The 144,179-nt window shown below is 42.0% G+C and overlaps 3 protein-coding genes across 4 annotated transcripts; all 3 read right to left on the bottom strand.

Annotated features, from left to right (window-relative positions):
• Window positions 1-51,661: 51,661 nt before the first annotated feature.
• On the bottom strand, window positions 51,662-80,437 carry znf800b (zinc finger protein 800b). Its single transcript, XM_073481194.1, has 12 exons — window positions 80,293-80,437; window positions 66,523-66,634; window positions 63,240-63,570; window positions 60,266-60,361; window positions 58,975-59,118; window positions 56,865-57,036; window positions 56,557-56,737; window positions 56,208-56,370; window positions 55,690-56,075; window positions 54,241-55,422; window positions 52,440-52,553; window positions 51,662-51,855 (listed from the first exon to the last, which is right to left on the bottom strand). Exons 2-11 carry the CDS (start codon window positions 66,577-66,579, stop codon window positions 52,452-52,454), a joined length of 2,814 nt encoding a protein of 937 aa, XP_073337295.1. The 5' UTR covers window positions 66,580-66,634; window positions 80,293-80,437; the 3' UTR covers window positions 51,662-51,855; window positions 52,440-52,451.
• Window positions 80,438-97,172: 16,735 nt separating this feature from the next.
• Window positions 97,173-130,855, bottom strand: atxn7l1 (ataxin 7-like 1). 2 transcript variants are annotated; one of them, XM_073480616.1, is made up of 12 exons: window positions 130,726-130,855; window positions 130,150-130,224; window positions 123,263-123,367; window positions 114,876-115,074; window positions 114,345-114,772; window positions 110,843-110,925; window positions 107,961-108,214; window positions 107,090-107,300; window positions 106,114-106,235; window positions 105,025-105,567; window positions 104,306-104,558; window positions 97,173-102,503 (listed from the first exon to the last, which is right to left on the bottom strand). In XM_073480616.1, exons 1-12 carry the CDS (start codon window positions 130,820-130,822, stop codon window positions 102,486-102,488), a joined length of 2,388 nt encoding a protein of 795 aa, XP_073336717.1. In that variant the 5' UTR covers window positions 130,823-130,855; the 3' UTR covers window positions 97,173-102,485. The 2 variants fall into 2 exon arrangements, with proteins under 2 accessions (XP_073336717.1, XP_073336716.1); XM_073480615.1 differs by lacking the exons at window positions 123,263-123,367; window positions 130,150-130,224; window positions 130,726-130,855 and adding an exon at window positions 115,535-115,639.
• A 2,581-nt stretch (window positions 130,856-133,436) lies between these two features.
• On the bottom strand, window positions 133,437-143,042 carry sypl1 (synaptophysin-like 1). Its single transcript, XM_073480897.1, has 5 exons — window positions 142,244-143,042; window positions 136,819-136,937; window positions 136,489-136,693; window positions 136,214-136,405; window positions 133,437-135,605 (listed from the first exon to the last, which is right to left on the bottom strand). The coding sequence occupies exons 1-5, from the start codon at window positions 142,313-142,315 to the stop codon at window positions 135,474-135,476; spliced, it is 720 nt and encodes a 239-aa protein (XP_073336998.1). The 5' UTR covers window positions 142,316-143,042; the 3' UTR covers window positions 133,437-135,473.
• Between the last annotated feature and the right edge of the window lie 1,137 nt (window positions 143,043-144,179).

The raw sequence follows: 144,179 nt of genomic DNA, 5'->3' as shown, positions 1-144,179 counted from the left end.
GTTTATTTGTTAGAGGAATGTTGCATCACTTAAGGGCTTGTCACACAGTATATGCTTAGCCCGGGGCTAAGAGTTGGCCCTTGAATAACCTAGCCTGTTTCCACACACAAATTATTAACCCAGGGCTCACCTAACCCCGGGGTGATATGATTCACACTGAATTTCTACTAAATTTGGGTTAAAACACAGCTAATGTTGACATTTGTGACAAGTTTTAAATTGGCACCTTTCAGCCTTCTGTTTAGTAGATTTTCAGGGGATAACCCTGCAAACTCAGGGCTAACCTTGCACCAAGGCAGGGCCAGCAAGCCCCTGGCTAAAGTCAGGGTGAGTCCATTTTGAAATATGCCAGGATTGTGCCAGTGTGAATGCTGGGCATGTCTCTGTTCCCTGGTGTGTACGACGCTGTGTTGTTTTTAGACCCAGAGTCTACACAGGGTGTTTTATTTTGAAAATTGGCCACGCATTTTCCCATAGAGCAGAGTGGAGAGCTGCTCTGGGACGTTGCTGAAACACATCATGGCGCAGCCGGTGGAACCGCAAGCATCGTCTGAAATGGCTGCAACCAGCTCCGGCGGCCGTGTCGCAGCTGTAACATGATGCAGACGTCCCCAGTGGAATCGGCAGGTTACACCCTGTCTAATTGAACACGTCACACAACCCGTTCACTTAGCTGATTTGCAGCGGAATATATATTTTTTTTACTGGCTACACCCGCAGTGCATGAATGGCATTAGCTTCTATGAGTCACAGGCCATGCTGTTAGCCCGCGGCTAAGAAGGCTCTAAGAATACTTTTAACCCAGGACTAAGTCCTTTTCATACAGTTCCATGCATTATAACCAGAGGGCTGACCTAAACACACTCAATCATCTGATTGTTGACCACCGCAGGTATTAAACAGAGCAGGGGTTGTGCCTTGAATCATTTAAGATAGCAATGACTGATTTATTTACTCACCCAAATGTTCCACCAGATGGTCCTCAGATACGAGCTGTTGCCACCTCATTACCATTAAGTAGTTTTAATTTGAAAAGTTCATTCACAAATTGGTTTGAAAAACACTCCAAATTCCGTTTGGGGGGTTGAATGAGTCATTGAGAATGTGAACGTCCGTGAACAGAAACTGAGGTCAGTATGATACAACGTGAAAGAATTGTTAATGATTTTTTTCATGCATCCTTGCACACATTCTGAGAAAATCTCTAAAGTTGGCACAGGGATCTGTTAGCAGGAGAGCTGTTACGAGGTACAGACTAACACCAAGATTCCTCTGTCTTACTGAATTAAAAATGAACACAAGTTGAAATCAATCTGGGGTAACAGACACACACACACTCAGCTTACTTCTGTCTCACTGTCAATGTCCAAAGTCCCACAAATCTGTCTCCTCACTACACACACACACACACACACACACACACACATCACCATCTCCCTGTGGCCAGTGGCTATAGATTTTCAAGCACTTCCCATCTCAGATGACCAGCCAATCAATGAGCTATGTTCAATTAGCCAAGTCCGAGCACCTGGTGGCTCTGCAGCAAGATAGCTGTGTGTGTGTGCGTGTGTGTGTGTGAGTGGTGGGATGTGTGTTTTTGTGTCTATGTGTTACCTGATAGCTGCTCTCAGGACAGCGATGCAGTCCCATATCTGATGTGTGCCCAAGCTAATTGAGCAGTAGCCTCTGTGCACGCACATACCCACACACACACACACACAAACCTTGACGAAAGCTTTTCAGATCTCCTGCTCACTGCTCTTACACACATACACACTCCAGCAGGAACCTCTTATATTAATTCAAGGACAGACATATATACATACACATACACTGGATAACACACAAAGAGACATATCGAGACAAAATTCCCAAGGCGCTGTGCAACGGATCTGTAAAAACCCTTTTATAAAGTAAAGTATTTTATATGTAATTGCAGGAAAACTTATGCAGAAGCACAGCACAGTACACTTCCTCCAATTATTAACACATTTGTAACACCTCCTAAAGCAAAGAACATTTATTTGTTAGATTACATATAGATCTACATCCATAAAACCAAAATATAACGTGAGAAAAGAGAGAGGTGAGAAAATGTGGGTTTGTCGACCTTTTGACCCTAAGAGATTGAAGCAGTCAATGTTATTCAGTTTGATTAGGAGTTAACAGGCACTGATCACACGGATGTCAAGTGAGGGATGAGACGGGGTGGCAATGAAAAGCTAAAAGTCGATAGCATGACCGGTCATTGGCGAGGATTGTTACTGCAGTCCTGCTCCTCAACATACTCTCTGTTCAAGCTGCGGATGTTGAGTATGGATGATGAGGAGAACATGGGCCTAAATGGTCATGACCATCTTTTTGGCCATCCATCCATGATAAACATCAATCAAGTGGTTTCATCTAGTGTAAACTGTACACTATGTCTTGGCACATTTTGTATTCAGTGTATCAGAGCTGCAACCAACATTGTCTGTCAATCTGTTGATTATTTTCTCGATAAATCAATCAGTTGTTTGGTCTATAAAATGTCAGGAAAGTGAAAAATGTTCAGAAGTGTCTCCCAAGAGGACATCCTCAAATGTCTTGTTTTGTCCACAACCCAAAGATATTCGGTTTACTGTCAGAGGAGTAAAGAAACCACAAAATATTCACATTTAGAGGCTTGGATTGGAGAATTTACACTTTTTTTCCTTAAGGAATATATTCAAACATTAGTCAATTATGAAAATAGTTGGCAAATCGAATGGGAAAATCAATTTATGGAATAATCGCTCCAGCTCTATGGTGCATGGGCCATGATTATCAGACTGTGTTTGTCTTACAAAAAAGAAGTATACTTCAAGTTCATTTTATCAAGCAACTTACTGTAAGTAAAGTTCAAGCATATTACCCAAGTAAACTTTATGTAGTAAGTATACTAATAATATCAGTAAAGTGTACTACTTCAACACTTCTTGGGGCAAAATTGGCCCACTTTTTAGTTTGTAAACTTTACGTCTAAATATTAAAAAAATATACTTCTAAGTGTAAAAAAGTATACTTAAATTAAAAAGTGTAAGAATAGTAAACTTTGAGTACATAACAAGGTTTATTTTGTACTGCAATGATGCTGTGAACTATGAAGGAACTTGTAAGTCCTGGTGATATACTTCTAGCCCACTTTTTCTAATCTGGGCATCATGAAAGATGCTACTGTAAGTACAATAGTTATTTCATGCTATTGTTGGCTGTATACATACAGCTATGATAAATGAGGACAACCATATGCATTGCAGTAATGTTGTTGGATCCGGACTACTGTCAGTGATTGAATCCCAATGCAGGGCTTTTTGTAAAATCACAAACCCATCGTGTTTTCTTTGAGGACACGCCAATTTCAGATCCAGCTCAGCAGATTCGTAAACTGTCGGCTTTTTGACAAGCAGAGCGAGCGTGAGAGAAAAACAAACACAGTTGGGACGTGAGAGCTTAAATGCAATCCAGGTGGATATGAATCAAAATTAGTACAAGGACCTTGAACACAAGGAAGTACAGTCAGCAACTTGCGGAAAAGTTTAAGAAAAATGAAAATGAGGAACGTATGTTTGACAGACAGGAAGGCACAATTAGATTCCCGCTTCAACAGATCTAAAAACCGCTAGTGGGAAAACACTGAAACATAGTGGTAAAAATAGTCGGAAAAACCCAAAATAGAGATTAATTTGTTGAAAAATTGGCAACTGGAGACACACAGCAGATTGTATGTCTGTGTCTTACAGACATAAACAAACAAAAGGAGCAGGGGAATATAATGGAGGCATATTTAAAGAAGGTGGGCAGACAGGAGGGATTTTCTATGAAGACAGACTACATTAATCAAAAAAGTCACTTAACTTCCAGACAGAAATCACAAGCTGACAGCTGACAGATCCCTCCTTTCAAAACACACATGGATTTACTGTCAGAAGCTGTCTATCCTTCACACACACAAACACAATCACTCACACACACACACACACACACACACACACACACACACACACACACACACACACACAGACACACATACACACACATTCATAAAGAGGATGCTCTTATGCACCCACACCCAGATCTCCTCAGAGGGCCAAATGCACTCAGACAGGCCTGCTTAAACCTCTCACTTTTATTCTTAGGCTGTGAAAAATGGCGCAAAAATAACTTTTTTTCTCAATTCACATGTGTATATGCACGCACACACACTCTACGGGGTGTAGCCAAGCCAATTAAAGGGAAGTGGTTGTGAAGAGAATCAAAGACAGGAGACATTATTTATAACTTCAAAGTCTTTGGTGACAATATGACTGCTGCTGGAGAGGAGTGCAGCTGCCTCCCCTTTCCCCGAGATATAGAGGCTCTCTTTCAGCTTGTAGTACAACAGTCTGTGGGACGTTTCAACAGAAGTGGCACTCACTCACACTCACACACACACACACTTATAATCAAAGAGGTAGAGAAGAGACGGTGGGGTGGGAGCAGAGATGAAAGAGATCATAAAGAAATAGAGAGGACAGATTAGTGAAAAGAATGTAGAAAAGTGAGCAAAAAAGGGAGAGGAAGATGAGAAAATATGACGAAGGATGAAGCTGCAAGTATACCTCCTGAAGATATTAATTTCGGCTAGACTGTGCAAACCGAAGGCCACCACTGTGGGAAAAATAACAAACTCCAGCCTCCACACATCGGACCTCAGCGAGTGAACGTATGGTCTGAAATGTCACAATTTCTTTTGTTGCCTTGTGGGGCGCCGTCTCCATTTCCTCTTCTGGCTCATCGCCTCTCTTTACCCCATCTGCGTTCGCACCAAGTTAGATAAATCTTTATCTGCCCCAAGTGGTGTGAAGTGCCAGGAAACAAACAATGCAAAGCCGCAGAAGGTACACACACATTTGTATGTGGTGACATGTGCGAGTGTGTGTTGTGTTTTGGGCTAGTCTTCCTTCTCCATGGGTGCACCGTCAAAGGAAGGAATGAAGAAAGAAAGAAAGAAAGAAAGAAAGAAAGAAAGAAAGAAAGAAAGAAAGAAAGAAAGAAAGAGATACTTGAACCTAATATTCCTACACTCTAAAGGTTTCTTACACATTAGAGACACTTAAATCCATAACTTCCAAGAGTAAGCTGGATATCAAATTCATTTCTTTTTAATACTGATGTGACAACGTGTCTGAAACATAAACTAAGCTGACTTCTTAAATTATAAATCTTGTATAAACACAAACAGCTATACAAGAATTAAAGCCTGACTGATCCTCGATTTTTGGGGCTAATGCAAATACTAATATTAGGTAAAACAAAATAAATAGATATATTAAAATTAAGTCATAAACTCTGGTATCAGGGCGCCCTAGTAGCAGCTGGTACAGTAGAGCATGTGTCCCATGCACAGATTCTGTGTCCTCGCTGCAGCGGCTCCAAGTTCGAATCCGACCTCTGGCCCCTGCTGCATGTCGTTTCCTCGTCTTATCCCAAAAACTCATCAAAGAATGAGTCATCAAGCTTCTGGGGCGGCTGTAGCTCAGGAGGTAGAGTGGGTTGCCTAGTAATCGGAAGGTTTGAATCCCGGTTCCCCTCAGCCACATGTCATAAGTGTCCTTGAGCAAGATACTGAACCCCAAATTGCTCCTGATGAGCAGTTGGCGCCTTGCATGGCAGCCTCCGCCATCAGTGTATGAATGTGTGTGTGAATGGGTGAATGTGGCAAGTATTGTAAAGCGCTTTGAGCTGTCAGTAGACTGGAAAAGCGCTATAGAAATGCAAGACCATTTTGAATCCGACTCTGTAGTTTCTGTTGGAACCAGAGAAGCATTCCGATTTTACAACCAGTCAAGTTTACTGACAGAAAGGAGTGTTCGGTCTCTAGTCTTCAAGAAACAAGGCCCGCTCTGTCAGTCATTGAATTAATACGTACAACACACACACTCAAACACTGGCACAAGAACACACGTGAGCACACAAATCAGCTGTATCTATCCAGTAAGCCTACAGATCCCTTTTAATGTGCTGGTAGATAAACCTTTCCAATTCCCATGACTCGTGAAACGTGTGTGTGTGTGAGTGAGTGAGTGTGTGTGTGTGTGTGTGTGTGTGTGTGTGTGTGTGATTAATCCAGTGTTACCAGTAGGAGGTGGTGATGCCCTCAGGCTGTACTTTCCTCTGATGAGATCTTGACAGTTAAGGTTTATTCCTCTGCCTCTCCCTCCTTCAATTCCCCCCCTTCCCCTCCTCACTGCTTTCTATTCCTACTCCCTCACCGCTTCTCCTTTTCTCTTCCTCCTCTATAATTGCTCTCCCTCTCTGTAGCTCTCTCCATTTTTGCTCTATCAGTTCAGTGCGCTTCCTCCGCTCTTCCCTCCGTCGTTCCCTCACCCTCCTCATTCAAATTAATCTCTCACTGTCCCCGTTTCACCCACACTTTCTCTCTGTCTGCTCTTATTGCTGGTTTGTCCACCTTTGGGTGCACCTTCAAGTCCTGTCCTGATATCTCTCTTTAAATCTTCCTCCTCCCACTCTCTCCATCTCATTTTCTAGCTCTCTCTCCTCAGGTGATTAGCGGTGTAGAGGTCGAAACACGTGAACCCTGTGAAAGGAACAGCTTTACTTCTAACCCGGCAGTGGGTGGGCAAAGAGTCGCACACACTCCAACAGACACACACTTCACATCCGGGCAATAAGGAAAAAATAATTGTCCATTTTCTTCAACCTGTCCCTTCGCTTGCCAGTTTGACAGCAGCCTTCTTATACAAAGCAGACTGTATAATCTTTGCGGTACAGTCTAGTCCTCTAGTGCATGTGGGTGTGCATACATATAAAGCATATGAATGCAAACGCACACATGTTTATCCTCAAAGTCATTGCCGTCCCTTTGTCAAACCTTTGTTTAAGAGCAGAATAGTTGCTTTAAACTCTCAGGTCTCCAAATCTTATAATAATAATAATAATAATAATGATAATAATAACAATAATAATACATCCTGGTGTACTACAGTGATATTAGAGCTTGCACGCTCACAAGATGTATAAATCCATTATGTCTTTCGTTGTGACATTTTAAAAAGGTCACATTTAAGGTGTTGAATTCATACAGCCCTGGAGCAGAGCGCAGCATGGATAGAGCTGAAAACCTCAAAGCATGAGCACACTCAAGTGTGACCGACTAATTTTTGGTAATTCGGTGAGCAGAGGCCGAGGCACAGTGTGGGATTGAAGGAGGAGGATCAAATTATGGGTGTCTGGAACAGTATAAGTATTGTTTTACTCCCTGTACTCTATACTCTAACAAACAAGGAAGAAATGTAAGTTGTTTACCAATGTACCATTATCTAAGCATTAAGCAAGCTCTCCAAAAATCCCGCCGAGCTCCTTTAATGACAGCATCGACAGCTGAGTTTATGAGTGGTGCAGTATATTGCATTAGAACAGTTTCATCTTATTTGCTTAATTCAACTCCGTGGGTGGGTTTAAGCCTTTAAAAATGGACATTGTATAACAGATTTGTTAAAACACTCACTCGCTCAGTTAGTACTGTAAGTGAGAGGCGAGAGAGTGCGAGACACTAAACCCAAATTCATCATGCATAATTGATGCGGTCTTCACTCTATCCATTTCTGTGTCGCTCACTCTCCCTCCCACATCCATGTCTCTTTCTTACTCTCCACAACATACCCTTGCAGGGAGATAACTGTACAGCACATGTAGACGTGCGTGTGAGTGCGTGATTACAGATTGCAGAGGAAGAGGGTGTGTGTGTACTGTAAGTGTGTGTACTCCACGTGTACATGCATATTTCCCACATCTCTCTGACAGGATGACACAGAAACAAGCACAGTAGTGTACTCCAGCTCTCACCTCTACCTCTCTTGTAGTTGCATAAATAGAAAGCATAAATAGGATGCAAGCAGCGCTCAAGTCTCAAGTCACCACTGCAGAATGTAAAACACACTCAGATACACACTCACTCCCTCACACACAGAATCTATACACAAGCCTTCAAGTGGTCGGTACCTGGAGGAGAGTGGTGCTGAGTGCCACTGTGCCCTGGTTATGTGAAACCTTTATTGATGTCTGAGTCCTAACTTCTATGCTTTATTTTGACCTGTAGTCAGGGTCTTTGTCTCCTCCCGCGTCGTCTGACCTAGTGCCACTAAAATGACCCTCTGTCAAACTAAGTGCCCCTCTGGTACTCCCATGAGCCCCTCTGTTATGCCCAAGTGCATCTCTACTACACCCAAGTCCCCTTCGGTACACTCAAGTGCCCCTCTACTATACCCAAGTGCTTCTCTACTACTCTCAAGTGACCCTCTACTATGCTCAAGTGCTCATATACTCTCCCAAAGTGCCCCTCTACTATACTCAGGTGCCCCTCTACTATAGTCAAGTGTCCCTCTAGTGCACTCAAGTGCCCCTCTACTATACTCAGGTGCCCCTCTACTATAGTCAAGTGTCCCTCTACTACACCCAAGTGCCCTTCTGCTACACTCATGTGCCCCTCTACTAGACGCAAGTGCTTCTCTACTACTCTCAAGTGACCCTCTGGTAAACTTCAGAGCCCCTCTACCATGGCCAAGTGCCCCTCTACTACCCTTAAGTCTAGTACCCTCTGGTACACTCAAGTGCCCCTTTACTATACTCAGGTGCCTCTCTGGTACACTCAAGAGCCCCTCTACTATACTCAGGTGCCCCTCTGGTATACCCAAGTATCCCTCAACTGTGCTCAAGTGCCCATCTGCTATACCAAGTGCTCCCCTAGAAGTGCCGCTCTGGTACACTCAAGTACCTCTCTACTACACCCAAGTGTCCCTCTAGTACACTCAAGTGCCTCTCTACTATGTCCAAGTGTCCCTCTAGCACACTCTACTCCCCCTCTGCTACGCCCAAGAGCTTCTCTACAGCCCTTAAGTGACCCTCTGGTACACTTCAGAGCCCCTCCACTATGGCCAAGTGAACCTCTACTCCACCAAAGTGTCTCTCTGGTACACTCAAGTATCCCTCTACTTTGCTCGGGTTGCCCCTACGGTACACTCAAGTGCCCATTTAATGTGGCTAAGTGTTCCCCTAGAAGTGCCACTCTGGTATACCCATAAGCAACTTTAGTATAACCCCATTCCCCTCTCTTTTCCCCTGTAGTACACCCAAATGTCCCTCTAGTACGCCCCCACTGCCCTGAGCAATCTTAACCATATATCCAACCCCAACCGTAAACCTGCTCACGGTAGAGGTGCCCTTCAACTCCTCTCATTACTCCGTCATGAATTCTTTTCTTCTCTCCCTTCCCTCCTGTCCCCTCTCTCCATATTTCTCTCTTTTTCCATTTCAAATTTATTAGCTATGACAAAAGGAGGGAACACAAAAAAGCTGTCACTGTCATTCACACAGGCACAAAACGCACTGAATGGAAAAAAACTTATATCTGCGGGAGCCGGCACTCTCATTTGCCAAAACAAGAAATGGAAGACGAGTGAGGGCGGAGATGCAGACCAACTATGAGGTATAGATTACGACAGGAGAGGGGAAAATGAAGGGGAAGGAAAAAAAAACTTTTTATTTCTTGTTCTTCCAAAATGAATTTCAAGGCTCATCTGCTCTGGGTGATGTTGGCGTTCACGGCCTAACAGCCTCAGATAAATACAGACTCAGCTCTGAGAGGACAACCAGCCAACATCATCTGTTATATGGACATAGACAGAGAGGGAGAGGGGAGGGGGAGACTGAAGATTAAAATAGAGAGAAGCGGGGAGAGAAAATAGGTTAAAGAAGGGAAGTGAGTGAGTGTTGACAGGGCAGTTAGGGAAACAAAGCCAGCCACACAAACATGAAGAAAGTGAAAAGTGGGCTAAAGACAGAAAAGGTGCTGATGCTGAATGACTGTAGAAGAAAAGTACCAATGACTTCTGTTGGACTGTTTCTTGATGTTATAACTGTCTTTACAGATACAGTGCATCATGGGGGTAATAGTGGAAATGCACACAAATCCTGTGTAAAGCACCTAAAACATGTTTTTACACCACTTTCAGATTGTCCAAATAGTATCTCACAAATTAGCTTTCCGTCACTTTTATTCCTCCAGCACAAATAATGACACTGTGCTCACAAAGTTGATTACTGAGATCTGGGAACGTTGTGCCACTGCTAAAAAGCAGTCTGGCAGGGTAAGAAAACAAGAGCAATCAAACAGAATACAAACAAACCCTGGTCAACAGTTATTAAATCAATACAATGCTGAGAAAAATACATAAAAATGCCTGACACAATATTGTAAAGCCCAAGGTGCCGTCTTCAAATTGTTTGTTTTGTCCGAATAATAATTAAAAACTGGAAGATATTCAGTTTTCTATCGACAAAGAAAAGCAGCGAAGACAGACATTTTCGAGATTTACACAGAGCGAGATGGCTGTGCCTCTATCTTACTTCCACTCTTTTAACCTTTTCGATTTCAATCTTTTCTGCTCCCTTTCTCCCTCCTCCTTCCCCATTATCTCATAAAGGCTCATATCAGACTCAGATGGTTTCTAACGGAGACAGAAGTTAAAGTTTATCACTCAATCTACGTACCCCTCTAAAGCTTAACTACGATGTCTGGGGCAACAATAAAGATAGAATGAAGACACTAAGAGCTGATGGGACTCAATTGCCTGAAGGTTGAAGGCTCAATGCCACACTGACGGAGGAAACATGGTGAAGCAGGGCGTGTGTGTGTGTGTGTCTGTTCAAATTTGTATTAGAGAGAAACGGTGATATTGTGGGCCAATGTCAAATTCTTTGCATGTGCGTGTGTGTAGATGCCTGCCAGTCGTGCTAGCACATCTGTCATAAAGCCTGTTTCCTGATTGGACTATATAATCATCAGCCAATTTATTATCAACTGATATAAGTAAGTGTGTGTGTGTGTGTGTGTGTGTGCACGTGCGTGCATGTGTGTGCAGAAGGCCTGGATATTAGTGTTTCTGGGTCTGCGTGTGTGTGTCTGTTTGTGTGTTGGCCTTGCTGGTGCCAGTCAGGCATGACAGGAAGAGAGAATTAAAACCCGTAGGCACCCAGAGACCTTCTCACATACCAATGTGGTGTGTATGTGTGTGTGTGTGTGTCTGTAGAGAGTGACCTTCTCTCCAGACTAGTGTCACAGACGGCTGGTTTTGGTACCAGCCCTTTGGCTTTATAAAGGCCTATGGGCAACGTATACTACCGTCTGGGAGGGACTTTAAATGTGAGAGCGTGTGCATGTGATTGCGTTTGCGTGTGTGCACGGCAGCTCTATGAGAACAAGCTCTTCCCTCAACAAATCACCCTTATGTGGTTTGCTTTCTTGCATTCAAACCTGAAATGTCAGAAACGTGGTTTAAGTTGTCCTCGTTTCACTTCCTTCTCTTAATAATAAAACTTTTTTTGTTTTTCAATTCTGTTACATGGAAAAAAATAACACGGCAACCAGTCCAAGATTGTTCTTGAAGGACATCATTATCTCCCACTACCTTGCAAAAACATCTAACAAATCTACTTCTAATCATAGAAAAGTGAGTGAAAATCAAAAGCATCATTTGGAAAAAAAAGCTCCTTATAACTCCAGAACTTGCCTGAGAATCATGTATTACATTTTCTTCAATAACAAAGTAATTTATTTAAAAAAAAATAGTATTCACAATATTTTTCAACATTACTTCCTGATCTAGAACAAGGGGCAGCAACAAAATGGAGCCTGAGATGGCATCAGCAGTAACAACGGCGTTGTACCAGACAATTGTGGTGAAGCGGGACCTAACCCGGAAGGCAAAGCTCTGATTTACCAGTCAATCCATGTTCCAACTAGGGTTGGTCGATCGTCGATGGCTAACAGTCATCGTATACTGAACCCTGTGCCATCATAGCATCATGACTTAAAGCCGTCCACCAGAGAGTGCAAAAAAGTCCCCTCAGAGTTGCGTTAAGGCAGGAGTGTTGGCGTTTGTGACGTGGGAGGGAAAATGAAAAGATGTTTTATTTTCGTATTAAAGCTGCCTAGTTAGGGAAACCGGTGTTTCTTTTCTGCAGGCCGCTGTTCGTGGGTTTCTTTCAGGGGTAGACCTAGAACTCGCTTGAGGGATTACATATTTCATCTGGCCTGGGAACACCTTTTGATCCCCTGGGGAGGAGCGATGTCTGGAATACTTTGCTTGGCCCGCTGCCACCACAAACCGATCCCAGATAAGCGAAGGAAAATGGATGGATGGATGGATGGATGGATGGACAATGTAAGATGTATTTCCTCAGTACAACAGACTTCAGACAGTGGTGTTGTCCAAATGAGAGCTTAATGTGAGAATGCACACCAGGGAGTGAAAGAACAAGTAAGGGAGAGTGGTTGTAGCATGTGAAAGCTCAGAGAAATATGGCATGTGTCTTTGCCTTTGGCCGATGAATTTTTCAAAAGGATGTCTAGTCCGGCCTTCCTGCCTTCTCAGATGTGCCGTTTTGCTTCATCTAATGGCCCATCCATCCATTCATCCACCCAGCCATCTATAAATAGTTGTCAGGTTGTGAGTATTTGAGTAAAGCTCGAGGCTTGGAATCGCTCTTGTAAAGGAAACATGTTCGACTCTGTGCCAATTAATGACCTCCCTGAAGTCAGGGACGAATTTGTTAAAACACAAAAGGCCCTTTAAAGGCCTACATTTCATCACCTATCATCAAAATATAACAGTGAACTACAGAAGCCTTTGGATTCATCAAGTTTACCAGACAATTAGCAAGAGCTCACAATACAGTCAGCTTCGTATTGTTCATTGTCTGCTCATTGGATCATGTCCTCAATATGCATATGCTGATAGAAGACACCTCTTGATTTTAAATGAACCCTCGCTGTGGTCTTGAGGCTGCTTTGCTTTGTATTCAGCTCAAGTCATGCACAGCCTCTCCTACATACATAAGCACAGACACACTCTGTTGGTCTCTCTCTCTCTAACTCACACACACACATTTTCTCTCAGAGCCTCCATAGGCCCAATTAAACAGCCATAATTACTGCCAGACAGGAATGAGAGGTCGGAATAGCAAACAGCATCCCTTTTTTTAACCTGCACTAGATGTTTCGTTGCGTTCAAGTCCCTGAATATGACAGCGAGTGGAGAGGAAAAGGAGAGGAGGCAGGAGCGGAGGAGATGATAGCAGAGGAGTAAGAAGACAGAGTGTAGGAAAATTAAAAAATCTACGTGTGTGTAAGAGAGATGTAGAGAGGAAAACAGGGCGATGGAGGAGGCGGCAGATATTAAATGGGTGTTTATGTTGCCGAAGAAGTTAATTTAGCAAAAGCAACGTAACGATTAAAAATTAATGCCCCGATTGCACACTCTTAATCACACACACAGAAAAAATATAAAAATATTTTGACTACTCCTTCAAACCTTGAATTATTGCTCATTCTGTATGTGTACAGTCATACACCGATCAGCCACAACATTGAAACCATTGACAGGTGAAGTGAATAACATTGATCAACTCTGGAGAAACCTTGGGTCCTGGCGTTCATTGATGCCACTTGACATGCACCATCAAAGACCATTACATTCCAAGCACCAGCCCTCCCTGATGGCAGTGGTCCTGCCAGCAGGGCAACGCTCCCACAAAAACTACTCAGGAATGCCTTCAAGAATGAGCCCAAGGTGACGACCTGGCCTCCAAACTTCCAGATCCCAATCTGATCGAGCATTCATGAGACGTCCCTGAACCAAGTCCGATCTATGGAGGTCCCATCGTGGATCAGACTGCTGGATCAGGTTCTGTCCTCTGGAGTCATCCTGTGGTGTCTGGCACCAGGGCTTTGACAGCAGAACCTTGAACCTTGGAGTTCTGTAGGCAGTGAGGTAGGGTCCCATAGATGCTTGACTGGATTGGGAGCTGGGCAGGGCAGGCCAGGTCAAGGCCTTGAGCTCTTTATCATGTTCCTCTGGCCATTCCTGAGATGATCATTGTTATTCACTTGACTTGTCAGGGGTTTTCATGTTCTGGCTGATCAGCGTATCTGCCACAAGGAACTTACATATCTTAATAACCATCTCTACCCTCTAGAAAACACTGCAGATGGATGACGAGAGTCAGCAGCATTAATGTCACCACCTCAATCTGAATAAATGAGTAGCATAATTTAACCTAATTTGCTCCCAAATCAAACCAAGTGTAGCATGAATGTGTACGACTGCTGTTTCTATGATGATAAGTACCCGAAGAAAAATGTTTAGTGCAGACCTCACAGCCAAAACAGGGACAGATGTGAAGCCAACTATAAAAATATCCAGTTGCGAAGTGAGAAAAAAACCATGTAAATACTGTGAAACATTTATTTTTCATGTATTTTAGACAACTTGGCAGGCTAGTTAACCGGTCGGAGTGATAGGCCTAACACTGAGGGGCCATAGTTTAACTACGACTATGGTCAACGTGTCTATCAATAGCACGGCAAGTCCTGTGAAAGGGTCCTTGAGCAAGACACATTTCATGCAATTAGCCAATTAGCACTTTCAAGCTCCCCTGAACAAAAGAAAATCCGAGTCATCCTGTCACCTTAAATGTATCATGTTATGACAGTATTTCTCCTGCTACTCACCCTCCCCAGACCCGTCCGACATGTCTAGAAGACTTTCAATTAATGCTTGTTTCATTAGGGAACTGAAGACACACTTGGCCTACATGCAGGGCTAATTATTTTTTGTTTTTTATTAAAATCAAGGACTGAATCACACATTTTAACATCAAGGAACAGGTGAACGCAGGACAGGAAAAAGAGAACATTGAGACTAAAGCCTGTGTGAATATCTTATTCTACGTAATTACTCGTTGGGTGTAAGTCCTTGGCTGCCACAAGCTGATTTCACTGACTGTAAGCTTCTGCAATTAGTGTCCTGTAGGAAAGGGAGCAACTTCTGGTGCATGGGAATATAAAATTTAGGGTTAAAGCAGGTGAAATTAGAATTATCGCCTCTGGGTTGTATGCCTTCGCACACCAGTCAAGCTGCTGTTCCTGAGCTATGTTGTTGAATAATGGCCAGAACATTATTCATCATCACTTCATCAGGTGTTTCGAAAGAGATTTCACTTATGTGAGAATGGGACGGACGGACTGTAACTGTCGATTAATCTGTATATAAATGTCAGAAAATGGTGAAAAATGTCCATCAGTGTTTCCCAAAGCCCAAGATGACGTCTTTAAATTGATTTTTTAGTCCACAATCCAAAGTTATTCAGTATTCTGTCAGAGAAGTAAAGAAACCAGAAAATATATTCACATGTAAGAACATTTTAGACACGTTTGCCTGCAGTACTGTACATACTCTCTTAGTTTACCAGAGGACAGAGAAGATATTATGTTGGAGAAGTTAATGTGTAGTGCAGTGTCCAAAATAATCAATTTTTCTCTTTGTACATGCCTTTCTTGATCATCTTAAAATGTGGTAAATCACCCATTTCACTTTTAACTTCCTCATAAATTCTGATAAGCGTTTGATCATCTGAAGAGGCAAAACAAACGACTTAAGATGCTCCCATTATGAGAGACAAAACCAAGTTTTAAAATGCAAGTGCGGTGATGGGTTTAATCAAACTGGACTGGCCCTGAATCAACACACTGAATCAACACTGGATGACATTCATACTTTAAATTCTCTTTCTATTCAAAATGTGCAAACTTCCCAGGCTGAGGTGGCAGCTGATGTGAAATTGTCCGTGCAACGAAATGTGTTGGTTACGGCAACCTGCTGCACCTGCCGCTGCACCACACATTCACACGCACACGCCTTCAAAACAGACACACATGCACACTCAACCCTCGCTGTCTCTGGATGCCAAAAAACCTGCTATGGCAGCAGAAACCTGACAAGGGCTCAACTTGACACATCCTCCTCTCCTTTTTTTTAAAAATCTTTTTCCTCCCTGTGCACCATGTCTCTCTCAAAGGACTACACACACATGAATGCCTCCCGAAGTGTGTGTGTCCATTTCTTTTAATGTTGCACACCCCCTCATTGTTTGTGTCTGTACGAGCACGCATGTTGCTTTCTCTTGCTGCAATAAATATCTGCTTATGCATGAGCTCATTTAGGCGTGTGTGTTTGTGTTACACCCAGAGACTCATACCTCAAGGCTGAGTCTGTTATCACCAATAGCCTGCTAAATTAATCAGTACCCCTCAGGCCTCTTGACCAGACCCGAGGCACACACACTGACAGACATACACACACACACACACACACACACACACACACACACACACACACACACACACAAACACACACATCGGTCATATGCTTTCGCAATATTGCAGAGGCATCACTCACCGAGTCAAACAGGCCCAACAGCACCCCGTGGAGAAATACTGAGACCAGGCGAGAGATATAGAAGGCACGCGCTCATACACAAACAAGTGCACACAGAAACACACACATACATGAGTACAGGGGGAGAACAGGCTTTGTAGTGTTTTTTATAGTGTTTTTTTTATGATTTTGCAGTGAAGTGTTGAGCAAGAAAGGGAGAAAGAAACGCAAGAATTGACTATAATGACCTGTATTTTTGCAGGCTTGTGTGTGTGTGATGTGTGTGTGTGTGTCTGTGTGCAGAACAGAAATACATGTCACTAGGTTAGTTATGAATACATTACCACGCAGAGGGGAGGAAATTACCGTGGAATCCCTGTGAATGCATGTATGGTGTGTGTGTGTGTGTGTGTGTCAGTGTGTGTCTGTGAGAGAGAGAGAGAGAGAGGGAGGGAGGGTGTGTGTGTGCACGCGCAAACTGCAGCAGTGTAAATCTAATTCCCATTTCCATAATGGCACCTCCAACTGAGGAATACCCGCTCCTGTTCCCTCTCACTTTCTCGCTCTCTCTCTCTCTTACACACACACAGATACATGAAAGCACACACATATATTTCCCCTCAAAACCCATTCAAACATAGCATCTCCACTCTCTTACAGTGCATTGTTCAGTCGCACATACACACCTACAATTCCAATATTCATACATACACCCTCTTGTACGTTTACCCAGATATGCCAATAATCTGACTTTAAATCTGCATGAATCCATTTTTGGGCAAGACACGGGAAGAAAACCCGACAAAAGCTGAAAGATACAGCATCGCCGCCACAAGTTGTTACGGCTGCTGCGCAGTTATGACTACTGGCTTTTGTTTGTTTACATTATATCACATTGGCTAGGTAAAATATTTAGTTTCTTTCAGTTGGGATGGGCTGAGCTTTTTAAGTAATGGTACGGGAAACACAGCTGTTAACATTAGTTTGCTGTTGTTGATATCGTTAGTTCAGGCTCGGACTATAAATTACTTAGTACTTCTATGGTGGGTGGATACATCCATCTGATCTTCAATGAGCCTATAATGTGTCCATTATGGTACATATTTTATAGGTGCACTTTTCATTATAAAACATGCTCTCATACCTTTGTTTTGCTTGCCCACCTATGCACAGAAAATCTCCCTTCACACTCTTTATCTCTGTTTCCTTCTGTGCTAATAACGGACATTATGCGCAGTACACCACAGTAACCTTTACGACGACCATGTGGTTTGGAACTATTAAAACCAGCTCTTCACTTAGGTATAATGGGCTTAGTCCATTAGTAGTCGACAAACATACAGATCCATATGTCCAGACTGGGCTTTAATACAGCCGCACTTAACCAGCCTGGAACAACCATCCCTGTGTTGGATGGTAGGAGTGAAGAAGTTGGTCTATTAGAAGGAGACAATGAGATGTAAAGCTCAGCGAGATGCTCATGCTTTCAGCTACCTCGCTGTATGTATTGTGACATAGGGAGGAGTTCTAGTTCAACAAAGGATTTACTTTGAAAGACAGGACGCACAAGGTCTTTACATTCAAGACATTTCGCATTAATATGTTTTGTCAGCTCACTAAATTGCTTAACGAATACTGAGGCTTCCTTTAAACTGATCCATGTTTTCTTCACATAAGTACACCTGACAGAAACTGGTTGGAGAATATACAGCACAAGTGCGGCTATTTAGCCTCTACATGATGCATGTTGCATGTTGGCGACAACAGGCCCTTCTAATGGATATGGAATGAATGGATAAAGCTTCTAAAGGTACTCAACAAGCTTAAACCAGGAATTTTCTTCTTCAGCAGCAGACGTGTTCAGTAGCACATAGACCACACATTCAAGACCTCAGCAAAATGAGGTTAGTGGTAACGGACTGGTAAATTGTTCTGTGTCTATCCTCCAGCTCACTATTCATTATCTGTAGCTGGAAAGTTGAATATAAAAGGAATTTCTTATTAAAATTGTTAGTTTTTCATTTTGAAGATTGTTATCTCCCCAACCACTTATTAGCAGTTGTGAATAATAAAAACAACTGTAAAACAGAAAGAGAATTAGAAACAAATGACAAATGAAGAAAAAGACATGAACAGGTTCAAAATGGAGCAAGACGGCGCCACAGCAGCCATAAAACAAACCTTTTTGAAACATAAATTCCCTTTTGGCGAGTCAGCTGAGCCCCAGCGGGACACACAAGAGTTCAGAGTGTGTGTCTGTGTCCTTTGAAGACAAGCTTTTATTTCTTCTAGACCCTCTTAGCTCTTTTAAATTGGACACTTAAGCTGACGTTGAGCGCTACCTTGAAATTCACGAACCAGAATTTATTTTTATTTTCAGGTCATTCCAGTTCATGAATGGGGTTTTATTTATGTTTCAATTTGCATGTTTGTTTCAGCCTGTTTTTAACACATTAGGCACGTCACCAACACAAATAAATCTTTTTTCACCCTCAAAATATACCACGTCTTGTTGACAGTGCACTTGACAGCAGCACAGTCATGCCAAGGCAAGAAAATGGTAATGCACTAAAATATACCAGACGTTATATTGTTTAATTAAAAAAAAAAAAAAAAATCAAATGTTTCTCCAAAGTTTATAATGAGTTTTAACTTCTTCATCTTTGTCTTGGAAAGCTTTTCATTTAACTGTGTTTGTTTTATGTGTTTTATTCTGGAGCATATGGCAGCTACTGTGAAAGAGTCCTTAGTGAGATAACATTGAACATTTAGCCTTGGATGAATTAATGAGTTTATGGCTCCTAAACAGAGAGTTTTCATCTTTCCTTCAGTCCTGAGCTGCAGTTTTCAAGGTCTCATATTCTGTTTATTCTCAGGTTTATTTTGGGTGTCTGCTAGAATTTATTTACATGCTTTAATGTTCAAAAAATGTTTGTTTTTTCCAATCCTGTCCATCGCTGCAGCACCTCTATTCACCCTCTGTCAGAACTCTCAGTTTTAGTGCCTGTCTCTTTAAGGCCCTTCTCCCAAAAAGCTCAGTCTGCTCTGATTGGTCAGCTTTCACAGGCCTGAGCAGGCAACGCCCACATCAGCTCTGCCATCGTTTTTGCAACCACAGCCGTGCTGCAAAGTTTCTGAACGCGAGCTGTGAGTGTTTCTCTGTGGATTGATTGGGGTCTGAAACTTTCACAGTATTTATACAGCACCTAGACCTGCTTTATGATCAAATCAGACATGGAAATCTCCCATTCTACAATATCAGACCTTTAAAAAAGCAAAAGTGAAGTTCAAAATTACAGCAGTAAGATGTGATTTTATCATAGCATTGCACTTTACCTCCATCTTCAGTACTCCTGATACAAAACAGAAGTAATTTATGGGAACAGTTTTTCACTTTATATTACAAGGTGAACCATTCAAAATTAAGCCTGGCTACCAGCATCTGCTTACCACAACAAAAACAGCAACAGTGCAAATGTGTCTGTGCAGTGTGTGTGCCTCCCTGTGCATCCCAGTCTGTACACGTGCGCCCGTGCGTGTGCGAAACTCATTTTTCCGTGCATAAACCTTGGCAGGTGTCCAGCTCCACTTGGACGGAGCTCAGTGAGAGAAGGGAAAGACTTGTCTTGTCTTAGTGGTTAAATCCCCTCTGAGACGGCGAGGAACACGCTCAGAGAGTTTTATGTATTGTTGCGAAGCTGCTTTTTTATGGAGTGAAGCAGTGGTTAAGCACACCCAAAGGCTTTCTCAATCGCCTCGCCAACAGGTATTATGATACACAGGCTTAGGGTTCACTGACAGACCATCAGAAGAAAAGCTATGTTGCAGGAAAATTAGGCAATTACCATTATAACTATACAACATTAAATCTGATTGAGCAAAACACAAATTAGACAAAAGATCTATTATCTACAAGTTATATGCAAATTCAACTATTAGCAGAAGATTATGGAAATTCCAATTATGTTGATGTTATTTTCAATTGCATTCGTAACATTTTCACTTTTTTTCACATAAACTACACATTACGTCTGCTATGCTGCAATTAACAGAAGTATAAAATAATATTAAAGGAAAAGTTTGGGACTTTTTCTGAGGCATAATGTGTTTCTATGTACTGACATCTTTACCAGAACATTGAATGTCTAAAATATGGAGCTTCTGGGTCTGAAAAGTGAAGCCAACACAGAAGTGTCTTAAACTTGCATTCTTTCTAAAGGCCAAAAGGGGGCGACTCCACTGGTTTCAAAAAGACGTCAGATTGTACGTAAGCTGACTCTACTTCTCAACTCTTCTTCAATACAGCATGATTCTCATTTAGTAAATTATGGTCCCATTTGGATTAAGATAGATCATAAAGCAAGTCTTTTGGCTGTGGCTGACTTATGATCTTCAAGTTGCTTCAACAGGGTGTCTTCGGGTTCACATTCCCCCTTTCCACCAAGGTGAGCCAAGTGCAATGCCAAACTCAAGGCTTCAAAACATCAGTCCACAATCAAATGGGAGAAGTTACGTTGGGTTAACGCTTGCATAGAGTAAGTCCTTGTCATTATTTTTGTCGGAATTAACGACACAGAGAAGCAAAAGATGACTTCTGTCTTTGTTAAACTTCAGCTCTCTGCATGGCCTTGTTGGCATCACTCACTGTAGGCTCAAACTTTCCCCTAGATAACATTTGACATGACTAGTTGAACCAAAATATGAAAGTGTTCTTATATACAGTAGCTCCACATCAGCCACATTTCTAAAATAATAAGTGTCAGAAGAGCTTGTTCAAAATAATCCAATTATTTCACATCACATTTCATTTAATTCCTTAAAAAGTCCAAATAATTAAAGCCCAGCTACTGCTTAATATAGAACATATCAATACTGTAAGAGATAACGTGTTCTTCATTCTGCCAACGCAGCACAAAGTTACTCAGTGCCACTTCTTTTCCAAAAAAAAGTTAGCAAAAAGCTACCAAAATAGCTTACAGGGTCTGTTTTGTTATTTATGACTATGTAGTTGATGACATGACGGTCTGTATTTTAGACTTCAAAGCATTTAAGTAAAAGCTCCCGGGGACACTGCACACAACAAAACTCTATCAGCAGGGATTCCCAGAGGGGGACTGTGACTGTGGAAGATCTATAACTAAGTATTGAACATATAGTTTTGCTTCAGAAGACTTCAGCCATGCTACAGTACATTACATGTTTGGAGAAACGTAATGGTCACATTTTGCCCTTTTTGGACCTTCAAACAACACATTACCAGCATTATGCAGTTTTGATCTATAAGGGTAAGTGCAATCTCTACAGGTAGGTTGAGTAGACTCAAGCAAACACTAGTAATCTGAAGGAAATCAGAAGAGTATTTACTGAGAAATAAATGGTCCAGAAGACACCTGAGCAGGTGTGAAAGGTTGTACTTTCAAGCAGAGCGTGTGTGTGGAAGAGAGAGAACGCAGGTGTTTGGCAGGGAGTCCACACTGTGAATGATGCCCTTTGAAGGTCGAGGCTGACTAAAAGAGAGGCTGGAGCACAAGACGGGTTTGAAATGAGCAACAGGGGGGTTGTCAGCACCACAGTGTTTCCAAGAGTGTGCTTGTGATCAAAATGTCACCGGTTCTGAAGTTTTAAAGCAGCTCGTAGCATGCGACTTGAAACAACATGGCGTCACGTAATATCAGAGAGCTAAACAGTCAGAGAAGGAAAAGGAGACAAAGAGCAAAGTCCAGTGTACAATACGCAGAAGTCAACCCAACCGGAAAAACATTACCCTAAATAGATACGATAACTGAATCCCAAACAGCAGCAGCTGCACAACCCTGGTGTGATGAAGTCGAGCAGAGTTGATTCACTTGAACACTCTCAAAATGTATTTGTATAAAAATCATTTGGATGGAGGAGAGCGGTGGTGGCGTTTAATGCGACTGAATGCTTCCATTCACTTTATGGGCATCGAATTTAGCACTTTATTGGGTTCAATTAATTTAAAATGCGCTACTTTGGCTCTAATTTAGCTGCTTCTCTATGTCTGTCGTCCGCGGTCTGTAGTAACCGCATTATAATCTATAATCTAAAATATAATGATTGGTTATACGTCACTAGTAATAGCCTATCAACAATGATGGCTACCAGAGTCCTCGCCAACACTGTATGCTACTGTTTTGAGCAAGCGGACCGAGCGGAACTGTGTGTCAAAGAGAAAGAATCAGATATTGCCAAAGTCGCAACAAACATCACAATTTCATTATCTATTCCAGTGACGACAAGCATGTCCGCTTTCCCTGTTGCACCCGAAGTCAAGTCCTACGGGGTTTCACACGATGGAGGCACTGAATCAAACTGAACAAATTGATATTCACTACGACGATGAAGCTGCAGGAGCAGAATTCATCCTAATAAAATCATTAGGATTTATCCTCTGGGAACTTTAGAGAATTTCTAAAGCAATCTTTCCAATAGTTTTTGAGATACTTCACTTTAAACCATAGATGTAACCTCACAGCGGCGCCAGAGGAAAGGTCAACGGATCAGAGGTTGAAAGTTGCATCGATTTGTGATATTGAACTCTTTCATGTTCGTCATTTTAGTTTCTAATTTAGTGTCACAGCGGTTGTTTGAGTGAATACTCTCCTCAATTAACGCCAGTTTCATTTTGCAGGTCAGTTGTGGGTTTTAGATGCAAATGCTGTTGATTGGGTGAAAGCACTTATTAACGGGTGTGATAACTGTGTGTTAATAGGGTGTGACGGCTGGTGAGCTCATAAACAGTAGTCCAGCCTCAAGTAAACATGAATATGTGGGTGGAGGCACACGCATCACCTAATCAAGAGGCGTCTGTTTTACATTTTCCTACATTGATGTTTTTTTTAATAATATAAACACTCTCTCTCTCTGCAGGGCCTGAAATCAAACCTAGTAGAAACTTTTTGTGTCCTGCAATTGAATTAAAACCTGTCAACTTCCTTCTTTGTTTCATTCACGTTTCCATTGATCGGCGTCTCCATTCCCTTTCCTTTCCTCCTTTCTCTTCACACTGTACTTCCCTCTCTCCACCTCTCCTGTCATGTGATTTCCTCTCCTCTCTGCACACAGCCCAGTGTGAACTAATAGTGCAAATTGCAATTAATTACCTAAGGTCAAATGAAGCAGCTAAACGCTCTCCTGGCACTATAATTTTTCTTTAATTTGATTTGCAATCACTGTTGTGAGATTCTCCACATCAATAGTTGACACTGGGGATGTTTGCCAGTACGTAATGCATCTTTGGTTTGGATATTAAGGTCTTAAGCTCATCCAGTTCAAATGAGAAAAACAAATCAGAAAAGCAGCAGCAGGTGTTTTGCTAATGTCTCCCAGCAGATTGCATTAGATTAACTGACTTGGCTGACAGACGGAACATTTATGGGCCCTTTAATATTTTCTATTGTCAAAACACTGCACAATCAATCATGTAGATCACTGATTAATCACCGGCTCACCATTCAGCAGCCAGGCCTGTAAAAGTCACTGAAATGACTGGAAGACATTTCGGAGTAGCCGAAGCAAAGCGAAAAAAACCTCTTTTTGTCTCTGCATGTTCCTCCCTCGGTGCTCCCTGACCGACGGAAAGGAAACCCATCAAAGCGTTCCTAAATGTCATCCTAATTATCACAGACGTCGTGCTGAAATATCACAAATATACCAAAATACCAAAGCCTCGAGGTTTCTTTCATCATGTAACCCTTCGAATTTATCTCGGGCACTCAAAGCCATATCGGAACTGGAGGGGGAGTCAACGGCGAGTCAGGCTGCGTGTGTGTGTGATTCAGAGTGAGTCACAGCGGCCAGACAGACAGACAGACAGACAGACAGACAGACAGACAGCGGTGATGACAGAAGTAAACATTGTTGGCTGCAAAGCATGAGAACTTCTGGGACTACTTGTGCTAACTAGTAATATACGGTATAATACTGCAATTATTACAAGCGGACTTGCTTTTTACAGCACTGCAAAAACTATTACGGCTACTAAACTATTGTCAGTGCAGGTGCCACCATTATAGACATAATACAAGTACTATACTCCTCCAGCGTGAGACTTTCTTTTACTCTATGGTAAGCAAAAGTGCAGCTTTAACACCAAATTAAAAACAAGGGATTTCAAACCTGCCGTCACCTCCTAATTAACCGACAACCTGAAAGCCACTGTGGCTCATCCCGACAGGTGTTTTCACTTAATCTGCCCGATTAGACGGATTCTCAGGACTGTGATTGACTGATAACTCTCTGAGGCTTTTGTTTTTGCTTGCATAACATGACACAGCCTCCACAGATGGCGCGCGAGCTAAGACTTGGGCTTGTGAGGAGGAAATAAAGTGGCGGTAACAAGTCTACGATTGTGTTAACTCACTACAGTATTATTTAATCAGTTATTTCAGTTACTATTTTACAGTAATCAACTGTTTATGGAGATTACAGTAGGTCAACTGTGGAATAACAGTTTCATGCTGGCAACTGTAGATGACAGTATTTTACTGTAATTTAACAGGGACTTTTTTTTACAGTGTAGTACGTATGCCAATTTATAGTGTTGTATGTATTGACCAGGAATTATTCCACCCCATAAACTGGACTCAAATATTCCCACAATGCACCGTTAAAGCACTGCACATTGGGCCGTATATCGACTTTTTAAGATGTATCGATATATTTTCAACTGAGATATAATTTGAGGCGATACAGTTCGTCTCATCTCTCTCACTCCCTGCGTGCCCCTGCCTCACTTTTATTACAAATTCTCCTGCAACACTGGGGGACACAGCACCGCTCCTCTGCTTTTATCGGTCTGTTAATCAGTCTACACAGGCCCGTATGTTGAATGTGCTAAGCGAAATACTGTGACATGAATGAAGCTCCTGCAGCAGCAGACTTGCGATACAGCACAGCAGACGGAGCTGCTTGTTTGTGTCAGGTGAGGGTTTCTGTGCTTGTTTTTGGTGTGAGGTGAATCCTAGCACATCGCCCTCTTTTACTTGGTAGTTGTAGTCTGTAGTGCGAGAGTGAGACGGCACCTGGATGCTGTCGACAGCTGGAAAAAAATACAGCGCAAGAACAGCGTCTCGTGTATGAAATAAAGACATTACATACACGAGATGCTCACAGTCTGCTGTCATTAAAGTACTTGTGACATCTCAGTGTGCAGCTTTGACTTACTCCTGAACATTTATCCCACTTGAAACAGCCTGAAAACATGAAGATGCTACTATCGTGTACTGCGCAGAGACCTTTTCTCATAGCCCACAATCTGAGCTTTAATAGCAGAAAAATCCGAAAAATGGGTCATTAATAACATCGTTATCACCAATTGTGAATGCTGGCACTACGACAAGTCGTCTCTTGAGTAAATATGGTCAATTCCCAAACGGGTAGGGAAGGATAAAGCGAGGGGTGTTCAGTTGATTTGTTCAACATCCAACCTTCCCGCTAGATTCCACTAAATCCTACACACCGGGCCTTTAAGACTCAACTGATTTTGCATTTAAAACCATAAAAGACTGTCCATTACTCGACAAGTTCACCCCGAATACATTTTAAAAACATCTGCTGTAGCTGTATCCTTGAGCTGTGGATGTGTTCTACAAAGAACGAAGTGTCAGAGAGGGAATAATGAGCTAAATGTGTGAACTTTTTGACTCGGAGTGCAATAATTCGGCTACAAAACTGTTGGATTGTGCTGCTCGGGAGAAACAGACTTGAGGCTTTTTCGGGATTTGTAAAAAGACAGCCTCATTAAGTGCGACGGGAAGCGAGAGGAGTGCAGCGGAAGTGCGGGGGTTAACTCGCTGTGCGTTTGCTTTTCCTGCAAACTCGGAGCGAGTCGAATAATGACTGCAGTTTTTATTCCGGGGTGATGTACTGTATTCCTTCATACACATCCGCTGCTATTGATAAAGCACCGGAGCGTGTGAGAGTATATTGTCTTAATAAAACTAATATGAATGTACATAAAATAACGGCACTGTGTAAATGGCTGCTGAGGCAGGGAGGCACTTTAATGGCTTCTGTTGCATTCAATTCAGGGTGCATGGAAACATACACATGCTCATCCTTTCTGCACACACACACATGTTTAAGCTACTTTACATAACAAAGGGAGAGAGAGTAATAAAAAAGAGAAAGTGCCAAGTCACAGATCAGCTCTATTATCTCATAGTGAGCGTGTCTAGTGAGCTATCGTCCAGTGTTCATTACCAAGAAGGATATGTAGGGAAGAATCCATGATGCTAATCGGTTAGCTTAGCCACTCCAGTACTTCACTTGTCCCCCCTTTTTTCTCTCCATCCTTCATTCTCTCCGGCACTTTGGCTACACACACAGAAAAAAGCAATAATTTTGGAGGTGAGAAGAGAGAGAGAAAGAGGCGAAGAGATGAAAAGCATGAAATAAAATGGGGAGAGAGGGTTGAGTGCTGAGAGGAGTGTAAAGTTTGGGAAGAAAGGAGGGAGCGAGGGATGTAAAAGAGAGAGATAGTGACAGAGGGGAGGGGAAGAGGTGATGAAATAGCGAGACAGAGAGGAAAGGGAGCCTCGGAGAGGAAGAGAGGGAGATGGAGGGGATGCGGGGTGTGGAGGTGAAGTTGGATCCAGGGGTGGAGAGAGATACAAATGAGGGCTTGTTGGAGGGAGGTGAGAGGTGACACTCTCCTCTCCTCTGTTGGAGCCGTGATCATTCCAAAACACACATCTCACTCAGTGATCTCCCATCCCCTGTCGTCTTTTATCCTTTTGTTCTGTTTCATACCCTCCATCTCTGTCCTTGCTCGCTCAGATTCCCTCTCTCTTTTCTCTCACTCATCCTCTATGCATAATTCACGCCGAGATTCCAGCATGACGGGCGTGGCCATTAAAAATGCATGGGGACACTGCGCCGAGGCCGTTTAGTGCTGCCTTACCTCAGAGGATGAGCGCCACCGGCTAGGGCAGAGAGTGGGAGCAAAAGCTAAGGAAGCGTGTGAAAAGAGGAAGAAGAGAAAAAGGAGGGAAAGACCACTAGAGAGTAGAGGTACAGTTGCATCACACTTTTATCATCTTCCAGCATGTGGTTCTTGTTTCAGTGCGATCCCCAACCGGCTCCAGTGAACTCAAGTTAGAGTTCACTTTTGTTCAACTTTGTACACATCTGTGCAGATGTGGGTGGTTTGCCAACAGAAACACTGCTGAGCTCTGTTTGGAAATGGAGGAGCCGTGATTCAAGAATGTGCTGCAGCATTGCCCAATCAGTCTGTAATCACTCGTCCATCACCCACATTAGAAACATAACCTCTCTTTGACATATGAAAAACTCTTATCCAGCCACTTACAGAGGAAAAATAGATGCCTAACAGCAATCGCAAAAATTGGTTAACACAGTGCATAACACACATCCACATTACCCAAACTCAACCGATTTCTGGCTCTGGACACTAGTTCATGAACAAGCCATCCAAGATCCTCTGTCTCAGCATCCCTCTTTGCCCATCGCTTGCTCTTCTGGGTGATCTCTGAGCTCTTTAACATCACACAGCAACTCAAACCCTTCATTTATCCATAAAAAAGGTAAAATATTAAACATGTAAGATATAATGTCTGACAAGGTGTCCATTACCAGGAATAACTGGACCACATGGAGGCCAGATCTGTTTGCCTCCGAGGAGTCCATTCATCCCGAACTATGGACATCTTTCGCTATGAAAATATAAAGTTTTTCATAAGCAGTCACAATAGCTGGAAAAATCATTACAATCACAAAAGGTTCCTTTGCAATGGAAACACTGCTCACTACTCCAGTACAAAGGAAGGACCTTAGATACGACTGAACCCTTAAGCTCAGCTGTTAGCCGGAAAGCTAATGATATGCTAGCAAGCTTCAAAGCCAACAACGTTGCGTTCGCTTGATCAACAGTAGGCCACATATAATTTCGCAGCATGTTCAACAACAAGACTTGCTAGCTACCCGGTATCAAGATTTTCACGAACAACAGACTGACTGGGAGCGGCCTGAAGTAGCGAGTCTAATAGTGAATGGGATGTGGGATGATCGCTTGATACAAGTATGCTCAGAAGGAGCGTGGAGCACGGCTGAAGTGATGGGCAAACACACATAAAGTCAGTTTACCCAGCTTTTTTAAATCAAACATAGGATTAACTTACCTTTTTATCAGTTATCCATTAGTTATTATCAACAATTTAGCCAGCGGACACTGAGGTTAGCCTCTTTTTATTTTACCGCTGAAGCCCTGAGTAGCCTGTGCGCTACTTCTTGCAACTTGTGTGTTACAGGCGCCATCCTGTGGTGTTCAGATGATGATGCATTTTATTTAATTTATTTCAAATGTCAAGGTGTCTAGATTTTAATGCCACTCATTTTACACTTCACAGGTGCCCATATATCAAGTCAACTGACACCCTGAAGCCAAACAGAACCGAGTATTCACCCAGACTATGTTATAATTCTGCATGCTGTTATATGGTTTGTTGAGTTTTATTCTCAGATTATACCAAATGTTTCCAACGATGTTCAAACCCAGAGAAATCATTTTATTCAAGGTGACGTTGCTTTTCATTTGGTTGACTGTCGCTGCACATAAACACAATGTGAATAAAACACAGTCACACGGATTTTCATCAACAATGGTGGTTGTTTAACAATGAAAGCAGCCCCCATGATCCCACACCACTTATGTCCTTTGTTTTCTCTTGATTGAGAAAACCCTAGCAGCAGAAAATACTCTTACTCAGCCATGAACACAATTCACAGTCACAAAAAGACAACACATTGTTCTAAAGCACAATGTGAAATCTTGTTCACATGTATAATACTTGAGCATGTTTTGTATATGTTACATGCTAATAATAGGCTTATTTAGTGGTTAAAAAAAAAGCAATGGTGAGAAGATACAATACAGTTTGGGAAGTCCAAATGGGTAATAAATCCAACCGATTACATGTTTTTGTACAGAAAATGGCAATAATACCATGAGTCAGGAATTTACAACTCTTTCAAGCTATCACAACAGAAATTACTCTATGATCTGCGAGGAGAGGAGAGGAGAGGAGAGGAGAGGAGAGGAGAAGAGAAGAGAAGAGAAGAGAAGAGAAGAGAAGAGAAGAGAAGAGAAGAGAAGAGAAGAGAAGAGAAGAGAAGAGAGGAAGCACTGAAGGAGGGAGAGAGACGACTCCTAGCAGGCTATGAATGCGGATTAAGGGGAAAAAAGAAAGAAACATTTTCCCTCTCTCTCCTCCTTGACCTCCAGCTTAGGGGGGTAATTGCCAAAACCCTGCAAATAATGCACTCTCTCTCTCTCTCTCTCTCTTCCCTCCCTCCCTCTCTTACACACACACACACATTACAGGCCGATACACGCCAACATGAAGACAAACACAAACCATTAGGCCATAAATAAAGCTCCTATTTCCCATTTTATTCTCTGTCAATCAATAAATCAATCACTCACAATCGATCGCGTCAATTTGAATAAACAAACAGACAGAGGGGATAGAAATACTTATGGTAGTGTGAGATAAAGAAGACAGAAAGAGTGCCATTTCCAGCATATGTCATGTTCTACATAAATCTCCAAAGGAGGACATCTATTTTAAACACACACAACAAGCGTGCACACATCCCGTCAATGTCCCCCTCAAACATATTGCTTTTCTGCAGCAGGACACCCGCTTTTTCTGCTAATGTTCTTTCCATGTCTTCTCGCCTCTTCCCTTTCATAAATAATATCCCGCTGCTATTAACGCGGCTGCAGGAGATGGCGCGCACACAAGAAAAAGCGGGAGGAAGAAGAAGAGAAATAGATTGAGGCACGCCAAGAGCAGGAAAGCAGGGATGTGAAAACGCCAAACACTTAACCTCCTTTTCTTTTTTCCCTTATCCTTCTTCCTCCCACCTGTTCTCTCTGATCTAATGCAACATCGCTGCAAGATGTAAAAACACCTCCCGCAACCCGTCTTTCTCCCTCGAGTCCTCCGCTGCTCTTTTTTTACTGAACTCTTTTCCTCTGGCGATTACCGTTTTACTACCATCCTTCTCCTTATCTATCACCTTTACTGCCCTGCTTCCTTTTCTATCCCGTCACTTTTTACTGGCCTCAGCCTCATCTTTAAGGAGATGGGAAGGAAGGAAAGGCAAAAAAAAAAAAGAAAGAATGAAGAAAACGGATGAAAGAAAACAAGATAATGGAGTGAAAACAGATCAAAAGGTGAATCTGTATCGTAAAGAAGGAGAAAAAGCGTACAGCACACCATTTTCTCTCTACTCTCTTTCCCAAACATCATGAACCTTCTTCATGCTGATGTTCACTGATCCACATCAAACACACACATGATATTACCCACTGAGTTTCAGCTCTAGTCTACGCCAACAGCCACTTTGCACCTCCCCAAAAAAGTGTTCCAAATCTCATTTTGTTTCCCCCCCAAGTCTCATTTCATCCCCTGTCCTGTCCTACTTTCAGTTGGCATTTATTAAAGTTACTATATATTTGAAATATGTTTTAAATCTTTGAACTACTCGGGGTGTTCTTGTTTTAACTAGATCCCTCGTCTTCTACAGACTCGACGCTCAAAAAGATAAGGCAGACTTAATGAAGCGCTTGTGTCTCCAAAATATTAAAAATGTATTCAAATGCAAATGCGTGTATTTTTTCATGTCCAATTCCTGTCTACGCCCCAGTAACAGACTTGAGAAATTTATGACTAGTGTGTCATTCAGTTTTAAAAAGAATTTCACTGTGAATCGCAATTAAATCTCACTGCATTTTCCTTTTGAAGTAGAAAAGCATAATTAAAGGGGCACTATGTAGTTTTGGAGAAGAAGAATCTCAGAATTTTAATGTTTACAATATTAATGAGGTAATACTACAAACTCAGAAATATTTGTTTTTTCCATAAGTGAATAAACAAGCTGTTCACAGAGGAAAACAAGGTCCCCAGAACACTGTTTGAAGCTGGAAGGGTGGCAGGGTCCACCAAAAATAAACAAAGTAAAACAGTATGAAGTTGTGTTGTCCTCCCGAATACCCAGTCTCCTCTAATTGGTCAGTTCAGACATGTCTGAGCCAGCCCGTGTCTGAGGTCGGCTCTGTCGTGTTTTCAGCTTCCAGTAAGCTTCACTTCTAAAGGTATTATAGGCAGAAGTTATGCAAATGTGTGACATGATGATGTAGTGTGATGTCAAGAAGTGACAGAATTAAAGGCGGGACTACTGACAAGCCGTGGACTTTGGCTTTTTAGCTTTCAAAATGTTTTACATGCTCAAGAACCTAAATATATATATATCACTTAAGCACAATGAGTCTCCTTTACTGAATATGGTCTCCACCCATAAGGCTCCACGGCACTGTGCTGAATTCACCACCCAAGTGTTCATTCTGCCACTTATGGTCGCATCCATAAGCACACAAAGATCATTTAGCAGCCATTCAGATCGATTACAGTGGCACCAGCGAGCGAGCACTCGGATAATTTGCGACAACAAAAGCAGATCGAGGAGCAGCTGCCAGCACAGACTGGTTTCTTGTTGTTCCAATCATAACAAACGTTGTAACATCCAACAGGAACATTTGGTCTCTTTTAACAAACAGACGCATCAAGCAGACACAGCAGCGAGTCAATACTTTGGGACTGGAGGTAACATATTCAACAGAATCTCTGTTTTTTTCTATTTTGAACACTTTCCGTTGTCATTTTCAGGCTGCCACCAAATTTCACACCTGCATAGCTGCATAATGTGTGTGTGTGTGTGTGTGTGTGTGTTGAGGCCATTTCGAACAGGACTGAAAGGTGACCCAAATAGTTTTGTAAGACACGCAGCGCTCTCGCCGGGAAAATAAGACACACGCTGGTTTACTCATTACGTGATCGCGGGTTCGTGTTTTGACATGCTGACTCGTCCTCGCTCTCATTCTCTAATGTCAATCAAATGAAATAAAAAGAAAAGATAACACGCACGTGCTGTAAACAGGTCTATGCACAGTTCACCCGTAAACCACAGCAGCCGGACTGGGGTCAGCTGTTGTTTTTGGTGTGGTGCAGAAGCTACATCAGGCAGGTCATTATACAAATGACTTATAAAGTAGGATTAAGAATCATTTGACTGAGAGAGTTCGGATTTTATAGCGTTGCTCCATTGTGATAGAATACAAAAATGGAAAAATACCAAAAAAGGGAACGCTCCATCTGTATAATCTGTCAACCAGTGAAAGCTGAAAGCCGACGCCTGACCACAAACAAGCCATGGTTGCTATCCTAGTTGACAAATCAGTTGCCAGCATGGACAGTAATGCTCACAGTATGAATTTATGTAATCCTGGATGACATTTATCAGTTCCCCATCTTACCGAACTCCCAGAGACCTGTTGGTGTTTTTTTGTATGAGTCATGTGGTCGAGGTAGACGTGCACGCTGCGTTCGCTGCTTGAATTCTGCGGGGCATCAGGCGTAGGCTGAGTCGCCTTTAAAATTGTACTGCAAGAGGGGCGGACATAAGGCCGTCACTCTGTGTTGAAAAGTGGCGGAACATAACCATTTTTTAAATGGTTTTCAACATATGCAGTTTTTAGGCATTGTAATTAGGGCATCGTATGATGTCAGAGTAGACAACTACAGCACATCAAAAGTTAATTTAATCTCATTTGTTAGTGAAAATTGATGCTTTTAAAAAGTCATGAGACAAAAATGTGTCAAAGTCGTGTCCCCACTGTAAATGGCACCTGTGGGCTAATCTAGTCACACCTAGTCAACGGTGACATCTTCAAATGTGTCTTTGTCCAGCAAACAATCTAAGACCACACTGTGTGAAAAGCTCTTAACTGAGCTAACGAGCTAATGACAGCTACAGTGGTTACTTTAGCAACAAGTAAAGCTGTCTGTCCATCAGGAGACTCACAGAAAGCCATTTTCTCCCAAAAAATACGATCCATTTTCACCGACATAGTTGTTGGTGTGTGATGTAGACCCGTAAAGCGTCTTGTGGGAGATCGTCTCCACCCGACCAAGCTACATAGTGGAAGATGGATGGGATTGACAGCGGCACCGTTCTCCCTATGACAAGTCAATGTAGTGATTAATGATTTTAAGGTAAAATAGTTGGAAAAGGTTGCTTTGAATAATAATTTTCAAGTTTTACTTAAATGACAGCAACTAAGTTCAGGCGGCAGCTTTGGTTCGTAAAATGGCGAATATTTCATTTTGTGCTCCGGAGCCCAGTTTCCACTCTGCCAGTCCTCCCTCAATCTCATTTTCCCTCCTCGTCGACTTCATTCATTTCGAATGAGAGAATCCATTACTGCTGCATCATCCCGATGCACGTACACTGTCTTCCAAAAGCAAGTGGTGAAATCAAGCGTGCTGAAAACATCTCATCAGGGAAACCGAAGTTACAACATAAAGTCATGTTGGAACGACGAGTTGAGTTTCATCCGAGTGTCTGAACCGTGGTAGCCTTTCGTAGAAGTAGACACACCGTTTGCATGACAATTAAGGGCTGCGATACACAGGAAACACAGAGTAAATGGCAAAAACCCAACTAAATGTATTACTTTTCTTAATTATCTAAGTTTTAGTGCTGCTCCTGCTGTAGCCAGGAGCACTTCCTCACAGCGGATACGTTGCTTTTGTGAAACAGAGGTGTAAACAACACCACTTATATTGTCAGCGTCTTGTTATTGTACACGCTGGCGCTGGCACACTAGCACAGCATCACATCTCAATTAAAATTAAATGTAGGTGTTGGCTGAGCGGTTAGCATTAGCATCTCATAGAACCCCAAATACTAACAGGGTTTTATGGAGTTGGCGAGCTAAGATGTTGGAGTTGGAGCTGCATACGACAGGTCAAAATGTGGAGAATAACCTGACACAGATATGGCAGAGCCACCAATGATAGTATGAGTTACAACCGGGCTTTTCCTGCTCCGACGAGTCAAAGCGGCCGGCGTTATCCAGCTGTGATGTGTGAAACCGTCGCCTGTGTGTAATGGCTTCACTTGTCCCTTATCTGAGCTTCTATTCAGCCACAAACCTGATGAAAGGCAGAGGACAGATACGATCTCATTCCACTTTAATGCTCTATACACTGGCCCGCTCACCATACGCGCACATATGCAGATAGTACTCACAAGACACTTTCTATCTCTGTTACTCTTTCCATCTCTCTCGCAAACATTCAATTAACGTCTTTCAGGAAACCCCTCTACACACATTCACGGTCAAGCGGACACAAATAAATCCACACATCAACACGTACACGGTCGGCAGGTTCATTGAACGTGTAGCCAGTGACCTCTTGTTCCTCATCGGAGAGCTTGATTAAAGTTAAAATTACTTTCCTACGGTATTTGATCAAAGGCCGTAAGTGCACGTACACATGTGTTTATACGTTGTGATTGTGATCGTGTGTGTACGAGGCGGATTGGTAATACACTGCCTCAAAGAGCAGCAGCTTCACATGAAGTTTTTTTTTTTTTTTTTTTTCATTTTTTAACCCCCATGCATGTGTTTTCCTGGACATTGATCACAGTTTACATCAGGGGTGCTCAAACATTTCCCCTTGTAGGGCCAAAACTAAAACTAAATGGCGGCTTCTTGTACACTTATATTATTTATGTGTTTAATCTGTGCTCTAATATTCTGTCATATTCCTCTTGTACTATATTAATGCACTTTACTTACCCATTATTGTCATTTAATTTCTACATATACATATACATGTGCTATTTGTTATATACTTTATAATTGCTGTTATTGCTATTCTTCTGCATATATAGAATCTATTGCATGTCTTCTCTGCCACTGAAGTGGGATTTTTTCCCCATTTCCAGGCTTTTCCCTTATCCGAATCAAGCACCTGAGACCTGAGCCCTTTGATGCTCATTTTGGGCTATACAGGTATAAATGAAGTTGACTTGACCTGACTTATCCAGCGAGAAGTCTGACAAATCACTCACTATTTTTAAAATAATGCTCAGCTTCACTTTGACACATTTTTCAAGCACCTGGAAAATCTGCTCATCCAACTTTCCCGCTTGTCACTTGCCGCAGCCAGTTTCGAAGGATTTGCTCTATTCAGCGGCAAACAAATCCAATTAGGTCCTCGTTCGGACGTTACATACGGCTCTTGTAAAGGAATCATCTCCAGGCAACACTCAACAAATGAAAGTAATAAATAATTTCAGAAGGACAATTAAGTCTCCCCTCATTAACCATTTGCTCATTAAGTCTGCCTTCGTTAGTCGAGGTTGGGTGAGCGCAACCCTGCCCGTCTGTAGTGACCGTGATATTTCCCCCCTGCAGTCTATTCGGAGCGAAACAATGCGCGCGCGAGGAACGTTCAGAAAACCCGAGACCCGCTCTCGTCCTAATGAGTTCTCCCGCTCGCTGTTCAGCGAGCTCTGTGGCTTCATTATCGTCACCCTCTTAATGCATAATGCTGCCATGAAAGAAATCAACACAACATCATCACACTCCAGAGGATGCCGCCGTCTCTCCTGCTCGCTTCGTTCTTTTTGACTTTTTGCCTTCTTGTGTCTTTGTCCTTGAGTCTGTCTTCCATTAAATCTGGTCTGCTGTGTCTTATTCCTCAATGTCTCCTTCACACTCCCCCCCTCTCTGCTGTCATTATTCAATCAAATGGTCTGCAGGATTAGGACTAAGACTATAGACCAAACTGCCTGACCTTGGGAATAAAAGCAAATCTATCAGGAATTGCGTCTGAATTGGCGTCTGAATTACACAACTGTTTCCTCGTAATTGCATTTTAATGCAGCTGTTGTCATCCTCGTGAATGCCGGGCACCAAATTGATTTGTAATTCAGCGGGTGTTGCAGTGCCTCAAAAGGAGATTGTTCTCAAAAGCCCCAGCCTGCTGTACGTTCCGAGGGCCTTAGCAAACATTTGCTCTGGCTAATTTGCCTAACAGCAGACTGTGTGTGATTTTTATTTCCGTGTCTGTTTGAAGACATGCTGTGCACACAAAGAGAAGGAAGTTTCATACATGTATCCACTGTAGACCCGTTCTCTCGGTGTCACGAGGGGGCCACCTGGGAGCCGGGACACAATGTGTTGCGCAAAAATCCACCTCAAACAACAGAGAGAGAGGGGGGAAGGCTGTACTTAGGAAAGCAATCATGGCGATGGTGATACACAGCCAGATGAATATATCAGAGATATCACACGGCGCAGCAGTTAATTCCCCAGACGGATACAGAAGCAAGGAGGCTGTGGCTGAATTATGGAAGCAATTGGAAGGCTCGTCTGCAGCCGTTCTTCCTCATACATACGCGTACGGATACACATATGTAAGACGTGCAAACCTTGAGTTATAGTACACACACACGAAAGGCTCACGCATGATGTGAGGCAGTATGGGAGAGCGTGGGAAAGGCTGCTTCTGACCTTGGCCTCGAAAACACACAAGCAGAGACGCAGATATAAGGTGTCTACTCAAAGGAGACAAGAGCGTGCGCGAGTGTGTTTGCATTTGTTTGAAAGCCGAATTAAGTGGAACTGACGCTGATTGAATGAAGGGTTGAGATTCTAGTGAGTGTGTGTGTGTGTGTTGTGTGTGTGTGCGTAATAGCTGTGTTTCCTAAATTCCCCGAGGCAAAGTCATCACATTCGCTCTCACCAGGGAACAGCCACCACCTATCAATTTATGAATTGAATTTCATTTTCGCCGTCCAGCACACAGCGTGCGAGTGTCACTGAGTAAAATGGGCCTCTCACTTCATTGTATGGCAAGTGAGGCCTCCCTGATAACAAAGCAGACACACACACACAAACACAGATAGTCCATTAGCGATAGCGTGGATGTGATGTCTTGCTCTTTTCAAATGAAGTTGGATCTGAGTAAGTAAGTGATTGTGTTTATTAGGTTTTCCAGTACAAATATTAGCAGGTGGCTGTGGCTTTAGTTTCCTTCAAGGTGGTTCAAGAGGTGACCAAAACTCTCTGAGGCCCACCGATCCATAATGCCGCTGTAATTACACCAACTGTGCACGAACACAATCAATATCCGAGCGTGAAGCGGTTACTTTCGGAGGATGAGTGCTCACAGAGAGAAATGGAGATAAAATACGAGATAAAACTACATTACTCTGCATGAGTGTTTTCCACGAGAGGAGCAGCAAACTGGAAACGAGCGCCTGTTGGTGATGGAGGGGTTGTGTCGGGCTCCAGGTGTGTGCCCTCCGTGTTTAAGCTGCAATTTGTGAATCCCCAGAGTAGCGCCTCTCTGGTCGTCAATAGTTTCCTCATTAATTCGATTCCCCACAGTGGCGAGAAACAATGCACATTGTTGACATTGCAAACAAAGCTGTGTATTGGCTCACTAGACACCAGTCCAGCTGCTGTTCCACACAGCCTCCTCCTGCTGCAATATTGAACATAGGTAAGAATTTTAGCTGAAACAATTAAAAAATGAAATACAAATTTTCAACAGAATGTGAATAACAGTTGTATTGCGCTGTAACTAACTGAAGTTAGCATGCTAACCAGCTAGCCCTGCCCCATCCTGGTCTAAAGTTCCCAAAAACAAACACTCCCCTGGTCATCCGAACTCCCAGTTTGGACTGCTAGCTGCAAGGCTAACTGAGCTAACTAGCTAACGGAAGCTAGAGTGGCCAATTCCTACATATTGCACCTTTAAGAGTTACTTACAGTTAATTCCAGCTTGGACTTTTTTCTTTTCTTACTTTTGGACTTCTGGCCAACATTTCCAATCAGGATTATTGGGATTGTACTCATCAAGTTAGTTGCTCAGATCTGGGAATGCGGCAAGACCACTAAAAAGAAACATTAGAGGGCAATAAAACACGAACAGCCAGACAATCAGACACATTTTCTGAAAGCACAGAGTTATCCTACTCATCTTTCTTGGTTTTATCAACATTTTAGCCCGTAACCCATTTGTTTTGACCCCTCACTTTCCTTTTAGAGAAGCCTGGAGAGGTAAAAATCATTTAGTACTTGCCAAGAATTAATAACATCCCTTCCCTTTGGATAACTGGTTGGATCACTGGTGGACTCAAAAGTGCCCTCTTGTGCCTCTATAGTAGACAAAACATGATCACGTGCGTTCTAGGATGCCCTTACAGTGGACAAAGCTTCACTATAGTTCACTATAAATGTATCACGACGCTGGTGCCCCATCACATACAGCTGAGGCCCTTTTGTTTTGTTTTTTTGCCCCTGCCCCTCAAACATCCTGAGTCCGCCACAGGGTAAGATGTCTGATCATATACATTTATTTATATATACAGTTATATATATATATATATAAAGTTATTCATTCATTTCTTGCCCCAGCAGACTAATATTCCCAGACGTCAGCCGTTACTTTGGTGTGTATAATGTTCTCATAACCAAGAAAATATGCTTTAATAATCCAGAACTATTCTTTAACTCTGTGATCTATGTGTTTCCTTTCAACGCAGTGTTGAAATCCTAGTGTGTTTGGATGACCCCCATTTGCTCTGTTCTTTTTATATGCTAAACTCCTTTGGAATTTCCTCAGAAATCTGCCGCAGCGACGGCCTGGTTTCCCCACGAGGATTAACAAAAGTTTCATCTTATTACGTCTTATGTCATCCCCTCTCTCCACTCCGTATCATCCCACAAAGCAGAAGCAGTTACAGATAATCTTCAAAAGAGGAACCAGCAACAAAAGAAACACCAACAACTTTTTGTTTGACTTGATTTTTCTGTGATTGTCAGCGCGCTACTCCCTTGGCGGCTGAGCACGGTGGAGGGGGAAAAAAAAAAAAGAGCAAAAAGAAACGGCTGTTTTCTTGAGGATTTGGATGTGGAGTTTTTCACACAATCTGTTGTTTGAATCGCTTTTGTCTGCCGCGAGATTAAAAGACACACACACACACACACACACACACCCTCCCAGTGCTTTCCGAGCCCCTTGTGTTGAGTGGGCGACTCGCTGTGACTGGCACTGTCAGATTAGCCCATTTAAACGAGACGTATATTTATTGCAGCATGTTTGTATGTGTGTGTGCATGTGTGTTAGTGTGTCCTCCATACTATTTTGAGACCCTAATGCAAGCTGCATTATTCATGTTAAACCATGCAGGGGAAGATACAGTCATGTGTCATATAATACCACTGCCACGGGCCCCTTGTTGATATCATCTCTCTCTCAAACACACACACTCACACACACAAATATGCACAGGTACGCTCACTAAATACTTAAGACTCCCACACACGCACAAACAAACGTTGGCACGCTTATCCAAACATACTGTTATATATACATTGGTGGACACGCACAAGATTCACACCCACGCTGACATACAACACACACACACATGTAAACAGACACACACAATGCACTAAATCGCATTAGGCAAATGAGAGCGAGGCAGTGCGGAGCCAGAGAGGCGCTCCTGTTCGAGTGCTGTTGCTGTGACAGATCCTGGCATAAATCATGTTTAGTTGTTGTTGTTGTTTAATGTGCAAATCTTCCATTCAAACCACGAGCTGGTTGTTAACAAGTTCCTTCAAACACACACGCGCGTATTGTATTGTATGGATTTTTGCAAGAAGAGAGGCACAAAATGTGTGGCCACAAACTCACACACACACACACACACACTCGCTGAAAAAGAGCGTGGGATGGATGTGGGTGTGAAATGCCATGGGCGTCATTACTGGACTCATATTTCATAATCATTCGGCTATCCATCAGTCCTGCTCAGCTAATGATGACAACGCCAACACACACTCTCATAGAGAAAACACACCTAGAGAGGCACACGAGTATCCTCCAATCGCACATATGAGAGCTTCAGCAAGGACACACACATGAGAAGGAAACGCTGTTGCATGCATACACATGAGCACTCATAAGGACGCTCAATTAGGCCCACACATGTACTAGAAAACACACTGACACAGAGAGGGATCCTTTTGGGCAACACACACACACACACACACACACACACGCTCATGCACACACAGAGACGTACGCTGCAGTGAATGAAGTGGCTGTTGACAGATTTCAGCAGTAATTGATACCCGTGTTTGGCAGCCATTTTTATTTGGCTCAACCACAAGCCAGGAATGATCTAAGCTGTGCAAGCACAAACACACACAGATACACACAAAGCTCTTCCTTGCGAGCATCACTTGACACATCTTGACACTCTTCTCACACACATGCACACACATCTCTTATACACAAGAGATAAAATGACACTTAGGGTTTCTAAAGGCACACGCTAGAAAAAATGCCACTTTCCCAATCGGTAAAAGGAAGACGTGGCACTGCTGCCGCTGTCGAAAACTCTAGCAAGACTGACTAGATTTTAATTGGCTGTCATCGTTGAACTTTATCTGAGCAGCGATGATCAGTGAGGGAAAGGTTGGAAATGGCATGCACAGAAATGTTCACACAGTAGACAGTAGAGAGGAGAAAAGAGATCCAGGAGTCAAATCTTACCTTAAACAGGCGCAAGATGTTGGCCACCATAATGGACACTGAGCTGGCCGCCGCTCCGATCACACCTACGATTTTATCCGGCTTGGTGAAGATCGGAGGGTCTCCATTAGCACAGCGGACATCGGAGCCGTCCCTCTCTATCAAGGCCTGCACAAAAGTCAGGGACTGCTCCAGTGCGTACGTGTCCCTGGAGCAGGTATCCAAGATCCGGGCCCCCAGCGTGATATTGGGCAACAGCTCGGGGTCCTTGTTGATCAGGTCAATGGCGAACATCATGGCCTCCAAACGATGGATGCCCTTTTCTTTTTTCAGCTCCCCGCATGGTGTGCCACGGTCCCCGCGCGAGTGCACTGGAAATAATCCGCCAAGGATGATGTCCCCGTCCAGTCGGATGGAGTGGGCGTACTCAGGCGCTGCCGCGGGATCTGTTGGGATCCGTTGAGGGGAGGTGACGGGAAGGATCCAAGTGTAGGAAGTAGCCATGAGCAGGAAGACGAGAGAGGGGGACTGCGGGTAGGAAGTCGGGTTCCACTGTGGTTCCATGATCAACGATTGATTACCAAACAAGAGCCAAGGCGATATTCGAAAGGGGTTTCAGAAGGGTATTCCAAAGCTGTTGAAAAGTAGTGCCTTCCTATTGGTCAAAAAGGGAGGGGTAGAGGACCCCAGGGGTGGAGCTAGCCGAGCCCCATGAGCGAATCATATTCCAGAAGAGGCAGCGTGATAAAGAGATGGTGGCGTCACAATGTGGCGGCGATGCAGTAGAGATCTAGTTGGGAAGTTCGGAGCCAGTAATCCACGAGTCACATCTTCAGTGGAGCCTGTTGAGGAGAGACAGAGACAGGATGTCTGAGCACCAGTGTGATGTGAACACCAAACTGCTGCAGGGATGTACGGTCCACCTGACAAACATGTGTAAACCACTCGCGGGCAAGGCAAAAATGCAGCCAAGCATACCGAAAACAAGTCACAAAAAGACACACATGCTCATTTGCCTGCACACACTCGCATGGGTACAGTCTTTTCCAGGAGCCCTGTCAAAATTTGCACTGCCATCCCATAATTGAAAACCCAAAGTCTGTCAGTTTGTAATCACCTCTACACACACACTCATCTCTTGGCATATCGATGAGTGGAACAGCTGCTAAAATGACAGCAGAGAACCTTGGCGAGCCTCTCGGGCTATTCGCGGACTACCTGCTGCAGTGGAGATGAGGGAAAGGGAGAGGGAAAGACGAACAGAGCGAGGGGAAGGGAGGTCGGCAGGGAGATGGGGGAGACACTGACGGAAGAGAGGGAGACGGGGGAGGAGAGACGGAAAGAGGAACCATGTGAGACAATGTGAGAGAAACGGAGACAGCAGTGAAAAGACAGGGAGCAGTGCCCCGGGGCAAGTGTGTTGCATCATTCAAACACCTGCTGTTTCTTCTGCAGCTAAATGAACACATTACATCCAGTACAACCTGCTATGTACACACACACACACACACACACACACACAAAGAAAACACAACAGGTAGATCTAATGTTGACTGTTATGTCTTTGTATTAACAGTAATAAATGTTGATATGCCGGGTCTGCTTCCATCCACTGCAGGGAGTTTGCACCTCTCTCCCCGCCAGTAATAATGTCATGCTCTTCCCACGGAGCTGCACATTAAGCAGGCATATCCTCGAAAAGTGCTAAAAAGTTGGTCCGGGTCATAACTGGAAATTGGTTGTGACAAACTGGTTGCTTCTTACATGATATAAGTGCTAATGCGCCTCCATTAGTCGAGGCCCGGGGGATTTATTTTCTCATTTGCTTCACTTGATTCACAATCCCTGATTTTATTTTCTGCATGGAGACTGTTGAGATCTAAAGGTGGGTTCAGTTTTGTTTAGCCCATACATCTCTCCAGGAAAAGCCAACAGAGCATTCATTATATTACTTGCAAGGGATAAATAGCTCTTAATAAAGATGTAGTACTAGAAATTACTCTGAATGAAGAATTACACCAGACATTGCATTAAATTTAGCACCATTCAGCGCTATTCAAGGCTCTGTGATCGACATTTATATCATTATATAATTTCTACATATTCAGGCCATCACTCTGAAACAAGACGCTTTATTATAGATGTCCTGCTTACCTCAATACACGCAAGCTACGCTATTGAGGTGGCCTTTTTTCACACAATTTAAACGATTAATTAGCTTTGTCGTTCATTCCATTGCTTATCTTCCCTTAGGGAATAATTTGTCTAGGGGAAGACAGACTACCGTGTATAATCTTTAAAATGTTAAAAGAATAGTCGGACATTTTCAGACATATTATTCTTGTTCGTCTGAAGAGTTAGATGAGAAGGTTAACCTCTCATACACAAGGCAACAGCTAGCAGCCAGTTAGCTTAGGGGGGAAATACTGTAGAGGGAACAGCTAGCCTGCTCTGTCTGTTATTCACTTTGTTGTCAAGAGTTAGATGAGAAGATTGACACCAATCTCATGTTTGTAGGCCTACAGTCAACATGAGGCTACGACTAGCCTCCGATTAGCTTAGCCTGGCATAAAGAGTAAAGCTGTAAAGAATTTGGTAGGTGAGTTTTGTTACATTTGGACCGCTGTTTTCCCTTGTTTCGACTCTTGATGCTAAGCTAAGCTAATTGGTTGCCGTTGGCTGCTAGCCATATGTTATATACATCAGTCCCAAAGACATAGACCTACTCACATTCTACTTCCAATTTCAAACATTAAAGTGTGGATCATTTTCAAATATGAAGCCAGGCTACATTCGAGGCTAGAACCAGGTGAAGTGGGCGACTGCCCTCTGGCCCTAAACCCTACGGGGTCCCAAAGACTCCAGGTTTACCATGTGGCAATTAGTTTGTGTCGATATTATAAGTTGCAAATGTATGTTTTTCACACGGTATGCATCACTAAATCACATTCTAAACTAAAATGATGGCCACCTTAAAGCAGCACCTACATTATTGCCCGGCACTTTTGCCCCAGGGCCCCCTAGTGGGTCACTCCGGCCGCGCCTATATCACGCTACATGACGTCCAACTGATGAATTGGAACTGCATCATTTCTGCTGGCTTGGGATCAGACTGTCCAAGCAAATCAAAGCATCATTTAACTTTAACCTTTGGAAAACATTCAGCAGACCTGCTTGATTTCGCCCACAAGGACCCCTAACAGGTTTCCGGGGGCTTAGATCTCATCACAGCGTGAGCCGCCCTCTTCGCTGAATCCATTTATAATTCGATTCTGTCCCAATTAATTCATCAGTTTCTCTCCACTCTACATGGAATTAGGTCAAAGCCACTCATACACAGACAAGCCGTGGCTATGATTAAAAACCCTGCTTTTATATAGGGTAGCCAGTATTCTGCTCGCCACAATATTGTTTATTCAACACTTTTTTTCCCTGGATTCATGCTCCACTTGGCTCAGGCACAGGAAGGGTCCAAATGAGGTCTGGGTAGCCTGTTACTAAGACAATTAAACAATTCATACCCACGCCTGATTACAGTCTAATAGGATCCACATTTGGCAGAAATTGGATCTTCCCAAACAAGGAGATAACAGATGGACTTAATGGGAATATTTAACCTGATGGGTTCATGTTCATGATTTAAAAACAGTTACATTAATCCGAGATGTAAGTACATGAACACATCCCGAGAGGGGCGCCAAAAAAAATCAGATCAGGGCAATGTGTGAACGTTTCGTGACTGAACTGAGGCCCTGAGGTTATTAAAAGTTTCATGTCTCATTTGCACTAACTGAGAATTATCACATTTCCTGCTGAGTGAGAATCAGCGACACCCTTGTCGCTGTGGCTATACTGTATGTCATGCACCTGATCTTGTTCTATCCTGTTACTCTTTTTACTCTTTGCTCCCGTGAGAGTCCTTGTGCTTTATGACGCTTTGCGAAGGCTCAAAAAAAACACATAATTCCTCCCGTGTGGCAGCCTAAAAGAAGGCGACAGAAGGAGGTTTCCGGCACCGTGAGGGTCGGTGGCATGAAGATGAAGAGGGTGAAAGCCCCGAGAGGCTCATCGCTCTTTTTAATTTGCACCCACGGTTGGCTGTCGAGTTGAGAGTTGCCCACTGGTGTCTCCTTTTCAGTTTCCTCCCCACCTGGCCTCCTTGGCCTTCCTCCTCTCCTCCCTATTCCACCTCAACTCCTCAAGATTCTTCCTTCTCTCTGTCCTCCTCCTCTTCTGCAGGGCTCCTCATCTCTCCAGGGAGCTTGCTGCTCTTTTCAGAAAGTGATAGCTTTTCTGCCACCCTATGCTCTCTCTCTCTCTCTCTCTCTCTCTCAAAAGTATGTGTTTTTTGGGGTCTCCCATCCAACAATTGCGGTCTGTCTCTCCTTTTTGGTCTCCTCCCATTCATACCTCACTTTTTCTTTTTTTATTTCACTCTCTCTACCTGTTCCCTAGCCTTGCTCTGATCATCTCTCACACTTTCCAGCTGCGTTCTTTCGATGATTTTGGCAGGATCATGTCACCAAAGAGGGGGTGACTTGATGAATTCAGTGCCACTGCAATAAATAAATAAATATTGAGCAGAATGCATGGGTATATGTGATTTTTTTTTTTTTCATTTTAGCATCATCTATGAGAGAATATAGTCACCTCACATTTCCTCTGCCACATTCTGACTCCTTCCATATGTGGATAAAGACATGTTAATCCCAGCTTACATTGCTAAGAGACAAGAGACAAAGCTCAGGCATCGTTTTCATACAAGACACATCTTCTGACGTGATTAAGTCATGTGTGCAGATAAAAACACAGCCCACAGGTTCAAGAATAAGAACCATGCCAGATCAAAGTGTATGGGTGTATGCTCAATATGCTATAGGCTGCTTGTCTCTGTGCAGCAGCAGAGCTGCTGCTGGTGGTGGTGGTATTCTGATTGCACCCTAATTAAGACAGTGCCATCCACAGTAAAAGAAGAGAAACACCATTATGAAGCTATTTCATGTATCTGTTTGCCATTCCCACGCAATATTGAGCCCCTAAGAGACACATACCTCTTCCCATGTGCCGCTGAGACATTGACTCACCTAACCACTATCGCTCAGAATCCGTGCGTAATGAAAATGATGAGTAGGAATCAATATAATCCCAAAAGAGGGGCGAATTGAGATAATAAATTAAAAAAATTAAAAAATCCACCCACAGGCAAAAAAAGGAGGCAACAGCATTTAGTCAGAATGGAGGAAAAGGAAAAGGCGAAATTATTTTATATGAGATACCTCAGACAATCAAATCCATCCGACAGTGTGTGAAGGGTGAAGAAGCGCCGTCTCCAGCCTCCTCCGCGGACTCCTTGGGGTCCCTGTCCGCCTCGGGCAACTTCCTTGCGGAGCTCAGCAGTTTTTTCTCCCTCTCCTTCCAAATACCAGTCCTCAATACAGGAGTGATATTTTTTTTTTGTAATTTTTTTTTTTCCACAACAGCAAAACGGATTTAAAGACAATAAGACCATCCGCGAGGCGAAGACGCGGAGAAGGAAAAGATGTGAAGACGCATAGAAAGAAGGAAAAGAAAGGAGCGCTCCGTCGTGACCGGCAGAAATGCAATTAATAACCCCGCACTTGTTTAAGGTGACAACAGAGGGAGGCTGCCTGTAGCGAAGTCAATGCCCAAGAATGAGCCTCGGATACAGAGAGAGGGGGGGAGAGAGGGAGGTAGGGCGAGAGAGAGAAAGAGAGAGAGGTGCAGAGGAATTCATCATACCCGGAGTCTGTCACTCATGATCAATAATGATGGTAAAACCCACCTGATTTCTATCCTCTCCGAGCTTTACGCACTTTGCGCATTAAAAAAAAAACCCTTTAAAGTCCATCCACTCGGACGCGCGACGCACACTCCTCTCCAGCTCCTCGGTGCTGAAAGGGACAGCGCACGACTCACACAGCCCCACCACACACACACACACACACACACACACACACACACACACACACACACACTACATGAAACATATGTATCTCAAGGCATCGTGTCTGCAAATCATCGTCTAATTGCGCCACTGTCGTCCGGCAGAGTCCACCCATTCAATCAAGTTTATTACCAATCAATCGGATCGATGGTTTCCACAATAGAGGGCTTCGGTTATTTGAGCACATTAATAAGTCATCAAAATATGCTCACACAGGCGTTGCGCCACACTCTTTAATTGCCTCAACTTCAATCCATTTTTTACTGCGCCCATTGATTCTCCCCCTTGTAAAACCAGAGCGCCGCGGCTCTTTGTGCGGGATGGAATTAAATAAATGAACCGCATCCCATCTGCTGTGTAATAACAATTTGATAAGCCGCGTGGAGTGAGGAACCAGGCAATCGAAACCAGACCCGGGCTGTTCTCTGGTGTGACTGTGCTGAAGATGCGCGCAACGCGAAACCAACTGTAGGGAGGCTTCACCTGAGAGGAGGGACGCGGTGCGATGGCGCCATCTTGTGGCGAGAGTCGCGTAATTGCAGCAGAGAGAGAGCAGGTGGGGGTCTTCGGACTGCTGTCACCTGGGGGGAAAGAAAAGCAGAGTAGGAACAGGAGGGTTTGGAGGTTTTATTTTTTGTCAGAATGTAACTAAATACATTTACTCAAGTATTGTAGTTCTGCTTTTTACCTCTGCTTCACTACATTTCAGAGGGGACTGTTAATTTTTTTCCTGCACAACATTAATTTGACAGAGCACATCATCTATTTTTAAAAATAACTAAATAAATAAACTACAGAATATCTTAAAATTAATTAAAATAAGAACAAGCTACAACAGTTAAAGGGTAACTCCGTCGATTTTACATATTAAAGTGTGTTGACAGGTGTTGGGGAGTACGACAGCATATGTGAAAAAAAAAGTGGTAAAAAGGTGTTTCTGGCTCCACAGGAAGCTGCGTGTAATCTGATAAATTGCCTCCAGATAACACTCAGTGGCTACATTGCATTGTGGGTAATGTAGGCATCAGGTCATTTATTTTTAAACTGTCTTTAATGAGCCAAACAGTGCCATAGTAGGGCTAGGCTGCTTTTTACAACATTGTGCCTACATTAGCCACTAAGTGACATCGCTGGAGGTAATTTATCAGACTTTTTCACAAGTGGAGTAGTGCTCCTCAAGACCTCTAAACACACTTTAATGTGTGAATTTGGTGGAGTTACCCTTTAAATAGTACATGGACATGGTTGTATACTTAGTTATATAATTTGTTGAGCTGTGTACTTACATTATCCCAACTTTACTCAAGCTAAAGGTGTTTTATTAGGTTGCCGCTGCTACTTCCAGGTAAGGGAAGTCAAACAACAAGGCCAAATTTAAGGTGAATAAAACTGCTGTCAGTTCCAGTTTCTCCCCCAAAATCTTTTGTTTCGATTGTGGAAAACAGATTAGAGGAGCAATGAAGCAGCAGCTGTATCCTGAATTCATTTCCCATGATGCAACCATCTTTTGTCAGACCCAACCTGCCTAAATGGCGCATGTGCTTGTCTTTCAAACATCACAGGTCCATTTGAGAATTGACGTAAGAAAGATAAAGTTGACCTTTAAATTGATTACTTGTTCATGTAACTCAGGCTCTCTGTTTTACATCTGTCGTCTCAAAGCCAAAGAGGATACTAAAGATACCCTTCACTGATTTCTTTCACCATGTGTTTCAATATGCACTGGAACTGTCTCTTGACGTCACCAGCATTGTCAGAGACGTCAAAAGGAATGACGTACTGCAGCGCAAGAAATAATGTGAGAAAGTAGAAATATGGGGGAAATGCAAATGTCCAAGGAAGCAATTCCCAAGGAGGCAAATGAAATCTACTCTCTGCAAACACAGTAAACAAACATGATGGATGGAAGTATGTGACTCATACCTGAGGACAGAAAAATAAAAACGAAGGCACACAAAACTCCCCCGTGAGGTTTGAAGCGGTACATTTTTATTTATTAAGTGGTTGGTTTTAACATTCTTGTCACATCTGAAATGCTGCTCTAACTCTTCTCAGGTTCTAGGAGGTGAGTTTAATAACATATTACAACTGATGATGAAAGAAATGACAAGGGAAAAAAAACACACACAAAGTCCTAAGAGTCTCTTGAGGTTTGATTACTGTTCTCTTGTCACAATCCAACAAAAAGTTCCTTCAAAAAGGAATGAGATGCAAAGAAAGACAACTAATGGTGGAACAAGTTTGCCTCATTAATTAATAAACAGTGACAGTAACTAGTCGGACATGTTCGAAGCATATGGTCAACCAACAGTTAAGTACAAGTCAATAACTATTGTGACTATTATAACTATTATTTATACCAGAATACATATATACACGTTTTCAAGACCTTGTTGCAGTTTTCAGTTATAAAAATAAAGTTTGGTCTTTCCTTTTTTCTGGTTTTTGTTCCATTTCATGGCTTTCTGTTTGAACATTAAGACATATCTACATTTGGTCTTTCTCGATTCTTCCCTCCCGACTCATGCGCCAGTGTTTCAAAGACTACCTCTGGGTAACATTGATGTAGCCCCCTTGAAGTCTGAGTACATGAAAGCATATTTTGAATGGAACAGATACAGCACTTAGTCCCCGGAAAAAAAAAAAAAACAGAAATGAAAAAAAAAAAAAAGCTCACAAAGTTTATTTGAAAGAGCCTTGGAACGATTAATGGAACGAAACGTTGAATGTAAACTTTTAAAACTTTAACTGTTTTCATGTTTACAGCCCCCACATTTTGGCCTGTTATGAATCAGGATTAGCACCGCAAACAGCAGGTGTCTATTCAAACCTGTTGCACCTGCTGTTTAGACACTAAAGTTGACACACGTCTGCTTTGAAATAAATCACAAGCACCTACTTTGGTGTCTGGGTTTGAGGACCAATTTCTGAAGTGGCCAAATAAAGTAAAGCAATGAGTGGGGTGTACACTTCAGTAACACTGTGTGGTGACAGCTTTCTGAATGTAGATATGTATCACCTAGAGTCAATGATATTTCTCTTAACACAGAAAATGACGTCTTCCAGTTAATGATTTCTAATATCTTAAGCAGTATGGCTGTTACTGTAACACCCGTCTCCAAAACTGAGTTCACATCTTTTAAACACCTGTAAATATTATCACTGTATGATCTTGTGTTGTTTCATACCATCATATTACAACCACTTAAAGGAGACCTATTATGCTTTTTGTTTTTTTCCCCCATTTCCTTCAGTGTGTTGTGTAGGTTCTTGTGTTCGTAGAAGATCTTGAAAGTTAAAAAAGTTAAAGTCTGAACCAACAGAAGCTCCTCTCTCCCACAGGAAAAAACACTGTTCCTCAAATGCCTCATCAGTAGCCCCGCCTTTAATTCCATGACTTTGTGACATCACACTGCGTCACCATGTCACACATTTGCATAAGTTATGCCTAGCAAATAGTTGGCACTCAAGAACTGATTTAGCACAGCTGCTCTGTTGTTGTTAGCTGTGCTGACTCAGGTGCGCATTATGAACCTGAAAATGAGCACAATATGTCTCCTTTAAGGGATGTTTTATTTTGTGAGTTGCCCTTTAACTTAAATGGATGACCTTGTTTCAGAACATCACTCCCTCAGGTCACTAACTGATATCCTTGTTTCACACAGCCTGGTTATAAGAGCAACATTAGACTATTACAGGAACTAATAAATGGAGGTAAACAGGGTACGGTCAAAGTAAAAGAAACACCCTTCACATATGTTCCTCAGATGCAGTTCAATAACAAAAATAACGAAAGAATGGGATGAAAGAAAACACAACTGATCACTCAAAATCTATTGGAGGTTTTTTAAAAACAAACACAAACACAATTTTCAAGGAAAACTGCAAAACAGGCTTTGGGTTTTCCCTTACTTTGACCATACATTATGTAATTAATGAACATTTCATCCTCTAATACGTGACTTCTGCTTCTCAGTGGCAACATTTACATGAGAAGATAAATTAAGTTTTTAACTCTGAGGCAACCAGAAGGCTTCTGGGAAACAGTCTGGTTGCAGCCTATCCTGTAACAAAACAGTGCTCTGTTTGTCAGGGGAAATGTGAGAGAAATGACAGGAGAAAAGTCATCGATCATAATCTTGCGCAAATGTTCTTGAATATATCAAGTTGTTAGGATTTTTGACACGCTGTATTTGTTGTGAATCTACAGGAAAAACTTCCAAGGACCAAATAGGTTTTGTGTATCTATGTGGGACTTCAGAGGTTAAAGGTGCACTACGTAGTTTTGGGGAAGAAATTTCTAATCAGAAGATAAAGATCTTCACTGACTGTTAAGCCTAAACAAACTAAATAAACAAACTCTCTTTGCTTTCATGACTGAACAAACAGACTGACCTTAAAGGACAACACAATTTCATACTGTTTTACTTTGTTTATATTTGGCGGACCCTGCCACCTTTTAACAGTGTTCTGGGGACCTTATTTTCCTCTGAGAACAGCTTGTTTATTCACTTATGGAAAAAATAAATATTTCTGAGTTTGTATTATCACCTCATTAATATCGTAAAAAGCAATATTCTGAGTTTGAACTTCTCCAAAACTACACAGTGCACCTTAAAATTAGGTACTGCTTTTTACAAAATAAATGAACAGTTTGTTTCCAGTCTATTTTGTGTGGAGGCCACAATCCAGTTCTGATTTCACACAATCTCACACACAAACACTCACATTTCCATCGTCGACCTTCATCCTTTTCTTAGATGTGGTTAATGAAGAACAAAGCAGTACAAATCAGTCATCTGCATATGGATCTATATTTACATACTGTTGTAAGTAAATAGAGATATATACAGCACTAGTGAATCTTCTTTTCACTAAAGTCTCTCCGTTGATAGCAGCTCCACCGTCCAGCAAGCTGGCTGGCTTAATAATGAAACTATACAAAAAAAATGTCAGATTCCAACAATATATTTGGTTCCAAAGCAAAAGGTGGAAATCCTTTGTACTTCACTCCTTGTTTGTTTGTTTCCTTCATCTCTGCTCTGTGCTCCTCTCCTTTCGTCCATTATTTTTCTCTATTGAAAGTTTTTAATTCACTTCTTCATCGTTAGCGGCTCACTCGTCCAGTATCCCCGCCAGACTGCGACTAGAGAGAGAAGAAGAAAGAGAAATGAGGAAAGAGAACAAAAGAAAGGAGAATACAGAGAGTAAGGGGAAGAAATAAGCAAGAGGCAGGAAAAAAAGAGCAATAGTTAGACAAAGAGGAAGCTTTATAATGAGCAGCAGAGAGATACACAGAGAAAATAAACGTGAGGGAGAACGTAGGAAACAGCTGGTTTACATGCAGAGCGGTCAATTAAAGCCTGCAGAATGATTGTGGTTTCTCATCTTTGCCCCGGGGAACAGGTTTTCTACATAAGCATTAAACACACACCTCTCTTGCCACAAAGGAAGCTAAAATATCACAAGCAAACTCTCTCTCTCACACACACACACACACACACACACACACACATCCACAAAATTTGCTCAAAAACACACTACACAGCAGCATCTCTTTGTGGTTTCTGAAAACACAGCTGCAGCAGAAAGACAGGGAGAGGGAGGGAGAAAGCAAGATGGTGCAAAAAAGGAAAAAAAAGCAGAAAAACAAAAACAGCAACAAAAGGACAAGCAGGCAGATATGAAGTGGAAGAGTCGTACAGTCTGTAAACCATCTTGGATTCTTACACAATGGGTTTTTCACCAGGCCAGGGATTTGGAGCGAGTGCTGACTCCTTTCCTCCTGTTGGCCGCCGACGTCACTGCGTTGCGATGACTTCGCTTATGAGACTCCAGGTACAGCTGACACAAACACAATTTAAAGAGAATTAAATACAGATACATGCTATTAAGTTGAGTTTCATTACATGGAGTTAAACTACAGGGATTGTACAGCTTTTTTTAGGATGAAATTCAAGCACTTTCAAGGTACTTAAACCAACAAATTCCTGACTCTCGCGGCCTATATGGTCACATTTAAATTGCAACTATGAATTAATTTGCAAAATATCGTTTACAGAATTCCTTTAGTGTATCGTCACTTGGTTTATTTTACCAGCTGTTCATTTAAACTCTGACTGTATGTTGAAATCATGATTATTTAATCCTCAGTTCATTTATATGCCAGGAAACAACAAAACAACATTATTGTTTTATGTCAAATATTAAACTATTTTTGATTAACATGAGTGATTGTGTAGATGCAACACCAGATTATCTTGAAAATTAAGCATTATTTATGATTTTTTTTAAACTAAAGCATATTCCTATCCTTTAAAACATTTAAAACAGTTGAAATTAGGCATTTTCCAAACTTTCAAGGCTTTATACAAACCCTGATACTAATAGTTAAGACTTCTTTAACATAATGATGACACCTGATTATTATTAGGTGTACCGGGTGTCATTAACTAAGATTATCATCTTGATACCTGAGCTGCAATAAACAATTTTATTGATGAGTGATTAAATTCTTTGGCCTGTACAACGTTATGAAAAAGTAAAAGAGTGACAAGCACTACATTCTCACATCTGTGGAGCTTGAAATAGAGAACATTCAAGTTTTTGCTTGACAAATTATGTTGAAACCTTTGTTTTAATTATTAAAATTGTTGCAGATTGATTTTCTGTCGATTGACGAATAATTAAACGAGTTATCGGCCTGACACAGATTGTATTTTGGTATTGCAACAGCAACCCACACATAATCATTTATTACTATATATCTCTCATTTATAATTTATTACAGACTGTGATTGTGTCACTTTGGATGTGTGCATTCCTCATAGTTTTAAATCTGTAGTTAACAAAAAAACATTTCTCTGAATGGTGGATTTGCTGTGGCTCATTAACCACAATATGTATCAACATTAGGCTGCAAGATTTTGCAATCAAAGTCTTTTCAGACAATTGTGGCACAGACAATCAAGTATTAGAACAGCATCTGTAATACTGAATTTATGAGGGTGGAATTTCTCAGGCATTAGGAAATGATTGCTTAGCTTGATCAATGACAGTTCACTTAAGTAGTCTTCATGAGGGCAGACTGTGATGATAATTATCTTATGCACCACAAGTGATTGTGGATCATTTCTGTCAACTTTTTGTTCCTGATTCAGAGAGTAGGAAAAATGTGAAAAGCTTTTTCTTTTAAGAGTAGTAGTTAAGAAGCAGCAGTAAAAATCTAAAAGCGCAACAATTAGTTGATCAAAGGAAGATTAATTGCCAATGATTTTTGATAACAGATTAATTATTTAAGCCATTTTTCAAGGAAATATGTCAAACATTTGCTTGCTCCAGCTGCTTTTATGCAAGGACTTGCTGCTTTTAATCGTCATTTATGATAGTAAATGAAGAGTCTTTGGGTTTTAGACTGTTAGTATTTTTCACAATTTTCATATTTTATAGACTTAATAATTAAACACTGAAATTCTCAGCAGATTCATCGATAATAAAAATATTCATTAGTTGCAGCCCTAGAATGTAATACCTTCTTGGCAAAGGCCCGTCCACACTGGTCGCAGGCATGGAGGGAGAAATTCTTGGTCACTCTGACTTCAGTGGACGCCGACCCTGTGCTGCTGCCCTCTGGCTGGGCGTCGTGCCGTCGGGTGTGTGGCGAGCTGGCGGAGGAGGAGTTGCGTTGGTGTGTGTGTTTCTCACTGCGGCGGGTCAGTGGGGGGCTGATGGGCCGATGCTGGTGGATCTGCTGTCTCTCCTGCTTACGGGTGACAGGAGGGGATGGCGTGAACGCTGGCGATGCGACGTCCTGCTGTTTCCGAGTGATTGGGGCAGGTGGCGGGGCGGAGGAAGAGGAGGAAGAGGAGTTGGAAGAGGCTGAGGTGGTGCTTGGGGGAGCTGTGGAGCACTCTTGCTTGCGAGTGACAGGGGGTGAAGGGGAAGAAGATGGGGGTGAAGAAGCGGGACGTCCGTTCACTTCCTCTTTGACGTTGCTGCTGGTCCTCTTGTTCTGAGTGGAGCTGCTGAGGACGACCTCGGCGAGCCTCTTCACCGCCCTGCTCTCCAGTTTGGGCATGATTTTGGCGAGGTATGCAGATGACTTCTTGTGGACCACAGTAACGTGACGCAGGACGTCACGTTTGCGACGTGACTCGTAGCGACAGAGAGGGCAGCGGTAGAACTTAATGAAGATGTCGTTGCCATCTGTGTGTAGCTCAATGTGCTTTGTTAAGTTCTGCCGTGAGCTGAACTGTCGCTTGCACAGTTTGCAGAAGAGCTGCTTGAAGTCAAAACCCACCGACAGTTTAGTCATTCTTGAAGACCCGCCAGTGCTACATGTGTTGCCTCCACGCGAGGATGATGAAGACAGCACTGGTGCCATCTTTGGGCTCGATGGGGCCTCCTCCTCCTTCACCTTCAGGGCGTTTTGTCCCACAGGAACAACTTTAGCTGTCCCAGTGCTGTCACTAGGCGATGGAGCCGGACTGCTATCGATGTCGTCGTCATTGTCATTGTCGTCGTCATCGTTATCTGAAGGTTCTACTGCTTCTTCTTTCACTCGGATATTGTTGCTTGGGTTAGCTTGGACTAAATTGGCGCTGCTACTGTTCGGAGTGGGTGCTGTAGTAGAGGAGTTGGACGTCGTACCAGGTCGGTTACTTTTGATGCTGTATATTTTGTGGACAATACGCATGTGTCTCTTCAACATGAGCTGAAACACACAGAGAAAAATACAGATTAAAAACATGATTAGATTTTCTTTTATGCTTGGTTAAAAATGTTCACAAAGGCTCTCAATAAAAGAAGAATATTAATTAAATATGAGTGACTACCTTGAATTTCTATATCATGCCATAAATTGGACATGAAATGACCTATACCGTGACATGAAATTTTGGTCATATCACACAGCCCTTCACCACCCACAAGAACAAAATAAATCAAAAGCTAAAAAAAAGTTTCAGGCTGCCAAACACACCTGAGAGCTGTAGTTCCTCTTGCAGAGCGTGCAGCGACATGAGGCCGGGTTCGCCTGCGGAGAGGCAGGGGCTGGGGCTGGGGCTGGGAGCGGACTCTGAGGTTTGGGCTGGTTTTGGTTTGAAGGCGTTGTTTTAGTGTTCACGGGGGTGGACTTGGAGGAGTTCTGGCCACGTGTTGGAGAGGTGTTGTTGCTCTTCCTGGGGGGTGTGACCTCCAAAGAGAAGGGCTGACCGGGCCGCGAGGCAATGCTGGGTGTGATGGTGTCACGACGAAGGCCGCGATGGACCTCGTCAAAATGACGGCGTACGTTGGCTTTAGTGGCGAAGGTTTTGAGGCACACTGGGCAGGATTTTCCGGTTGGTGTGCTGAGAGTCCTTGGTCGGCCTTCAGTGACAACAGAAACAAATATTATTTCATGTTTTCTTAACAAAAAAGCTACAGTTGAAACGACTTCTGAGAACCAGTCAACAAATAAATTTTTTTTCCTTGTCTCGAATTGTCATGTGTTTGATATACCTTTCACCATAGAGAGCAGGCTTGTGGGAACTGTACGAGTCTCTGTGAACTTTCTGAGCTCTTCCAGTTTGGTCTGGTGCATTTTGCGACAGTGACGCCTGATGCTGCGGCGTGAGTTAAAGTCCTGACCGCACAGACAACAGGAAATTGTCACGTCCTCAACCTGAACAGGAGGGAGAAAACAAAGAAGATGGAGATCGACTGAGTATGATAAACAATGTGGAAAACTTATCATCAAGCACGTAAAAAAGCAACAGGTCTGAGTAATGACAGGTATCTATAAAATAATTTTAAAGATGTACTGAACATGACATTCACTCTGAGCAAACCACACTTTGTGGCCACCTACCCCACTAGTGGACCCCTCGTCTTCATGCGGTGGTGGCTCATCTTTAGACTCCTCCTCAGCCTCCCATCTCCTCTGTCCCTGATTAGGTCCCGGGCTGCTGTGGCTCTCCGGCTGGCTCTGCTGGTTGTTGTCCACACCCTCCACTGGTTCTCCCTCCCAGGCTACAGGACTCTCTCTGGCACTGTGAAGAACGTTGACACAAACAGTCAGAGACAAGGGAAGACGAGAAGACGGAGTAGCCTAAAAGACCATCACATCATGAGGGTCTTAGACAACCTACAAGAATATAGTATTCCTCTACCACCTACCTGGGTGTGTGTGATGGATATCTAGCCAGTTCCTCCTCAGTGGTGAGGTACTGGAACACGGCCTTATTAGTGGTCTGAATGGGCTCCAAGCGGACAACGCAGTCAGGCCGGTCAGGTCTGGGATATATGGCGTCCAGTAAATCCTTCATGGCTAGACTTTGTCTGTCATCACCTGATGAACCCAGAAAATAACAATTCAAAAAAGTTCAAATATATACATTTATTTTATATAAGTATTATAGTAACTAATGGAAATTAACTTTAGTCCTATATTATGTATCGTTTTATAAAACAAAAGAGTTTCTGACCAATGCCAGTCGCTACTGCTACTTCTGTGGCTGCTGAGAAATTCAATAATTCTAAAACAGGCAAACACAGCCTTGCTCACTTAACATTTGGATACTTGAATTTCCCAAGCCCTCTGAACTACCCACACTTGGTTTATTTTTTGTGAACAATAGTGCAAAACAAGTACATCAGCGTTGTGTCCTCTTAAAATGTGTTGTGCAAGACACTGAACTCCAGGCTGCCTACTTCTTGTGGCAAATTGTGCATGGGCATCAGATAAAAGCCCAAACATCTCAATCAAGACATCATCTCGCAGAGGCCAGTCGCCCCTTCCCTTCAATTTTCTTTTGTGTTACTGGACAAATTTAAAAGCCCACAAAGAAGGCAAAATGGAAAAACACTTAAATTGGTCAGAAAGTGGATGGGTTTGTGTCACTATGTGCTGGAAGGATGAGGGTCTAGGGCTATTAAACATTTTCTGTTGGTGCACTTTTGGTTTGCCACTTATTTTTATTTCACTGAACTTCCTTTTTACTGAATACAAAAAGTTTGCCTCTCAAAAGCAAAAAAAGATTCCTTTTTCAGAAAACGAGCAAGTCTTTTTCATAAAAATCCTTTACAACAGGAGTTAAAAGGATGATTTAAAGAGAAGTACTGAATTTCTAGACATTTTAAAAATGGACTACAAATCAGGACTGGAGACTGTATCAGCCCGCTGTCAGAGCTGGATGATGAAAAGTTGAGTGTTTCTAAGAAAACCATTTTGTTTATCCAGTAAGCACAAATTAATATCCAGCAGCTCGATGGTGAAAAACAGACACCAATTAAGTCATTTATCAAAATGTAAAAACAACACATTTTCAGCACAGCAATGCACTCTTGATTGAGAAAAATTAAGCCACTGGTGCAGGGAACAACTTCATTAAGACTAGAAACAGATGAAAAGAAGGGTGTGATTAAACAAACTTCTTTTTTACAATGGCGATCATTACAGTGGATAAAACTGAGGAAAATATAATTGACCGTTTCTGTTGAGATTGATTTCTCTTTTAGGAGGAGATGAGAAGAGAGTTGGGTAACAGAGAAATTACTTGAAGAGTCTCCTAGGCTTCATCCTTTCCCTCAGTCTCATACCACTTCTAAGCAGCAAAGAATAGAGACACGCATACACACTGTGAATAATGAGAAGTAGATAAAACACAAATGCTGCGAGATCAAAGTCAATTTCCTTAGTGATATGAAAGGAGAGCCAAGGAGAAACTGCACTTCGAGTATGAGTAGTGATTGATGGATTGGGCATGTTACAATGTGCATGTGAGTGTGTGTAAATGTGTGCGGAACGGACTGAAACGGCACTGTGTGCAGTCAGAGGCGATAAGAGGAGAATAATGAGTAGGAGACAGATGGTGTGGAAGCGAGAGAAGAAACCTTGGAGTGTCAGAATGTGAAAGCAAACCGCCGAGAAGCCTTAGGAGGCGTTGAGGTAATCAATGATTCTGAGCATAGGTTTGTGTGTTAACAAAACTCAGTGTGCACGGGTGCCTAGCTGGAGTCAGTCTGATCCAAGGGAGTCTCGGTCTGATCTGTACAAGTTTGCATTTGCATGTCAGCATATACAAAACCTCGGGCCCTGGCTCTCAGAGTCTGAGTTTACCTGTTCTGCCTATTTATTTTATTACTGAGTTTATGTGGAATTTTTTTTTTAATCTTTATGTTTTTGTTCAACTTTGATTTTCGGATTTTGAGAGCTCAGTTGAGTTTATAAATGTGTTATTCAGTATTTCAGATTTGTTTACATGTGTGCATGTGTCATGTCGCTCACCGTCGGGCTCAGGCAGTCGTGATAGGCAGTAGTACTCTTTGTGTGTGATGAGGTTGGGCAGGCCTCTGAACAGACTGCGGCACAGTTTACACTCGAAGATGGTGTCCACCTCCCTCAGCAGCATGTGCTTCAGCTGGCTGGTACCTGCATGTCAAGGAAAAGAAGTGAAGATTACTAACAGTGATTTAGGGAGAATTATAAAGACATTTACCATGTACATGCAGCAAAAGACTCCTAATCATGGTAGTGTTAGAAAGAGAAAGGAAGCACTTTTCCAAAGCTGATAAATTCCATTCTGTATAAACGGCCTGTGCATATCCCAATGAAGAGCTCATTGGCCTTTCAAAGGACTCAGATAATGGTGGCCTTCATACTGAGTACTACTTTTGCGTCACTGCTGTCATCTTCTTCTAATTTTTTTTCAGTCAACAGCAGCTGACTCGTGTTCAACTTCACTGCAATTGGTCCATACGGAAGTATTCAGCGCTTCGTTGGATATGTGACTCATACTTTACACAAAAAGTCCATCTCCTTGGCCTCTGTTTAAGTAGCAGCATGCATGTTACGCTCTGATGGACATTTTACTCACACGTGTTGGCATGCACATGTGCACACAGCCAACACACATTCATGCTAAATCACTGACGAAACACTGTTCTGGTGACTCATACAGATGTGAGTACCTGTGCTACTTGCTGTCACACACACGCAAACACACATTGTGTCCTCTCACATGTCACTTTATCCGCTTTATCCATCTATTGCTCTTTCGCCTCTGGCTCAATGAAGACACAATCGTAGTGTGTTGTAGCATGATCATGTACCACAACAGCAGGGGATAACCATGCTGACCCACAACATGACGGCCCTGCCTGAGAGCAGTGCCTACCACAGGCATTCTCAACGCTTAAAGAAGCTTTGGTCGTCAGGCTTAACTCCACATGTGGTGTGTATAGGCAACAAGAGAGGAAGCAGCTATTTAAAAAACTTCCACTTTGCATACTTTGAAAGCTGTAGTTTAAGGAAATGGAGCTATTTAAGCTAGTCTGATGCTGTGTTAATGCAAAGCAAGTATTTCCTACTTCTGTTTTACATTTCATTCATTGTGAATCCACTAGACGAAGTGCTAAAGTGATGGACTGCTGGAGACAGACTGCTAACATTATTTTCAATATAAATTGGTCTGCATCAAATACATTCTTCTTCTTTTTCTTGGCGGTTCAGTTTTAAATATTGGGATAAAGACACACAGACGCAAAAAAAACACGAGACACTACATGGAGACACAAACCTGAACGGAAGCATTCAATGATCTGCTGAATCCCAGACTTGGAGGTCTGCAGAGGCTGCTGGAGCAGAGGAGGATCTCCTGGCTCCACACATACACCTAGAGAGAGAGAGAGGGAGAGAGAGAGAGAGAGAGAGAGAGAGAGAGAGAGAGAGAGAGATTGCATTTTATCAAAGCGAGCAAATAATTACAAGAGAGCATGAAAGTCTTAGAGAAGTCACCCATCACCTGGGAATTCTGGGGCTCTGGTAAGACAAAAAGTATCTAACAGTTTGCTTAAAGGGTACACACAGTGAGACAATGAGGTCTGTATGGGGCAGTGATTCTCTCTGACCTCATTACCTCCTTGCACACACGCAGTAAAGGCTGACTATGAGAAAGCAGGTCATCTTTCTCCTCCTTCCAATTTCAGTATATCATTAAATATACCCCTCAGTCCTTAGTATTATCAAAAGATGTAACAAGGAAATATGCAGCACAGTTGTTACAGTTACTCATTCAGTCTTACAGTGATGCTCTTCAGACAACTACAGCTCAAGTGGGACTGTTGGCAAACATGCAATGGAGGGGCAGAGGCATGCTGATGACAAATTTTTGTTCTCAGTCCGACGCTGTTCAGAGCCAGAGCAGCATCTGATACTTCAGCTTGGATGTCGCACGGTGCCACTTTATCAGCAGAAGCAGGAATGTGACCCGAGGAAATGTATTGATGTGTATTGAAAATGTTTTTGCCTTTGCTCAATCTCAATCACGCAGGAGTGCAGGGTCAGCTGGGGAACAGCAATTCTGATGCTGGTAGGGATTTTTATGGTTTGTTTGATTTACTGACCTACTTTCGTTACTTTCGTTACTTTATTACTTTTAATCAATCGATTGCAACAATGATACTGTAAGAAAAGTAAAGCAATCATTCTTCTCATTGCTAGTTGCATGCAAGCTTTGTTGATCACATTATTGAACACAATGTTACCATGCTATTCAATAACAGCATGATGCAAATGTCTAAAAACAAAAAAAGAGCAATGTAACACAATTTAGAAAAGAGATTTTTTCTTTTTCCTTAAACTGTGTGGAGTATTTTCTAATAAAGCAGGTTGGCTTGTGTCCTGCCAAATCTTTTTAACATTCCTGACTAAAATACTGCAGAGCACACACACCACAAAAGATTCTGCAGATATTGCACAACTCAAAAGGTACAAAACAGATATTTCTGCCCGCAAGAGAAAAACAGAAAAGATATTTAACAAATATGCCTTTAGGGTGTCACTTTTACTTATTGATCTAAAACAAACAATTTTGTTTTTCCTTTGTGTAAAACATGGCACGAGTGGAGCTTTGGTTCCTACATTATTGATGAAAGCTGACAGTGTCTCCATGACCCACAATAGGCTACTCAGACTGCGGCTCGGTGAAGTGCCCTCATTCTAACTGCTTTCATGCATTGTTTAATTTCAACCTCCATCAATACCATCTTAACTTTTCATACAAGCAGAGAGGGCCACAAAAACAGACCAATTACTCTACAGACATTGTAATCACCTCAAATGCTTAAGTCTAATTTCTCACATCATATTGATGTGAAAGAAGGTGACAGCAAAATATCATTTGTGCTGCAATAAAAAGAGCCTTTTGTAAGATTGATGACTGAGACAAAGATCCAAATAAAACACTGTCAGTGTTTCCAGCTGTGACAGATGTCCACTGTTTTGCAGCACACACTTAAATTACAGCCCACAAACTACCATTTATGTTGAGCTAAGATGCACTCCTGTCAGTCAGAGAACAATGCTGTGTCTTGTTCATTCATAGCAACATATAAAGAAATGATTTTTGTCTGTTTGTTTTTACTTTTGTTCAGATAACAAGACTAGTAGCAGAGACATTGCATGTTAAAAGACATGTTGTCTCCACACTTCCTCCAAAGCACACACACAAGCACTCAAAACCATCACACAAAAAAGGAAAGAAAAAAGACCAGCAGACAGACTGACACCTCCAGAACGACGTGAAGGAAAGAGTGCTAGAAACAGAGAGAGAAAGCGATGGAGATTATGTATTAATGTGTGACAGAATGTGTTTCACTCGTACCCATCCCCCCACACCTCTCCGAGGCAGGCTACTATAATCCCAGCGGGGCAGGTCAGTGACCCGCCGACCTCCACCCCCTCGCTCCCTGCAAAAGGGTCAAAGATCAACCAATCAGGTTCGTCAGTCGAGGTAAACAGCTTCCTTTTACTATGAGTGGTGGAACTCCCTCCTTAGCAGCAGCAGTTAGAAATTAGCTCACAGTAGCAGGATTTTCACCTGAATCAAGACATGTACATTGCTCTTTGAAGGAAGGAGGAAAACTACGGTGGAAGAAAAAGCAGAGGATCACAGGCAGCAGAGCCAAAAGTAAAGAAAACAAACATGTCAGCAATCAGCAGAAAACATTACATCATCATAGCGCTAGACTTCAGGGCCCAGTAGTATATTTTATAACCCAATATCAAAAGTGTTTCTGTGGATGAAGTGGTTGCGCCTCAGATAGCAATATAATCATACATTTCAGTCATATCTCTCTGATCATCCTAGGCTTTTATTTTTCATTAGCCACATACCCAACACTCCGAAGAGGTAAGCTTTCCAAAATCCTGCCAGAGATAGGATTACTTGTGCAGCCATAAACAGAAAAGTTTCACTTTTATTCTAAGCCTAAGTCCATGTGCATCTTCTTTTAGCTAGTAACCAATTTCCTACTCAGTTAGTGGCCCGAGTCTGTTCACTCATCCCAAAGCTTACATAGTCGGAGTAAACATGACTTTCAAGCTCCATTTCTTCTGATGGAACACATCATTTGATTTTGTTTGGAGTACACAGACAGCCATACCCCGATGCTCTGGCAGTGAAGCTACACAGGAGGCTGACAGACAGTTTTAGCCTGTGGGTGGATGAGTCAAAGCAACAGGATGTGCAGAAGGAAGAAAACTTTACCGACCTGTGTTATGAGCATGGCTGCCGGCGCTGGTCTGCTGGAACCGCTCTTCAGTCTGGCAGCTCTGGTCCCTGGTCTCAATGTGAGTTTCAGGCAGCAGAGGGGGAATGGGCTTCCATAGGGGCTTGGCCACAGACTGGGAACCAGAGTTGCCTTTTTCCTGAGCTATGGAAGTTTCCTCCTGGTCCAAGTTCTCTGAGAGCGCCTCGGCTGAAGCAGAGGTCTGATCCGAGGATTGGACTTCTTCTTGGGGCTCCTCCTCTGGTGGTGGAGGCTGGGGGTCCGCCTGGAGCTGGCCTTCCTCCACCTCTGCCTGACCACCAGTCTGTGGAACCTAAACCAGAAAACCATGAAAACATGAGCTACAGAAAAAGGAGGATAAAACATATCCAAGTGGAAAAAGGACTCAAATTAAAACAACTATGTGTATGATTTTTATGGCATTGTGGTACAACTGAAAAGTTATGCAAATAAAATCATGGTGCAATTATTTTAAAATAATTTATTAATTTTGGGATGAGTCATGACAAAGACGGTAATTTTTGCATTTCATTTTCACACAAAAAGAATTATAACAATGATGATGATGTGCTTTTTTCTGGGGTCTAGACCAACAGACATGTTCCCTTACATCTGGAGAGTGTGATTTCTAAATTGTAGAATCTCTATAGCACCATAATGCTTAATTTATAATGGTAAGTTGTGACACATTTATTCATACAATAGTTAAACAAAACATGGATAATGTTTCTCTCTATGTGCTGCTTTCAATCCAATAATCTCAGTGTCCCTGGGTCAAACATCTGGGTGGTGGGGGAACCAGCATGTAACGCTGTCTGACCATGAATGCTCTCTTGATGCTACCACTGGATGGCACTAAAGTCAACATTCTGAAATGAATTCATGGTGAAAGAAAGACACTAACATTCTAGTTTAAAAGACTTTAACCGGAGATCATTACCATGCAATAGACTGAAAATTTCCTTTATACATCCTTCTATCCTGCTGCTGAACCAACATTAGTATGCTGCTAAATAAGATGGATCTGAGGATGTTATGATATGTTTCATGGTCATGATTGTTCAATGTGTCATATGCCTACTTTTTGTGTAAACTTCTTGAGCGGAGCTGCCTGAGGATGCAGAATGAATTTCAGTATAAATCAACAATAAAATCGTATCATATCGTATTTCAATTAGTCAGGCAACGAAAGTATGACTTACTGACTACTACAAAATACTGGAAACAAATACATAAAACACACACACTAACACACAGACACATGCACAATGTTGATATTTCTATCGTTGTAAGGACCCTCGGTGACATTATGCTTTCCTTAGCCCCTAACCGTAACCTTAACCATCACAAATAAATGCCCTACCCAAACCCATACCTGAACCTAAAACTATTTCTGACCTAAACCTTAAAATCAGGTCTGGACCGTCTAAAATGTCCTCACAATGCAGGTTTAAGTACATAGAAAGATAGCAATACAAGCACACAGACACAATCTTATACATAAAACGTGACACTAAACAAATAAATGCTGGCTTAAATTCCACAGAGGAAAGAAAACCCATCACAAATAAAATTAGTTGCCATCCCCTGCTAAAAAAATGTTTGTCAGAATGAGGGGTCACAGCAGGTGAGCGAGAGAAGGAGAGTGTGAGTGTGTGTGTGTGTCTGTGATTGTGTGGCTTTCCTGTCTCCTGAGCGTCCAGAGATTTTGTATGGGGGGACATTAACCTTGTCGCACACTGCTACCCTTCAGCAGATAAGTGACTCCACACCGACCCATCACTGTGCGCACATTTATCTGTGTGTGTAGCTGTGCCTCTTGACCAGACCTTCTTTCTCTCTAAATCCCCAATCTTTTCTCTTCTCCCACCCACCAATTTATCCTCATTTTCTCTCTGTCTGTGTCTGTCTCTCTCGCTCCTTGTGTCCCTGCCGCCCTTGAAGAGGGATAAATGACTCCCACCGTTCAGGCACATTACAGCACATCACCACAGGACAAGTGGGCCACTTGGACACTATGTCACACACACACACACACACACACACGGACACACAAACACACTCTGCATACCACGGCATAATCAAATGACCACAAAATAACTCAACAGTATGTTACACATGCTCAATGAAGCCATCTGTCCAATGCAAAACATATAACTCAACACAGCCAATGAACACAAACGGTTTGTTTGTGAGGAGATGGGAAAAATAAATAAACAAAGTGGAGGTCATTTCATCTGAAATCTAACACATCTACAGGTGCATCTGAAAAAAATTTAATATCATGGAAGAGTTCTTTTTTTTCCTGTAATGTAATTCAAAAAGTGAAACTTTCATATATTCTAGATTGATTACACATAAAGTGAAATATTTTTTTGGTTTTCATTTTGATGATTACGCTTTACAGCTCATGAAAATCAAAACTCCGGTATCTCAAAAAATTTGAATATTACATATTCGGTGCACCTGTATATATCTATGGCAAGCAAAGAAAGCATCAACATCCAGTCCAGTGCTAAGGTAACATAAATATCAGAGAGCATCACCTTTCAGTTAGTATGAATATCAGTCAATTATCAGCTATTCATGGTTGATTTTTTCTTTTCATTGGGAAGCAGTGAGCAGGGAGCTGGATAAAGGGTCCTGATTAGAGTGGGTGGACTAGAATTCCCACTCACTTCTCAATAAAACTACTATGTGGAATAAAAAATTAAATAGACAGGTGAAACCTGGATGAAAGAGGGTGGATCATAATTAATATGACTGATTCATTTTCTATAGTGATAAAAATAGGAATAATCCTGACATCAATGTCTTGTCTCATCTGTTACTTTCATTATGATCACATGACAGACTGTAATGATTTCTGAGCAAAGCATTAAATAAGCACCCACTGTCTCTGTAGCACTTCCTCGAATATGGATATGTGAATTATTAACAATGCAATGACTTTTATTGCATTGCCTGGTGTTTGGGCACAAACTGTTTGCCCCCTCATGCAGGTAAAGGCTGTGGCATTTAAGAGTGCATACTGTCATTTCCTTAAGCACAGCAGAAAAAGTTAGCCATGAATAAACAAACAAACAAACAAACAAACAAACAAACAAACAGGTACACGTTTCCATTTACATCTGGACTAAAACAAAATTTAAAAAGGGAGGACTAAATGTAATCCCCATCCAGGAAACGTACTTGTTTTTCTGACAGTGAAGGGAAGAGACTGGACAATAACATCCAGACATAGTTGTCTTTTTTTTTTCCGTACCTGTCTGCGGTGACATTGGGAGCTCTTCCTCCCAGCTGACTTCTGGGCCTTCACCATGCTGCCAAGACTGGCCTGCGGCACCACACGTTCACTTCCAGCACACACCTGTAACCTGCAACAACACCCCACATTAGCCAGGGAAAGGCTTAGCATAACACATTACAGAGGCTTCTCTTGTTACATTGTATTCATGTTTGCTTAAGTATGAATGTACACCTCATAGCCAGCTGTTACCAGCAAAAACAAAACTCTCATTGACTGTTCATTACATGTTCAAGCTGATTCATCATTGATACATAACATTACATAAAGTATGGCATCAATGATGTCCCACATAGATTCTTTTTAAGATTCAAAAGCAATGGAAATGTTACTCAATTCTTTTAACACTGTATTTTCATGTATCACAATGCAAAAAATATATACATATATACTTAAAATATATATATATAAAATATATATACACTCTTACTGTGGGGTTGTTTTAGTTTATTATATTCTTACATCCACAAATACACATACCGTATCATTTTAAACTAAATCAAAATTGAAAATTGAAAATAAATTAAACTAAAGTTAAAAGAAATGGCAAACTAAGTTTTATCATTGGATTTGACAACAAAACTCCACCTCTGTTGCCAAACTGTACACCCACAACACATTTCTGTGCAGAAAGCATGTATAATGCATTGGAAAACACACAGCAAACATAAGGACTTCATGTGTTTACTGGCTGTGGAGTGCTTAGAAACCACCAGGCGACGATCTAATTATAAAACAGCATTGAATATTTTAAGGTCACAGTAATGGTTTCCCACAATGCTAATTTGGCTGCTCATCATATTGCTGGCAGGACTATTAGACCCATGTTACCTGCAACATTACCCTGCATGAGGCACGCTATTCCTGTGCGCATATAAAATGAGTACACTGGCCTCTCTAACATAGGTTATGCTAATGGATACTGTATATATACACACACCTTCCCCGGAGCACCTTACACTGCTCAGAACACTGTTACTGTATGCATATGTGGATCTGGATTAAAAACATTTAATGACAAGTGTGTTTATGCAATAAGTGCTGCTGTAGTCAATATACATATATATACATACATAAAAGTGTATTCAGTAAACAAAGCACTTCTACTGGGAACAGTCAGGAACCCATCTCTGAAGTGCATACTGTGAGTTGGGAAATCCAGCTTAATTCTGATATAATACTCTGGTATACATATTTCTGGTGCATTAGAGAATGTGTCAGGATGAATCTTTAGACTTGTTTTCATTATGCTGTAACCCAACTGGGCAATAAATAAGAGGTCCCTGGGAAAAACTCACAAATTTAATCTATGAACTGACATTTATTAAGGTAAATTGGAGCCTAAACTTTAAAAAAAATGTGAGCTTCATGAGATTATGTTTTATTTATATGACAACATCAATGCTGAGAGAAAGACATTTGTTGCTGCCCTCTAGTGGCGGTATAAGTTCAAACAGTTTGGTTCAACTCAGCCACATGCACTTGACACCACGCTAGTGCTCATTTCCACTGCTTCAAATACACGCTTCAGCTGCACTGTGGCATGCTGAACAGCATCACTGTTTCCTCATTTGTTATCTTTTGTCATACCTACTAGCTACAGAAGACCAGCATTAGCTGTGACCAACATTAGCAAACAAATAAATAAATATAGTCTTGAAATTGACATTTATTGGTAATTTCTTCTTCAGTGGATACGTTTTAAATGTCCAAAGAGTCAAATGGTGGACCAAAATGAGCTGCAACTGAATAAATATAAGATAGGTAAAGCAATGTTCTTTAAATTAAAGATCAAGTCGCCACTAAGCCTGTGGCAAACATATATTTGTTACTTCTATGATTTTATGCTAAACTATCAGTAACAATGAAATGCTATACTAAAAGCGAGAAATCATCACTGTGTCTTACAACTATGGGGAAACTTAAATTCAAAATAAATAGAAAATCTGACAGAAAAGAAGAAACTCTCTCTTCCAAACTTTTGGTTTAAGAAAATTAGCTGCAAAGCTTGAACAGTGAAGTTACACGACTGTGAAAAGTGTGTTGGTGACCTCAGATGCCTCCATCCTACATCCAGTGTCATATGCACAGGCACATCCCTAATTTGTAATTCCACTTAACCTCCAGCAGATGGAGACGAAGCTCGAACCTGGAATGTTTTCCTAAGTTGAAAAGTTTTGTAGTCTGGAGAGGTCTCCAAACGACATAATGACCCAGAGCAACACTCAAGGGGCCACAGAGGGGTTGCCCTAACACAACGTACATCTTAATACAAAGGATGTGATTTGCTGCACTGTTTCACTGAGGCATGCACACTGATGGAGCTCTGCCTCCTCATTCAAGTAGCTGAAGCAGAGGAGCAGGTGAGCTCATTACAATTCAAAACAACAACTACACAACTTCACTCACTTAATTATCTGCCAGAACAATGTCAATACGAAGCTGTGTGTACATGAAAAGACAAAGGTCAGACTGCTGTTATGGCCCTGTAATGGGAAATTAAAAATACCTTGCGAGGTAACAGCTGTGTAAATCATGTTATCACACAGGTAGGATCCTGAACACAGAGGTATCACTCTGATTAGGAAGAGTTTCTGAATGGAATTAAAATCAGAAAAACACTTGTGCACCTGTTTTGTGCGCACTTAATCAGGACCGAACGAAAAAAGCGGCACATCCGTTTCAGTCGAGTCACTTGAAGGACTTGACATAGCTTAAAATTGAGTGTGAAAAAGACGTGGCTCAAAAATTTGAATCCATGACTAGATCTGATGTTTTAGTCAGAGTTCAACATGATTTTTAGTCATGGTGGCGAGGCAATTTGATCATGGCTGACAGTTATTACTGACGACTGCAAACATCACACAGCGAAAGCATCATAAAATAACACACAAAATGTCTATCAGGCTGGAACACAATAATTATGCATGATAATATTTGCAGTAAAAGCCAGGTGTAGACGATTTAAAATTTCAGATGGATATGAAAACACAGGCCTTTGTAGACCACAGTCACAGTCAAATACACTTAAAAACATGTCCACAGTTATCCAGGTCCAACCACAGATTGAGAATAGATTTTCCCAGGTTGCAGTCAAAAATCAAACTTGTTTAACATAATACAAATGTGAGCTGACAGTTAATGGTGATGTGTCTGTTTTGCACACACCCGTGCACACAGTTTGGACAAATCAGGATTATAATCCGACTTTAAACTGAATTGTGTGTTCCTGAATTAAAATGCTTTTCCAGACTTCCAGACCTCTGTCACAACTCTCCATTTTCTTTCAAATTCACATGAAACAATCTGCTTTTAATATGGAGGATGAACCAATTAAGAACTGTGTGATAACATGACAGCAGAGGCTACTGGCATGATGGAGCTGTCACTTGACAAACAAACACAACTGGTGTTGAGCCTCCATTGAAGGGAGTAGACAAGTGTAGTGGAATACAGTACCTAATCAAATGTGGGTAATGGAAGCTGTTATTAACTTGTATCATGCTACATTAATTTAGCAGATATCCTAGGCTACAAACCACAGTTGCCTCCAATTCAGTGTATAAGGTGAAGACAGAGAGAGATGCTACAGGTGGACTATGATTTTTGGACTTTATTCTTGAACCATTTTTTGAGCAGTTTTGCCTTTGAAATTTAACTGTAATGAAGACACAATTAATTTCAAACAGAGCTATTAGATAAAAAATAATTTATATTCTAGCAAAATTAAAAGCAGGCATATTAATGCATTATGCGCCTTCCCAGGCTCTATTTATACCAGGAAGGGAGATTAACACTAGCCATTAACTATAATGGGAAATTAGGACTTTGACCGGAAAGTCTGTCTACCTTACTGACGACTGCAGCAACCTCATTTAAAGGTTGTATTGCTTCATTTAAAAATAAATAGAGTTAATTTTAGTTGATGCAATACTTAAAGGTGATGATACATTTCAAACTCAGGTTAAATTACCTCTCAACATTGGCCTTAGCTGCGAGTGTGAGCTTGAGTGAAATTGGCGCTCAATTATGTGTTAGCTTGTTAGCTCTGTGGCCCCTAATGACCTGTTGAAGCTGTTTCTCAGCATTTCACCTCATGCATGCTGGGGAACACTCTAGCACCCTGTCATCCTGAATAGGAGCAAGTGGTTACAGGGAATATATATGGATCAGAAATTTCTGACAAAAGGACCCTTGAAGATGAAAAACTACACATAAAAACCTCTATGCATTAGGGACCGTCTAATGGAAACAGAGCTTTTACAGAAGTCAATGGGCCTCATGCAAGACCGTTTTTGTATTCTTATCATAAACCTCTCTTACTTTTTTCTGTGAGGTTTGCTCCTTTAACTGCACAAACTTGAATGTCACCTGTTCAGGAGGTGGTGAACATTTGTGAAGTTTGATCATTAGCATAATCAAAAATGTCACCCATGACTGAAAAGCTGAACTTTCACCCTACAAGCTGCATGTCAGCTGCTGTCTGAAAAAGACATATATAACAAATTTAGCAGTTCCAGTCGTCTTATTAGAGGAAAGTATTAACAGTACAGCTGTCGAAAACATAGGAGTTGGTGATCTGATAATTCTAGGTAATGATCAATCCTGAAGGCGTCCAGAATCTACTTTTCTGTTAAATCATAAAGATCATAGTATATAATGTCCTCTTCCTTCTGTTCCCGGATGAGATCTGCCTCACATGAACAAACAATTCAAGTGATGTAGCCAACTAGATGGCTATACTGATTGAACGAATTACTTCACATGGCTCTTCCTTGAATAATGCATCGTAAATAATTCAAAGTGAGATACAGCTAAAAGCATGAAGCGTGCAGCAGAACTGTATTCCCCCTCTGTTTTAGCTCCTGTCGCTTTAAGGCCCCCCTCCCTAATGTCCAGTCTCCTGTGACTGGCCAACTTACACATGCCTGAACCGGCACCACTAACAACAACAAAGCAGTTAGATTAAATCAATTCTCAAGTGCCAAACTACCTGCTAGGCAAAAATTAGGAAAAAGAGTTAAAGACAGGACTCCTGACGAGGCATTTCAGGCACTTCAGGAGTATTTTCTGTGGCAGAGAGGAGCTTCCATGGGTGCGGACTTTGACCTTTTTAACTTTCAAGACCTTTTACACGCAGAAGAACCTGTAAAACACACTGAAGGAAAGGGAAAATGAAAAAGCATAATAGGCCTCCTTTAAAAAGGTGCAAATGCAGAAATTCACTGACTTTTTCAAATCTGGCTATATTCTACAGTACATTTAAACATTTAGAAAAGAGATCGCAATTTAGACTGTAAATCGATATTGTGGCTACATAGATCATGACATTATTTTCTGGCTAAATCCCCCATCCCTACTGCCAACAAGGCAGCACTTTAAAGGGAAGGTCATAAAGAGGGAATGGCTGAGACTACATGAAGCTATGCTAAAAACGGCTTTATAAAGAAAAATGCTCCATGACTAGTATTTGACAATCACGGATATATTCAGCAGGAGAGTATCATATCCTACAGGAGTTGATTTACACTGTCAGGTGCAACAGAGGATGATAATGCAAAGTGATAAAGAATGCATAAGGAAATATGAGGCTGCTGTCGGAGAGAATTTTCCTGCTCTACTGAAATATCCTAATAAAAAATAACAAATCCTAAAACCTCTCAGAAAATCACATAATATAGTGAACAAAATTAATTTCAGTTACATATTTAAACTTGTGACTAAAGTCATCTGTGTTCAGGCATTATAATTCTTACTCAAAGCATGTACCATATGTACTCGACTTATATGACAGGTATATGACAGGTCTGGGCTAAGTACGAAGAAAACCGAATGCCACAAATTCACTTCAATCACCATTTAAGAACAAATCTGTTCGTACGAGTGGTTCTGAGGCCTGAGATATGTCTGTAACAATCACAGTAAGAAATGTTACTTTACTGCCTTCATTTACATCTACAGCTCCATTTTATATGGTAATCAACAGCTAGGTTCGTCTTGGGATTCAGATTCTCATTTGAGTGTGCCATGGCACTCAGAAGGTTGCAAATCCCAACCGAAGACCAACAGCAACATAATTACTTTGTTGAGAAGTGTTTCATAAAAACCTGACAAGCAGCAGTCTGCCGGTGCTGACCGAGGCTTAAAAACCCCAGCGTGGACAACCATCTGAGAACACATACAACAACACTCGCTTCTGAAGAGGCTTTATGTACTCCATTTACACTCACACTCCACAAGAGCTTCATACTCATGCTCATAATGTCGACAGATAACAGATTCAGGTTTTATTCCATTTCTTTGCAAATGTCAAGTTATTCTAAATATCAAACTCTGCCAAAGTCTTATCTGCTCCGAACTTCAACATACTAATGTTAAGGCATTAAATATTTGTAAAGCAGTGCTGATTGGTGCCCTGTCCAGACAACAACTAAAGAAGAAAGGATATTGTTCTGGATGTCCCATGATGTTCTGTGGAAGTGTGAGAAAATTATTCCTTTTTTCTACACAAGCTGAAAGACCAATTTCAAAAGATCAATGGGGAAAAAACTGATTTGAAAATAGCATTTTCTTCTTTCCTCCTCAGCATATTACTTGATAAACAACTGCTGCTGATGATGGTAACACTTGAAAAATGGCTAATACTGCATAAAAAAGATGAAGAAAATGAGCCTTTGTTGGAAATGAATGGGTGAGATGTGACAGAAATGCCTGAGGCACTTTGAAAAAAAATATCTGTGACTGACAATCCAAAGAATGTATCATTTAAACTCAGAAAATAATGCATTAACTTCTCCTGCTATACACAGTCATAACCATGAACAAATCTCCTGCTACCTGGTTACTCACCCAGCTTCAAGACTCACTCCATCAGCAGCCATTCAACTAAATCTATAATTTCCAAATGTAAAAAACTTTTTTAAGTTTATGTTTACACATTAACTGTTCTGACCAAAAATGCAACATCCTTTGCTTTATATTTCACAATTACACCTGACAATATATCCTCCAGTGCTACAAGCAATTATGTTTAGTTTTATATTCAGTGATAATCCATAATGAAATCAATTTGCCTGTGTTAAATTTGTCATTTGCCTTTCCAGAGGCAACAAATCAGGTAAATCCATGTCAGAAGAGCAAAACTTCCTCTCATGTTTCATCTTGTACAAGTGTGCATGTATATACTGTATGATGTATGTATACATTTAAATGTTTATGTGGCTCTCGAGCCAATAGATGTGGGCCTGCAATCCAATCACCACTGCTTTCTCTGTTATTTCCGATGGCTGTGTAGAGGCGATCTGACAGGACTTCCTCCTAATGGAGGGACTCTACACTCACTGACATGATGCTGACTGCTTGCAGACAAACCAGCCATACCACCTGACCACAAGATAGGAAGGGAACAGTGATGTGGCCTATCGACGGAGTTCCCCTGTAGGGTTAGGCGATGTCTACCAAACTGGAGTATGATGATGTTCACAATGAAACATCAAGACAGATGATGATGTTGTTATTGTTTCTTTGGAGCCTCGATGGGGCTAACCAGTAGCGCAACCCATTGAAGGCTTATGCGCAGAAATGGGGAGTAACAAAGTACGAATACTTTGTTTTTCCAGGTATCTGCACTTTACTTGAGTATTTTATTTTCTGACAACTTTACTTTTACTCCCTGCATTTTAACACAAATATCTAAACATTGATCCGCATATTTTTTGAAACAGGCTTGTTAGTTTAGTTCTAATGCATTTGAGGGGAATGTTGAATTATTTCAATTTTCCATCACTGCACGCCACCTTCTCAACATCACAAAACTGATTTCAACCTATCAGTGCATATCACACACGGCAGGCACAGCAAGATGGAAACAGGCAGAGAGGAAGACTTGAATGGAGAAAAGGCGCAAAAGTAACTAAAGCAGCGACACAGATGACATGAAGTTCAATTAGCTATGCACAGAAATGGCCTGTAACTTTTATACTTTGAGTACATTTCAGAGCCTGTGCTTTCTTACTTTTACTTGAGTGAAGAAGTTGAATCAGAACTTCTACTTTTACCACTCATTTTTTCAAGTATCTGTACTTCTACTTGGAAAGGATGTGTGTAGTGTTGCCACCTCTGATTATGCATGAGTAACTACTATTTTCACTAACGAGATTTTACCAGCCAAACAGAAAATGTATTTTGTGTATGGCCGGTGTTAATTTCCGACCCTGTTTGTCTGTTTGGCAGGGTGCACCCCCGTTATTGACACCATCATCCATCAGCCCAGCACTACTCCTTTATGCTTAAAGATATTCCTTTTCTCTGAGCATTTTCTACACACAGTATGACTGAATGGTACAGTTTATGATCGGTGGCTTTTATTAACTGTGGTTCTAGAAATGTTGGCAATCCAGGATATGAAGCTGAGTGTCCTGTTGTCAACTTGGAATATTAAGTCATATTTGACAAAAATAACAATATGCATATACAACCCTGATTCCAAAATATTGAAATTGGACGTTGTGTAAAATGTAAATAAAAACAGAATGCAATCATTTGTAAACAAACTGTTACCAACAATGGACTTTCAGAGTATTTCCAAGCCCATGTAGAAGCAATCATGAGTTTCACAAAGTGGTGAACCTTGTCCCATCCTTGCTTGTGAACAACTGAGTCTTTCCAGGATTCCCCTTTCATACCCAATCATGATACTATCACCTGTTACCAATTATCCTGTTCTGAACAGGTGTTTTTGGGAATTCCACAACTTTTACAGTCTTTTGTTGCTCCTGTCCCGACTTGTTTGTTTGAAACGTGTTACAGGAATCTATTCAGAATAAGCATATACTTGCACCAATCAATAAAACTGATAAGGTAACACTTTGTACTTTTTCAACTGAGTATATGTCAACAAGCATTAGCAAGTTATCACATTTAGTTTTATTTGTTTTCCACAGCGTCCCAACTTTTCTGGAATCAGGTTTGTACATAAAACAGATAGTAAACATATGTTCTAAAAACGCATTACGCTACGAAGTATGCCACCAACATTCAACACAACTTTTAAAGTCTCACAAAAAAAGTGAAGAGATTATGCTGTGTGGTGATGTTACATATCCAGACCTAATGTACCCTACATTACGTACATACATAAAGTATATTCAATAAAATGACACCACAGCTTCTCTGTGCCCAGCAAAAAAACAACCAAAAAAGGGGAATTTCCAAACATTCATCTGATCCACTGACTGCATCATGTTTTCCAGAAGGTATAACTATCACAGTTCTCTGACATTCAAACAGCACTTGAAAATGTTAAAAGCCCTTAATTTATTTGGCTGATATTTTCATATATAGTGTCCAATTGGTCTTATGTGACAACATCAGTGAGCATGTGCTCATGACCAGTCATGTGATCTTGCATACAAACAATTTGGTACTAAAAGTGAAAATATCACGCTACTTTATTATAGTAATGCCTAAACATTAATCACTGTGGCAACAAATCATTCTCATGAATTTCTTTGCAAATAGGGGAATACCCGGGGGCCCTCACACACACACACAAATTACACGTATATGCAGAGTTGTGTGCCTACATGCACTCCCACATTTCCAAGTTCTAGAAATACTGCTCAGTCTCCCAAACAGCAAATTTCACTTTCTCCACAGATTTCACAGCCCAACAAAGTTATAGATTGAAAAATATGCTGTTTTAAGGGTCTGCAAAAAGCTCCACTTGTTTTCCTGTGACAGCTTTCTTCAACCAATCAAACCGAAACATACTCGATGGCAGGAAAACAGGTATCAAACAGTTTGATTTGGCGAAATTTGTAATTGGATCTTCAGAAGTGGATATGAAAGGGAATTCTGCACTGTGCATTGTGTAAGAGCTGCAGCAGCAGAGTGTGGAAAGGGAGCACGGACACACATTTAAATAAATATAGCCATGGGAGATGCATAATGGGCATTTTCAGGGCAGGTGTGGATGTGCAGCCTATGATCTTTGAAATCAAGCCTCTGAAATCACACGTAAATGTATAATTAAACACTGTACATGGTGATGTCAACATGAGGCAAAAAAGCACCAATTAATGTGATATCCACAGAGCAGTGCTGGACTGATCTTTTCCAAGTAACCAGAGCATGTTTGGTCACAATGGCCAGAAAGTAGGCCCTTGTTGACAGGTGGAGCTGTGCTGGAGACTCTGTGTTCACCGCTGACACAGTAGGACAACTATGTAGGTAAGGCTTGTGCACGAACACTAACTGTTCAATGGGACCTAGAATTGTCTGACCGCTGCTTCCTGGCTTTCAGGTCATACACCTAACTGGATAAGTAGTGTCGCTGACTTACTTATCGTCTCGCTGACTCTGATTTTCTGGAGATATCTTCATGTCAGTCTCTCTGTTTGCCTCTCTGACAGGTTACAAGTTTATGGGTTCGCTGAATGACTTAACTTGCACACTGGTTTGATGAGGTGACTCAGTGACTTAACACAGCAGTGCTACATCATTAAACCAACTGAATCACTCTGACATCACTGAACTGATAGTTGCAGTCAACAGCCACTCTGGTAAAAAGAAAAAACAATGATACCTGGGGAAACTTTATCAGGGAAGAGAGCCAGCTAGTCTTGGCTGCTCTTCTAATAAGGAAAGACTAATCTCAGGTTGCTATAACCCAAAGCCTCATATAACGGAGGGCCAGTTGAGGCAGCCAAAAGACCTGCAAATGGGATGAATGCAAACAATAGTCTTTAATGTAAAGTACCTGAAATATGCAGGCCAATTCTGTCAACTTCAGGCTAATCTGTCTTTCCATTTTATTTTAGTTCCTTATAACCCACTTTGTTATCTACACTCATGTCCTAGTTACCCGTTCATATTCCTCCTCAAGGTTAGACTGGCCATCTCTACTGTGTCGGAGTTACTCAGGTAATGTGTTTTACATTTTAAGGGGGGTGGTGGGAATGTGCCAAATCTGAACTGATTAATTAACTTGACAATTAATGTACAGTAGAACCATTTCTACACCTGACCTCAGACAGAGCCACGTTCTTCTATACATAAGTTTCCAGTCAAACAATCATATACTAAACTAACAGCCACATGCAGGTCAGAAGTTGCACCAATGATCCAAACTCTCCACAGACTCGGGCCTTCTAGGGTGAATCTCTAGCAATCTGTATTCCTTCTTTTGCAACTATAACAATACTCAATACACTACCTGACTGCAGCTTAGCCCCATAAAACATCTTTACACCAGTTATTTAGATTAATTTCGAAAAATAAAAAATCTATGTATTTGCACTGTTTTTACAGTACAACTTATTGCACTATTTCCCATATTCATTTATTTTGCTCATATTACCTTTAAGTCTACTTTTATATCGTAATGCATACCACAGACTACATTACATCATATCACTATTATCATATCATTATCATATCATCATAACAATAGGTGTTATGGTACCAGCATGTCACCGATCAGACTGCATAACTGATTAAATATAAATTGTATATTTCCCCCACAACATAAGCCTATAAGATATTTCCATGCTGACTGAATCTGCACTTCCCAGTTTGAGATTTTCAGGACTTTCTGCCTCTTGAATAAGTTCTCTGGTCTCGGGCTCCGGTGGATGAAACCATGCGCAGTGCCCAAAAGCGCAACAGCAACAAATAAAACGTTCCTGGATAAAACGCCCTGCTCATCTCCATACCAGAAACGCGTGGCGCGCTGTGGATGTTCACAAACACGACGCGGATGTGTATCCAGTGTCCGAATCATAATCCAACCTTATCCTCTGCGCTGTTAATAAAGGTTTTACGGTCATATCATCAGGATCCAGTGGAAAGACATTTATCAACACATGAGCGACTCCACAATAGCCACATGCACCGAGCACCATGAGGGGAGGACCGGACGGATATACTCCTCTCCTGCTGGCCTGTCGAGCCCTAAAGCAGGTTTAGCCAGTGTGTGCACGCATCCACTTACGCATCCCAGGCAGGGCGAAGGAAACCTAACCATCCCGAATAAACTGCGCGATCTTCCGCGTTGATACGGAATCCCAAGTCGGTGCACTACTGGAGAGTGGAAGCGCACGGCGATTGTTGCCGCCCGGGTCCGTGTCTATTGGTTCCCTTTCAGCTGGGGCAGCGTCAGCACACACACACACACACACACACACACACACACACACACAGTCTCCATTTGCAACTCCATCGCCCCCCATGGGCGTGCGAGGCCGCGGGCTGTGACGCAAATGGCACTGGGTGATTTGCAAATGACATATCTTCCTCAATCAGTGTCGTCGCCGCGGGGACTGGTCCAATTCACCAGATATTACACACAGAAATATCCAACCGATGGTGGGTGACGAGTAAATAAAGGCGGATGAGCCGTTCGCTCTACGGGGATGCGGTTGCATAACTCAGGAAACTTAATAAAAATGTGCACGGAGCGAGCGATGTGCAGGCTCAGTGGCTGATGTTTTGTCGTTGTTTCGAGTTGATCGTGATGGCCTGTACCATAACACTCGGCACACGAATCAGTCCTCGACTTTTGGTCACAGGAGGAACCAAGCGGAGCGTATACACAGGGAACCGAGTGGCCTCGCTATGGTGGATGTGTGGTGGCCAGTGCTAGGACGCATGCACGTAGCTGACGGGGAAAGACAGGACAGCCGGAGTGGGACTTAGGACCGCATTCACAGGCCATAAAGGGCCCGCATGAATACTATTGTGCTCTTTTATCCAAGAGTCCCCAACTATTTACAAAAGGTTGGCCAACACACACAAAAAATATCGCGGCGAAATGGTGGCGGCGGTTACAGCAGCTGCCACTACGCTCTGCGCAAAGCAGCAGCACAATCATTGCGCAGCGCCGGACTTCCCCAGTTTTGTGCAAACTATGTGATTCGTCCGAAAGACTTTTATTTTTATCTCATTCAGGCTGTCCTCGTCTGGCGAGCGGCGAACCAGAGCGCAGGGCAGTCGCCGTTCTCATGGCACGATTTGCATCGCCCCCATTATCCCCGAAAATCTCTTTTTACACGCTTATATTGTCAGCCTAAAAAAACGCCACTATTTTTGGGCAACAAAGGGCCAGCTTGACTTGATCAAAGGAAAAGCCAAATACAAAATGCACCTTTCAAGCCGTTAAAGAGAGGCCCCCTCATAACGATTGCAGCATGGCAGGGGAGTGCGGCGTAAAAACGAGCTAACCCGAATAAAATACACACAAAGACAAGGTGCAGTACTGCCATAAATACATCCATCATCACCCTGGTAATAACACTAAACCATCCTCGGTCATTTGGATTAGCCTAGAGCCGGCGAGGATGGCGTTATTATGAATGTAAAACGCTGCGTTTTGCGGCTCCGTGCCACCTTTTCCAAGAAGCAGCTTGGCGCACAGGACCGGTGACCCTTCCATCTTTGCGCGTCCTTCTACCGAGCGAAATCACGAACTATCTCACATTTTGACGATTCGCTGTTGAATAAAACACATTGCGGTAGGTGATTTCCTCTTTGTGGAGCGAAACGCTGCACGTAGAGGCTGCTACAACTCTCTGAAACTATTCCTCTCCCCGCCGCGGCCAGGCAGAAACAAGAGGGCGATGACGCCATTTTCTGCAAAAACAACCATGCTCGGGAAGCCAGAGCGAAGGAGGTTTAACCCGCTCCGCAGCCATCCAGCGCCGCTGAATCGCACTAAAAACAAGTCCTTACCTTGTATTCGTTGGATGGGTGGTGGAATAGTGTGTTTGACGAGGTAAAACTGCGCGGCCGTGGCTACTTCTCGTCCGGAGCTTGTTTATTTCGCCTCCCAGCGTCCCCGGCTCACTCTGAACAAGTTCGTCTGCGAGCCGCTGTCTTTGTGCACCCAGAGGAGCCTCTCAGCATTAAACCAGTCTCTGCGCAAAGGTGCACCCTCTACGTCCAATTTCAGCTGGAAATGCGGGCACTTCGGGGCGACGGGGCGAACAAAATGAATGATCTGACCTCTTTGAATGAAGACGAAGTTTATGATTTTCGAGATTTTGAGCAAAGGCCACGGTTGTAGAGCGGATTTATCTCCCCAAAACGCGCAACCTTCTCGAGGACACAGAGCTCTCCACAAGAGCCCACGACGCAAACGCAAACTAAAACAGGAGGGGATACACCCTCCCAAAACTTGGAAAACTTTAAAAAAAAAAAAAAAAAAATCCTTACATCACCAATTAAATGAAATCCTTACACATGTGACTGAGTAACCATTTCAAGACTCGACTTTAAGTGATAATCGGAAATGTGTGGGCCAAATTAAACGCCCTTATATATAAATATGATGAAGTATGGGGATCGCAGTTTCCTCCATAAAGATGATGCACATGCAGACACACATCATGACCTGCATGTTGGTCAAAAGCCACCTGAATAGGCACATGTGGGAAAGTTTAAAACAGAGATATATCAAACTTGTTCGGCATCACTTCCTGCACTGTGTGACTGAGTATATGGGAATGAATGTTAATGAACTGTCCTTTATTTGGATGGAGACCCACTGAAGTCCCTCCATGGACAACTTAACCAAACTTGGGCAGCTGCTGATTATAAACTCATCTCTTCATGATGCTCATTTTGGTGGGGTTTACTCTAATTTCCAAATCGCATAGGGGCTAATGCAGTTTGAAAGTGGTTTACAACTCAGTTAATCAATTATCGACACAAATACCATTAGGCTAATTATTATTATTGACTATTTGTTTGGGGGTTTATGTTAATAAGGTTTTACACTTGGATGTCTCTTTAATTGTTTGGCATGGAAGTTAGTTTAACAACTTTAAAAAATGTTTAACATAATGGCTGGTCATAAGGTTAGCTAGTTCAATTTAGCAGCAGCAGAAGAACCGTTAGTGTAAGCTAGCCTTAAGCTAGTAATTTATGATATTGTAGCGTCCGACAGGACGTCAGAAGAATGACGAGGAGTTGGTCTCACTTTTCTTATTTATTAGAAACGCAACAGTTACTGTCGGCCGTAACTACGCCAAAATAACAACAGCGCTGAGTTTGTCTTACAGCTCTCCTCTTACATGAACTCTCTCACTCCCCATCCAAAACACACACTCCTTCCTACACTCACCCCGCCCCCTTCCTTACTCATCCAACCACATACCTGTCTATACCAAACACGTTCACTCACAGTCAGAAATCACAGAACTTTAAAACACAGAACACATTATGACAGTAACATTACTGCAGGGTCGCTACACTGCCCCCCCCTTACAAAGACCCTCGCCCCGAGGGATCACATAAAAAGTCCCTGAGGTGGCCTGGGGGCCGTCTCTGTCTCTGAGGCCGCTTTGGAGTGAACAAAAGCGGCTGCACCTGCAGTCCTGGAACAACCTGCTGATGAGCAGGGGGTGAGTTTAGGGGCATGGGGGAATGTGGGGAGTTGACAGGGGAAACAGTCAGTAAACGTGGGGGTGTGGCTGTCTTGTTTCTCTGAGAAGGTGTTGAGGGTCCTGGGCGCTGAGGTGGACGTGCATCACCCCTGTATGGGGCCAATCTGTCCCTGTGGAGGACCACTAGTCTCCCCCTAGGGGGCAGCGGCAGCCTGTATACCACCTCACCCAGCTTCTCCAATACCTCACAAGGCCCCACCCAGTGACTGTCCAGTTTTGGGCACCGGCCCTTCTTTCTCCTTGGACTGTACACCCATACAAGGTCTCCAGCCTTAAAGTCTCTCCCTTTAGCCCTCATGTCATAGTTTCTTTTCTGTCTCATGCCCGCTTTCTGCAACTGGTCACGAGCGAAGACATGAGCTGACTCCATTCGGTCCTGGAGCCTTCTGGCGTATTCTGGTCCTGGTGGCACTGCCGGTGAGTCTGGGGGTCTGCCAAAAGCCATTTCTGCCGGCGTCCGCAGCTCTCGTCCCAACATGAGCAGGGCAGGTGTGCATGAGGTGGACTCCTGCACCGCTGACCTGTAGGCCAATAAGACGAGAGGCAGGTGCATGTCCCAGTCACGTTGATGTTCTGCAGTGAGGATGGCGAGTTGTTTTGCCAGGGTTCTGTTAAATCGTTCGACGAGTCCGTCACTCTGCGGATGTAAAGGAGTAGTTCGCGTCTTCTGCATGCCTAGGCGCTCACACATAGCAGAAAACACGCCTGACTCAAAGTTTCTTCCTTGGTCGCTGTGAATGACCTCAGCAGCCCCAAACCTGGCAAACATGCCCTCAACCAGAGCATCTGCAACAGTCCCTGCCTCCTGATCTGGTATGGCATACGCCTCTGGCCATTTTGTAAAATAGTCCATGGCGGCTAGAACATAACGGTTGCCCCTGTCTGTGCGGGGAAACGGGCCCATTATGTCCACTGCTACCCTCTCCATCGGGGCCCCCACTGCCAGCTGCTGAAGCTGAGCGCGGGACTGATCCAGGGGACCTTTGTGTGCTGTGCAGAGGTCACAGCGGCGACAAAAGTCCTCAACATCTCTCCTAAGCTGACCCCAGTAAAAACCTTGCCGGATGCGACGCAGGGTTTTTGAGACTCCAAAGTGTCCTGCCCCCGTGGTTCCATGAGAGGCTTTTAGCACCGTCTCTCTCAGTGCTCTGGGTACCACTACCTGCCACCTCTCTTCTCCTGTAGCTGGCTCTTTCCAGGCTCTCTCGAGCACTCCATCTTTTACCCGGAGAGCCCCGAACTTTGCGAACAGTCCTTTAGTGGCAGGCGAGCACCCAGCGACCTCATTCCACTGTGGCTTTTGTCCTGACTCCACCCACTGCAGCACTGGGTGCAGATCAGCATCTTGCTCCTGCTGCAGTCTCCATTCAGGTGAGTCGACAACCTGCATCTCTCTGCAGACAGGCCCTTCTCCCTCATGCATGTGGCCTTGCTCCTCTACACGCAGCTCTTTCTCACGGACCTCCCTCTTTTCACAGTATCGGCAGCCGTAGAGAGTACAGGGGCGCCGGGACATGGCGTCAGCATTGGCATGGCGAGTTCCAGCCCTGTACTCCACTTTGAAGACGTACGGCGCCAGTTCTTCCAGCCAGCGTGCAATCTGCCCTTCGGGCTCTTTGAAGGACATTAACCACTGGAGGGCAGAGTGGTCAGTTCGGACAGTGAAGGGCAGACCGCACAAATAGTACTTGAAGTGGCTTATAGCTCTCACAATAGCCAGAAGTTCTCTGCGTGTCACACAATAGCGCCGTTCAGCTTTGTTGAAAGTTTTACTGAAGTACGCCACCACTTTCTCCCCCTCCGCCCCCACCTGGCTCAACACCGCTCCCATCCCAACATCGCTGGCGTCCGTGTCCAGGACGAACGGCAGGTTGGGGTCCGGAGGGATGAGGATGGGAGACTCTGTCAAGGCTTTCTTCACCAAGCTGAAGGCCTGCTCGCACTCAGGTGTCCACGAAAAATCACTGTCTTTCTGCTGCAGGCGGAAGAGGGGCGCAGCTATGCATGAGAAGCCACGCACAAACCGCCTGTAGTAGGATGCCAGTCCAATGAAGCTCTTCAGCTCTCGCAGGTTGGTGGGGACCGGCCAGTCCCTCACTGCCTGCACTTTCTCCTCCAACGTGCTAATGCCTTCTCCCCCAACCCTGTGTCCCAGAAACTCCAGCTCTTTTCTCATGAAGCAGCACTTATCTGGGTGGAGTTTCAGACCAGCCGCCGATATCCTCTGTAGAACGTGCCGCAGGGCCCCCAAAGCTGCATGGAAGGAGCCCCCATGGACCAGTATGTCGTCTAAGTAGACCAGACATTCCTGTCGGGGGATGTCACCCAGCACCTTCTCCATCAGCCGTTCAAACGTGGCTGGGGCGTTGCATAGGCCGAAACTGAGGACTCGAAACTGCCACAATCCTCTGCCGGTGCAGAAAGCAGTCTTTGGTCTGGCTGAGGGGCTGAGGGGCACCTGCCAATACCCACTGCGCAGGTCTAATGAGGAGAACCAGGATGAGCCGGACACCAAGTCCAGAGACTCGTCGATGCGGGGCAGTGGGTACGAGTCTTTCTTGGTCACACTGTTTAGTGGCCTGTAGTCGACACAGAACCTCATCTTTGAACTCTTTTTCTTATTGACCATCACAACCCCCGAGGCCCATGGGCTGTCAGATGGCTCAATGATGCCAGCCTTCTGCATCTCATCAATAGCGCTGTCAGCAGCTGCCTGGTGCGCCAGGGGAAGGCGGCGGGGGCGTGTCTTGATGGGCCGTGCATCTCCGGTGTCAATTTCGTGCTGCACAAGGTGTGTCAGGCCCACTTCCTCTTCTGTTAGGGCAAAAATGTCCTTAAAGTCCAGCAACAACCGCCACAGCTCCTCCTGCTGTCCCGGTTCCAAATGATCACAGCTGCGTTTCCATATCTCTCGTACTGCTGTCAGTCTGTCGACCCCACCAGCCGTGGGTTGCTGGTCAAGGGCAGGGGGCTGCACATCAACTGGGGTATGGTGTGTGGGGGGAAAGGGTGTAGGGGGGGAAGCTTGGAGTGGGGGGTCTGGCCCATGACGTGCTTCTGCTGCTCGCGAGGTAGGTGGGTTTGGTCTTTGGGCCTGTGTGGGGTGCACCATTTCAACTGTGGGTCCCCGTGGAAAGGCCAGTGTGTTCTTCCCCAGATCTAATACACAGCAGGCGGCCCGCAGGAAGTCCAGTCCTAATATGCAGGGGTCCTGCACTGCTGCAACCCACACCCTAAAGTTCACTGACAGCCCCCCAACTTGTACAGCCACCACCCCTCTTCCAAGCATAGGGGCTAACTCACCAGTCACTGTGCGCAGCTTTACCACAGTAGGTTCCAACTGTATCCCTGCTGGGACCACGTCAGGTCTCATCAGTGTTGCTGTGGAGCCAGTGTCGACAAGGGCTGTGCATGGAGCGCCTGCCAGGGTGATGGGGACATGGCAAAAACCTCCCACGTGGGTCCAGCCCACCACCCTCGCTGACTCAGCGGTGTCATCTGCTTCTGGGGGGAGTGGAGCCCCGCTCCCCCGTCTGTACAGCTGGGCTCCATCCAGAGAAGGCGAGGCATGGTGGGACACAGGGGCAAGGGTCTGCGTCGTCCCCTTTACACAGACCCCGGGGCGTTTCCCTGAACACCAGCCTGCTTGGGACACCGCACGCTGATATGGCCAGGCTGGCCACAGGTCCAACACACAGGAGGGCCTCGGCGAGGACGGTTGGTGCTGCGCTGTGATTGCAGTGACACAGCACGGATGAGTTCAGTTAACTCGTCTGCCCATGCCGGCTTCTCTTGGCCCGGACCCTCCTGCACCGCAGTTCTCACAACAGGGCTGCCCCCGACGTGGTCGCTCTGTGAAGCTTCACCTACGACCTCCCTCTCCAAGGCCAGCTCCAGTGCCTCCTGCAGAGTACGGGGGTGCGCTAGTTGTGTCTGTATGCGCAGTTCCCTAGGAGTTATGGCTCGGATGAACTGGTCCCTGGCCAGCTCGCTTTGAACGTCGGTGGGCATGTGGGCATATGCTCTCCTCACCATAGTCTCAATGTCATTAGCCAACCCACGGAGCGGCTCCCCGGCTTGTCTCTGCTTGTTTGATAGCTCTGAGCGTAGGACGCCGGGTTGGTTGCATTGTCCAAAACGCCGCCGCAGCGCACCAACTAAAGCCCCATAGTCGTCCCTTTCAGCTGGGCTAAGCAGCAGCAAGCATGTCAAAGCTTCATCTGTAAGGCACAGGGCCAGCTGGAGTGCTTTACTGTCCTCTGACCAGCCTGCAGCCCTTGCTAAGAGTTCAAATTGGGCATGAAAGGCCTCCCAGTCCGCCTTACCGGAGTATTTCGGCGTCTTCACTTGGATGTGGTTACAGCGGGCGCCGCCATCTTTGTTTACATCCGGCCCTGTGTTGTCCTCGGCGCGCTTTCTCCCGCCGGCGCTCTTCCCGGTGCTCGAGCCGAAGCCAGCATCGGCAGCTAGCCTCCTGGCCGTCTGTTTCAGGCGAGCAACGTGCTCCGAAGAAACACGGTCAAACTCCGCCTCACGTCCCGACCACACACCATAAGCACCATCCATCACCTCTTCCTTGACTCTCGGACGAGCGTCGGTCTCTTCCCGCCGCGCAGCCATACTGCAAGCTGACCGCAGAGTTGGCCGAGTCAGGGCTAGCCGCGGTGGACGGTAGCAAGACAAACTCCGGCGGTTTTTACTTCTGACACCAATGTAGCGTCCGACAGGACGTCAGAAGAATGACGAGGAGTTGGTCTCACTTTTCTTATTTATTAGAAACGCAACAGTTACTGTCGGCCGTAACTACGCCAAAATAACAACAGCGCTGAGTTTGTCTTACAGCTCTCCTCTTACATGAACTCTCTCACTCCCCATCCAAAACACACACTCCTTCCTACACTCACCCCGCCCCCTTCCTTACTCATCCAACCACATACCTGTCTATACCAAACACGTTCACTCACAGTCAGAAATCACAGAACTTTAAAACACAGAACACATTATGACAGTAACATTACTGCAGGGTCGCTACACTATATTATTTCGTGTTTAGCCGCACATACTTTCCCCCCTCAGGACAACTTTCCTCACGTTTAACTTGTTTTAAAACAACCGAGAAAACCAAACTTTGAACATGCCCCACTGTGTTAACCTGTCCCGGCTTAATAAAACGACAGGTGTGCCATGAATTCAACTTGTTTTCTGCCCTTTTCTCGCAAAAAGCTAGCTAGCTTAACTCAAACCTAGCGAAAGCTACGAGTAAAAAGCGGCTAGTTTAGCTTCACGTTTACACTGAAGCTGAGCACATTTTTGTTTTAAGTTATAATAACAATAATTATATTTATATTATATTGCTAATGTGAGCTACGACAAGTCCTTACCTTGTTTCCAGAGTGTTGAACAGCATCCAGTTTGTTCCTATCAGCTGAAATATAAACGCCATTTAAATAATGACCAACACCTGTGACTTCACAATAACATGGCTGAATATTATTCACTATTTAAAGTAAACAGGCTCCAGATGTTAAGCTTAAGTTAGCTAGCTAATGTATTAACTAACCTGCTTTTTCTGTGTCAAATGTCAAAAAGCCAATTAGAAGTGGATTAACCTATGCTTTCTGTGTTTAATGTAAAGCTCATTAGAGGTAGCAGGCACATACATACTACATGTATGATGGTGTAGGTGAGTGTATGTGTAAGTGATGATGAGGAGGATGAAGGAGTAGTTTTATGATGACCATTTAGGGTTTGTGCTATATGTATTTGTCAGAGAGGTTATGAAAAAGGGTTAAATTCAATGTGGATTCATTAGTCATGGAGAATGAGGGCTTTGCAGCAACTTGATCCAAAAGTTTTGCAAGTCTGACAGGGATAAATGTGGATTAACTGATTGGCAATAGGCTGTGGTCAAATAATTAAGCTTATAAAACCTTCATAGTGCATTAGTAGGCCTACATCAGTGCAGTGATGTGTTTTATGGAAGCGATAACATGGTGGTGTGATGGTAGTAAAGAGTGTAGGTGTAGCTCCGTAATACGGGTCGACCGGTGTGGCTTGATCAGGGCCGATACCGATTATTAGAAATCAAGGGGATTGAAAAACAAATTTTGGGGCCGATATTCATTTGCAGTAAAAACGAAAATCTTTGTGTCAAAATTTTTAACAACCAGCGATCAGGAAAAAGACTCCCGCACGCTGTCCACTTCACTTGCAATCAGGTTTAATGACAACAACGTTTCGGTACTTAGACCTTCATCAGGTGATCTTACAAGACAATGGGGGAGGCTGTCTTATCCAATCAGGCCACACTGCAGACAGACATCCCTCAAAATCCCATCAGACACACCTGGACCAACAAATCTACGCCACTGAACGAAAACCAAAAAAAAACCCCATCATAACAGAAACAGTCCACATATCAATCAATACATGTAACAAGAGCCAATCCTTGAACAAAAAGGACATAAAGTTAGGCAAACACATATATATACATACATATACACACACACACAAACACACACACAAAAAAAATATATATATATACATACATACATACACAGATCTAGGCACATTTTTAAATTAGTTTATTTTATCTGCAATCTGACATAAAAAATAACCGAAAGTGATAATCAGGAAATGCTGAATATCGGCCTGATAATTGTCCTGGGCTGATAACATATTGTATAGTAGAGTAGAATAGTCCCAGTTCAAGCATTAATCATTGTGTAATGTACTGCTTGGGAATAATAAAGTTATGAGCAGAAATTTAACAGTCTTAGTGTCCTTAAACCAAAGGACCAAAAGGAAACCACAGAGATATCTTATGAATGGCTTCTCTGTATCTTATGGTACTTTTTAAAGTGTATATTAAAAGTTACTACTTTTTCATACTTTTATAGCCAGGCTGCCCAAAGTTGGGCTCATGGGCAAAAGTTGGCCCGCCACAGGGTTTGATTCGGCCTGCCAGATGTTTTTGGCTGAAAGAAAAATAATAATGTTTTTTAATGTTGATGCTGTTTTACTTTTGTGAGGTAAAATGCTCTTTAAATATGTGGGATCCCTCTTTATTAATATGTTTTCCATAATCGGAACATGGCTGGCAGAGGGACAATTTGTGCATGAAGACAGGTAATCAAGGAAACTTCGTATCAAGGATCCTCGTAAGATGGAAGTGGAACAAAAAGAAATGAGGGAACATACAAAGATTTTCCTGGTAATATATTTTGTCACCTGTTCTTCAGTCATAAACACAGGAGAGAAAACATTTTAGATCAGACTCAGAAAATGGATCACCAGATCTCTTTCACTTGCCTCTCAGGGCTCTTGTACAGTACCATTTTGCATCTTAACAATAAAACACAATACAAAACAATCAGTGTTCGCTTTTGGCCCGTGATCCACCATTAAGTGTCAGTTTTGGCCTTCCAAAGGAAAAACTGTAGCAGCCAAGTGACTTAAAGATGCAAAATGTAAACACTTTAAGTATCCATGTTAAACAGCAACTGAAAGCCGACCGTTAGAGATCAATTTGGGTATATATATAGTTAAGCTTAATCCAAGCTGCTGTCATATTTTATCCAAAACAGGTCGACATTATGAGTTACTCCTTTTGCAAAACATCTTGAGCTTTCCATAAAAAAACATAATGTAGCCAACACGATAGGCAGCATTTAATAGATATCACATACGTTTAAAGGGGCACTGTGTAGTTTTGGGGAAGAGATCCAAACTATTTACAATATTAAAGAGGTAAAAATACAAACTCAGAAATATTTATTTTTTCCATAAGTGAATAAACAAGCTGTTCTCAGTGGAAGATAAGGTCCCCAGAACACTGTTTGAAGCTAGAAACGTGGCTGGGTCCGCCACATATAAACAAAGTTAAACAGAATGAAATTGTGTTGTCCTTGAAGGTCACTTTGTCTATTCAGTTTATTCAGACATGAAAACAAAGAGTTTTTTAGGGCAAAAAAAGAGAGAAAGAAATCAGTCAATGAAGATCTTTCTCTTCTGATTCAAACTTCTTGGCCAAACCTACATAGTGCACCTTTAAAATAACAGAAAAATGCTGCTGAAATTCTCAAATCAACAGAAAGAAAAACACTCAACTCATTGAATGCAAAGTGGGTAGAAGTTGTGGTCATTGGGGGGGATTTTAAAAACTTCTATAAGAGTTATAATCCCTGCCAGCTCTTTCCTTTGGGCCCACGAGAGCGCTCAACAAAAGGTGCCCACCACTATCGCCTGTACACAATTAACTAAAGCACCAGCATTATTCCATTATCATAAGAATGCTGTTTGCAATGGGGGGAGAACCTCCTCGGCATTCATGGACGTCGCCGAATAGAGCCGGGAGCTTTTATCTTCTCAACGACAGGCAGGCTGCATTCATCACACCACCTAGTGAGATGTTTGGACACTTTTTTTTGTGCATGAAAAATAATCAATTTATGCTGTTAATTTCAATAGCCTGTTTATAATTATAGTATGGGCGACAAGTGGGCTTTGTTTGGGGAGGGGGGGGACTGGTGAAGATCCTGGAGATTAGGGTATAACACCCAGCGTTATCAGATTTGTGCACAAATTTCCCACTATTTCTCTATTTTCATTTATTATTTCCTTGGAAGTTACACGTTAGCTGCTGTGATTATGAATTCAGCAGACGACCTGTGCTGTAATTGTTCCTCCCAGCAGGAGTATCGGGGAATAAATGAAGACTAAATAAGAGCAGTTCCTCACTTTGAGGTTGGCATCATTTTCTTCCCCCTACGCCTGCGTTTCTCCCCGAGTGCTTCTGATCTGATTTGTGGCTGATGAGATTTGAGGTCGTGTTAAGAGGTAACTGACCACAAGGTGTCAATGTTGTAGGGAATGTGTTTCTCTGCCTGTCATTTCAGTCCATTAATGTGCAAAAAGGAAAACGCACAGAGGAAAGCGGCGGGTAGAAAAATATGCCTGCTGGATGTCATGCTCAAATAAATCTAATTGGATGTAGCGATTTGTCTGGAGAGCAGTAATAGATGGATGTCGAGCAAGCTGCACATGTAACTACAGCCAGTGCTTCAGTGCTGTTTAATGTGTTTGCCTTAAATGGATTTTTACACACACACACAGCTTCTTTAAAGATGCGAAGAGGAGAAAGATCTTCATTGACTGATTTTTTTATGCCTAAATAAACAAACTATCTTCGTTTTAATGACTAAATAAACTGAATAAACAAACCGAGTCAATACTGTTTGACTTTGTTTATATGTGGCGGACCCTGCCACCTTTCTAGCTTCAAACAGTGTTCTGCGGACCTCTGAGAACAGCTTGTTTATTCAGTTAAGGAGAAAATAAATATTTCTGAGTTCGTATTATTAACTCATTGATATTGTAAATATAAAAAATTCTGAGTTTGAATTTCTGCTCCAAAACTGTTGAATTCCCCTTGAAAAATGTCCCAAACCTTCCAACATGATGGTAAAAAAGTACAATACACACAGTTTGTTTTAGGCCGAATCTTCCCTCTTAAAAGAAAAATGATGTTTGGAAACAGTTTTAGGCATGTGAGAGACATAGCGGTGCAGAACAGTGATCATGAAAAAATAATGCAGCGGCTCCTTTTGTGGAAAAACTTTCATAAACTCCAGCCTCAGACGCAAACGCTGGAGCAATCTGTGGGGATCATAGCACTAGTGAGCGCGCAGTGATTTGTTAGTTTGGGCCACAGTGTATTTTGCGTTCGTAATTGAACTTTTCTTCCCTGCAAAATGCAAAAAGAGATCCGGTTTCTTTCTGACCTTTGTCACATACCTTCTCCTTTCCTCATATTGGAGAGTTACCATGAAAGGGGTGTGTAAGCTCACTCGAACTGCGTGACATTATGGGCAGTTTGTTCAATATCAGTCAAATGACTTAAAGCTTGCAGCCTGCTATTGACATTTTTCACACAATCTCTTGCCTTAACTCTCACAAACCAGAGAAAAACATCAACACTTGGGTTGAGGAGAGACTGTGATCGTTACATCAGTTTTTTTGGGCCAAGGGTTACTGAGTAAAACCTGGAACATGGAACGAGTGGTTCTCAGCAAAGATCCAGATTACTCAGTATCATTATGTTATGTTACGGCCCCAAGATGCTGCTGTCAAAAGCCGACAAAGGATTAAAATAAAAGTCCATTACAACAGTTCAATTCAAATCTGATCAAAGGTTTTAAAGTGTATCATTTTGAAAGAAGAAACTCCACAATCTAACACTCAGAAATGAAAAGTTGAATTCATAAGCAATAAAACACGACCACATACACACATAACATATGCTGTTACAGCCTTGAAGGAGCACTATGTAGTTTTGGAGAATAACTTAAATTAGACAACATAAATCTTCATGGATTTGTTTTCATTACTGAATAAACTAACTGAACAAACTGAGCTTTAAAGAACAACACAGTTACATACTGATTTACTCTGTTTGTGATTGCCGGACCCTTCTAAGTAGCCACTTTGCCAGCTTCCCTCTGAGGACAGCTTATTCATCCACAAAGAAATTCATAAAACATAAATATTTCTGAGTTTTCCAAAATTGCATAGTGCACATTTAAAGTTTTACTGTGCAAAAATGTCCTAGAAGAAATAAAAAAACAATGTAAAGATGTATGTAATCCCTCTCAACAATCACTTAAGACCTACTGGAAGTGTGCAGCGGTGTCTATATCTGCAAAGACCCTGCCTTCTGTCTTTCTTCTTCTTGATATCTTCCTCTGGGGCGATTCAGGACGTCAGCCTTTGGACAGCAGTTGTGTAGCCCCCAGCCAATAACAGCACGAGGTCGAGATTCTATATAAACGTAATGACCAGGTTACGTTGCCCGTCTCTGCCTCTCCCCTCTGCTTTCCTCTGCTCTCGGTCTGTTGTAGATATACGAAGAGGTTCAACTCTGCGTATCTGTTTGACCGAGGGCGGAGCTACACACATACGCACACACACAGGCTGGGCATAGTGGCAAACAGTGGACAGGGTGAAGCCTGCACTTTGGCTGCATTCACACAAAACTTGCACGGTTGTGGGGACTTGTAGGTGTATTTATTTGTGCTTAAGAACGTAATCGCCGTGAAACAGTCTGATTTATTGCTTTGTTCTCTGCAACACTGCTCCATCGCTTCATTCACTCTCAAGCTCACTCAACCACCACCACTCTCTTTCTATTTGTCTCAAGCGTTGAGCCAGGGAGGAGGGGCCAACTTTTTAAAATGTGTGTTCACCAACAGCAACCGACAAATCCTGCATCGTATGCCTTTAACTTGGTCTGGTATGACCACTAGCTTACAGTTGCTAATGTTAGCGAGTGACCGTATAAGGTATATGTTGTTTAATCAATATTAATCATTGACTTTTTGACTGCTCAATATTTCTGGTACTGTTACACTGTTTAAACATCATCCAATTTTTTGTAAGGGACAGGGGGCGCTGTTCAGCAAAGCTAAAAAAGGCTTGCTTTAAAGTTTATTAGGAATGTAAATATAGCACTAAAATGGGGGAAAGTGAGAACAGTATTTTCCCATCTTTTTGTAGACAGCTGCAATCTCATCCTGTTTTTTTTCACTCTCTAGTCACCGCTCTCTGGGGGCCTACAGTCACATCTGACTCAGACTTGAGGACAAATTAGCTGTTCTCCTCGACAGTGGCAAGACGTGTTTGCAGGGGCTGAATAGAAGAAAATTCACAGTCATCATGGTTGGCAAAATGTTATTTATCAAAAGATAATTTTGGTGTGATGTGATGTTTGGTGTTTAGAATTATGGGTTTTGAAACTCTTGATATAAAATGACATTACTAGAATACATTAGTCTTATTTTGCATTATTATGGTTTAATGTGCAATAACTCACCTCCATCCGTCCAGGAATGATGACACAGACTGAAGGAAATGGTCCATTTCTGAGTCAATCTAATTAGCATTAAAGGGAAAATTGAGGCAGTTAAAGGATAAGTTCACCCGAAAGTTAAAATTCATACACTCAGTCATTAACTTCTCACCTTCAAGTCGATGGAAAGTTTCATGAAATCTCGCGGTACACAAAATGTGTCTGGAGCTTGACGATGTTGCAACATTCTCCTAAACAACTGAAGTAGATGGGGACTTGTTTTAAGATGTAACAAAACAACTTGGGAAAAAATAACATGAAATGGCTCCATGCAGCTCATCCAGCGTAATCCCAGAGATCCAAGATCTGAAAAGATATATTTACGCCCTCAACGTGCGATCAAGCTCTTGAACCAACTTCAGCCTTCAAGATTTCAGCCTCAAAAATAACATCTGTTCAATTCAATTTGGGACCTCTTTGGGCCATTTTGTAGTTTTTGTTGGTTGTTTTTTTAATATTTTAAAATAAGTCCCCATCTACTTCAGTTCATTAGTAGAATGCTGAAACGCTGCTATGCTGTGAAGCTTTACCATCATTACCCATGGGTTGGGTTATGGCTTCAACTTGTACTTTAATAACGCTTCTTATCATATCAACATTCTCTTAACCAGAAAAATGATCCAAACCGTCCTGGGTTTTAACTGTGATGTTCGGCGTAATTAATATTTCCTTTTAGTCAGTTAGTTATGAATGATCTACCACAAGACACAAATTACCATTTTTAGTTTTTTGATCTCGAAAACATGCAGCAAAACTGCATTCACAGAGGAAGAGCCTTTTTTTGCGTTTACCACATTGCTTTGGTCTGAAAATGAAAGCGAAGAGAGAAGGAATGTGTTGCTAACTTTATCATTATGAGAGGAAAATTTGTTATTTACATTTTCTTGACTTCTTTTTCATAAAGCTTCACAGGTAAGGATAAGTGAAAAACACACATCAGAGCAAAAATGTCTGATAACTGCAGACAGTGTCCTTTCTCAGGCTCAAGTGGGTCTTTTGTTGAATGACCAGCCGGAGCAGAGATGTCTCAACAGCCCACTTTCCTCTGTAAACAATAACAACATAAAACCAGTGCTCTAAAGACAGAAGAGCATTAAAATGGCACCACAGAACAATCTGAGTTAAAGTTTTATCACGGGGTCCCATTTGATCCATCTCACGGCACATCAGATCAGTTGCATCGTGAGTTGTCGATTCTCTCACCATCTTCCATGGAGGTCAAAGGTCAGGGTTGGCTACATCCCCAATGAGGTCTGGTCTGGGATACAACATCGTATAGTCTTAAGCCTATGATGCTGAATGTGAGCCAAGGCAGGAGTCTGAGCCCATGTTATGTGATTAAAAGGCCGTATTTCTAACTAACAAGTGGTGCTGATAAAGGAATACAGAATTAGCTCAGATCCAACTACAAGCACCAATACAGACTCCCCAAAGATCACTTGTTAAGCACTTAATTATGAGCCCCACAAAATTAGTTTTTTCCATTTAATTTCCTCGCCAACATCGGTGATTTGCTGCCTGCCGAGCTATAATGTCAAGCGAACAAATGGTGCCTTTGTGTTATCAGCCGTTAAGAGCTGGACCTTAACCTGCAGCAAGTCATCCTGCTGTGGAGAAGAAGCTTCAGAGTCACAATCTGAGAGCCTCTTTCTGTCTAACACCATGTGATGTTTTAATTCAATACTGTATGTATGTCCAACACAAACTGACATTTATTGGCAGACATGGAAAGCTTCAGCTGCAACTTTGAGAGTGTATGTGAGTCACAAAGGCGCTCTGAGGTAAATGCTTATGTCAGAATGTTTTGCAGGTATGTTTAACATGTTCATCATCTTGGTTTTAGCGTGTTCGCAAGTTTACATTTGTCATTTAGAGCTTAACGTTAAGTACAATTGAGGCTTAAAGGAATGGCATTCATTTTTAAAGGGCAACTTCACGCAAAAATTATAATTCAGTCGTTATCTACTGACCCTCCATGCCGATGGAAAGTCGGGTGAAGTTTTGTAGTCCACGAAACATTTCTGGAACTTCACAGCAAAACAGCATTGCAGCCTTGTCCTAAAACAACTGAAGTAGATGGAGACTTGTTCTAAAAATGTTAAAAACAACTAAAATACAGCAGGTCTGGCATAATCCAAGTCTCCAGTAGCCCCAAGACCCCAAATTGATTTCTCAAAGATGTAATTTACACACTGGACACACTGTTGAACTTGTGCTCCCACAATTTACACTTTTAGCTTAGCAGCTACAGTGAAGATTTTGGCTTTAAAAAGGACGTAAATAACATTTTTAAGAATCAATTTGGAATCTTGGGGTTTCCAGAGACTTGGATTTCATCAGATGATGTGTATGGAGCCATCGTGTGGTTTTATTTATTTTTTAGTTGTTTGTTTTTTTTACATTTTATAACAAGTCCCCATCTACTTCAGTTGTTGTTTCAGGAGAATGCTGCCACGCTGTTTTGCTGTGAAGCTCCAGAAATGTTTTGAGGACTACAACACTTTACATCGGCACGGGGCTCAGTAGATAAAGACAGAATTTTCATTTAAGCCTCAGTTAAGTACTTCACATTTAGCTCTCAATGGCAAATTTAAACTTCCCAACACACTACAACCAAGATGGTGAACACCTGACTTTCCACTGACATGGAGTGAGTAGATAATGACTGATTTTTTGTATTTTTGGGTGAACGTTTCCTTTAATGTATATGGACGTAAACCAAAGTGTTGAAATTTTGACCTGATGATGACCAGAGTTATTAGGATTACTAAGGCGTAATTATGCGTAACTAAGGGCCTTTGAGTGACAGTTGGCTGCTAGCTGTCAGCAACCACCACACACTTCACCTCTTTGTCCATTTTTGGATTAGCCACAATTAAGGCGGAGTCAGGCACTACCAATGCTGGAAGCCTTCACCATCGCTGTGCCCAGGATGCTAGGGGGGGAAAACAACCTGAAAACAAAAGTCTGAAAAAACAATCATTCTCAAAATTTGACTTGGAAGCAGACAGTTTTTTCAAAACAAAAAAGGCAATTACAGATGCATCTGGTAAACCGTAAGCACAAAATATATAATTTAAGCCCCTTTGTGAAACACTGACAGTGACAGAATACGTTTTTTGCTCTTCTCCAGCACCACAATATCATGTGAAGACATCTGACAGAATATTTGAAAATTTACAATTTACAAAACAAACATTCATCATCAGTTTCCTTCCAACTTAAAAGCTGCATCTTTGATTTACAAATAACACAACATCCACTTTCAATCATTTAATAAAAGCTTGGATATAAGACCATTTCTTTTTACAGCAAGTGTTCAGTTGATTTGATGGGAAATCCATTTTCTGATCCAACAGCAGTGAGATGGAATAAACCCCAACTCTTACAAGGCTTTTTTCAGACATTCACCACAGTTTGGATCAGATACAACAAACAACAACAGTGCGCTGGTCGACGTGCCAACTCACCACAAATAAACTCTTCATCTTCTTTAACTGTAGTTGCCAGAAACACATTTACAAATATATAGATATAGATTTTTTTATATCTCAAATATTTATATAAATAGAAGTAGATTAAAGATCTGGGCATTATGACAAAGTGCAAAAAAAGGAAAGGGGAGGGTTTAAAAAAAAAAAAAAAAAACTGTTAATACCTCCATTAAATTCAACAGCAAATAATACAATATACAACTGCTCTGAACATCAACATCCATGAGCTTTTGTCTTAGTTTTAGCTGCAACAGACTTAAAATTCCCCATTTCTATTACTACAAACAGTAAGTCAGGGTGGCATTTCCCAAAAACATCTTCGCGCTAAGACCGCCATCTTTGATCTCAAAAACATGTGAAAAGAGCGAAAAAGTCTTTTTTAAACCATGTTTTTCAGCCACTAAACCAACATAAAACATCTACACACTAGAACATCTCTTGGGATGTTGTGTTGAACTGAGAAAATTGAAATAAAAACAAAAAAAACAACAGATTTGTTTACAATGCTTTTGTAGGCATGTTACCCAGTTTACTGATAAACGATGTGTATCTACGGTAAAATAAAGACCACCGAGCGAGCATCACTGAACTGATCTAAGTGCTGTTAGACGATGTCACACGCTGATGAATAAAGTGTCATCATAGGAAGCACTTGGGAGAAGCATAACACAAATACGACTGATTATGTACAATTTCATTCATCATTAGTGCTTAGATGCTTTTGAGATAAAAGAATAAAAAAAACAAAAAACAAATCCTTGACGTTATTTCCACAAAAGCAGTTGACAAGTACCAGGAGGGAGCGTTGCTCACAGCTCCATGCTGCCATCAAGCAAATCAAAATGCTTTCAGGTACTTTACCTTTATCAGCAACACCAAATAAAATAGACAGGGTTCTCTTCAGACAATTTTAAGGCTTTTACCTTTTTTGACACATTATGGCATCCACGATACCAGCTTTAAGCAAGGAAATCCCCTCACATTTCATTTTTCTTGTAACTTCACAATGTGACATCCTCAGTTAAATTTAACCGTGTTAAATGTATCATTTTAGAAGTTGTTGTAGTGAGCTGCGATAGAAAATAGGCACAAAATTGCAGCTTTAGTCATGAATCTTCCCTTTAAAAAGGTGCAATATGTAGGAATTTTAATTTAATACGTTCAAAAATTAACTGAAATTATCAACAGAATGTGAAGAAATAACAGTTTTGACATTATTTCAAAAGGTGTCAATGTATTGAGCTGTCCAATAGTATAGATCAGGCCTCTCGAGTATGGCCCTGACTGACAGGACAGCTAGCTGCACAGCTAACCGAGCTAACAAGCTAACAGCAGCTACAGTTAACGGGTACTCTGGTGATATGCTACCTGCTATTTGTTTGAAGTAAAAAAAGAACAAACCAAAAACTCAAAACTAAAATGATCAACAGAATCTAAAAAAATAGAACATTTCGACATGATGATGTCTGCTTTGTGTTGGAGAAATATTTACTGAAGTTAGCATGCTAACCGAGCCCGTCCTGGTCCAAAACTCCTGTGCTAACAGTGTAAACACCAACACCATGGCCCTGAGTTCCCACTCTGAACTGCTAGCTGCACAGCTAACTGAGCTAACTAGCTAAGGAAAGCTAAAATTAGCAGCAGTTAGCCCATTATTTGTTTTGAATTTGACCAGTGGCCTAGTCTTACATATTGCACCTTTAAATTAAACCTACGTCTCTTCAATTAGCGATTATTTTGTACACCTGATGCTACATCTTGTAGATGTTTAAAAGACATCTAAGGCTCTCAGGACGACTATGCTGCATTTTCAGCGCAGTGAACTACTGAACCACCGGAGATGAAATGGTACCAAGTCTGATGGGTGCAGCTGGGAAGTTAAGTGAAAGCATTTTGACCTGGCTGTAATTTTCCACACACAGCAGCCAAGCATTATCGCACAGAGACTAAACCAATCGGTCCTGGAAGATAAAAACAGTTAAAAAATATAGCTATAGTTTCGAACATTGGAAGAAGTATGAAAAAGGGTGGAACCACAGGTAAACAGGAATGTGGGGGCCCTTATGTGAAAAATACTAACCAGGGCCTGGTTTCACAAAAATCAACCTAGTTTGTTCATTTGTGGAAGCCAAATCACACGGCTATTAGAAGTACTGGTATAAAAACATCACTGTTAACTGAGATTTTGGACCATCACCTCTTAAATCTGACAACATCAAAAGAGGACAAAGTCTTGAATAAATAAGGCTAACTCAAGTACTTGGGGTCATGTGATGTAAACTATCTGTTGATGAAGGCAGTATACAACTGCTAAACATGTCAATTTCTTGTAAAAATACATCAGAAAACAGTATATGCTAACGGATAGTAAATGGTACATACTTTACTATAATCAGGCCCTGTTTGCATCTGACATTAACAGGCATGGACAGCTCTGAGTACAGGTGTGAATGCACCCCAAAACAGATTGAGATTCGATCACTAAGACCACATTCAGAGGTTGTCTGGGCCGCATGTAACCACATTCTTTTAGCAGTGTGTATGCGCGTGTCCTGGGACGCAGTGAAAGAACGCCTACTCAACTGACACAATGATTTCCATTTTGTTCACTGCAATGCAAATTGCGTGTTTGGGTCCCTCTTACCTGCCAAGATAAGCAGCAAATGTTTGTGAACACACAGTGTGTTTCACCATAATTCACTGCAATATCTCCAGACTCCCTTAAATCACAATTTTTAGTTGTTGTTTAGTTGTTGAGTGAGGAGAAACCTACAAAACTTTGCAAAATGGCTACAGTACATTCTAAATAATTATTGCCTTCTTGTATATTCAACATTAAATGCAATACATTAAGTTGTTTGTTTCCTGGTAAAAAAAACATTGTCAGCTTTCGTTGTAGCAGTTTATGTGACTATAAGTGAAGTTTACCTAAAGAAATTTTAATCAGAAGATAAAGATCTTCATTGACTGACTTTTTTTAATGTCTAATCAAACTTTCATTTCATTCTGTTTTACTTTGTTAATATTTGGCGGACCCTGCCATAATTCTAGCTTCAAACAGTGTTCTGGGGGCCTTATTTTCCTCTGAGCACAGCTTGTTTATTCAGTGATGGACATAAAAAAAATATTTGTAAGTTTGTATTATTACCTCATTAATATTGTAAATATTAAAATTCTGAGTTTGAATTTCTCCTCTAAAACTACTAATAATATAATAATACTGCAACATTTTTATGCTACATCGTGATACACGATATATATCTTGATATTTTGATATCTCCTTAAAAGCACGTCATAAATGCTAAGACTGGGCAACAAAATCAAACCTCGACATCGCAACAATGTTTTAAGGATGATTGTTGTGAGATCAAGTCACGTGGTCACTCGAGACTCAAACGGAAACACTACAACATACTCATAGCTGTCCACTTCTGATTGGATCATCCAAAATGCACAATTATTCCAGGTGTAAACAGGTTATTATTAACTTTTATCCAATTGGGACACAGCATGTGAGATGCAGTTAGAAGCTATGTGAGTGTATCTTGAGTGAAGGCAAGATAACAAGCTATAATTAACTAGAATTGGTTATTAGAACTCAGTAAAAAAAAAGTTTCAGAATTGACCACAGGCTGTTGTTGAAATGGAAATGACATACACAGCAGCCTCACTCACAGTTCGTGTTTGGTTGTGTTTGAGTATTAATTAGAATTCATTTAAAACTTGCTAATGAACAAACTCTTGAAGATTTTGAGAAACCAGGCCAATCTCATCAATATTATTACACACAAACTGCGCTGGGAGGGCAGAAACACTCCCTCTCTTTAGCTCATAATAAGTAAAAGGGGGGGAACTATTAATAAATACAAAAATAATAACATATGTACACATTTTAAACAATACAAACTCAGCATAATACTTTCAACATTTCTTCTAAATGCCGTAGAAATGAATTTTTGCTCAAAAAGTCTCTGTAGCTCAAACCTTGATGGTCAGTTAGAAGATCATTTCAGAATGATAAATTATTGTACAAAAAAAAAAGATCCAACACCGTAGTAATAATTCCTTTTTGGATCCTGACACACAGGCAGGAGTTTGTGTTTCTCGCAACATGAAAAAAAAACAATCTTCAACATCTCTTCCTATAGCAAAAATACAATGCATTGACGCGGCGTCGTTGTTAACACAGATGTTTTTCTTTGCTTCCCTTGTGCGAACAGGTCCTCGCGTGGCACTGCAGGAGACCGCTCTGGAGTCGGTGAAGAGGGAAGCGAGGTGAAGCAAGGGCAGTAAGTGCACTTTGAACACGGGCATGCTGGGATTGGATAGGGAGATGGGGGAGAGGAAGGAAAAAAGAGAATTGTAGAGATGTTGACAAAGATGTGTGATGTTTAAAGAAATGTGGAGAGACAGAAAGAAATATACTGAAAGGGGAGAAGAAGCTGGATAAAACCCAGCTACTACAGCTGCTGCTCTCTCTCCCGTCGCTGAGGAAGAGGAAAATGTAAAACCAGAGAAAGAGAGGAAAGCTGTAACGAGGGGGTCATTAGAGCTGGTATAGCTGAAGGCTTAATCCTACAGTAGTCGCGTCAGTAGGTCCTTCAACCGTTTAACTCCCATAAACAATCACAGACCTCTTTTCCTCATCAGCTGAGCGGACACAGCAACCAGAACACAAACTCTGATTGTTTACAAAAAATGTACAGTGGTGGTATTATCAACAATGCCTTGGAAACATTGTGAGGCAAATTCCCTTTTCAGAGGATAAGTTTTTTGGATTCCACTGTCTTGTTCTGTAAAGACCGCGACCACAGTGATAGCACAGCAGCTTTCCATCAAAACGCTCCATAATTAGGGTGGTGGAAGAGTGGAAGTGAGTGCCAGCTAACTGTGTGGGCTCCAGAGAGAGCCCCGATGTCACAGCGGGTGAACCGAACTGTCACTGGGTAAATAGGGGTGACATCGCCCAGATGAAGCAGTCTGATTGGTGCCGTCAGTGGAAGAGTGGTGGGGTCGAAGGTCACAAACGGTGGTGGCCTGAACAGCTGCCCAACATTCAGTCCATGGAGCTGGTTTCTGTCAGTGATGCAACTTGGCCTACAGGGAGAAGAAGAAAGGGAGGCTGATTTTCTGCTGGGTTTTGACTGTGTGTAAAGCAACTTCTCACATTTTTTGAAAAGTTACATAAAACTTTGCAGTGAGCAACAAATTTAAAGCGCCTTTAAACTGCCTTTTCCCACTAAAATCGTGAATACAAGGCAACTCTGTACAGTGCAGCAGCTTTACAGCAACAACAAATGTGAAATGTGAGCTTGTCACCTAAGTGAGTTTAAGATTAGGCTACATATGTTACATTCGAAATAATCTGAAAAAATATCACATTAGTCCTCATTCATTCAGGCTTGATTCTTTTACGAAAGGAAAGAGACTGAAAATGAAATGGCCAATTTGTCAAAATGCTGACTTCCAACCAGCATCACTACAATATTGGTAGTACATGCAAATGAATAATGGTAAACTTCTTTCCATTTTGCCAGCAAAAATCCACCAGATGAAACAAAGCGCATCATCTGGGGAGATGGATTTCAGGACTGTCTTATCAGATACAGTTTGTACTTCTGTAGTTTTGTATACTGCATCCATGGACACAAAGAGTATGGTCAAATTGAGAGAAAAGGGAGGATCAAGTAAGCGGTCTGTCACCAAACTCTCATGTAAAACAAGGTATGCTAATCAAATATGAACCACGATCTTGTTCATTGTTTTTCTCTCTCGTCTAAATATTTTCAGAAACATATTTTAGTGTGCTGTTTAGATGTAATGCCATATTGTTTGTTACCAGCTGGCTGCCTTACTGTTTCCTGGTTCATGACGGACAACTTGCAAAAAACAAGACCACCCAGTGCATTCTGATTGTTGGAGGTTTTCTACCTTTTGAGCAAAACGACCATGAAGCACCAATTTCCAAAATATTTGTCTTTCTACAGCACAGACAGCCCAAATTTAAGCAGGCTCCATCTTTCCAGCAGTGAAATATTTCTTTAATGATGGTTTGGTTTTATAAGAGAATTGACACAGAATGCCAGAATTTTAGCATTACATCTGTTATAACCCAGACTGCTGACAGTTTAACAAGGATAAGAGTCTACAGCCGTGCTAGCAGCTAGGCAGAGCTGTGATTTGAGCAGCGTGTGACTGTCAGCATATAACATGCTCACAATGAAAGTATGAACATGCTGATGCCAGTGGTGGCAGGTAACTATGTGCATTTACTCAACTACTTTACTGAAGTTCAAAATTGAGGTACTTGTACTTGAGACAAATTTAGTACTTTTCATTCCGATACATTCATTAATTTTCTACTTTGCGGATTGAGATTATCAATACAAGATATTATCAGCAAATAACTGATGATACATTATTATAGCTCAGTAAGTATAAGTATATTTGGTAATATAAAGTAATTTAAATTAGCCCTTTATTAGACCGCATCTATATCTATCAATGTTACTCTGAAATGCGTCATTTCTGCATAAAGACTACTTTTATTTTTGATACCTTCAGTAGAATTTTAAATACTTTTACTTGTAAAAGAGTATTTCTACACTGTGGTACTGCAACTAATACTCAAGTGCATGATGAGGACTTCTTTCTTCACTGGCTGATGCTAGGCAAGTACAATGTTTACCCTGTTCAGCATCTTTATTTAGTGTGTCAGCATAACATTTGCAGAATTAGCACTGAACATAAAGTACAACTCAGGCTGATGGGAATGTGTTTATTTTTGCAGGTATTTGCTCATAAACCAAAGTACTGGACAATTTTGACCCGATGGTGTCGCTAGAGGAAAGGTCAGGAGATTAACAAAGTCAGTAGGATTCATTGAGGTGGATTCCTACCTGTCTTGGGGACTCGGGCCCCGAAGCCAGTATCCCGCCACCATCGCTCCCATTCCCAAAGAGGCTCTCCAGTCCACCCGGCCTGCTCAGCTTGCTGGCCTTTCCTCTGTAGGAGCTTGGACTCCTCCTCTTCCTCCCCTCCGCTCCTCCCCCATAGGCCAAAGGTCCAGAGGGGGGAGCCAGGGGCTGATGGGCCGCGGACGCAGGCTCCTTGTTGGGCGAGTAGGGTATACTGGTGCTGCCAAGTTCGCGACTGAGGAGGAAAGTTGCCATTAATAATATACAAAACGCTCTGGTTGACTTTTCACTGTACAGTAGGATCTATTTGGGATGGTATAAAATCATCCGAGCAGATTTCATAGTGCTGTATATTCTAGAGGAAAGCCAAACACCTGTCATCACAGCCTCTGCACTGCTGGCACTGTCCTCTATGTTTACACACTGCTCTACTTTTAATAAATCACCCTGTTTCTCTACATACTGTGCTATGTCGTGCTGAGCTGAGCCTGTATTGTGTTCTTTGTTTGCGGCCCTGGCGAGGATCCCTTCCTTTGTTAGACCAATAAAGACAATAGGATTTTATTTGGGGGACAATATGTTGAACACATTTAGCTGATGCTCTTGTATGGAGGATCTTCTCCAGTATCTTCTCAACAACACAAACTTAAGATCACATTAGTTTCTGTGACCGTCTAAACTTTTAACTGTTCTGTACCCACCTGTTTTGTGAGTTGTGGCTATGAGACCCTTCATTTCTGGACAGCCAATCCTCTCCGCCGCTCCAAAGCCCGCTCCCCCCACGCCCAAGTCCCTTTTTCCTGGCTTGGCTTGCTGCTACCCCTCCTGAACCTTGTAACGTTGGATGATAGCTGCTGCCATTCCTCTTGTGATTATCCACAGTCGGAAACAAGGAGGAAGAAGAAAAGGCTGAGGAGGAGGAGTAGGAAGAGTTCTTTCTCTTCTTAGACCCTGCTGCCGAGTCCTCAGCGTCTTTGGATGTGCGGCTGGCTTTATGCGTGCCGTTACGGGCTTTACCCAGCACGGAAACTGGGGCGACGGGCTGCGCGGCGTCTCGAATGCTGAACACCCCAGCCGCAGATGCCGACTGAGGGAACGTGGCGGTGTAGGAGAGGGAGTTGGAGGGGGAGGAGAGGAGAGGAGATGTGACAGAGGCGGGAGAGAGAGTCTGTTGAGAAGTGACAGGGGAGGTGCCAGAGGAGGATGAGAGGGAGAGGAGGCTGTCAGGAGCCAGGGGCACCTTCCTGAGAAGAGGAAGAAGATGTTCTAAATGAGAACTGTAAATATTGATTGAGAATGCTAAAACTTAAGTGCTAATCAATATGTTGTATTTTACTGAACAATGGTTTTCTGTTTCTTCATGAAGAGGAGAAAATTTGTAGAATTTTGTTAATCAATCCTGCATATTTAGCTCATTAGCTGCTGTTGCTCCTCCAATAATTTTATCAATATGGTCAAAATGAAAGTGCTATTCCTTTCATCATCTTTTTCTCTTCATGTATTTGTGTTTTGATAACTATTATCTAAGATTAAACACACTTCCTGCCTACGCACATGATTGTATTACTTTCCCTCATACAACACATCATCTCCTCTTTCTTTTACACCTATTCATAGTGACACTAAATCTATTTTTGTATGTATGTTCTTCCTGGTGATATCAAAATATACAGCTTCATGTGCATTTTATGCATTTAAACATTGATTTGTATGTGAAAAGGCTTCCCGAAGCTGGAGGAAAAACAAAAAAAAACAGCTCATCGAGGGAATACATGTTTAAGGACGCTCACCTCCACATCTGTGCGTTAAGGTGTTTCTCCACCATGTTCTGCAGTGCCAGCCTCATCCTGTCCCATCGTCTGTCGAACACGTAGTGGCCCCGACCCATGAGCCTGCTGCTGAAGACGCAACACTGGAGGGAGAACGAAGAGGAAGGGTATAAGGTGGGAGGAGGAAGGTTGAGGCATGGAGGAAGACGTTGATGGGAGAAAAGAGAGAGGGAGTGGTACAAGAGAAAAAGACAGGAAGATGAATTACGAGAACGCAAATAGAAACAAAGAAAAAACAAGAGCAAGAGAGGGAGGAAGTAAGAGGTGTGTCGACGGAGCAGGATGTGTGATGAGTGAAAAGATGCATCGAATGACAGAAAGATGAGATAGGTGGAAAGGAACCAGACGGAAAAACACCTGATTAACACTGACTTGTGACGAGTTCAGAAATTTAAAAAAAGCTGAAGGACAATGTTACCAAATCAATGCCTCTTTCTAGTTTCTAACAGAAGACTTCACTATAAACCTTGTGAGAGCAGGCAGCTTTAAACCTTTAATGTCACTGGTTTAATGACAGTATAATGTACAACCTAATTAAGACAGGAAATTAGTCGTGGATCCTTCCTGTGATCACCTTTCTGGTCTTGACCCAGATTCTGAACAACAGTCTCCACATTAATCTTATGTTTCCAGATAGACAGTCTTTTCTTTACACTTGTTCAACTGCAGAAAGCGTTCAAAAGTAAACAACATCAGCTTTTTATATGCAAAATAATAGAGTTACATTGCAGCCATTTTTTGAACAGCTCTTTCAACATACTGACAATAAAACTGCATCTCTTTTTGCCACTGAAAAAAATCAATAAGAGCTACACGTCTGAACACAAATAATTCCTCTAAATGGCATATTAAAGTAGGCCCTCCAGGGTAAAAATAATAAAATATTATGGACTATGAAAATGTCAGTTAGTGCAGCTTTAGCAGTAATAGTATTTACCCCTAAAGGCTGTGGGTGGCGATTGGAGCAGTGAAAGGCAGGTCTGTCAGTGTCCTCCGGAGTCTCTGCATCTCCCTCGTCGCTGGAAAGTCGGCCGCCGTCTCCTGCTGCCGTCGCCCAACTGTGCAGGGACGGCTCTGGGTTAGGGGCAGGGGCAAGGGCTGGCACCGGGGGCAGAGGACTGGAGGTGGAGGTGGTGGAGCCTGGAACCCTGGAGTGGACAGGATTGAAGGACGCAGTAGGTGAGGTAGAAGAAGAGAGAAACCAAAAGACAGAATGAGCAGATGACAAAGACACAAACATGTCTGATATAGTGACAAATCCCCAAGTAACTTCCTTTTTCAGAGGATCATCTTCTAAGCAGCAAGAGGAAATGAGTCCTCGTAACACTTCCACATAGGCAGACCTGTCATCTCCTAACCCTTTCTAGCACTCTTGTTTACAGCATCCCCTGGTGGAGAAAACATGAACAGACAAGGGTTTCCTAGGCATCTGTCTGGGCCCAGTACAGTAAAACTCCAGTGATGTGAAAAAGCGTCATATTTAGTAAGTATAAGTACAAGACAGTAAAAGTAATTCTAAGTAAGTAAATGGAAACAGTGTTTAAACTGATTGAAAATACAACTTTTGTTCATAATATGTTTCTTTTATACTATCCTCCGATTGGACCTCTATTTGGATGCATTGAAAGATTTTACTTTCTGGATCTAACTTCCCTCTTTATAATAATAATAATTTATGCAATCAAAACATCTGGGCACCGAGGATACTTAAGAAGATTAGACACTTGTAAAATGTAACTGACATAACCCTAACCCTAACCCAAATATAACCTTGTTGGACAGTTTTATGGCCTTTCTTTGCTACCTACCTGGGTATGTGTGCATTTGCCAGACGTAGCTTCAGCGTGGACAAGGGTCGTCCGTTTGGGCAGTGAGGCTTGCTGGGACTTGCGGTCTCTTGTGACGCGTTACTCAGACTTCCTCCTTCCTTCGCTCCTCCTTGTGTCACGTCCTTGTCTTTATCCTTCGCTCCTTCCTTCGGCCGCCCCTTGTGTTCGGCCAGGAGGATGTCGAAGTGTTTCCTTCGGCCGGGGACGGCTCGGCGGTGGGTTAAGGAGTGAGTCTGTAACGACCAAGAAAGACATAAAAAAAAAAAATGGTTAACAGCAATTTTATACTTGTCCTACTGTGAGCTAATAAGCACAGTCACCTAGAGGTATTGGGTGATTTCCAGGGAGCCTTGTTAATGAAAGTATTGATCAATGAGGAGTTCAGAGAGTAGCTCAAACATACTGCAGCAGGGCTGATGGTTGCACTCACAGGGGCTCGAGTCACGGCTCTCTGGTTTCAGGAAAGTTTCCGCAATCACTGCACCATGCTGCTGCTCACGTCACACCACACTAACACGGGTAAATATTGCCAGTGCATGGTGAGCTTGTCTACCCTTCCAGCTACTCTGGAAGGTAACCAGCCATCAAACATTTGGTTTTCGAATAGTCCAAATAGAAGGAGAAATGTTTCCTGTACTTGGTCAGACTGAGAGTAGGTGCTTCTTTTATAGTTACAAAATATCTTGCTGCTCAATAACACTGTGATAAGTCACTTATTTAAATGGGATCATCACTTATTTTCAAAGTTTCCTCGTTATGAGAACTACTCATTGCATTTAGCTGATGATGTCACAGTGATGTCATGAGGATTCAGAGCTTGGAGTCAACACATTTATAACAGAAAGAGTTACAAACTGGAGGTGTGGTATCTGAAAGAGACAGGCGATTACCAAGTAGGGAGAAAAGGCTCATGAAAGATGCTATCCAGTTGGATTATGGGAAATGTAGGAATCCAGTGTTTTGAAGCTAAATCCATAACAAAGACAACAATTGAGGATGTCTCGAGCTCTGCTACACACATTTGGATCATTCTTATTTTCTACCTGCCTCTTGAGTTCCCCAAATATATGGAGGCACAATGCGAGATTGCTGGAGCAACAAGACGCAATGCCCCTTGAACAGCGCTGCGTTTCCTAGCAATGATCAACCTTAGAAGTAGAGAACAGTTTTCAAAGAGGGCTTCTACACACACTCTTGAATTTTTTCATGCCTTTCCCAAACCAGCACTTAAAAGCAAGTGCTCTCCAGAGGAGGCCGAATTCCCTTTTTGAAAGTATTTTTCAGCCATTTAAGCCTCTATAATTGATAGTGGAGAGATGACAGGAAATGAGGAAGAGAGAAATGCAACAAAAGTCAGCCAGACTCAAACCGGAGACGCTGCCGTTCACGATCAGGGCCTCAACCCCTAAGCCAAGGGGGCCTACGAATGCTTTAAAGTAGCCTGGTATATTTCACTGTCTGTAAGCTGTAATATATATTGACAATACATGAATAACAGAGCGCAAATGTTGTCAATAAAGTTTTAAAGCCCAAATCTTTCCGAATGACAACACAGTTAATGTATAGTCAGTCTACAGCTTTCAGCTCTTGCTTTTGTGATTTCAGTTACTTTATGGAAGAAAGCTAAAAAAGTTTACTCTGATCTGTGTTAAAATGTATAAGACTATACAGTCAACACTTTTATTTAAAAAAAAAACATGAAAATAAAAGATGCAAGATAAAAAAGGAGCGATGGAAACTGCAAACAAACATCAGGAAAGTGGCATTTCAGCCAAAAGAGATTAATGGTAGCAGAGAATGAAGAGAGAAGATGATGACAACAGAAAGTGGAAGAACTGATAAATTACTGTCCCGATATTGGGAAATTTATATTATCGGTTATCTGTATCGGTGGGAATATTAAATCCTCCATCTTTGCTGACTACATCTTAGCCTTTTTCACGCTCAGGTGTAAATAAACTACAGGTTAGAAACTTCTTTTTAAAAACACAAAAATGTGAGGTTAACGGTTATCTCATCAGTATCAGCCATGAGAAGCAGATAATTGGTTATCGATGTTGACTGAAAAAAATCCATATCGTGCATCCCTACAAATCTTCTCATTCAAAATCATCACTTACTTAACTTGAAATATCACTTGGCAGAGAGCATTGGTGGTCATTAAACCTCAGAGAAACATGTAGTTTCTGGTTCCTCCGGCAAGTTCAGGAACTTAGTCTCCTAAGAGGCAGAAGGAGGTACTGAGAGCATCTTTAGTGACAATGCTTCTGGAAAACACCTTTTAAGTCTAGTAAGGTTCATTCGGTGGATTTCACGATCAACCTCAAGAAGCTTTCGGGAAACGGGGCCCAGGTCCCGCTCTTGAAATCATGGTTGTTATTGGGACTGCCAGACATTAATAATCTTCCCAACCACTCTAAAAAAAAACACCAACACACCAGCCTGATACATGTTTAATTACTTAACAACCAGTTTGAAGTGATTAGTAAAGCCTGCTAGAATTAATTAAAGGGCAGTAAAATAGAGTTTTTACCGCTACAAGATGTTGTAGCCTCATCCAACATCTATAATTACCTCATCAAGGGAAGTGTGGGCCCTATAATGCTTTAGCGCTGCTACCCCAAATTAACTGAGAATTGGGAAGTGCAGACACATCACAGAGACGGGCAGGGCGGCAGACGGGATCATAGCTGTGGTTGGAGTCCCACAGTAGCAATGTTAGTGCACCCACCCTTCAATATTATGACTCTCATAAACAAACAAAGCTGCGTTCCTGGTCAGAGGCCTCAGACTGGAGGCTGGAAGAAGGTTCGGACTCTATCACTGTGTGTGGAGAGTGTGAGTGTCTGTGTTTGTGTTACCTTGCAGGTGAGCGACCGCGTGCAGGGTCGTTTAGTCTCGGGGTCCTGGACTCCACAGTGCTTGTTGGGATCAAACACTCTCCCTATAAAAAAAAAAACATACACATATTAGACTGGTAGCAAAGATAATAATTTTATAATTTCTGCCTTCCCGTCTCAAATCACATTTGCCAGGAGTGGGAGCCTTCCAGTACCACCAAGTGCTTTATTAATTTGTCTCTATTGAGACAGCAGTTCACTCACTGACATTCATCTATTGACATCTTCTTTTGTTCATTCAATCATTCGGTCACGGTCTAAGGCCACTATAGTCTAACAGTACTACACTGTGTGACAGCATTGTAGCAACGCTTCCAGTTTGAAACAGATAAACTGTACAAGCTGTGACAAATCACTCGTGACAGGACACACTGGCAGCCTGACAGGAGTCAACTGTGACTGGCAGCTCAGGAAACTCTCTCCTGCTTTAATGAACTGAATCTGAGGGGACGATGTAGTTTGATGTGTGTTAAAACTGTGTCTGTTTACTGTAAGGAGCTCTTCTTGTGCCAAAATGTGTTTTGCGTTACAAAGCAGCAGACTTAAGACTAATATAGAACATCCTCATGATGTATTTTCTCAATCAGCTCTTTACTAGGATTGCAGTGATTATCATACTGTGTGCATTTGCTTATCTGTTCTTGCTCTTCAGGTTTACATCATGTTTAATGTGTGATAGAACACGATCTAATGTGAAATTATAACAAAGCATTTGTTCAGCCAAAACAACATTCTATTTTCATTCTATTAAGAGGTCATTGTAACTGATAATGTTAATAATAATTGCGTAATACCTTATAGCGTGAAACCATGATATTAATTTCAAACCATGAACATTTCATACCGTTAAGACCCAACTCTTTCTTGTGAGTACTGGGACCCTAAATTGACCAAATATTCTGAGCCAGCGTTAAAGGACAGAGTGTTAAACTAAAACATAACTACCTATTCATTAAGATATATCTAGTCATGAATATTAAATGTTATAAAGAAATACTACAACTTGTTTTTAGGGGGTTTAAGGGTTAATTGACCACTGGTCACTAAATATGCATGTAATGACAACATCTACAAAGTAGTACACAGCAATGAATACAAGCTGAAAATATTGCTTGACAGTGTGCAAGAAGGTGCTGAGGTGCTTACATTTTCAACATGATTTGTTTTATATTTTCACTGTTTTATGATGCCTACTTTATGCATGCTTTTCAATATTATGCTTGCTCATTTGTTTTTTGTGATTACATGACTTTTGTACTGTATTTGCTTATGATGTGTAATGAGGTGAGATTACTTCTGTAAAGCTCACCTGCACAAATTGCTTCTTTTCTTGTTATCCTTATGTTTCTGCTGAGTTGTTTTACTAGGCAACAATATATTTTCAAATAATCATTGATAAAAGGAGTGCGAGTTCAAGGAAAAGCTACTTATTTTTAAAATCTTGGTTTTATTTTCATACTTCAAGCCATCAATTCCATGATAGATATGACAACATTTACTCACAAATTTGATTGACTAGATGTTGGGAGGCAGCCAACACTGTCACTTGGCTGTGCACCTCTGTGAATCTATGTCCACTTACCCTCACATTTTCAGTTTTATCTGACCTTTTTTCTCATTAAGACTCTTGTTAAAACGCAGGTCATTTTCATATTACCAAGGCCAGTCTGATTTTTCACTAGTTCATTATTACTGTTCTTCTTTATTATAATTAATATATTGTAGTTGCAAGCCATCGACATGTCACCTGTCATGTTTTGTCCACCAGTCGTGTCAAAGTTTTGGCCAGTATACAGTATGTTCCCTATCTTTGTCATTTAGCTTGGTCTGAGTCGGTTGTTGTTCAACTCATTTAGGGACCATTTTAATTAACATTCAACTTCTGTTTTTCTTTCATTTATTTCAGTTAATAAAAAGCCACATTTTTGAATAACCGGAGCCTTGCATCTACCTACACGGTACCTGACATCCAATAAGGCAGCTACAAGAGCCATCATAACACAGGTGTTAAACATATCCTCAGTTTAACGTCATCATCTCAAAACAATTCATCCACTCCTGAATAGCTCTGTCAAACCTAATTAAGTTTACTGTTTGAGCAAGCATTTTAAATCTGAGTCCATTATGGAAAGCAACAGTAAAAATCAGCAAAGGAGATTATCTAAAGCACCATCGTGTATATGAGTTAAGTTGGTAAACAAGTCAAATCACAAATGGTGATCAGGAAATACAAAAATAGGAATTAAGTTGTTAAACAATTGAAATTCATTTCTATTTTTTTATTAACCACTTGCAACTACTAATTATGGACCGTGCTTACATCTTGGATCTAATGGCACATATTGAAACTCAGTTTAATGTTAAATGAATTTTCTATGCTGTTACCAAAAGCAAAAGCATTGCTCAGAACGACAGAGAAAACTTTGTTACACCACACAACAACAATCTTGGGTCAGCAGGTTATCTTAAGGAGTGTTACTGTCAGAGGGCTGTAATCTAGTGCTGGCCTCTCCTATAATCCCTGTAATCTTTTTGTGTTTGCAGTATGAGACAGCCCTGGTGGATATGGGTGGACAAACATGCACAAATGTACATGTGACAAACACGCTTAGATGCAAACAAAACTCACAAGCTCACTCACAGCTTCACACATATAAAAAGGAAGTCGAGAGAAAGAACGATGGGTAGTGTTAACACCGACCCTGATGAAAAAGGGAAACCAAAAAACGCAGAAAGCAGAAGAACGAGATGAGTGAGAAACGAAAATGAGTAAAAATCCCAGAAGTGAGGAGGAGACCGGAGTGTGTGAGAGGAAAAAAAAACTAATGAGGCCAGGGTAGGAGTGTGTGAGAGAGAGAGACGTGGAGGTCGAGGCAGGAGGTGGAGAGTGAGAGGATGAAAAAATACAGACGCGCAGGAGGTGGGGGAAATCTCTCAAGAAGACAGGCAGCTTTTTGGCAGCGGGAGCTTGTGAATTAGAGGGTGTAAATCAGAGGCTGGGAGCACAGTGAGACTACGGCGCAAACCAAGAGAAAAAGCTGGACCGAGAGACATGACACCGACAACCAGACCCTGAGGCATCCATCACAAATCTTTTTAACTTCATTGCTATGCGTTCATGTTCATTTAAAATAAAAAGAGTTGAGACAGGAAAAGAGTAAGACATGTGTCTCTCCTTTTCCAATACACATAGTCTCACCCTACCAATGTCCTGTTTGCTCAGCCTGGAAGCTTTTCAAAGGATATGGAGAGCTTGTGGGAGCATATGTATATATGTTTTTGTAGCAATTCTTGTGTAAAAACTAATAAAAAGACAGAAATATGTAACTCCTCCAGCACAGGAAACCTGAAAAGCTTTAAAATCAGTTTTGTGATCTATAGGCTGCATCGAGATCACTCGCACCAATGAAAATAAAAGCAGGGAAATTACTTAATTATTAAAGTTTATCATCTTGGAACTGACCTGAGAGTCTTTTCTGTGACCTGGAGGGAGTCTTTGTCCCGTTTTGGTGCTTCATCTCCAGTGGCGATGCAGACGATGAAGGCAGAGCGCCAGATCTGTGAGCAGGCGAAGGTGACGGAGAGGGTTTCCGGTCCAGCGGCGAAGGCGAGGGAGTGGACGACGGCCGCTTGTCCAGCGGAGAGCGCGCCGGACTGGGCCGCCCATCCAGAGAGGACGGAGACACGGTGGAGCGCGGCGTAGATGGCCCGCTGGTGCCTCGGCCGTTCACAAGCTTCTCGCCAGACCGCTGGGAGGCCGGGGGAGTGAGGGACAGAGGTTTGAGGGAGGAGGGAGAGGGGGAGGTGGAGGAGGTGAGGCGCACGTGTGACGCAGAGTCTGCTCGGTTGAGGCAGGGCATCTTCTCTAGGCTCACAACTGGAAGAGATACACTGGAAAGGAGAAGTGTAAGTGAGGTTAAATCGGCTCTCAAAAATGTTGTGAGAATATGAGCAAGAAAGTCATCATTTTAGAAAAGAATAAGTATGTGCCTACCACGTCTTGCTCCGTGCCCCCTTTGGTGGGTAGACAGCAAGCGGCGCCTTGCTGAAGCGGGAGTGAGGGTAATCTTTAGGGACCCTGAAGGCTAGCATGTCCCCAGGACTGGGAGCCACAGCGGGGGCCACTGCCGGTGCTTTGGGCTTCATGGGGACCACGGGGCTCCGGGAGGGGACGGGGGAGACGTGGCGCTTCTCTGAAAACAGGTTAAGACAGAAGCAGAGACAAAGATCTTAAACAAAACAAACAAGACACAGTCCTACTGTGTGTTGCAAATAGCTACTTTTTGGATCTGGGTAGTTTTTTGGATCTCATTTGCATGTCATTAGCACCTCAGTTGAGAAATAGTGTAGCACGGTGTGATATTTTCACCAACTTGTGTCTCTTAGTGTCAGAACCTTTCCTCCAAAGTATTTACAAATCAATTAAATGTACGTTTGACTAATTAGCAACTTGCCTGACACCATCTGGAGGGTCCTTTCCTTGTGTGACAAACGCAACCAATCTGTTATTGTTTGAGGTTCAAACAAGAGCAGCAATTATGAATACCTTTTGACCCAGATCTGATCTGAATAAACAAGTGGAAGGATGCTGAGACACAGATAGAGGGGGATAAATCACAAGGAGAGTAGGAGAGGAGAGGATCTCACACTTACGGTTTTTGCTATGCATGTCTTTGTGGGAGAAGGATGGGGAGGGAATGAGGGGGGTGGTGTCCAGGACTGTCTGTCTCTCTCTGACTGTCTCACAGGGAAACTACGCCCCAGCTACCTGGATGAAAACAGAGGGGTGAACATGTCATAAAAACAGAGCGAGGTGGTGGGGGAGAACACACTGCATACACAGTAAAACAGTGGTTTGAATTGCTAACACTGGTGTAACAGGTAACATTTAGCTCTAAAAGGTGTAATGTCATATCATTTTTATGGCTCAAAACAAAGTTTGTCTTATCTACCAGCTGCTTCAGGAGGTAAACATCTGCACGATCGAGCAAGATTTAGCCGATATATAACGTGGTGAAAAGCAGCTGTTATTTTTGGGACGAGATCGGCCCTTGTGGTTAGCTGAACATCCTGTCTGTCGATGAGATGCAAATCTAAAACTGAAGTGAGCTGTGAAATTATGAAATGTACCTAAAGACAGGAGCTCAGGTAGAATATATAGACGGCTAAATTTAAATCTTAATAACAGTGTGTGTATTTAGAAAAAATACTTTACTTTAATAACAGACTGTGTGTGGCTATTTATCAGTCAGCATATGCACTCAGAGTATCTGAATAGCCACATATGGTAGCAATTATGCAGATTAACAGCAAATATACAAGACAAATGGACAAGTGACCACAAACATTTTTTCTCAGGCCCTTCCTTAAATTACTTGACAGAGAGTATGATAAGCACAAGCCAAGGTCAAGCTAAAACAACACCCTGATCCAGAACACACACAGACACACACACAGTGACAGACTAAAAGAGTCAGGCGGACAAAATGATAGATTCCTGGATGCAACTCCAGAATCTGTGAGAACATAGTCCTATAACAGGTTTTGCTGTTGGTTTATAACATCAAGGCTCCACCTTGACACCCTCAGATAGATCTTTGCACCCAATCAGGTGTCAGCACACATGCACAATAACACGGAAGTGCCACTTGGATCTGCTTTGCATAAAGCACAGGAGGACTGTTTTGTCACATCATGTCGCCTGTGTTCCAGCCAAAAAGATGCACTTGAAGACACCTCAAAGACTACAGCTGACAGCCAACTGGCTCATACTTTCTGAGCCTGTGTGAGGGAAAAGCTCTCCATACCAGTAGGTGGCGATAGTCTGTAATCATAATTAAAAAAGGGAAATGGGAAGACTTTTTTTTGCGACAACGCTGTCATTGCCTGTCAGTGTGTCAGGACGCTAAAGGACTTCCCGATGGATAAACACTAGTTATGAAGGCTGTTAGGGAAGTGATGCACTTTCTGCCGAGCCCCCAGGAAGAGCTCCAGGCTTTGAAGCCAGTTTTCATAGTGGCCGAACCGTATTATTACATCGTCACGTGATGCACTGTGGTCCAAAAATACTTTTTCCCATGAGCTTACATTGTGAAAGAAGCATCTATAAAATGGTACATGATACATGCTGCACGATTCACGATTGAATAATTTGGCTTTCGAGGCAATGCTCCTGGTCCAAACTGGGAAGGACAACTCACTCTCTTGTAACCGGTGCAAATCACACTGCACAGCCGAGAGCTAGCCCTGGACCTGAAGGCAACTCTCCAGTCCAGAACACTTGTATCACCCCCCCCTTTCAACTGACATCTAGTAGTAAAACAAACTAGTGTCCTGCTTTAATCAGTAAACAGCATAAGGGTTTCTGTGCGTGTGTGTGTGTGTGTGACAACGTTGTACAACCCGAGTGTAGTGTAGTAGTGTAGTAGTAGTCTACCAACAGTAGCACATTGGAACCAAAGGGCAGAGCAGACAGACTGACTGACCATGTGTGTTTGCTCAGACTACTTGAGTGCACATGAAAGTGTGCTGCAGGTGACTGAGGGAGAGTGTGTGTACAAATGTGTGTGCAAAGTGTGTCTGTGTATATATCAGAGATTAGCCATTGCATGCATAAGTATAACAGGTGTTTGTGTGGGTATGATACTGCACTGAGTACTTATATACTTCAAATGTGTGTGTGTGTGTGTGTGTGTGCGTGTGTGTGCGTGTGTGTTTTGTCCAAGGTTGAGGCTATATGTAGTTTGTATGCATAAGAGCGTGTGTGCATCTCTGTATGCAGTATGTAAATATGGGAATACTTTGTAAGGGCATAATTTGTCTAAGTGAGGATATGTGTGTGTGTGTTTGTGTGGCAGGTGTGTAAATAGGCCAGTGGAAGCAGAGGCAGCTGCATTCAGAGTAGCAGCAGGATCAAAGTCCAGAGTCACATTCGCAGGTATGCAGCGACAACAGTAACAATTTCACACATTAAAATTAAACGTTATTTCACACACGCTCACACATTAAACACACACCATTTTAGTCAACGCAAATGTACTGTTGGAATGGACTGGGAAAACTGTGCATGTTTTAACTAAATCTGTGTTTCTGTGTATAAGGTTTATTTTTATATCCTGATTTCAGCAGTTTCTTATTTCATAGATGTGTCCTTGTGGCTATTTGAAACCAAATACAACCTGCACTTGTGAGTCATGTTCTGTTGCATGTTCTTTTTTTTTCCATTTCTCAATCCAATAAAAAGCAAAACATTTTTTTACAATTAGAATTCTAGAAAAATATCTTTCAACAAAGTAAAAAGTTGAGGTATTAATTAGGTAACTATAGATTTATTACAGTAATATAAAATAAACATAATCACAAGCAGTTTCAACAGTCGGTTAACCCTTTTCAGATATTTTGTTTTTTGTAATAAAACTCATCTTGTGTGTAAGAACTAAGGAGCCGGTTGGGAGCGAACCGTACTGATTTACAATGCATGGATGACTGCCCAGGCAAGGTCACTTAGACCACAAGGGCACCCTCACTACTACGCTCTCCTGCCTGCCTGCCTGCCTGCCTGCCTGTCGTTATGGCAATGCTGAGAGCCCAGCAGGCTGCCGATTGGCTGTCGACTCATCATGTGGGCGGAGCTAGAGCATGATGAGGAAGCAGGGAGCTCAGCTGGGATTGTTTACACTGAGAGAGGAGCAGGGGAGACTGTGTGTGAGAGAGAGACATATGAGGAACTGAAGATGAAGACTCAGTCATTCAGGATTTAACAGTTAATAGTGTATGTAACAAAGCAAAGAGGAGGTTGACTCAAGATCCTGTACTGAAGTGCTGCAACGATTAGTCATGTAATCAATTAGTCTATCTAAAGAAAATTAAAAGTCAAGTGTTTTGATGATTTTTCAAGCAAAATCTAAATTATCTACTGATTCCAGGTCCTTAAATGTAAAGATTTGCTGCTTTTCCTTGTCATTTGTAATAGTAAATTAACAGTATTTGAGTTTTAGACTTGCAACAACCAGGGGAAATTGGAAGTTTGTACAAAACAACAGTAGGCCAACATTAAATAGGAGAGGTTGCATCACAATCAGTGTGGTTACAGGAGGGATGTTGTACCAGAGAACATCTATCTCTCTGCAAAGCATGTGTGATTGATCCTCATTTGCTGACTTCAGTCTTGACTCTCTGACCTCTCCTGGAAGTTATAGCGACAGGCGATCGAATGAAACGCGCCGCTGCCTCAAAGAAAGTGACAGATAATTCTGGGTTTGAACATTTGCTGGAAACATTTGGGATAATATAAGTCCACAAAGCAATAAAGGTCTAGACTTTTTTTTAATTTTTTTTTTAGAAATTTAAAAAAAAAAAAGTTGCATATTATATTTCTAAGTGCAAAGAAATTAAGCAAAGAAACTACGTCTGATGTATGGTAGCAACTGGCATTTTAACCTGGCCTGAGCCTCAGCTAATGGCCCAAACACAGTCAAGCCGCAACAACAATAACTTAACAGTGGGACGAGCCACATCACCAGCAAACGAAACTAAGCAGGGCTTCTGTGGTAAAGGGCAAAATGTTCCAACAACAGACAAACATCACGAGAAAAGAACACGTAAACCACAGCCCCCCCCACACACACACTTTTACACAACAACAAACTCAGACAGACACGGAAACATCGAGTAGCCCTGAACACTTAAGTTAGGAGTGAAATGAAACCGAAAGGAAACATAGAAGGAGCTCAATGAATCCTCCACTAGAGAGAAAAGTTAGAAGGCGAGTAGAGAGAGGCAGACAACATGAACCTTTCATCATGCAGTCGACTTACGCATGCACAGCAGGCCGACAGCAGGGGAGACAGACCGAGGGAGTGGAGGGAATGAATCGTAGTAGATGAGAGAATTGAAAAGAATACACTGAAATATCTGAGGACGGCGTGAAGCGCCGATTTATCCCAACACACGTCTTCAAAAGCACAAAGCAAATCAGTTGTGACTCTTGAATTATCTACTTTGTCATGGTATTCAGGGCCCAAATGTACCAACATATGAAATGCTCTCTGAAATAACCTCAAGCTGATCACACTAGCCCTTATAAAACACTTGAATAAGAAAGAAAGTTTGATTAAATCATCTTTTTCATTGATAAAATGCCTTTACAATACCCTGGTCTGTCTCTGGGGTTCACTCACGAACATTAGAAAACAATTTCTCTGCACATTTTCTTCTTTACATGCTCGCTGGAGAGAGCATGGTGCGAACACTGCCAGTGTAAGGGATTTATTTGACATCCCACTGGGGCCACTTATGCTAAGAATATACATGCTTGCCTTACTCTAAAGAGCTTTAAATAAACAAATAACCACTAAACGGAGCAAGTCTCTGATATATAAAATGCAGTGTATATTAACCTTTCTGAACACAATACATGGCATATATTAAGCATATATTAAACATCTATCCAGCGTAGGTCCTAGCTTAAGTTGTGACCACTCTCTTCCTTGCACACAGCAAAGCATGAGCAGCAAACTGGGCGTGTATAACTCAGAACCACTGACCCCTGAGGCAGCCAACCCCCTCCTCCTCCTCTGTGTGTGTGTCTGTATATGTAAGGCTGAGGCCTTGCTGCTGATTCAATGCACAGGTCAAGCATGAAAGCAGATCCCACGATGGAAACACACACACAGACAAACACAAGGCCACCGCGATGAATGAAAAATGCCTCTCAGGGTCACAACATTTTCAGTAGAATCCCCCAGCAGGGACACAATGGCATTATACTTGTTTGGTGACATGATGGGAACGTGCAACAATGGGTGGAAATGCATAAAACATCATAAGAATATCCTGACAGGGCCAGTTCCTGAAGGCAAATCACTCAGCAAAGGTCAGGAGGAGTTTTTCTCGTATCATGACACAGAGTGGTTTGTGTGTATAATGCTTCAAATTTAAGAATGAAGTCGATGAATCAAGTCAAGTGGCTGAACGGCTTAACTTCTAGGTCAGTTATAAATCATTAAGAAAGATAAACATTTTTGATAAAAATGACTCAAGCACATTACTTTTCTACTAGTCAGCCTGTGACTTTTCCTGCTGATACCATTTTTTGATTGAGAGAAAATTAACTGCCAACTATTTTGACAATTGAGTCAACGTTTCAGGCATTTTTTAAGCAAAAAATTCAAACATTTTGCTGTAAATGTAAGGAATTTGTTGGTCATCTTTGGCGTTTTATGATAGTATATGAAGAGTGTTTGTGTTTTGGACAGTTTGTTGGACAAAAGAAGCAATTTTTATGAGCATTTTCAGGACTCCAGACTGACTTTTTACAGTGGTTGGGCTGGTGTGCCCAACTTTTTCATTTAGGCGACCAACACATAATTTATGTTCACCCAATAATACATTCTAATTTGATTTCTTAACAATAATGGTGCAAATGCATGTTTTTCTTCATTTAAATAACAGCATACGTAAAAAGAAAATAGCCTTCATTGTTTAGAAAATAGACTATATTAATAACTACATTTCAGGTGCACCATGAACAATAAAAATGTTAAGTTGCACTTGACAGATCTTCAGGCGCATGTGTGACCAAAATAGTGTCACTCTTGAGCCCAGATTTTTCAAAATTTTTTGTTAGTTTTGTCATGATACTGGAATTTCAAACTTTTATACAATACCTTGAAAAATGTTGATATTCGATGCAAGTTCCGATACCATGGGGAACAGTTGACACAACACTGGGGGCATAAAATTTAGATTTTTTTTATTTAAAGATAAATATAACAAGGCTAAAACAAGACAACGTCATTTCCTGGCTAGTAAGGCTGTAGTTCACAATAAATATCACCCTATTTTAGAAACGTTTGTTTCCGCCTCTGTAGATTAGGTCTTTAAAAATAATGTTTTTGTGTCAACTCGCTGTTGGAGAGAAGAGAGTGAGAAAGCGCAGCTGTTACCGGTGTATTGATACTGCAGAACATGAGTACTGAAACACTTTCAAACATAGAGAATCAACGCTACTGCAGGTTAATCAAAAATAATTGTTAGTTGCAGCCTGAATCCACAACACCGTCTGCTTGTTGTCATATTGTGGCCAAGAGACAGTTTTATGGGGAACTCTCAGGAGATTCCCTCTCTTGAATGTGTGTGTGCATGTGTGTGTGTGTGTATGAGTGCGTTTTAGACCTGTTGTTACCCGACTGTGTGCGTGTCAGCAAGTAGAAACATTGCCAACAAGAGGAGGTGGTGGTGGTGGTGTTAGTGGGGGGGCTGCAGGGGGCATAAGCAGGGACAAAACAACAGCGCCTGCCAGGAGTCTATAAGTGTGTGTGTGTGTGTGTGTGTGTGTGTCTCACACAATACCACTGACCTCTTTCTGCTGAGAAACAGAAAGTGAGAATGTGTGCGCCTGCAACTCCTCTGGCCTCTCTCCTCTCGGGGAGAAATGCGTGTGTGTGTGTATGTGTTCATTAAGCGTGACCATGTGTCCTCAAACAGACTGCTCAGGCTGGTGCACGTGCCGCCAACAGAAGGAAGCAGCAGCTCGCGGGCAGATGCGAGCGCGCTCAGCGGAGCCACAATCAAAAACAAACAAGAGGTAGACGGACAGCATGGAGGGCCAATGAGAGCTCAGGATCAACGGTGCAACCACTTAAACAACAAATACTACCGCCTCCATTAGTTTCTACACATTCCCTTTCAGGAAAATACAGACTTCTGCTAACTTGAGTATCGTGTTAACGCTTTTAACACGATAGTAGCAGAGCTACATCTCAATGAGATCAGTACGGTTTTTTGCTGAAGATTGCAGTCTCCATAGCAACAAATATTGCATTTTATGAAACAATGGTAAGTCTACAGGTGTCTAACACATCGCTGCTGAGCAGAGTATGTGCTCGCATACTGGCTCCTAAAACCATTTCAGCATTTTACATCCCTGTGTGACAAACTCATCAAAATGAGGAAGGTGAGGTATAACACAAGAATCAACGCATCATCCTGACTTCCTTTTGCTTTTATATTTTGTAGTTTGGCAGCACAAGAATATCAGAATCATCAGCCTATTTTAAAAGCATTATCTTAAGAGCAGAACTGGCTATTCTCATAATTGGCTTCGTCCCTGGGTAAAAAAGCGTGCACACAATGCCACATCTGGTCCATTATTCTGTAAATTATTTAGTGTTATTCAGTTGGTATCAACCTGCTGAGTATTACAAGGCATAATCAAGTGCTGTTTGTTTGTTTGGAGGATAATTTGCAGGGAGGCTGTGTTTCAAAAGGTCCTGCAGGGATAAACAGAAATGACTGCATTGATCAGAATGTCTGCGTGTGTGTGCATGAGCATGTTGGAGACTGCGCCCTGAGGTTTTAGTGTGCCCTCAGGGGTCTTACCATAGTGTGTGAGGATGCCCTGAGGAGTGACCACCTGATCGCAGACATGGCAGACAACAAGACAAAAATCCTCAAGTGCTGGAAACTGGCTGTAGACAAACATCTCTGGAATAGACATGAAGAGAAGAGACCATATTTTAGAAAGAGTTAAATACAGCATGTTCTTGTTCATCACACAATAAGCAGTTTAATCCAAAGTAAAATGACTTCTTCTTTAGCAAACCACCACTCATTGATCAGTTCGATTTTTGACAACTCATTTTAAGAACATTCACTCTCTTTGGAAACAGTAGAAACTAGTGCCTGTTGGTTCTTTTGTTAATGCAGCCTTTTCTAGGGCAGCAAGTAACGATTATTTTCATTATCATTCATTTTATTATTATCAATTAATCATTTTGTCTATGAAGTGTTAAAAAACAGTGAATAGTTGCCTGTTTTAATATCCAAGTTCATGTCTAAACAAAGAGGACCAAGGATATCCAACTTGATGATATAAAACACAAAAACATCTAAATTAATCATCAAAGCAGATTAATTCATTAATTTTCATTCTATCAACTAATCAATACAGAGAAACTGTTTCAGCTCTAAGCAAATCAGAAATGTTTATACAGAGACTGACTTAGAGCTACAACAACTCCTTGTATAATTGTCAACTATTAGATTAATCATCAACTACTTTGATAATAAATCAAATACATAATAATTTGATAATTAATCAGTTTTAATACATTTTTATAGAGCCTGACTGATATCAGTTGGCCGATATTACCGGCTGATATTGGCCTATCACAGATGTATCCATATCGGTGTATGTGTTGTCTGGTATCGGCCGATATGAAACTTTTTTGTGAGTGAAGTTTAGAAAAAGTAAAATATACTGTGCATTGAAATTACACTTAGAGCTTCTAAAACTCCCTAAAAAGAACCTTCAGAAGTAGAAGCATGGTGCTCAACAATATCAAATAGCTCTGGAGCTGCTTCAGGCTCTAAAACTGCACACTTTTCAGATAATGGAGCATCACAACAAACAATTCCCTACAGTTACACGGGTGATAATCTGTGTTCTCATCTAAGATATTGTGTTCTAGCTGCTAGCGTACAGCAACACTGCGCCTGGACTTACAACACACACCCCACCCACTCCACACAAACTGAAGATTAATAGAAATACTGAGAAAAACAAATACGTCCAATGGAAAATAGCTATTATCTCTTCTGGCTAAGCTTGGAGAGCCTAATCTTCCTGTACGCAAACAGCACATATTAGCATAGGGCTTAAGCCAGACCCGCTAAAGGGAGGTGGGGTGCGTGTGTGTATGGATGTGTTTGTTTGTGAAAGCTTGAGAACATGTGGGTTTCTGATGGTGCATGGGTGCGAGTCGTTATGACCTTGCATTGCTGGCGAGGCTTGATGTCAAAGAGACCAGGCACCCATCAGTGGGTGTGTTTGTGTGCAGGGGAAAAAGATCTTCTGGGTCACTCAAGGTCAAAGCCGTATTATACATATATGTATACAACATGAGCTTGTGCTTATGGGTCAGATGACTTCATTATGCATACATGAAATGTTCAAGGACACATACGGACACACCGAGGCTGTCATGATCAATGGTAGGAAAATGTTTTCTTATGTTATTTAAAAGGTTGCTGTTAAATAAATAAATAAAATACTTAAGGGTAATGAGACTGAATCCAATGAAGGGCCAGACAGTGATGCCAAAGCAGTAAGATAAACCGATATTAGCAGATCTAAAGTTGGATGCCAAGCAGCTGCACTGACACGGTTAGTGTTAAGATGCTTTGCCCAAGTTCACCTTGTCAAGACAGAAAAGGAGATTATTACTCACCTATTTTCCATGGCCCTTAATTTCTAAGCATGCTTCTTGATTTAAGCCACAATCCAAAGTCTCCGATCCTGTGTTTGCTAAACAAAAACTGCTTTCTCTCACTGGCAAATAAACGTCACTGTTTAGTTTTAGCTTGAAGCAGCTTGATCTGAGCCATAATACAAACACAAATGGAAAGGTTTGGCTTTGGCATGTGAAAGACAACCTTTGAATATTGTCATTGTAATCAACAGGTTATTAAGTGGCGAGGATTAATACCTTTCTAATGTGAGTGACTGGAGACACCGCTGCAGGTACGTTCTACATGCCAAGCGGTTTCTGTTCAAAAACCAGATCAGCATCGCCGCAGTCTGTGTCCTTGCTGTGATCGTTTTCAGGGGGAAATGAGCACATTTTCTTGTTGATAAACTAACAGCAAAGCCAAGTAAAAAAAAAAAAAAAGGGTGGGAAAAAAAAAAAAAAAAAAATTCTGGCAAATTCCAAGGTTTGCAGTAACAGAAAAAGGACTTTAGTGGGAGTACTGAAAAAAAAGAGCAAGAATGCAATTTCCTCTGCATCTGCCAAGTCAAATGCAAACTAAGTGCATCGCCTATTTCTGCAGCTTGATTTGTGTGTGCCTCTTAAGCCAAGTGCCACAGGCTGCCAAATGACTGACAGGCCAAAAAATGAACTACACAAAAATCAGTCACTGGTGAATAAGCAAGTTTTAGAGCTACTAAAACAGTGTACCATTGGACAGTGATTACATTTTGAGCAAGTAAATCAACTTCTCATTGGTGACTTGGGGTTTGGAAGGCAATGGTAATGACCTTTCTGGTAAACAAAAGGGCTTCGAAGCAGTCACCATCAACATGGGAAGAAAAAGAGAACAAGAAGTTACTCAGCACTGCTCTAGAAAACTGAGGTTTGGCCGACTAATACCAAAGAAGTAATGCAATAGTTACAAAGAACTAGAGAGGAGGGCACAGGCCACATCTTCAGCCGGAGTTATGTTTTTGAACTGGCACACCAGATAATTATTGGTCCTGCAACGAAATGTCTGACAGAGTAAACAAGCTTCCCACCAGTTGGCTGCTGCTAATGTTGCAAACTCAACTTGTCTGTCTTTTTTACAAAACTGTCCCAGATACACATTTGGGTGGGCTGGGGGGGTAGAGGGGTAATACAACACTGCTGAACTGGACAGTATGAGGAAACTAATGTGTTTTTTGAACATTAAAGCATGTAAACCTATTCTAGTATTAACCCAAAATAAATCATTCGTTAATTCATTTGTTGGTTGATCAACAAAAAACCAATTGCTAACTATTTTGGAACATTCACTTGTTCCAGCTTCTAAAAAGTAAGGATTTACTGCATTTCTTTGTCATTTATTGTAGTATATGAAGAGTTTTTGAGTTTTAGACTATTGGTTGGACAAAAGAAGACATTTTAAGATGCAATTTGGATTCTGGGAAATGGACATTTCATACAGTGAAGGATTAATCAAATGAAAATAAATCGCCTTATTCATCAGTATTAACTCTATTCACTCTCCTTTTCACTCCTCCGAGGTTGTTACTGTATAAAGTTTCAACCTGTTTTCAAGGTCAGAATCATCAGATCATCACGGCTTAAAAGCCCGGCTGAAAAATGAACTGCCGAGGAAACTATTACATGAAGCCTTTTATGACACAAATTGTAAGAACATTTTCACTGATAGAATAGATCAAAAAGGCTTATGCTAACCTATATTTACATCTACAGACTAAATACATTTATTAACATTAGGTGCACTTGACTCAAGCTCATTCCACTCCACTGTTGACTCAGAGGGCAGGGAAGTTTCATTTATGAGGCTCGTTCATTTGAGGCTTTTAGGAGTAAACCTTACAATTACTTTCATTATCAATTAACCCCCAGATTATTTTTGTTTATTAACTGTTTAGTCTTTAAAATGCTTTTCACAGCCACAACTTCCTAAAGCCTAGTAAATGTTTGGCATTTATGGTGAAAAGACTTACAAAACAGTAAGTGATTCATTTTTGACAAATTGTTGCGGCTCTTGGGGTTTTTGATGTGGACAGTTTTTTTAAGGTTTTTTTTTAGCTTGAATGCATATTTAACTCAGACAATCTTTCAAAGGCAATGTGTCATGCATCGTGAATACCTCACTTTACAGCATTTGCACAAGAAGCACAAGAAAATGTATGCATCATTTTCTTTAACTGCACTCAAGAGCTGACAGGGTTATATGACTAATCTCAAGCTGGAATCATTTAAATGCAGACAATGGCTCCCCTTTTTTACTAAATGACTAATTTGGAGTTGCTGCGAGATAACAGAGACTTTTTTTTTTTTTAAATCCTCAGAGGTTTCAAACAACAGAGGAAACAGCTCATGTCCTGCCAAAGCCTGCACAGTGTGCTACGTTCCCTTGTGTTTGATGCACACTGCAGTTCAGTGCACTTACACTCCAAACACATTTGGCATGGGCCGACTTTCAAAGCACGCTTGCAGGGATCTCTTTATCATTCTAGTGACAAACTGTACCTCACTGTTAATAACATGATGTGCCCGATGATTCCCATCCCTATCAGACACCTTGGTAAACATACAAATAGCAGCATTACAGCACTGCCTATTTCTAGTGAGATGATGGCAGTGGCTGCCAGTCTAGCCCGACAAAGTTGCTGTTGGTTGTCATCATCTCCGCTGTGGGAGAGTGAGAATAGATACCAATCGTGTCCGGCACCACGCACTAATTACTGCCTCACCGTCTACAAATATGTGTGCGCACCGAAGTGTCAAGTGAATCACGCCACTTTCTGCTGGATACAAATTTACAAATAATGCAGTCAAGACGTGTTTGTGGGTGTCCGAGTGTATGTGTGTGTGTGTGTGTGCATATCACTCTCAGCAGGCCTTAGTGTCATGTTGCCAACAGTTCAGCAATTCTGGAAACACTGCTCCAGTTTGGCTCTGAGAGAGGAAGACGAGGCATGTGAGTGTGTGAGTGTGTGGGTGTGAGTGTGGGGGGGGGGGTTGGTATTTGACCAGTCAGTGTGAGAAGAGAGTTTCCCCGGCTGTGCGTGTGTGCGTCAGTGAGTTTGTACGAGGGCTGGGATGACTCAAGTGTGTGTTAGTGTGCAGCGCGTGCTGCTGTGGGTATTAATACGTGGTGGTGAGGTGTGGAGGAACTCCTCTGGCTCTGTCCCGAGGGGGGTTGGAGGTACCCACGCACTGCACTACGTAGAAATTATATATGATAGCACGACTATTTCCAACAGCACAACTGCTTTGCTATAGTTGTATTAATATGTGGTTAAATAGGTATTCCACTTAACCAATTAATGATAAAGACATGTCTGACATCTTCACCAGGGCCGGGTGTTGAAAGACTTTCATTGACTGAACAAGAGTAGGATCTACACACTCTGATACTGAAGTTGGACTTACAGTTTCAGAGAAAACACTACTGTAATTTGCAATACATGTTCCACAAGGGTTCAGAGAGGAAGGAAAAGTCTAAGACACAAAGAAATCTCATTACAGCTATGGAATATTAAATCTTCAATCTTGCTCACTACATCTCAAGCCTTTTTAACCCCTGGGTGTATCAAAAATGTGAAATTATTGGTCATGTTAACGGTATCGGCCCTGAGAAGCAGGTAATTTTTTAATAATTAATTTTTTAGCTCAAAAGATTCAATTTCATGCATCCCGAGTTTTAAGCATATTTTGATGATTATCAGAATATTATTATTTTCACTGGGACAATCATGACATGAAATTTTCATATCATACCATGCCCGAATGCAGTTCTCATTAACTGTAATTTTATATACTGTTTTGTCTTTCTATTGATACAGATAGAGCTGAAATGATTAGGTGATTAATTAATTAGCCAATTAACTGGCAGCTATTTTGACACTCAATCCTTGAACAAGCAAAAATGTTAAATATTCCCTCTTCTCAAATGTGAGGGTCTGATGCTTTTTGTCATACATGATAGTAAACAGAAGACATTTTGCTGTAAGACAGTTGGTCAGCACACAAGCAATCTCGTGGCTCCAGGGTGTGACCGTTTTGGTTGCACAGGCACCCAAAGATCTGTCAAGTACAACCAAATATACATTCATTGGTCGCACCAGTGCGCCTGAAATTTAGCAGTTTATTTTTTAATACAAATTTTTATGCCATTTTATACAGTTTTTATACATTTATTGTTGGTTGTGACGTGATTTAAATAAAGAAAAACATGTATTTGCACCTTTATATCTATTTACAATCATTTACATAATGTCTTTAGAATGGCCGATTATATTCAGTATTTTCTGATGATCGTTACATGTGGTTTTTCTGTCAGATTGCCGATAAATTAAAATAATTTCGAATGTGCTACTTTGGCTCTGATGCAACATCCTCTTACTAATGTCCCGCCTACGACAATATCCTATTGGCAACACGTCACAATTAATAGCCTATAAACCCTGAATAATCTGAATCTGCAAAGTAACTAGTAACAAAATGTATGAAATAAATGTAGTGGAGAGGAAAAAGGAAATACTCAAGCAAAGTACGTCAAAATTGTACTTAAGGACAGCACTTGAGTGAACTGTACTCAGGTTTATTTCATCACTGGTTGTACGAAATTTTGACGCCAAGATTTTCTTTTTACTACAAATGAATATCAGTATCGGCCATGAAAAAAACATATCGGTCGACCCCCAGTCTGGAGCCCTGTTACCTTGGGTTTTGGGACATTTTTTCACAATTTTCTGACAAAAGATGAATCAATCAATGGAGAAAGTAATTATCTACAGCCCTAGATACATGTTATATGGTGTAATACAGATTTGCAATAGCAGGTGATGTTTGTTTGTCATCTCTCAACTAAAGTCTGTCTTTAAAAAGTATGTATGGAACATTAATGATGTTGATTTTCTGTGAGAAAGGGTTTAAAGAAGAAAAATAGCACTGCACAGCCAGCAGAACAGAACCACAACAAACCATCATAATGGACGTGGAAAGTGTCTCTCTGTATAACTTCCTTACCTTCTTTGCTGAGCTTCACGGCTCCACCGAGGCGGTAAAGCTCTCTGTCGCTGTTATCCGAGGACGAGTCTGCGTCTGGGGTAAACAACACAACAACAACAACGACGAGAAAAAAGCCACTTAACAAAAAAACACGCAGCAAGCGTTCACAAACAAACTTTAGAGGGGGGGTGGGGGGGGGGGAAGCCATGCTGGTCCGAGAGGCTGGCTATCGGGCTTGTTAGCATTAGCTTGCTAGCCGCCTGAGCTGAGTGAAGCTGTCAAAGCTAACAAAACTTACAGCTGGACAGTTGGGAGGATATCGTTAGCGCACACGCCAGAGGCACAAACTCCGCACGGCGGCTATTAGCTCCGCTCGCGTGCCCGTGCACACGACTGTCCGAAAGCAGCCGTGAATATCGCGACTGAAGTCATATTTTTTGACAGTTACTTCGCTGCGCTCTGACAGCAGACCCTGCATGGTGGAAGAGGGGAGGGAGGGGGGGCGCTCACTCAACTCAATCACAGACAGTTGGACCACGCACTTCCCGACAGTTTGCCCGCAAAAACAACAACGCTACCGACGTGCGAACTTACTGTCAACAAAACGTAATTTAGCCGCACTGACGAAGGAGGACCAGGGCTCGCAGAGGAACGTATCCACACTTGGTGTTTGGCGAGCCAGTGTCGCCATTGCTCTTCCTTCTTGTTGCTTTGCTGAGAGCCGTTTTTTTTTTTCTTCCTCTCTCTCTCTCCTTCGCACGCAGCAGGCTAAAAACGAAAGGACGAGATACGGTGACGTCACCGTCGGCGAGCTTCGGCCGCGCTCGGCTCGCGTCGGGGAGGTGCTGGGAGGCCGTGAGACAGACAGGGAGCTATTCACGAGTTCAAAAGTTCAGTATGCGGGCACAGCTTAAAAGCCTATTGATATTTTACAGGTTTCTAACTGTAAAACTGAAGGATTACTACATAAGGAAACACGAGAAAGTATTTTTTTGTTTAGATAACATTGGTAAATCTGTAAAAAACAATCAGAGTCGGTCATTTAATGGGCACTGAGAGGCCTATCAACCACAAAGACAGGAGGTTATTGATAAGTAGGCTGCTAATATCATAAAAAAAGAGGAGATATAGAAGATAATAACACAATGGAGGGATTTCAGTGCAACAACTCTTTGCCAGACATTTAAAATAAAATTGCAGTGATATTAATCATATCCTGTTCACTCGATATATGTGAACACTTCCAGATACATTTATAATGAAAATTATGAGAACCTACATTTAATTTCTGCTTTGTTTCTTTCTTTCTGGTCATTTAATCATTCACACATTCATGTCACATCTCTGAGGCATGCATACTCAAGGTTGTACTGAAAAAAAAAATGTATATAACTTGATTGTGCATCACAGGGTTGATGTTATACAAGCATTATTACACAAAAAGTCCAGGCGAACCAAAAAATAGGGTGAAAAAACAAAACAGCTTAGGGCTCAGGGTTTTAATTGGTCTGGCTTTAGTATTAAAGGATAAGTTCACCCAAAAATGAAAATTCAGTCATTATTATTATTATTGTTATCTGCATCTCCGGAGCTTCACAGCATTTTTTCTGAACAACTAAAGTGGATGGGGACTTAAATTTAAAACAAGGCTCCATACAGCTCGTCCAGTGGGATCCAAGTCTCTTTGAAAAGACAACAAGACACGCAGCTTTAAAAGGCGTTAATAGAGTTTTTTCAAATCAATTTGGGATCTCTTGGATTACGCCGCAGAAGCTGCATGGAGCTATTTTATGTTCATTTTCTGTTGGTTTTTAATGTTTTAAAACAAGTCTCCATCTACTTCAGTTGTTTCGGAGAATGCTGTTAACGCTGTCTTGCTGTGAAGCTCCAGAAATGTGTTTGTGGACTAGAAAACTTCACCCGACTTTATTTTGGCATGAGGGTGAGTAGATAATGACTTAACTGTCATTTTGGGGTGAATTTATCCTTTAATGTCAGCAGGCAAACTTACTTAATATACAAGCAATCTATGCTGTCTGCACTATACTGCAAACTGGCGGCTATTGGGGACTGTAAATATCAAAATAAGTGTATAATGGCAGGAATTAGGCCCTTGTTTTGAGCTAAAAATGTACCAAAGTTAGATTATAATCTCCTCTCTGCTTCATTTAAAGAAATACTATGAGGGTTTACCAGGAAGTGTGCAAAGCAGTAAGTATAATGGGTATAATGGATTTTGGTAAGAGTAGGTCAGAACTATAAATGACACTTAAACACCTTTTCTATCTAACATTATGGTGTTGGCAGCTCAGATCATCTTATAAGGTTAAAGCTTCAGAATTACACCTACATATCTGCTACCAAAGTGAGGACTAGGGACAACCAAGAGTCTTTCAGAGAGGCGTAGGCAAAATTCATCCACATCACAAATTTAATAGAGGACATAATTGCTTAAACATCTCTCAAAAACTGTCCCAGGATGTTTTAACATCTTGAAGAGGTTCAGTAGGTCACGCTCACGGCACTTCATTGACCTCTTGTGGCTGAAAACTGAAGCTGCACTCTGAGTGCAAAGTCAGGTTTGTCTCCTTTTCAAGTTAATGTCAAAAAGATCACAATATAAATTAAAAAATATTCTCATAACTTGTCTCTGATGAGGGGTTGAATTGGATAACGTAAACTCTCTCATACAAACACAAATAAATACCCTCTGTGCTCAAACCTGAGCAATATTTAAGTATCCAGTGGCTGCATGCCTGTGATCACATGATGCAGCATTAAGAGGGCTGTTTTAGCTGAATCAGAGTGAGAAAAGCAGAGGAGGGTGGAAATACAGAGGAAATGGCAGCCTTGCACGAGGGCACGGAAATTACTTTGACTGGTTTATACCGATGTGTCTCATACACATTTTTTAATCATAATCTATTCACACCAGCACACTTCTTTGTTCTTGTTCTGTTCCCTCTCTCTCTCTCTCTCTCTCTCTCTCTCTCTCACTCAGACACAAAGCATGACTCAACCACAATGTTTTGTTTGTTTCCCCACACAGCGATCATTGAGGTCACAGGACAAATCAGGAGGTCACAGGACAAACCAGGAAATACCAAGCGCTGTTTTCCTGTCTCCTCGAGGGTCATAAGAACGGTTCTGGGTCACGGATGCTTTGACGTCTTCGGATGCTTTCACGCCCTTATTTAACCCTCATGATCTGTTCGACTCACCAGAGCTGCTGAATCCAGACAAAGTTACAATTCTGTCTCAATACAACCACTGCTGATGGACAAAAAGATCACTGGAAACATTACTGAAAAAAATCATTTTTATTGAAATACAAAAACCAAAGGTACACGGAAAATGTGCAGGTCACGGAGTGAACACGTGTCTCTTGAATAAGACATCTTGGCAGGTTAAATGCATAGGAATCACTGACAGAGCTATAGCTACTTGGATGATGATTACATGAGTGCAACGGCATAACCAGTATACCAGACACATTTGTTGTTTCAGATTGTTTCAATGTTTTACATCATCCTGCTTAATTTTTTTTTTTTTAACAAAAAACAATAGACAAAGCAGAAAAAGAAAATCAGAAATTCCTTAAAATAATCATCTACATATGCTGAAAATGAAAATGAAAAAACACAACTCCAGCTCACTGTTTGGTGCCTCGTAAAGGATTTGAAAAAACTAGACAATCAAAAAAACAAGATAACTGGTTCAAACAACAATAAAATAACTGATTGAGTATCACGTGGAGAAATGAAATAAGCTGAAACTGAAGAAAAACAATAGCACTTTGGCAGAGTTGTTTCAATTTTACAGTGATGCAAAAAGTGATGAATAAGTGAGGAAGTTAAGAGGAAGTCCTACGGAAGAGAAAAACTGAGTTCTGACTTTTTCACAATTTGAACTTTTTTCTCAGAAATCTGATTCTAATTTTAATCCAAAAAATCTGAATCAGAACTTTTGAGTCAGAACTTTTTTTTTCTACATTGGCCCTAATCCTCTTCCGTAGAACTCAGTACTACATTCATATTGATAACTTTTTTTAACGACACAATCATGGAAGGATTTTCAACTTGTACCTTAGTAGAGACTAAATAAATCAAGGACGAACGTAACAACTTCAAACTTTGGCTACACTCGCACAACAAGATCGTCCTTGCAACCAACTCTCAATCAAGTATTCTTTAAGGATTCGCACTCGCACAGTGCACATTGAGAACCACATGAGTGCACTGTGCATGTCGTGATGTGGTAATCATACACTGAAAGTACAAACCTGATATTTGGGTGTCTTGTTTGCATAGATTTACCTCACTGAGGAGTGCAGGGTCAAGACTTCGATATTGGGTTCACTGCACCAGTGTACTTCATGAAAACAAGACATCTCTCGTTCTGTTAATTAATAATCCTAGTTTGGTTTTGTCCTGACGCCGCAGTACCCACTGGCCGCCACTAGAGGGCAAGCGGGCTAACTTTGAGAGAGCCAATGAATGGGAGAATGAATGAAAATGTGAGTGAGTCATATAAATGGCTCTATTTCAAGACCAGTAGCACATTTTATGCAATATACTGTAAGTCGATAAATCACACTGAATGTAATTTAATGATATTGTATAAAGAGTATCATGGTGCACTGCAGATCACATTATCCTTTATTGCCGTAGATGTTAAAAACTTAAATCTTGTGGTTGGTTTTTATATCATAGAAAAAGAGATCACTTCAAAGTACCTTACATTCATCAGTATATAATTAAGCGCAATAAATTCCGCAAATAGGAAATCCTCTCCTCGTAGACTCATAAGCCTTAACGCTGCTATAACACTCAGGTTTTAAAAGCATATTTGGTCGTTGCCTGTGCACGTATGAGAGAAGGATTTGACATACTACTTGCATTGGTGTTGCTATAGTATACAAAACAGGTAAAAAAAAAAAAAAAATCTACAGAGGAAACTTTCTCCTCCCTCAGCATCCTACTGCTGCAGGGTTTGCTTGGGCCCTCAGAGGAAACTTTACATTGCTTTTTCGAGCCGTTATCAGTTCAAGTGCGCCATGAATGTGTGAGGAATGTCTGTGTATGTACCACCCACACAGCTGCTACAGCACTGATAATGTCCAAAACCAAAATGTATCCAAATCCAACAGTCAGTTTATTCTTCATTTTGTCTGTTTTCAACATATTCACAAAGCATTATTTTTTTTGTGTGTGTGTATAATAATGTCTTGGTCGTACAGTGAGTGTGTGTGCATGTGTTCGAATGTATGTGTGGTGCCTTCATGTGGATTTCTGTGTTTGTGTCGGATCGTGTGTCTGCGTTGCTTTTTATCGTACTGGATGTTAGATGGGTGCGGGGACCTGCTGCCTTCCGGGTCCGGTTTGAGAGGAGAACTTCTGGGAGTGCCAACGCGTCTCCTTGTACACAAACCAGGCGTTTCCAGCCCACACAAACATGTTGAGGTAGCCAAACACCTAGAGACAAAACAAAAGTGATCAATAACACTAGAAGAAAACACTTGTAATAAAGGAGGGCTGTCTTATAAAGGGAAAGTCTGAGGACTTAAAGGGGCAGTTCATCCCCACAAGGTCTGTAGGTTATCTTGAGTAACTGGGTCATGATTTCTGGAAAGAGACATTGCTGTTGAGTTTTTTTCTTTTGAGCACCACAAGCGGAGAGCATTCTAGTTCCATTATAGACGAGAGAAGGCGGACATCTCCACAAACTCACACCAAAACAATACAGATGGACAAACGGCACAACACGTAAGAGGAAAAATATGTATTCTTGATTTGTGGGGCTGGACTGTCGCTTTAAGCCGTGATCACATTTGTGTTCATTCCAATGAATTTTCTTTGGACTTGTGACAGATAATATTAATCAGATCACATTGTCTGAGGATAAAGTATTATTGCTCCGAGTCTCATGACTGTGAGTCAGGCTGCTTGATGTTTATGCCTAAGTATTCAAGCTCAGATAGTTTTATTAAATAAAAAAAGCCTCTCTAAAGGCTGAGTACAACAGAGAGATTAAATGAGCACTCTGTAGTCCTCTGAATCTTCTCTGCTGTATTTCTTCTCACCACAGAGATGTTGAGGGTCCGCATGTTGGCGAACTCTGTGACCTCACAGGTGATGTTGCTCCCCTTGCAGAGTGCCAGCGTGTTGCCGATGCCATCGGTGTCTGTGGCGTCCTTCACATTCTGCAGGCCCTTCGCCCAGGCGGATGAACACACCAACCACAGGAAAACCAGGATCGCTGTGACCACGAAGTCCTGGAAACAAAGAGTGAAATGTCAGCACTTCCACAGCTTGATTTTGTCTATTTTAGTGTCCAGCAAGATCTTTCTATACTCACAAAAATGGGTCCGAAGTCAGAGTCCTTGTAGACGTGCATGTAGCCTAAATATACCAACAGAGCCACCATGCAGTAGAGAAAGCAGACGATGGCGATGCCCACGAAGAACTCCGCCGAGGAGGCCGAGTCTCCCATCATGTGCGTCGTTGTGACAGAGTGGTTACAAAGAGTGGTGTTTCCCTCCACCAGGGGGACCTGGCTTAACCTGGCCACGAAATATGGTTCACATCATCATTACTGCGGTTTTAAGATTCTGCAAATCCTGCTCACAAACCATCCACGTGGTGGTCCTTTTGAAATCGATTATGTAACAGATGATTTCATCCTCACCTAAACGGGTAGTGAAAGTTGGCGTTGAGAGTTTCATTCCTGCCATCGCCACAGAAGAGAGATATGATGTTCTTCCCCGAGTATCCACCGCAGCTTCCAAAAGCAAATATGGCCGTGAGCTGTTTGGACAGACGAGAGAGGCAGAGAGAGAGCGGGAGATTAGGGAAATGATTTAAGATGTGGGGGAAAAACTCTGTGGAGCTCTGGGGATTCAGAGTCAAAACCCAAGTAACTTTCTGGAGATTTGTTTAAGAGGAGAGGATGATATTCAGTATGTATGTGGACAATACAGCTTGAGAGCGCACCACAACTTCACACCCAGGAGAAAAGCTGGCAGTCTGAGATGTAACGTCAGCAACAAAGAGCCAGAGGGACCAACAGATGGCCTGCGTGATACTCTTACAAACAGCTGAAAATAAATCTCACTACTCAACTATTTTTACAAGATCAGTTTACTTTGAGGGTCCTTTTGCTTTTCTGTAGAATCTAAATCACATTTCTCAAAGGGTGGAGACAAAAGAAAATGGCAGTAACAACATCTTCACTCGCACCATTTTCCTGTTTGCCAGTGACACAAAACGGATCAAATACCAAGAAGCGTTATCTCGTGAAATACGATAAAATGTGGCTTACATGGCTGCACTAATGCTGCTATTCAGCGCTTAAATTCTTCCTCGCAGAGGCAGAAAGCATCTGACTCAGCGTGTAGGCCATGTGACACTAATACTCTCCTTAAAACCAACACATACTAAATTCTTTTCGTCAGGGTGGCTGCCACCGAGCTTAACCCTCCCGACTGCGGCGGGCGAAAACCATAATCATATAATTCGTTCATTCAGACTCTCACTGATATCAATTTACTCATACCTCATGGGTAATGATGATCCGGTGTGAAAATATGCACTATAAATCACAACACAGCGCAGAGGAAGATTGAGTCCTTCTTCTCCAAATGTGCCGTGTAACAGTCTACACACACGAGTAGTGACTTCATGTCGCCGCACATCATCGCACATCCTGACTCACGCTTCCAGCTGCGCTACTGCACAATACTAATTTAAAGATTAACAACAAACCACAGAACAACTGTGCGGCTTCACAGAGCAGCAGGCTTTTTTTGTTAACCTTTTCAGGCCACTGTTCAATTTGAGTCTGTCTTCTTTTCAGACTTGTGACAAGAATACGTCCAAAATAGACATTTAGGTGCGTTTCTGTTCTGGAAAATGCATGCAAATGAGTGTATATTTAGTTAGATTCTGCCTCATTTGCATCTCTAAACATAGAATTTCAAAAAACCTTAAGAAAGAAGAAATAATTGTCTTACTGTAAGTTATCAACTGGGGAAGTTCCCCTGTGATTTCTATTTATACCCTACTGGAATTTTACCATACATACCTTTAAGGGTCGTTTCCTCAAAATGTTGAGAGTCACCTGCATACACCGAACCTTCCAGTTTTATGTCCTATCCATATTCTGATTGTTTTTACAGAAGGGTTTGTTCATGTATCATTCATGGCTTGATTTATATGATATTTTATTCTTCTAATTTCACTAATCTTCTTCATTTTTTTATCTCAGCTGCTCTGTAAAGTTTCTTGAATGAAACTTGCTAGGTTGTGAAGCTATCGTGTTGACAATATCGGTCCACAAAGTACTCAAAACTGCTTCCGTGTTTGTTCCCGCTACAAAAGGTGTCTCCTGGACCACATTTTGCCACGATAAAACCAGAGGTGATTGTGGAATTTTGTGATTTTATGGTTATGTCGAGTGTTTTGCGATGAGTTAACAAATAAAGCTTGTCTTATTTTGGTAAAAGAGAGAAACTGGAATTCAGACGTGAACGTTTGTATTTTTCTGTTCAGTAAGGAAAGTAAGCGCAGAAACGTCGGACTATCGCCTCTTGCAGGGCAAAGTGGTATTGCAAGACAGGACTGGCCAGGGCTAGCTGGTTAGCATGCTGACGTCAGTAAACATCTCTGCAACACAGTACATCTTTGGTATAACATCTACACTGTTGTTTCTTCTTTTTTATGCTTTAAACAAAAATTCCAGCCATATCTTACAAATTGCTCCATTAAGATTAAAACTGTCTTGTTTGTGCTGCAACTCAACAGATTGAAACGTGGCCAAGATCATCATCAAAATGATGCTTAAACAAATAAAATGTAGATTACATAGCTGAACTTCTGAGGCGCTTCTGTTGTAGTACACAGCATGCAGTGGACAGGAAGTGGATTATAGCATGTAATGATCTCTCAGTCACGCCGCACCACAGGACACACCAAACAAAACATTTCCGATGAAACGCTTCTAACTGACCTCTTAGTTTCTGCTCCATCAGCACAACTGTTTCCCAAATACTCACACACTTGACTGAAAAACGCTTACGACAGGCCACCTTCAACTTTCAGCCTTCGGGCGTCATACCACAAGAATTAAACGCACGCACACATGTACAGTACTGTACAATCTACACACGCACCTCCAGATGTGTCTCCAGATGTCACTGGCTGCCACTTCCTGTTTTTCTGGCTGCACACCACACTAAGCTACCTCTCTGTAACAACTGTAACAGCCAGCGTTGACCAGACACACACACACACACATACGTCGTCATCTGGATTCTTCTGTTTATGTTTGAGTAATAAATACGAGACTGCACAAACACAGTCGGACAGCTGGGTATTTTGTCACGTTTACAGTATCACCACTTAGTCCCAATTAAGGCGGCAAGTGGCATCTTCTCCAAACATGGCGTGGACACAGAGAAGTACCTTTCCAGACATCTGCAAACCACATGGACTGTAAAATAGTCTTCAGTCGTAACCATGCTGTGAGACAGGATGAGCGATTTGCATACAGAAAGCAGCCACGTGTGATGGAAGTTAAGTTTCAGGTTCCCTCATGTGATGAAACACAGACAAGGGAAAGATTGACCTGTAATCTGATGAACATCCCCATCAATCTGAAATATCGTCTTATCCGCAGCGCTCCCTTCAGTTCTTACACCGAGGTCACCGAGTGCAGGTCAGTCTGACCAGAAACCCCAAAGCCGGTGGAGCGTGTGCCAATTTTTCCACCAGGGGGTTCCTTCAGAAGCAACCTGGCTCTCCATTCTCTGGCAGAGAGACCTCTTGGCATGTCCAAAAAGAGAGAAATAGCTGGCATTTGTCACTCCGAACCCTCCTTCCTGTTTGCTACAGAGTGGAAGATAATATCTTGGGAGGCATGAGTGTTTAGGCCAAAAGCACTCGTGTGCCAAGTAAACTACATTTTCATCTGGATCGCTCGGAGGTGGACAGGGTGAACGGACAAAAATGTTGTCGGACAAGAGAGCCAGCTGGACGGCCTCCAAATTCATCGACAGCAGCAGCGATGAGCCATCTGTCAGGACTCCATGAAGATATCATCACCTTGCTGTTTCCATTCTTTGTAAGATTTATATGGAAAATCCACAGGCCAAACACACTTGTCACTACTTCCTGAAAGTAAGATATACATCATTTGACATGCATTATATAAACAGCTATTTATTACTTCCCTCCACATAAAATACATGTATACCCGTCTATAGAACACAGGAATAATGGTGATAATAAAACTCCAATTCAAAGCAAAAAATGTAACTTTCTGGAAGAAGAGAGTTGATTGTTGAGTCTCATCCCCAGGCTGTAAAATACTGATGCAGCCCAGAGTAAAAGTATTTGACACTCGAGGGAGTTACGCTTTGTCAGTCCAACTGTCCAAAATCCAAAGATCTTCCCTTCACGATCACATAAGACAGAAAATCAGTGAATCCTCACATTTTTTGAACTGTAAACAAGAGGATGTTTGGTATTTTGGCATGAAGAATTACATGACGTGATGAAGGACTATTGGATTACCTACACCAACATGGCCGCCAACTCGGCACAGTTGGGTACTAAAAAAGGTGAAAATCACTATAAACGTGGTTCTGTGAGCTGCTAATATACAGAGAGAAAGAGAGACGTCGCTAATGCAACTGCTGGCTGTGTGGTCTTTATAATTACGTATTTTCACAGTCTTACGTTTCATTAGTTTGATGACAAACTGCGACTTTCTCAAGTTGAAAATGTATCTTTTAAACCGACAAACATATGTGAAGTTCATGTCACAGTTCAGACCAGATCAAAACAATTATTTGTCTCTCTCCATTCACTACCATACAAAGTTATTCTGAAATAAGGTCCCATGGGCCAAACCGGAAGAGGCGTGACTTCTGCTCTCTATTTGAGCCTCCCACCCTGAGCGTGACGTCAGAGGGAAAATGGCCGCTGTGTGAATATTGACTGTAGTTCAGAAAATGACATCACTGCAGGAAAAAAACAACACTTAGGACATATCAGGATATAACGATTTTCAAAATCTAAGACGACGTATAGTCTCATATCAAGATAATGATAGAATAATGATATTTGCCCTGCCCGAAATGTAATATATTTCTAAATTGATATCCAAAATGATGACCAAAAAAAGATTCAAGACGGAGGAAACCAGTGTTTATAGTAATGCTTTATACCCACTACTGGGTATTGCATTGACACAGAGGACATTCCCAGTCTAAAATGGGCAAATATGAGCACAATTTATCTTCCCTCTCCTTGTGAATAACAAACAAATATGTCGGGTTTAAAGAAGGGTTACATAAGGCCAACACGGCGAAACACACACTCTCACATAGCCTTGTCCAGAGTCAGATGACTGGCTGTTACTGCTGCTCTATAGCTCTGTATGTGTGTGTGTGTGTGTGTATTATGAGAAAATACAACAGCTGAGAGAAAATGTAGCTGGGCTGCCATTACCCCACACTGGATTCCTGTGACCCAGTTATGTACAGTAGAGCAGAACTGATTAGGCCGACTGGACTTTGCAGAAGAAACGTGCTCTCCAATAACACACAGACTGTGCACTCGAGTGTGTGTAGCCAGAGTGTGGAGGTAAATTATTGGTGAGGGATTCATTAATCTGTAACTGTGTCCTCTGAAGGGCAGACCCATGCAACCAGCACATTTATCCAAATGTAGAGGACATAACTGAGCTCAAAGTTCTAGTCTAAGTCTAATTATTGTCATATTATTTGGTATCCTTGTTGATTAACACATACAAGTTTACTTTTTTGGGGCCTTTTTAATTAAATTACATGACTTACACATGTTATTAATTCTTAAGAGCATAAAATCTCAAAGCTGCAGATGAAAGAAGATGAAAAAAGTTGATATACTCTGTATGATTGTGTTGAAAAAGTCAGAAAACAGATGACTTCAGGCATTTTTCTCAAAAGTAGAAATCGCCGGGAAAAAGGGAAAAATCCAAGAAAAGTCCAGAGCCTCCCTGTCCTCTGGGTATGACACACACACACTTACTCTCTCTCACACACGCTCACACACACATGCATCTAACTTACCCACTCCACCAGTTTGACGAAGCCCAGGGGCTCCTTCAGCGGCGACAAGTTCAGCCGAAATCCGGTCATCATGATTGTGCGTCTGCTCCAAAAACCTTTATCCAGTTGTTCCTAAACTGTGGATGTTGGTCCAACAGGGAGGGGAAGAAAGGGGGAGTTGCTTGACAGAGTGACGTGGTTTTACTGCCGACGCTGCAAAAAAAAAAAAAAAAAATCACCAACACCAAGTTTTTTAAAGTGAGTTTAACGAGCCGACCGTGCGCAAAAGCTGCTGAATCCAAAAGGCGAGGCAGTTCCACTCGTAGAAATACAGTTTGGCGCGCTGCGGGGGCTTTGAGCAACAAATGAAAATGAAGAACTCTCGAAGTGAGGTGGATGTTTTTTGCAGTGTAGCTCGAAAAAAACAAAAAAAAACGAGTTCCCGGCGCTCCAGTTTTGGTGATGCGCAAAATACGCAGGCGATGCAGCGGATAAAGAGCGGAAAGTGTGCCAAATTACGCGTCGCTTTGGGGTGAGAAAGCGTCACGCGCAGCTCCGCACTGTTGCGAGTAGGTTTTGTTTTTCAACTACCAAATGATCGGATTCTAAAACACCACAAAGACGACTTAAAATGCATCCAGCTACAGTAATAAGAGGTTATGAGCCAGAGGAAATCCGCGCACAGCTGGAGCCTTCGCCAGCAAAGTTAGAGCCACAGGACCAAGAAGCATCAGAGGAGTCCTACTGAGAGTTCATTGGATCCATCCGCTGCTGGAGGACGCGGGCTGCCTCCTCCTTGCTGAGTTTGCACTTACTGTGTGACGCCTCTGCTGACTTGAGATCATATGACTCTCAGAGCAAAACCACAGATTCTTAAAATTCTTCAAAAAAAATCCCCCAAAAAGATAACTGAGATAACTGAACCGAGTGAAAATGGGTAAAGGGGCATTTCACAAAACTTAAGACATGTCTGACATCATTTGGACAATTGGTACTCTCTGGTGGACAATCTGTAAAGGAGGCACCACTTCCAAATGTCTTTGGATTCAGTTGATTAAAGTAAAAAACAAAAAAAAACAACAAAAAAAACCTGATGACATCATCAACATCTGATGTTTATGATGCAACAACAGTATTTTGTCTCGACTCTGTCAATGGAGAAACCGAGCACCTACATTACCCACAATGCAATTTAGCCACTTAGTGACGCCACTGGAGGCAATTTATCAGATTACACATAGCTTCCTCTGGGGCCACAAAAGGCTTTATACTTTTTTTTCTCCACACATGCAGTTGTACTCCCCAAGATGGGGAAAACACTCTTTCATGTGTAAAATTGGTGGAGTTACCCTTTAAGGAGATTGAAAGCATTGCATTGAAGCACCTTTTTTTGTATCCCAGCCCATGTTCAGGCGTGCATCACCTAATAGTGTCCCCTGAAAACAGATTCCATTGCCGTCTGTGCTGCGTTTTCTGTATTTTGTTGTGTTTTCTCACTTTCTCAGTATGGCCTTTTTCTCTAAATTTTGTCAAACATATGAGTGTTTTCTTAATTTGCTTGTGTTGTGTCAGTATACATGCAAGTTGCAGTGTGTTGAGCTTTCAGGGCTACTGTGGAAGGCAGTTCTAACTGTAACAGAAATATGGATACAGAACAACAGAGGAAATAACATTTTTTTCATTAGATTAGAACCACCTTCACTTTCTAAACAGGCTTTCTAAATGTTTTACGATGTTTCTTGCAGCTGGTTGAGATACTAGATGTTGATTAGGCTTTCTTCTACAGATTCAGAAATGATTTACGTGAAGTTTCTCGGAAAGATGTCATTTGGTAATAATCATGTGGAAAATAGCTTTAGGATTAAATCAGTACACTTCTAATGTATTAATTTCTTTAGCTTAATTTATAGCTGAACATGCACACTTGCGATTTGTGTCTACAGACAAGCAAACAATT

This window comes from Pagrus major, chromosome 14, assembly GCF_040436345.1.
Source record: "Pagrus major chromosome 14, Pma_NU_1.0".
NCBI lineage: Eukaryota > Metazoa > Chordata > Actinopteri > Spariformes > Sparidae > Pagrus > Pagrus major.
This window is presented reverse-complemented; position numbering and strand designations above follow the sequence as displayed.

Coding starts and splice junctions, on each gene's coding strand:
- sypl1 (XM_073480897.1), bottom strand. CDS start 142,315: ATGATGACCGGATTTCGGCTGAACTTGTCGCCGCTGAAGGAGCCCCTG. Junction 136,406..136,488: donor CTGACTTCGGACCCATTTTT/GTGAGTATAGAA, acceptor CTTTGTTTCCAG/GACTTCGTGGTCACAGCGAT. Junction 135,606..136,213: donor GGACCCTCAACATCTCTGTG/GTGAGAAGAAAT, acceptor TTTTGTCTCTAG/GTGTTTGGCTACCTCAACAT.
- znf800b (XM_073481194.1), bottom strand. CDS start 66,579: ATGGTGAAGGCCCAGAAGTCAGCTGGGAGGAAGAGCTCCCAATGTCAC. Junction 60,362..63,239: donor CAGCCATGCTCATAACACAG/GTCGGTAAAGTT, acceptor CTCTCTCTCTAG/GTGTATGTGTGGAGCCAGGA. Junction 55,423..55,689: donor AGAGGAACTACAGCTCTCAG/GTGTGTTTGGCA, acceptor TGTGTGTTTCAG/CTCATGTTGAAGAGACACAT.
- atxn7l1 (XM_073480616.1), bottom strand. CDS start 130,822: ATGGCGACACTGGCTCGCCAAACACCAAGTGTGGATACGTTCCTCTGC. Junction 123,368..130,149: donor CGTGAAGCTCAGCAAAGAAG/GTAAGGAAGTTA, acceptor TGTCTATTCCAG/AGATGTTTGTCTACAGCCAG. Junction 107,301..107,960: donor GCAAATGCACACATACCCAG/GTAGGTAGCAAA, acceptor TGTCCACTCCAG/GGTTCCAGGCTCCACCACCT.